The sequence below is a fragment of the Gekko japonicus genome, unplaced genomic scaffold (genome assembly GCF_001447785.1).
Source record: "Gekko japonicus isolate JY-2015 unplaced genomic scaffold, Gekko_japonicus_V1.1 scaffold11, whole genome shotgun sequence".
Classification (NCBI taxonomy): Eukaryota; Metazoa; Chordata; class Lepidosauria; order Squamata; family Gekkonidae; genus Gekko; species Gekko japonicus.
The window spans coordinates 3,398,943-3,523,645 of record NW_015166418.1 but is presented as its reverse complement, the minus strand read 5'-3'; the positions used below and the strand labels follow the sequence as shown (position 1 = coordinate 3,523,645).

Here is a 124,703-nt window from a genome sequence, read left to right as displayed (position 1 = left end):
CAACACTCTCTTGCTCTCTCTCCCGGGAGGGGAGCCGCGGAGCGGCAGGTGCAGCCAGCCTCCTCCGCCAGCACCTGCCTCCTGCGCCAGGACCCCGCGGCTCCTCCGCCGCCGCCGCCCGCAGCCTGCGCTCGCCCTGCTGCCCTGAGCGGACCGCCGGCTTCCTCGGGGTAAGTCGTTTCCCCCCTGGACATTTCGCCCGCCCGATCCCTGCTCTGCCTGCTGAGGGTTGGGGGGGGGGGACGGGACGCAGCAGCCACTCTGCCCCGGAGCCTTGCAGAGGCGCCTCCATTGGGCGTGGCGCGCGGAGTTCCGCTCGGCTCGGGACAGGGCCAATCGGAGCTGAGCTGAGGGTTGCCGAGGGGGTCCTGCCCTTCTGGAGGGATGCCAGGCCCGCATCCCTTATGCACTGAATAAGGAACAGAGAATCAGGAACTAACAATTGTGGATGGGACACCCAAGTCAGTTTCCAACTCTGGCTTCCTGCTCTCTTGTTGGCATCCCATCCTTGGGATGGAGGAGGGAGACTGTAGGGAGGGTCTTTTAGAAGTAGTTCTCTGTCAGTTCTGCTGGGGAGTTCCGCAAGAGCAAAGAGTACAAACATACAACTCAGGAAAAAGATGACCTACCTTCCTTCCTTCCTTCCTTCCTTCCTTCCTTCCTTCCTTCCTTCCTTCCTTCCTTCCTCCCTCCCTCCCTCCCTCCCTCCTGGCCTCAAGTCCTATAACAAATATTATCTTAGTGATTCCCACGACCACCTTGTAAGGTAGGCAAGCCATATAATCCCCCATGAGATGTGAGGGATGATGCTTGAAGTTGGGCGCCTTCCCAGAGGCCGCCTGATACATTCCCAGGGGAGGTGACATTTTGATTTGGGGCCACCCCCCCCCCCCATCTCACAGCATTACACTAACTCTGCTGATTCTTTGAAGTGGAGGGAGAAACAGCTTTTGACATTTCTACAGACACCTTTGGTGTCTACCGATTTGATTTATGCCCCACCTTTCTCCCCAAAGCGGCTTACTTTCATTCTCCCCTCCTCCATTTTATCCTCACAACAACCCTGTAAGTTAGGTTAGGCAGATAGCACTTGGGTGGCCGAAGGTCACCCAATGAGCTTCCATGGCAGAGTCGGGATTCGAACCTAAGTCTGCGAGATCCTCATCTGACACTCTAACCGGTACCCTATATTGTCCCGTTCTGGGAGCTCCTAAGATGCTGTTGGCAGAGAGGGTGGGGTAGGAAGGTGATAAAGGTGTTTCCCTGCCTCTGGCAAATGGGAATCCATCTGAAACACTTAAGAGACTGGCCTCTTTTGTTTCCCATAGGGGCCATCCCCCCCCCCCCAGTACATGCATGCTGGAACAGGGAAGACGCTCAGTGGTTTCAGAGTGTCAGCCCATTTTCTTACACGGTGAACATCCAAAAGGAAGGAAGGAAATGCAGCTGCCCTCATGCCTATTAGTCCGGACAGTCCCTGCGGAGCTAGAGGCTGGTCTGTTTCATTGCTAGCCAGCCGCTCGCACTGTCGAGAGAAGAGCAGAGGGCACTGGGGATTTCAGACCGATGAGCTAAGGATTAATAGAAACCGGGAGTGAGAGACAGCAGAGCCCACGGATTGACACAGGCTGAACAGGCTGACATAAAGCATCTTCTGCTGTGGCTCTGGCCTCCTCCCCACCCCAGTGAGGGGTGGGGAGGAGATACTTCTTTGTATCAGGTTATGAAACAACACCAGAAAGAGAAACGCCAGGCAGGCTTTCTGGAGCAGAGCAGAACAGTGATGCAGCAAACGTGGATGCGTGGCCTGTTTGGAAGGAGAACAGGAGAGGAAAGAAGGGACTGAGGGACCCATAAGTCACTTCTTGGGGACAGGGTGGGCTTGGTAGTGGGGGGGGGGGAAAGGACTCGATCTACCACCACTGCTGTTGTGAAAGCGGTCGGTCTCTTTGCTGAAAGGGGGCAACTGATTCTCTCCACCCCCAAAAAAGGAGGAGAGGGGAAACAGCTGTCCATATCCATTAAAGCTGTTGGGTGATGCTGATAGAGTTGTGAAGCCCCTGTTGTCAACTCTGGAATAGTCCTATTGAGAAGTGCAGTTTAAAGCTTGTTTTCTCAAGTCGTGTTCACACTGGGTCGGCCTCTGTGTAGCGCAAGATGTAATCTGTGGATTAACCCCCTTGGAACACTCATGAAGGATCCTTCTGCTGAATCTGACCCTTGAACCATCCAGGTCAGTGTTGTCTACTCAGACTGGCAGCAGCTTTCCAGGGTCACAGGCGGAGGTCTTTCCCATCACCTTCTACCTGGTCCTTTTAACAGGAGATGCCAGGGATTGAACCTGGGACCTTCTGCATGAAAAGCAGAGGCTCTACCACTGAGCCACGGCCCCTCCCCTTACTGATAGGGCCCCCTCTGCCTTCTAGCTCCTTGCCTTAAATGGGCTCTGTTATCTTGAAGAGCTCTTTGCAAGACAGAAGTTAAGCAAGTACAGTAGGAAGCTGGTACAGCTTGGCAACAAAGTGAATGAGCCAGGAGGTGACTAATTCAGACCTGGGCCACACAAAGGCCCTGAATCGGTCATAGGCAAGGCACTTTCTCCCCAGCATAAGCTTTCATGAACTAAACAAAGATGGGTCTGCCAAAAAAAAAAAATGCGCCCATGGTGCCTTCCTAAGCAGAGCTGCAACCTTCTACAACCACTGACCGCAGTGGACTTGGGTTTTGGCCACTGTGTGATGCAGAGTGTTGGACTGGATGAGCCACTGAGCTGATCCAACATGGCTTCTCTTGTGTTCTTATGACTTTGAAGGGTACAGCTATCCATAGGATTCCCCAGTAAGAAGTCTCACAGCAAGACTCGTTAGATTTTGTGGACTCAAAGAAGTGGAAAGCTTATGCTGGACTAAAAACTTGTTAGGCTTTCAGGGGTCACTAAATCCCAGTTTATTTTTGCTGCAACAGACTGGCAGGGCCACCCCTCTGGAATGATGACTGCTTCCCATCCGTCTTGGTTTCCCAGTGGTCCTGCCTGTTGGGGCTCCTGAATGTGTTCTCCCCTGCTTGTGTTACGTGATGCTCTGTTCTGCCTTTGTGGGTCTTTCTTCCCCCTGCTTGATCACTTAAGGCTTTTTGTTTTGCATCCTGTTTTGAGCATTAAGGCTCTTTTTAATTTTCCCCTGGCTTGTGCCTTTTTCCGGCACTCCAGTGCTGAAGCCATCCTAATCTCCGTTGTTTATCTGCCCTGTAAATGTTCAGCAGCAGATACAGAATTAAATAGAGGCACAAAAGAGATCTGTTTGGCATTTACTGGGAGGGGGGCGGGAAATCCAAGGCCTGTTTGGCTTGGAGCCATTAGGATTTCGATAGCTCCAATATGTTGTAGTTAATCTGTTCTGTTCAACAATAGTACTATAATAATACTCGTTCTGTCAAGTTGCTACCGACTCATTACGACCCCAGTACTGTGGGGGTTGCAAGGCAAGAAATGAGCAGAGGTAGTTTGCCATTCCCTTCCTCTGCATAACAACCCCTGTATTCCTCAGTGGTCTCCCATCTAAGTACTAGCCATTGTCCACCTTGCGTAACTTCCAAGCTTTGGCAAAATCAGGCTATTCAGAGCTATTCAGGCTGGTATCAACAATGTTCAAGGTATCAATATTTGAATGTTTCCAATGGCAGATAGGTTTAGGCTGAAAACCAAGAGTGCCAGCACCTCAGGAACTGGGGCCAAGTGGGATGATGTAATATTCTGTCTCAGGACTTAAAATGGAAGTTGTTCATACTTGAAAATGCACAAACTGGGAAAATATAGGCAATTGCTCATGGAGCTGAACATTTTGCCTTGCGTTCCATGTACAGCAGAACACGACCTCCTAAGTAGCATTATTCTATATAATGTGTTTTCCTCGTTCTGTAGAAGTCAAACAGGAAATGAATGCTCTGTGCCTTTAGCTCTCAAATGGCATGCACAAACTAGTACACATTTGAACTCCATCCCTCTGAATCCAAAATTACTACTAATTCCTAGTTCTGTAGTCACATTCAGGAATATAGACGAGAGTCCCCAAATTGCTCACAGACAGAAAGTCATGCTTTTCCAATCCATTTAAAACACACACACACATCCCATTAAATTATCTTGATTATACCTCTAATGCATGAGGAAGGATGCTGATGAAAGAAACATACACTGTTTCTAGGGGAAAGATAAATTTGTCCTTGAATCCCCTACCTACCAACATTATTAATGCTTAGATGTTGGCTATACCAGGGGGGAAAACATCTGATCTGCCTCTCAGCCAATATAACTCAGGAATATCCTCTTCCAGGCTTGAGGGAGAGACTAGGGCTCAGCAGTAGAGCATCTGCTTGGCATGGAGAAGGTCCCAAGTTCAGTCCTCAGCATCTTCAGTTAAAATAGATGGTAGTGGATGATGTAAAAGACCTCTGCGTAAAATGCTGGAGGTCTGCTGCCAGTCTGGGTGGCCAATTCTGACCTTGACGGACCAGTGGGCAGATTCAGCATAAGCCAGTGTCGTGTGTGGCACCACAATGGCCCACAATTCTTTGCTCATTTCTTTCTGTCTTGCTTTCTGCTTCCTCGTTGACAATAGTTTTGCTTTGTTGTTTATACATAGGAGAGACTCAAAATGATTTTTAAAATCTTATTTAATTATAGCTGCTGCCTCTATTTCTTTCCCCTTAATCAAAAGTTCACAGGTTGGTGTCCACAGGTGTGTATGTTCCTTGAGGCAAGGACTGTCTTGTTTGGTTTTGTTAACTGAGAGAGAGAAACACTGGTATGAAATAAGTGCGGGCGGACAGATGGCTGGTTCAGGCTTCCGGAGACCACAAGACAGAATTATATTGAGATGAAGGTGCTGTCCATGGTGCTGAATTTTTCATTTTCTCAACAGCACTGGACACCAGAACTGAATATAAATCCTGAATAGTATGTCCAGTACTGATTAGCCCTTTTCAGTCATTAAGGCTGCATGAACTGGAAGTTTGGCAACCATGTGTTTCGGCAGAGTGTGCCACACCTGTTCCTTCCAATACATGTAATTGCTATTTTGTCCGGAAGTGGCGAAGCACATATTCTTAGTTTCTGGTACACGTGTACACTGAGTCACGGTTGCTTTCCAGCTCCTTCACTGCCTTTGCCATTTAGAATTAAAGTACCTGCTCTGCAGCGTCTACATCACAGTTGTATTATTAATCAAGGGAAAGCTCAGCCATTAAAATCGCACCACTGCTATCTGCAGTCACTGTCCAATGGACTCCCAAGCTGCTGTCTGTGGCACTATGCACACACATAGAGGCCCATCCAGTTTACTTTTCTAAACTGGATGTTATCCGTTGTTGGCCTAGTTTCGAGTAAAGCAATACAGTTTCATATAGCAAATTTCCCTCTGTTAATGAGCCGTCTCTGAAGCGCTGTGATAATTTCAAACAGTGCCGCTTCCCCCCACCCCCACCCCCTTTTTGCTGCACAATCTTCTTTGGAATTTTTAAAAAAACTTTCTGAGTTGAGCACTATATCATAAACCAACATAGCACTTCAGTGCTATGGTGGCACCATTGAGTTGCCTTGACTCCATTGCCACTATAACTATAACTTGACTCCATTGCCACTATGAAGTGCTATATTGGTTGCATAGGTTCCCAAACGTATCTGGCCTACCGCCCAAAGGCTGCTTTAGATAGGTTCTGGGTTCTTCTTTCTTTGTGCTTCCAGTGCCCCCTTATTTGTATTCAACACCCCCCCCCCCAATTCCACCCAAGGCTCCTCCCACCCACCTGGATCATTCCAGCACCCTCAGGGGCCGGTATTGCCCACTTTCAAAACATTAAAAAAAAGGTTATTTAGGGTATACATATATCTCTTTATACTGGGCATTCAGCTGACAGGGCAGCCAAGTCATCTGAAAAATGAAGCCGATCTGGCAGAATCAATGTAACTATTAAATCCACTTCCATTTATTAAATTAAAAAAAAAAGATCTAACCAGCTTTGTGCATCTTCAAATAAACTCATTTGTAGTCATGTCATCTCACATTAAAAGGGGAGGGGATGTGGCTTAAGAGGTAGAGGATCTGCTTAGCTTGCTGAAGGTCCCAGTTTACTCCCTGGCATCTCCAGTTAAAAGGATTAGGTAGTGGGTGACGTAGACAGTCCCGAGAACCTGGAGATCCCCTTCCAACTGAAGTGTACAGTGATAGGTCAATGGTCTGATTTAGTATAAGGCAGTTTCATGTGTTCATCCTTTAAAAAATATTGACAAAGTAATATCTCCCTGGCCTGAATATCCCAGGCTAGCTTGATAGTGTCCAATCTCAGAAGCTTAGTAGGGGGTCAGCCCTGGTTAGTATTTGGATGGGAAACCACCAAGAAAGTCCAGGGGCAGCAATAGCAAGGAGGAGGAGGAGGAGTTTGGATTTATACCCCGCCCTTCACTACCCAAAGGAGTCTCAGGGTGGCTTACAATCTCCTTTCCCTTCCCCTCCCCAGAACAGACACCCTGTGAGCTAGGCGGGGCTGAGAGAGCTCTCTCGAGAACAGCTCTGAGAGAACTGTGGCTTATCCAAGGTCACCCAGCAGCCACATGTGGAGGAGTGGAGAATCAAACCCAGTTCTTTCAGATTAGAGTCCGCCGCTCTTAACCACCACACCAAACAGGCAAACCTCACCTGAATGTCTTTTGCCTAAATCGTGAGTAGGTAGTGTAACACTGTGGTTGTGTCAGATTTTCCAGGTCACGTGTCCACATATGAGTCCCTGGGTTGGCCTGGGAGGGACACAGCTAATATTGCTAAAATAATGTGAGAAAAAAACCCCTAAAGGCCAAAGGGCTGACAGCATGGTAACATCGGAGACCAGCCAGAGAGTGTCTCAGGGCAGGAAGGCAGATGATGTAGCAATCACACGGGCACTAGGAAGCCAGGAGGGCCAATTGTACTCTACAGAGTCTGTGGGGACTTTTTGTCAGATGTGTCCTGGTATTTAGACGGGGACTGTAGTGTGCAGGAAGAAGGGGCTTAAGCCTTCCTTCTGTGCCATTTTTCTGACCCGAAATGTCTCGGGCAGCTACTGTTTGCCTCACTGGGGAAATATGGGTGTCACCCATCAGTGAATGCAGTAAATGCATCATTGGAGCAAATAGCAGCTCATGTGGGCAATTTCATGTTGGAGAAGCTGTGGGGAGAAGGCTTAAGCCACTTTGCCCATGTCCCATGGTCCCAAATTAAGAACATAAGAACATAAGAGATGCCAATGTTGGATCAGGCCAAAGGCCCATCCAGTCCAACACTCTGTATCACACAGTGGCCAGAAATACCAGTGCCATCAGGAGGTCCACCAGTGGGGCCAGGACATTAGAAGCCCTCCCACTGTTGACCCCCCCCCCCCAAGCACCAAGAAGACAGAGCATCACTTGCCCCAGAGTCCCTATTAACCACTACACCAAACAGGCAAACCTCATCTGAATGTCTTTTGCCTAAATCGTGAGTAGGTAGTGTAACACTGTGGTTGTGTCAGTGTGGGCCACTGTGCAGCTGGGAATTCAGTTCTGGAACTCCCATCACATTTCTGACCATATGTTCTTGTGGCAGCTACAAGGACTTTATACTATGAGAATCAGCCTTCCAATTCTGGTCAGTACGTACCTGGGAAGTCTTCCAAGAATCCTATGTAAGCCACCTTGAGAAGAAAGTCAGGAAGGATATAAGTATATATATATTTAAAAATCCACTGGTCAAAGCAAGGTGTTAATAAACCTCTTGGGAAGTTCAGTGAAAAACAAACTGAATGAAATATGAATGAGGTATCTACTGCTTATGGTACTTTTCTGTTTACAGAAAGAGAACTTGAGTTTATAAATGGCTGTACTTTGGGAGCACTGCTTATTAATGTGCACTTGACAACATTCTAAAAGGACAATGCTGTAGAGCCATTTCTCTAGACCGTCTGCTTAACTCTGCCCAAAAAGTGCAACCAGGATACATTTTTCCTGAATGGGAAAAATCAATAGAATTATGGGGCTGTCTTTTCTGGTCACAGAAAGGAAACATTAAGTGGCTTATACTCTGTGGATTGCTTAGTAAACTCTTATGTGCCAGTGTCCTAAAAGAACAAATTTGTAGACCCATTTTTCTATGAATTCTGCAAAAATAAAGTCCAACCATGTCAGTCATTTCCCCCAATTATTTCCAGAGTCAAGAGAAACAGAAATTGCAGTTGACGCCTGAAGTGTGATCCAAATTAGAACAAAATACTGTAGTAACAGTAAATATAGAAGCATAAAAATTACCCAGACAAGAATGAAGCAAGAAACTGGAAGCCTTGAGGCCTAATTACATGCTATATTTTTCTGGAGTGCATCCCCAGGTTGGGTTACAGATGTGTTTTGGAAGCTCCATTGGCTTCCAATTGAGCACCTTATTAGGTTCAAGGTTATGGTATTAACCTTCAAAGCCTTATGGGGTCTGAGGCCATCCTATTTGCAGGACTACTCTCCCCATATGTTTCCCGGCGAGCTTTGCACTCTTTGGAACAGCATCTTCTGGAGGTTCCTGGCCCCAGAGACATTCGCTTAGCCTCAGCCAGGGCCAGGGCCTTTTCAGCTTTGGCCCCGCCCTGGTAGAATACTCTTCCAGGTGAGATCAGGGCCCTGCGGGACTTATTACACTTCCGCAGGGCCTGTAAAATGGAGCTGTTCTGCCAGGCCTTTGGTTGAGGTGGAGGGTGTCCTCTTATATCGGCCTTCCCTACTCCATCCCACTCTTTATGGAGCTATAGTATTGGTGGTGTTTAATGCCCACTTTCCCAACTCTCTGATCCATCTGGGCATACCTGCAGGCTCATCTAGGAACTCGCTTGATGGATCGCCATTTTTGGAGTCATGTTAATGAGATTTTAAATGAGATTATTGTAATGTATTTCAATTGTTTTTATTTTGTTGTACCCCACCCCGAGCCCGCTTGCAGGGGAGGACAGGATAAAAATAATACAATAAATAAACAAACAAATTAAGAAAATGGTTTCCCTCCCCAGGGAGATTCTTTTGTCCCCTTCTGTCATCATCTTCTGTTGGTGGATGAAGACATCTCAGTTTTGTCTGCAGTCCCTTCACGGATTCTCATTGACTGTCCTTCCCATTTACATATCTAAACCTTTTAATGGTTTTTCAATTGTTTATGTGTGTGTGTGTTTAGGTGCATTTTAATGCTTTTATTGTTTGCCACCCGGGGCCCCCTAAGCCGAGTGGAAAGGCAGCTTTAAAATATTTAAAACAAATAAAAAACTGAAACAGCCCGGGTGGGGGCGCTGTTTGCCCCATTGGGGGCTGCCCCTGTGCTGATAGGGCTCCATGTCAGTTTCCCCTGGGGAGCAAATAGGAGCCCGTTGGGGTGGTTCCATATCAGAAGAATGCCCCTTCTTCCTGCACTCTGTATTTTACAGTCAGGGCCCCTGCACCCGGGGGCTCCCAGAACACAGTGACCCGACCCAGAAATGTACTTGGGGAAGCCACAATGTGTAGCTTGTCCCTGTGGCCCAGAATATGGGTGATAACACCTGTCAAAAGAATGGTATCTTCTGGGTAACTACAAACCTTGTCTAAAGGCTCTGAGATGTCCCTTTTGGTGTGCGGAGTAAGATTTTTACTGGAATCATATGATGGCTGGTCCGAGGGTTAGTTATTGTGCAACAGCCATTTCCTTTGAAGTTTAATTTAATTTATTTCAATGCACAACCTTCTATCCCAAGCTCTCTGGGAGGCTGCATAAATATTTACAGCCTTGCATTAAAGAGGAGAGCGGGATAGATCTCCGTTCTCAGAGGACTCACAGTCTGAGCTCTGTTTCCACAATTACTTTCCACCGACACAATGCATAAGCCCTGGGTCTTAAATGCATGTTAACTTCACACCCGGCAGAGCTAGGTGGGTGTGGGTGAGAACCTAGTGTGAAAATTGTCACGGCTGAAAGCCTTCCGAAAACAGTCCATCTCTCAAGCAGCCTGAATTTGTCTGACACATAGAATCATATTGTCAGGAGAGCTTAGATGACTGCCCAGTCCTTTTTCTTTCTTTCTTTGCCATCAAGTCACAGCTGACTTATGGTGACGCCGTAGGGTTTTCAAGGCGAGTGATGTTCAGAGATGGTTTGCCATGGCCTGCCTCCACATCATGACCCTGGTATTCCTTGGGCGTGTCCCATCCATATACTGACCAGAGCCAACCCTGCTTAGCTTCCAGGATCTAAGAAGATCAGGCTAGCTTGGACTATTGAGGTCAGGGCCCCAGTCCAATGCTTCACCAGAAAAGTGGAGCACCTACCCTTCCTTGTCCCAAGAACCAAGCCAAACAATCCAGACTGTAAGCAGCAGGCAAATCTACACCAATAGATCTGGATGACTCAACAAATGACCCGATCACTTTCTACAGGGTAGTTTTATTGGGCCTTTCCCTGGCCAAGCCTTCCAGCAGACAGAACAGGCCCTTCTTGCCATGATGTTAAACTGAGCACACCTGGCAGGTGTCCATCTTTCTGCAAAAGGAAAAGTAACCCCAGAGGCATCTGCATCATGCCAGAAGTTTCTGGAGCATCCCATGATTTAAGAGTAGAGCCAAAGAGATTGGTATTGGGACAAAGTGTGGAAGAGGCTAGGCAGGGGTTAGATTTGGTCCACAGAGTGAAATTTAACTCTTGCTGTTACAGGGGGGAAGCTTCATAGTAAGTGTGGTAGCTGAAATTGAACCCACTTTATGAGTTTTCATACTGTCTTATAGGTGGCCACTACTGTAGGGCAGAAGTCACAAAATGTGTGGCGAAGCTCTTCTCTGGGGAAGGTAGGAAAGAGGTGGGGCCAAAGGAGCCAAAGCCGGCAATGTATTCCACATTTGGGGGGGCAATGGCTAAGAAGGCCCTGTCAGTCTTCCTTCTGATAAGGCAGGCACCCAGAGCAGAGCAGCAGGTTTCCAATCTGAGGCAGATACCTATCATTGGTGACTGGTCCTCCTAAGCCATTTAAAGATCAAACACCAGCATTTTGAACTGAGAAACCGACTGGAAGCCAGTGAAATTGGTATAATGGTGGCTGGATGGGTTTTTAATGACAAGCCCTGCTGCTTTTTATATTAATTGACGTTTCTGGACATTTTTCAAAGGCAGCCCTGAGTTAAGGACAATACTGTAGTGGTCTTATCTGGAGGCAGTCTGTTAAGAACACAAGAAGTGCCCTGCAGTATGTCAGACCAGTGGTCCAGCTAGTCCAGCATCCTGTTTCACACAGCAATCAACCAGTTGTCCTGGAGGGCCAACGAACAGGGCATAGAGGCCAAGGCCTTCCACTGGTGCTTCCTCCTAGCACTGGGATCCAGAGATTTTGTTGCCTCTGAATATGGAGGTTCCCTTTCATCATCATGGCTACTAGCCATTGATGGACCTCTCCCCTGTGAGTCTATCTAAATCCCTTTTAAAACCATCCATGCTCATGGCCATCACTGCACCTGCTGTCAGTGAATTCTACACTTTAATTACTCGTTGATTAAAGAAGCATTTCCTTTCGTCTGAATCCTGAATGGGTTGCCCGACAGAATCTATTGCCCAATCTCTTGCATCCATCTATTGCTTTGAATAGCCAGTTTGGTGTAGTGGTTAAGTGCGCAGACTCTAATCTGGGAGAACCGGGTTTGATTCCCCACTGCTCCACTTGCACCTGGCTGGATGACCTTGGGCAAGACGTAGTTCTGATAAGAGCTGTTCTTGAAAAAGAGCAGTTTCTGTCAGAGCTCCCTCAGCACAACCTACCTCACAGGGTGTCTGTTGTGGGGAGGGGAAGGGAAAGGAGATTGTGAGCCGCTCTGAGACTCCCTTGGGTAGTAAAGGGTGGGGTATAAATCCAATCTCCTCCTCCTCCTCCTCTTCTTCATCATCATCTGTTGTCAATTCAGACTGTAGGGATCAGATGCTTAAATAGTCACACACACACACACACACCCCATAAGACGGAGCTCTTCCACCAGTCATTTAAGTAGGGGCCGCCGCTACTGCAGGCTCCCGCTACTGCAGGCTCCCACTGCAGGTCATTACAACTGAACATGGCCTGTGGTTTTAACAACAAATGGTCTAAGAGCAGAAAACATCGCGGACCATCTGGGCAGTGGCAATTTATTCCTGTATTATACCCTCTAGACTAATCTTAATCTGCCGCCAGCACTTTGCATTTATAATGTTTTACTGTATGGTGAATATTGTGTATTTTAATGTATTTATGTTTTTATGGAAGCCGCCCTGAGCCCGCTTGTGGGGAGGGCGGGGTATAAGTTTGATAAATAAATAAATAAATATTAAATTAGCATCCCAGGGGAAAGGCTAAGTGCAACCTTAAGATTTTGTTTGCATAGGCAAGAGAGCGTGTGCGCCCCGTCAGTGGCTTGAAGTGGCACAGCCCAGTGATGGATCGTTCGCACACAAGTCATTTGGTTCTGCCCTGAGTAATTACTTGAGGAGTGGCTGTTACCAACATCACAGCTTCATAAACGATTACTAATTCCTAAAGAGCCAGGCACACAGCTGAGCCGTGAAATTTAACTGCTAGCCGGCTGGCTTCTGCAGGGCGGAATTGTGTGAGAATGGCTCTCGCCTGTTATTTCCCCTGTGGTTTGCAGAGGATTATTTTGGCCGGTGGGCTGCCTGCTTATTGGTTCCTAATCCCAAACCGGGGTGTGTGCAGTTCCCCACTAGCGCTGACCCACCCCCTCCTTTATGTCCCCTAATGTCGCTGGAATAGAGCATCGCCACAGGATAATTTCTCCTTTTTTCCTCTTTCAATAAAACTGTCACGCTGAAACCCATGCATGTATAGAAAATAAAAACAGCGAGGGGGGAACCCTGCCGGTAGGACTCCGAGCGGCTCACGTGACTCCCGTTTCTTCGACTCCTTTTGTGTTACTGTATCAATAATTTACGGCGCCCCACAATAGTATAAATTAAGTCCACCACTGCAGGCTGGCCAAAGAAACAGGATTTAGAGGGCTGTGACTCACAAGGTTTATATCTTTTTTTAAAAAAAACACCCTTCATTTACATCTGTAAAATTAAAGGACCGAGCTGGGTTTTTCCCCCCACTCGTCACAGGAATGTGGAGGATTGTTGCATAAATGAGACTGTGGCATTAAAGTATCGGTTTATGGGGGTGTTGATGGACAGCGCGGTAGTGTGAAAATCTTTGCAAGGGCTGCAGGGAGCTGGGGAAACTGCAATAATGTCGATCCGGGCAAAATACCGGCAGGGGATATAGATTTCTCTGCTAAACTTGAAAACCTGCAATTAATATTCTATTGTAGAAATTAGGCATTGAATAGCATGTTTAATGTGTGTATGAAAACACAGAGGGGAGGGTAGAGTGTGGTGGTTATGAGGCTGGGGGGGGAGAGGAGGCCTTTTTTCTGGTCTCTCTTCAGCAACCACTTTACTAGGGGACTTTGAGTCAACTGGTTCCTCTTCCTTGCTTCCCCGGGAGCACTCTGGTCTCCAAAGGAAGGCATGGGTCCATATGAGGTACAGGGTGTGATTGCATGCAAAAAACCCTCAACATCTATTCTTGTCACCTCCAACTAATGGGTCTCAGGTGCTGAGAAACACTTTTCTCGTTGTGATATTCCAGAGAGCTACTAATGGTGTTTGCCCTTACCCGCCTAGCCCAGTCTCAACAGATCTCAGAAGCTAAGCAGGGTCGGCCCTAGTTAGTACTTGGATGGGAGACAGGCATTGGCAAATCATCCCTGAACATCTCTTGCCTTGAAAACCCCATGGGGGGGGGGGGTCACCAGTGCTATTTTTGGGCAGGAACGCACAGGGACGGAGTTCCGGCTGGCTCCCGAGTTGGCCACGCCCAGCAGAAACGCATTAGCATAATAGGCCACACCCAACAGCAGAAACTCATTAGGATTGGCTACATTAGGGGTGTGTGGCCTAACATGCAAAGGAGTCCCTGCTACAAAAAAAGGCCCTGGGTTTTGACAACAAACAAAGTAAACAGAATAAGAAGCAAAAGATGGGCGTGGCTGGATGATCACACTTCTGGTAACATGGGGGTGTGGCCTAATATGCTAATCAGTTTCTGCTGTTGGGTGTGGCCTATTATGCTAATGAGTTCCTGCTGGGCTTTTTCTACAAAAAAAGCCCTGGGGGTCACCATAAATCAGCTGTGACTTGATGACGCTTTCCACCACCACCAACTCTGTCCACAAGTCACAGTGAACACACGTATAATCCATGTACATTGTACACTTGAGTTTTCTTGGTACTCGCGCTGAGCAGTTCTCGTGTCACATTGAACAAGTATACAGCTGAATGTGTGATTGAAACCAAACATTTATCTAGGTACTGGTCCCTGTTTCACTTGTAAAGTGAGCGTGCATTGGCTCTTTCTTGAGAACTGGTATATGCATGTACATGCAAGTTGTATGCATGTTCACTGTAACATGAGAACAGGGCTGCTGTCAGTGAACACAGAGAGAACATGGCTGTTGTGTAATTCGATCGGTATAAGGAAGCTTCATTCATTCACTGTTTCCCCAGAATCAGTCCCCTGCCCATACCAGCCTATAGGAATACTCACCGAAACCTTAATGCACAGAAATCTTAGTTTTCAATTCATTTCAGTGTTGTTTTAAAACCGTTTCTTCTCTCTTACAGTGAAAAGATCTGTTTGTTTCCTTGATTTTGATCTTAATTTGGTTCTGTGGGAGCACATTTTCAGCCACACACACCCTCTCCCCAATTCAATTTATATTCCCTACCTGAAACAGTCGAATGATTATAAAAAAATTCTCTGCCTTTGTAACTTTATGTGCATGTGCGCCTGGAAATCATGGTGATCTCTGGTGGCTGACCCCCACTAGGGGCCTGGAGGATATTCAGAGAGGTGGCTGAATAAAGCCTGCCCCTGCCTCCCAACTGCTGGTATTCCAAGGAGGTCTCCCATCCGAGTACTTGCCAGAATTGACCCTGCTTAGCTTCCGAGATCTGATAAGATCAGGCTTGCGTGGGCTATACTTCTCTATCTTGTGTGGCCTCTGAGTACTGGAAAGCTTAGGATGCAACTAGATGTTATGTGAAAACCCGCAATTCTTTCATCTAAAACAGGAATCCCACCTGCAGATGCATCTTCTGTCACCCACTTCCTTGTTCCACAAAGCCAACAGCCAAGGGAGGGGCTGTGGCTCAGTGACAGAGCATCCGCTTGGCATGCAGGAGGTCCCAGATCCAATCCTTGGCCTCTATAACAGAAAGGATCAGGTGGAAGGTGATGTGAAAGACCTCTGTGTGAGACCTTTGAAAGCCACTGCCAGTCTGAGTAGGCAATGGTGACCTTCATGGACTGCTTCTGCTTTATCGTGGCAGCTTTATATGTGTGGGTGTGTGCGTGGGCTTGTATAAAGTGCTTTACGGCGACTCCAGCAAGGGGCTTCCAAGAAAAAGTGGGAAGCAGAAGTGGTCTGCCATTGCCTTCCTCTGCAGGCTCTCCTTTGGAGGTCTCCCATCCCAGTACTAACCAGGGCTGACCCTGCTTAGCTTCCAAGATCTGACAAAATCAAGCTCTACCACGCCACCTTCCCTCCTATGTATAGACTCTGGCCTTTCCCCACTGGAGTAGGAGGTACTTCAGAAGAGTGCCAGGGGAACCATCTTTGTGTCTGTAGGAAGTATCCATTTGGAAACAGCTGCCTCCATCACAGGAAATAGCCTCGGCTTGGAATCTCCCAAAAATCTGTGTTTGGCCCCAGGCTCTGTGGCAGCCATGTTACGGCATCATCTGCCACAGGCTCTCAAAATCCCCCACAGGCTCCACAAGGTTGAGGACCACGAGCCTAAAGTCTTTTCTAAAGTCCAAACCAGCAGCTGTGAAGTAGCTTCAAACCGAGAAGAGGATTGAGGGCTCGGGGGAAGGTGATGCTGAACCCTTTTCACCCAGTTTTCTGCTCAAAGTCACCCTTTCAGCGGCTGCGTCCCTTAAAGATACATGACAGAAGTCTCTTTTCTATCTCTCCAGGAGAATGAGGGTGAGGAAGCAGCACCAGCCAAAAGGCAGCCAGTCTCCTGGTGGGGCTTGAAGCTCTCCCAGAGTTACACGATTTCTAAACTCCAGTTCCCTTGGAGAAAATGTGCGCTTTGGAAGGTGGACTCTGTGGCATTATAGGCTGCCCTCTCCAGGAATGTCCCAACCTGGAGTTGGCATCCCTAGCCCCTAAGTCATCATCATCTGCCTTTATCCAAACAAGAAGGGAGAAATTGGAGGGGGGGGTGTAATCTAGGGTACAGGGCCACCAGAAGATGTCTGACTTGTGTTGGATATTGTCACTCTGCATGCAAGAGGATCTGGAAGGGAAAGGGTTAAGAGAATTCTCTCAGGCACACTTGGCAATTGGCCCCACCCTCTCATGGTGTCAGCTATGCTGCCATGATGATTGGAGAGTTTGGTCTGTGTCTGGTTAATTGCTATTGCTTTCCTTTCAGGTTAATTGCTACTGCATTCCTTTCTGCGCTTTCTCTCCTGTGCGTCGAAACGCTTATCTTTACAGATGTGCAGGAGGGTGTTGTAGTGTCTGGGATTTCCTTAGGTGCTGTGGGAGAGCACTCGTTCTCAGCTTCAGCTACCTAACAGTCTCTAAGCCTTATCCCGCGCGCGGGAGGGTGCCTAATTGGCCAGTGCTGTGGGAGGGGTGCATACGAATACCCTATATCCTATTATGCCCATGGGGCTGCCACCATTCTTAACAGTGCTTATGTTACTGCATCTATAGCTCTGCAATAAAAGTATTACCGTTCCTGAATGCGTGTACTTTGTTGTTGGCTGTGGATTCTGACACATGGGTTAGATGCTGAGCCTGTTGCTTGCCTTCTGTTACATCTTATATAGCACTTCTTCTTCTCTCTTACCTGGGCTTGGAGCTGTAGCAAGTTAACCTTTTTGACGTTAATCAACCCATTGACGCTCACAATCCATTAATTAATACGTCATGTAAGATGTGCTTCTATTTTGTAAGTAACATTTCTTTCTCTTGTTACCATTGGAGTTGGGTCATCTTTGTAATTTGTTTGCATAGCCTTTTCCTCTTAACCGGGAAACATGGAGGATTGGGGATACTGTATAAAATTTACAATGCTTTTTTTTTTTAAAAAAAATATCTAACCCAATAACTTGAAGGCTCCTAAAACCCGGAACTGCTGGAGACAGTTAAGGGCGGTATGTTACAAACTGCATCATTTTGGTTTAGGGGATTCGCTTCTGTTTTTGTGGTCTCGTGCTTCGAGGCCAACAAAAAAGCCTTACACCGTGAGACGATAATCACTCCTCGCTGTCTACCTCAACAAAGGATGGAATGCCTTGATAACATCAATCAAGCTGCAAGCGTGCCCTGGCAGAGGGGAAAACGCATCTCAGGGCTGAAAGAGCAGGGCTGCCTTGGAGAGGCTAATGCATTCCCAGTTTGGGGGGCTCTCGTTCTTCATTATGCTACGTGAAAGCTTAGGAAGCCTGAGAGGCTGTTGAAGAAGCCAGCTTTTGCTCAAACAAGAGGAAAACAAACCTCTTATATGTGCAGGCAGTGGTCTGTTCCCAAAGAGAGCCGTGCCAGTCGGGTGCAAGACAGCTGTAAGTTGAATTCTCTGCGTTCAGTATTAAACATGAATCTCAGTAAGGGCACTGCTGTGGGGGAGAAGCTGAAGCTCAGTGCTGGAGCCGGTTCTGCCTCGACACGGGACACAGGAAGTCACCATATACTGACCACCGGGGTCAGTACTGCCTGCTCAGACTGGCCGCAGCTCTCCAGGGTCGTAGGTCAAGGTCTCTCGCATCACCTACAGCCTGGTCCTTTTTTCACTGGAGATGCCGGGGATTGGATCTGGGACCTGCATGCGAGGCAGAGGTTCTTCCCTTGAACCACAGCTTTCCCCCAGGTGAGCTTGCCCTACTTCTTTTTATGGGGCTTCAGAAATCAATGGGAAACCAGCACCTTTCTCACAGCCTTCAGAAATGTCTATATCCTCTCAGGGCTCTTTTTGTAGAAAAAGCCCAGCAGGAACTCATTAGCATAATAGGCCACACCCAACAGCAGGAACTCATTAGCATATTGGGCCACACCCTTGACAGCACAGCTCATTGGCATATTAGGCCACACCCCCATGTTACCAGAATTGTGGTCATCCAGCCACACCCACCTTTTGCTTCTTATTCTGTTTACCTTGTTTGTTGTCAAAACCCAGGGCCTTTTTTTGTAGCAGGAACTCCTTTGCATGTTAGGCCACACACCCCTAATGTAGCCAATCCTAATGAGTTTCTGCTGTTGGGTGGGGCCTACTATGCTAATGAGTTCCTGCTGGGCGTGGCCAACTCGGGAGCCAGCCAGAACTCCGTTTCTGTGCGTTCCTGCCCAAAAATAGCCCTGATTCCTCCTTGTCAAGCCTCACCAGTCTATTTTTGTACCTCACCCCATGCTTCAAGGAGCTCAAGGGGCATATGTTTCTTTCATCCACTTGAGTATCACCGTGATCCTGTGTGGTAGGTCTGGCAGCATGTGGGCTCTCATGGCATAGTCCAGGGGTGGCCAAACTTGCCTAACGTAAGAGCCACATAGAATAAGCGCCAGATGTCTGAGAGCCGCAAGACAAATATGACACGGATGTTTCCATTAACATTAAATGAGGCTGCCAAAAATGAAAACAAAAGGGGTAAAAACAGATATTGATAATGATCTTAATTTCTCCAATGATATTTATTCGTTTGCTAATGATATTTATTTGTCTAAGAGAGAGAGAGAGAGAAAGAGAGAGAGAGAGAGGTGGAAAGAAAGAATGAAAGAGGTGGAAAGAGAGAAAGGAAGAGAAACAAAGAAAGCAAATAGATGGGGAAGTGAGGGAGGGGGAATGAAGGAAAAGTAAGAGAATGAAAGGATGGGGAAAGGGGAGAAAAGAGAGAAAAAGAGAAAGAAAGGTGGAAAGAACAGTGGCTGGGGAAGGAAAGACCAATCGGGGAGGCGTGCCTCCCCTTCACTTCCCCAGCCACCCTGCCGGGAGCCGCACAATACGCGTGAAAGTGCCACATGTGGCTCCCAAGCCACAGTTTGGCCCCCCTGGCATAGTCATTAGTGTCTGTTAAATATTTTTCCCTATCTTGGATCACAATAGCCCCGCCTTTGTCCGTGTGTCAGACTAGGACCTGGAATGACCGGGTTCAAATCCCACGGCCGACCACAGAAACCTGCCAGGTGTCCTTGGTCCTATCACGATCTCTCAGCCTAACTGACCCTCACAAGACGGTTGTAAGGATTCAGTGGAGGAGGAGGGAATGATGTGAAAAGCTGCTTTGCGTCCCCAACCAGGCAGGAAAGCAGAATATAATTTTTAAAAATAAGTATCATTGAGCATTAGCAACAAACGGCATGGGGGCTCAGTCATTGGATGCGAGGGGCACTTCTGAGAGTATCCAGTTCCTGTAGCTCTTCCTTGTGTGTTCCCACACTGGAGGACTCATTTTCTGGTGGGCGCAGTGCAGTCATTAGGCTACTACGAGGGTTGCCGGCGCCAGGTTGGGAAGCAAATGGAGATTGGGGGGGTGGAGCCTGATGAGGGCGGGGTTTGGGGAGGGGAGGGACCTCAGTGGGGTATAATGCCATGGAGCCCCCCTTCCAAAGCGGCCACTTTCTCCAGGGGAACTGATCTCTGTCGCCCGGCAAGCAGTTGTGATAGTAGGAGATCTCCAGCCACCACCTGAAAGCCGGAAACCCTAGCGGAGACTTCTCCTTCCTTGTAGGGAGCTGCATTGGAACTCTGAGTGCCGTTCCTGTTTAAACCGCAGTAAGACACAGGGAGGGGGAAACAAACCTGACCCAAAAAACTGGAATCAAGAACCAAAAGGGTGAGAAGAAAGTCTAGAGAAGGGCCAATATAAAAAACCTAGTTAAAACTTATAATATACAAAAATACAAGTATTTATTAGACAGACCAGGGCTATTTTTGGGCAGGAACACACAGGAATGGAGTTCCGGCTGGCTCCCGAGTTGGCCACGCCCAGCAGGAACACATTAGCATAATAGGCCACACCCAACAGCAGGAACTCATTAGGATTGGCTACATTAGGGGTGTGTGGCCTAACATGCAAAGGAGTCCCTGCTACAAAAAAAAGGCCCTGGGTTTTGACAACAAACAAGGTAAACAGAATAAGAAGCAAAAGGTGGGTGTGGCTGGATGACCAGACTTTTGGCAACACGGGTCTGCGGCCTAATATGCTAATGAGCTGTGGTGGCAGCGTGTGGCCTAATATGCTAATGAGTTTCAGCTGTTGGGTGTGGCCTGTTATGCTAATGAGTTCCTGCTGGGCTTTTTCTACAAAAAAAGCCCTGAGAAAGACAGTTAAAAACATACACAAGGGGCCAATGAAGGCCTCGTGAAAAAGTATAGCCTTAAACCCAAGGGCCAATACAGGTTTAGGCTGTACCCTGTTTAGACCGCTTCAGGGGCTCTGATCCCAGAGAGCAGAAGGCAAACCTGAGTGTTTGGTTGACGTCACACGGTTGGAGTGGCTGGGAGTCAACTGGACACTTTGCTGCTCCCCATGGCCGCCACTTACAGGGAGGGTGAGGGTTGCCAACTCCAGGTTGGAAAATTTCTGGAGTGGTGCCTGGGGGGGGCAGGGTTCGCGGAGGGGGAGGGACTTTAGCAAGGTAGAATGCTGTAAGTCTTGAAATTATTCATCATAGCAAGAAAAAGAGAGTGAGAGAAGGAAAAGAAAGGAGAAGAAAATGTTGGAAATCCCTTTGCTGCTGAACAATGGTCTGATAGGCGTCAGCAGATTAAATGCAGAATCAGATGGTGTTTCCAAAGCACTTATGAGATAATGGCAATGCAACGAGTCTCCCGCAGAGCAGGTACTCCAATTGCGTCTCGGCAGCTTGACTCCCGTAATTTCGCCGTAGACCTCTCGACTGGTGGGTGTGAGGCGCCAGGCCCTTCCCGTGCTCAGCAGGCTAATCAAACAGAACAAGTGGGCAGTGCCTCGGCAAGGTAAGATTCTGCGAGACCAGACGTGGCAGTCAAAGGCCATCCAAGGAGTCAACCCGACAACCGGTTTCTGAGGGCGAGTGTGATCCCAGTGGTTAGCACGTCTGACAACCAGGGCCAGTTCCAGGTTTTGGGGTCCCCTGGGCAAAGGGTTCCCAGGCTCCCCTTCCATTTATGGATGCCAGCCTCCAGGTGGGACCTGGGGATCCCATAGAATTGCAGCTCATCTCCAGACTACAGAGATCTATTCCCCTGGAAAAAATGGAGGCTCTGGAGGGTGGATTCCATGGCATTCTACCCTACTGCAGTCCCTGTCCTCCCCAGGCTCCACCCCCAAATCTCCAGGTGCTTCCCAACCTGGATCTGGCAACCCTACCTCCCCCACCCCCTGCCGATGGCCATGGGGGACCTGGCAACCGTATCTCCCATCCTCTGCCCACCACCAGGCCCTCTGCCTGGACCCTCCTTCCCTCCCACACCCTTTCATTCCACCAACATTTGTATGTGTCCTTCCTTTGTCAGCTCACAAGCCCTCTCATGGCCCGTGCTCACAGCTAACAATAACAACAATAATACAGTCCACAGTAAACAATGACCAAGAAAACCCAAAAAATAACAACCTGTGCACTGCAAAAACCCGCACAAGAGCTTACGAAAAAGAGACTTCAACACAATAAGTAATTCAACACATGTAATCCATCATAGGAAAATACAAAAGTCCACAATTTCCCCAAAGGGAAAGAACAAAGTCCAGAATAGGAATCTCTCAGAGGGAAACAATAAAGTCTGGAATAGATGTCCAACACTTTTCCTGGGTATTGATCAGTGTTTCGGACTTCAGGTCCTTCCTCAGGAACAAAAAGCCACTACAGGAAGTCTCACTGCAGTTTCTTAACAGGTAAACATTATTCAGTTTCTATATGGGCCAGGTCTCCTAAGTTTTAGAAAGCACCTACAAAGATTACTGCTACGTAAGTTGGACCAAACATGGAGGAGGAGAGATTGGATTTATACTAGGGTTGCCAAATCGGGCCGGGGGGCGGGGAATCCCCCGCTTCCGCGGCCCGATTTCCGGCACAGGGTAATTCCGGTCCGGGGGGAACCCCGCCCCCCAAGCTGCGTCACCAGAGGCCACGCCCCCAATGTCAGCACGTCGGCCGTCACTTCCGGCGCACGTTTGAGGGACTCCCGGACCACGGAGACGCTCCCCCGCCGAGAGGGGTAAGAAGATTTGGCAACCCTAATTTATACCCCGCCCTTCACTCGGAGTCTCAGAGCAGCTTACAAACTCCTTTCCCTTCCCCTCCCCACAACAGACACCCTGTGAGGTAGGTGGGGCTGAGAGAGCTCTGACAGGAACTGTCCTTGAGAGAACAGTTCTGGCAGAACTATGGCTTGCCCAAGGTCATCCAGCCAGGTGCAAGTGGAGGAGTGGGGAATCAAACCCAGTTCTTCCAGATTAAGAGTCCACGCAGTTAACCACTACACCAAACTGGCTCTCAGCATGGGTGGTGGAGGGCTAGCAAGAGAGTGTACAGGAGACAGTGGGCCCTGCTAGAGCTCCTGAGCCCTGGCTGTTGCCCCACCGCCAGATAGGTTGATGCTGGCCCTGCTGACTGTGATCTGGGAGACCAGAGTTCAAACTACCTCCTCCCTGCCATGAAACCTGCAGGGGCTACTTCCTCTCTTTCTGCCTAACCTACCTCACAGGGTTGTTGTGAGGATAAAACGAGGAAGGGGAAACCAGGTTCCATTCGCTTAGCTTCTCGGAGGAAGAGTGGGGCTAAAATGATTAAGATCTATTAGGGTGCGACCAGTGATAATAAAGAATTTCCTCCCCCCCTCCCAATCTATATATCTACTTCACAAGAATCCCTGTCTGTGGATATCTAAATCTGCAGATCAGGATCATGCTTACCCAAACCAGACTTTTCTGCAGACTTGGGTGACTCCCCAAGGTTGCAGAAAAAGCTAACTTCTTAAAACAAATACACGGGGTGGGGGTGGGGGGGGTTAATTCCCCCAAAAGTAAAACATCGTTCTCTGTGCAGAGAATGCACCTACCTTGCATTTGGCAGAGGAGATCGGCAGCCCAGGAACCACATCGGGCCCGCCGCTGGCAGTGGCGAGATAGCCCGGGAGCCCCACTGAGCCGAGCGGTGGAGGCTGTGCAGTCCATGGGCCACACTGGGCCTGGTGAGGAAGGGGGGAACCCCCCACAATTCTTGTGGACCCAGCTGCAACAGAGGATGCCAGTAGCTGCTGCAGGCCTGGGCAACACAGTGGCAGCCACCGGCAGACACTGTAGGCCCAGGATCGGGAGAAGAGGACTCTGGCAACCACTGTGGACCTGACCGTGGACCTGACCACCACGGCAGCCGCTGCTGTGGGTCTTTGGGTAGCAGCGGCAGATGTGTTAGGTGGTGGGGCCTCATCGGCTTGGCAATGGGGTGGGAAAATGGGATTCCCCTTCCTTGCAAGTTTCGTGGGGGCCCCCACTTGTGACTCCCATAATATTATACCGGAACTTTCATCTCAGTGGTGGATCTGGATTAAATGTTTCTCCCGAACTGTCTCTTGTTTTGCTGGTTCCTGCCCGCTTTCACCATCAGAATCACTCCTGTGCTGTGATATACTTAGAAATGGCCAGAGTGACAGGATTTTGAAAAAGGACCGGCTTTTGCTTTGAGCACAGAATGTGCCCAGCCTGTCGCTTGTACCTGGTTTCTGTTTTACCGTCTCTGTCCTCTGTCTGGTTCACGTTCCTACCCAGTTGATTGTCGGGCTGCAAGTGCAGACAACCTCCTGGGGAGGGAGTTTGGGTATTCTTTCTGTCTCTTCTCTCCCTGCTGTATTCGCAATTAAAATCTTAATAGCCTATATTAATGGGAAGTGGAGTGGTTACCCAGTTATCATGCCTGATGCCACTAATTACTGGCAGGACTCCGACTGGCTCGTTGAACTGGAGGCAAGGAAAGCTGATCTGGTCAAGTGTCATTTCTCTGGTCTTTGCACCAATGTTGGCTTCCCGACCCTCCACCCCACCCCAGCATGAACCATGAAAGCAAAATGTCAGTATCGTTTTGGTAATGACAGTAGACCATGTCATAGGGTTGCCATCTCTGGCTAAGGAAATTCCTGGAGATCTGGGAGCAGTCCTTGGGGAGGGCGCTCAGCATGGGTATGATGCCATTCTAGGACTTGCAATTCCCCTAGATTTTATGGTCTAGCATAATGTCGACCCTCTGAAGATGCCATTTCCTCCAGGGGAACCAATCTCTGTAGTCTGGAGTTCAGTTGTAATTCTGGGAGATCTGATGTCCTGAGAGCCAGTTTGGTGTAGTGGTTAAGTGCGCGGACTCTAATCTGGGAGAACCGGGTTTGATTCCCCACTCCTCCACTTGCACCTGCTGATGTGACCTTGGGTCAGTCACAAGCTCTGGCACAGCTGTCCTTGAAAAAGAGCAGTTTGTGTCAGAGTTCTCTCAGCCCCACCCACCTCACAGGGTGTCTGTTGTGGGGAGGGGAAGGGAAAGGAGTTTGTAAGCCGCTCTGAGACTCCAAGTGAAGGACTTTATTTTAATGTGGGGGGGGGACTTGTTTTACATTCGCTTCCTAGGGGAAAGCGGAGGGTTTCCACGACTTCCCCCCCTGCAAGTAATAAGAGGTGGGGGAAAGATGAGAAACTGGCTGTGGTTCGGGTAAGGGGGGGGGCAGACAGATGTGGTGACTTCCTTCGATCAGCCGTCTCTGCTGCGCCCCTCTGCTTCCCTCCACGGTTCCCTGAGCGATTTTCTTCTCTTGGGGGAAGCTTTCCAAGTCTCCTTTCACCCCTATTCACTAGAGACCCCCGACCTCTCCCGCCAGCACTGCAGGGGAAGCCTCTTCCCGTCCCCGGGGACACCCCCCTGCCAGTCCCCTGGAGAGCAGCGGGAAGGGTCTCTCTTCCTCCCTCCGAGGTGCCTGCAAATGCCGGCCAAAGGCGGCATCTCCCCACCAAGCTCTGCCTTCCACATTTTTCTAGCAACTGTTTATGACCACGCTGTCCATTCTGTGCCAACAGAAAATCAATTTTCAGGAAGGGAAACATCACAGCTTTGGGAAGCAGGAAAACAAAACTAACGCTCTCTCCCCCAATTCCCCTCCTCCAAAAGCTCCTTGGATCCTGCTCCTCCGAGAGGAGGATGGGTGCGCTTCTGAGCACACTGAAAGACGTGGCAGCAGCGGCACGCAGTGCAGCCGTCTCTGCTGCGCCCCTCTGCTTCCCTCCACGGTTCCCTGAGCGATTTTCTTCTCTTGGGGGAAGCTTTCCAAGTCTCCTTTCACCCCTATTCACTAGAGACCCCCGACCTCTCCCGCCAGCACTGCAGGGAAGCCTCTTCTCGGTCCCAGGGACACCCCCCTGCCAGTCCCCTGGAGAGCAGCGGGAAGGGTCTCTCTTCCTCCCTCCGAGGTGCCTGCAAATGCCGGCCAAAGGCGGCATCTCCCCACCAAGCTCTGCCTTCCACATTTTTCTAGCAACTGTTTATGACCACGCTGTCCATTCTGTGCCAACAGAAAATCAATTTTCAGGAAGGGAAACATCACAGCTTTGGGAAGCAGGAAAACAAAACTAACGCTCTCTCCCCCAATTCCCCTCCTCCAAAAGCTCCTTGGATCCTGCTCCTCCGAGAGGAGGATGGGTGCGCTTCTGAGCACACTGAAAGACGTGGCAGCAGCGGCACGCAGTGGTCACCCACCCAGTCAAGAAAGTTGCAGGGCTTTTGGAGGGGGCGGGTGCCAGTTTGGTGCCCCAAAGGATCAGTGCACTCTAGGTGAGTGCCTAGTTCGCCTAGTGAGCGAGCCAGCCCTGCCTGCCTAGGCAGGGAGCAAAACGAAATGGTGGAACCCTTGAGGGAAGAACAAGCTGTGCTGCTTTGGACTGCCAGTGGACAGAAACAGATTTTCGATGTTCCCAATGAAAAAGCTCTCTGAAATGTTTATTAAAGAGTAAACAAGGGCGCACGGTCCTGGGCTAGGCCTCTGCACGCTGTGCCACTTCTCAGCTGAAAGGGAACTGCTGACCCCTAGACGGGTACTTTGAACAGTGTAATTCCTTATCTGCAGCCTGAAGCAGTACGATCCATTCTATCACCTCAGGATTTCCCCACCTCATTTTGCTTCATGTGTAGGGATATAGGGTTGCCAGGTCCCCTCATTGTGCCGCTGGGTAGGGGGGCATCTCCCCACCAAGCTCTGCCTTCCACATTTTTCTAGCAACTGTTTATGACCACGCTGTCCATTCTGTGCCAACAGAAAATCAATTTTCAGGAAGGGAAACATCACAGCTTTGGGAAGCAGGAAAACAAAACTAACGCTCTCTCCCCCAATTCCCCTCCTCCAAAAGCTCCTTGGATCCTGCTCCTCCGAGAGGAGGATGGGTGCGCTTCTGAGCACACTGAAAGACGTGGCAGCAGCGGCACGCAGTGGTCACCCACCCAGTCAAGAAAGTTGCAGGGCTTTTGGAGGGGGCGGGTGCCAGTTTGGTGCCCCAAAGGATCAGTGCACTCTAGGTGAGTGCCTAGTTCGCCTAGTGAGCGAGCCAGCCCTGCCTGCCTAGGCAGGGAGCAAAACGAAATGGTGGAACCCTTGAGGGAAGAACAAGCTGTGCTGCTTTGGACTGCCAGTGGACAGAAACAGATTTTCGATGTTCCCAATGAAAAAGCTCTCTGAAATGTTTATTAAAGAGTAAACAAGGGCGCACGGTCCTGGGCTAGGCCTCTGCACGCTGTGCCACTTCTCAGCTGAAAGGGAACTGCTGACCCCTAGACGGGTACTTTGAACAGTGTAATTCCTTATCTGCAGCCTGAAGCAGTACGATCCATTCTATCACCTCAGGATTTCCCCACCTCATTTTGCTTCATGTGTAGGGATATAGGGTTGCCAGGTCCCCTCATTGTGCCGCTGGGTAGGGGTGCCAGCTCCCAGGTGGGAGCAAGGGATCCCCTGATTTGGCAGGCTCCAGCTGGGTGGTGGGGGGAAAAACCCCCCAACAGCCACCACCTGTCGCAATGTCCCTGGCGTGATGATTGATGAGATGCTTCAAAGGTGGAAAAGACAGAAGCCTTTAACTATAAAGCACTCAGTCGAAACCCATCCAGATGTTTAAATGTCATTTCCGGGGGGGGGGCGAGGTGACGTTGCCATACGCGATGTCCCCGATGTGATGATGGCATGCGGAAGTGATGTTATCATGCTGGGGATGCCGCACGGTGACACTCTGGTATTTTGGGCAAAAACCATAGAGTTTTGTCCAAAATTCCAGACTGTTGCCACGCGGCGTCCCCAGCATGATGACGTCACTTCCGTATGCCGTCATCACATCGGGGACATCGCGTATGGCAACGTCACCTTGCTCCCCCCCCTTGGAGAGCTCCCTTCTACCCCCTGCAGGTGAGACAAGAGGACCTGGCAACCCTGCCAGTGGGGGGATTTGGGGGTGGGGTGTTCTGGGGGTGGGTGGGGACATCACGTGATGCGGGAGATCCCCCACCTGGGGAATGGCTTCGTGTTTACTTTAAAAGAGCCCAGACCAGCCTTTGGAACCCCAGAACTCAGGCTGGTAAAGATATGAGTTCTTATGCATTAAAGCGGTTCTTTCCGAGGGTCTATTTTGGAGCATCCGGTGGACTGGAATAGCTCTGAGGGTGGGTAGCTGCCTTTAATGAGCAGGCCTTGCTCTCAGTTGTAGACTCCAGATGGAGCCCGTGTTGGTGCCGTAGTTAGAGTGTCCGACCCACGTTCACGTTATTTGTACTCCGCCTTCCTCGCAAGGACTAAAGGCAGATGACACAGAGTGAGTCAGTACAGTCCGCCAAGTGGGACACAAGGCAGTAGGATTTCAGAAGTCTGAAATGAACCAGAAAGAACTGGAGCGTAGGATAAGTATTCACATGACACATTAAGCAGTACATAAATTACAGAATAAGGATCCTACTGAGAAGAAGCTATGCACAACGGTGTAGACCCAAGTCCCTAATCATTTATCCGAGTAAGCTGTAGAACCATTTTGTACACTGCAACCCTATTAAAGGTAAAGGATTCCCTTGCTCGAAAGCTAGTTGAATCCAACCCCAGGGGGTGGTGTGCTCATCTCCGTTTCCAAGCCGAAGAGCCAGCGCTGTCCAAAGACATTTCTGTGGTCATGTGGCCAGCATGACTAAACACCAAGGAACACGGAACGCTGTTCCCTTCCCACCGAAGTGGTACCTATTTATCTACTTGCAATTTCTTGCTTTCGAACTGCTAGGTTGGCAGGAGCTGGGGCCAGAGATGGGCGCTCACTCTGTCACACAGCTCTAGGGTCTCGAACTGCTAAACTACAGCCCTTCCAGTCTGCAGATCAGTGTCTTAACCTTTGGGCCACCACGGCCCTATTACCTGCACATAAAAGCCCTCTTGAATAATTCAGTTTTGCATAACGCTCGGAAAGTGGGAGAGCGGGTGCTTTCCGGACCCAACCAGTAGAAATGTATATGTATGTTTTATGTCTGTGTTATATATTATCATATTTATACTCCACATTTTGCTGAAACCCAAGGCAGCTTCAACACACATTTTTTTAAAAAAGCCATCATAACAATAAAACCAAAACTAACCCACAGAAAGCAAAATAGTGTGGTATTCCCAAAGGACATTGCTTTGTAGATCATTTGAGTTGCTCAGAACGCCTCAAAGAAGCAAAATTGAAGCAAATGTTTATCTTGAAGTAGAGAAGGCCTTCGGTTCCCTACTGGCAGACAGCATACAGGGAAGGGGTCGGGTGGGGAACCCAATTAGCATAAGGAGCAAGCCACTAGTCTGTCTGTTTTTCTCTGCCCTGTAATTCCCTCTTGAAAGGATGTGACACTTGAGGGATGGGGACTTTAAGAGCAACAGCCCTTTGCTGTGTCTTAGCACAAGACCATCTGCTTCTTCCAGACAAGGGTCATCTGTCAGTATCCCATGTGACCAACACAGCCATGCGTCTCTGATGTGGCTTCTCTCTCTCTCTCTCTCTCTCTCTCTCTCTTCCATTCCAGCCTTTACCTCAGTAAACGCTGTCATTCCATTTATCACAGATACTGACTTCCAGATTTCTGTTGACTGCCTAGAAGAGAAAGTGAAGGAGGGGAGACGCTCGTCATATGAAAGAACTTTCTGGCCAGTGTAGGCTTTATATTTGCATTTAGGGCTGCCAAGTGACTTGGAGAACCATGTCCTGCCCCTTTAATCGAGGCCTGAGGCATAGAAATGGACCCCGGCAGTGTTCCCTCTAAGCTGAGTTAGTGTGAGCTAGCTCACAGTTTTTTAGTCTCCGGCTCACACATTTTTGTCTTAGCTCAGGAAGGATGGCTTCAGAGCAAAGTAATTTATGCAATAGCCAATCACTTGCTCACAACTTTAATGCCAGTCACTCACAAAGTAGAATTTTTGCACACAAAACTCCACAACTTAGAGGGAACATTGGACCCTGGACGCTTTTCCTGGTATGGAGGTGAATAGAATCACCTGGCAAATAGCATCCCAGTAAGCCTCTATTAATTGGATGTGGAATGGTGTAATATAGCCCCATCTCATCAGATCTTGGAAACTAAGCAGAGTTGGTACTTGGATGGAACGAAGACCCATTCAAGAAGACTTGGCAGAGGCAGGCAGTGGCAAACCACTTCAGTTTGCCTCTTGCCTTGAAAACGCTATGGGGTCACTATGAGTCATCTGTGACTTGATGGCACTTTACACACAGAGATAAGGGTTGCCAGGTCCCCTCTGACCACCAGTGTGGGATGGAGGGGTAGGGTTTCCAGGTCCAGGTTAGGAAACTCCTGAAGATTTGGTGGGTGGAGTCTGGGGAGGACTCGGACCTCAGTGAGATACAATGCCACAGAGTCCACCCTCCAAAGCAGCCATTTTCTCTAGGGCAACTGATCTCTGTAGCTGGAGATCAGTTGTTAAAAACAGGGGATCTCCAGGCCACACCTGGAGGTTGGCAGCCCTAGTTGTCATCCTTCAGATACGGCCTGGAAATCTCCCAGAATTACCTCTGACCTCCAGACAACAGAGATCGCTTCCCCAGGAGAAAATGGCTGCTGTGGAGAGTGGGCCCAATGGCGTCATACCCCGCCCTCCCCAGGCTCCACCCCCAAATATCCAGGAATTTCCCAATCCAGAGCAGGCAGGCCTAGATGAGACCCATCCAGCGGCTTATATAATGTCAGCAAGAAGTGGTTCTAAGTGCAGTCGTGACAAGAAACTGAAGCGTCCTGGGATATGAATAATGCAGAAACCGCTTCCCTAACTAAAGATGATTTTGTGCCTGTAAACAACTCACTCTATATATCTGCGATATGATTGCTGTTTTAGTTAATTTTCCCTAATGAAGAATGGTGTTGCGGTACAAACAACACTTGCTAATAATAAGCATGGCGACGGTACAGCTGTAGGCGGCAAACTTTTGATTAGCGGCAGCGAGGATGGGAGAGCCGGTGAGAATCCCCCCGGTAACGGCTCTCTCGTCTCTTGGAGGGCAAAGGAGTGGGCTGGCGATGAAAGCTGGAGCTCTGGGGCTTTGTATTGATGAAGAGGGATGCGAAGCATGAATAAGCATGTGCCGAGTTCCTCACAGGCCTTTGGGGGGTGGGTGACACTTTTCCCAAGAGCCTCTGCTCCATAAGTGTCCCAACTTTTGCTGGTTTACAATATGAATGTCTTTGTCAATTAAGGTCTTATCTGGCTGGTTCTACCAGGACTGACATCAGGGGTTGGCACTGTAGGGCACCTGCCAAGATTTGCACCTCAGCAGGGGCCCACTGTCAATCTCGGAAGCCCCTCCTTCCAGCTGCTTCTCCTCTTCGCCATTGCTATCTGCTTGAACAAAGTCGGGAGTGAAAGAGCAGCCACCACCACCCATCACCTCATCCTCTGGACAGCAGGGGAGGTTCAGATTGGGATGGAGTAGTGGCAGAATATCTGCTTGGTTTGCAGAGGGTCCCTAGTGTCTCGAGTTAAAAGGGCCATGTTTCCCTGACCTGGATAGCCCGGGCAAGCCCAATCTCGTCAGATCTTGGAAGCTAAGAGCCAGTTTGGTGTAGTGGGTTGAGTGTGCAGACTCTAATCTGGGAGAACCAGGTTTGATTCCCCACGCCTCCACTTGCAGCTGCTGGATGACCTTCGGCAATCCATAGTTCTGTCAGAGCTGTTCTGAAAGAGCAGTTCTCAAAAGAGCTCTCTCAGCCCCTCCTACCTCACAGGGTGTCTGTGGTGGGGAGGAGAAGGGAAAGGAGTCTGTAAGCCACTCTGAGACTCCAAGTGAAGGGTGGGGTATAAATCCAATCTCTTCTCTTCTTCTTCTTCTAAACAGGGCTGGCCCTGGCTAGTATTTGGACAGGAGACCTACAAGGAGTAACAAGGTTGTGACGCTCAGGCAATGCCAAGCCACCTCTGAATGTCCCTTTGCCTTCAAGCCCCACTAGAGGTCACCAGAAGTCAGCTTGACTTGATGGCCCCCCCCAAAAAAAATAGCCAAAAGAGGGCCAGGTTGTAGGGGGGTGAAAGACCTCTACCTGAGATCCTGGAGAGTGGCTACCAGTCAGAGTAAACACTAGTGACCTAGTCAGACCAAGGGACCTAGTCAGACCAAGGCAACTTCACATGTTCCTAAAGGGGCAGGGCCATGGCTCAGTGGTAGAGCATCTGCTTTCCCGGAGTCCGTCCTCAAATGTCAGGTTGCATCAGGTAGGAGGTGACATAGAAGGCCTCTGCCTGAGACCCTGGAGAGCTGCTGCCACTGAGAATAGACAATGCTGACCTTGATGGACCGAGGGTCTCACTCGGTAGAAGGGCAGCTGCATGGAAGCCCAGAGTGAAAAGGCAGTGGCAAGTTTGGTTTCCACCTGGATGGGGGGGGGGGGATCCCCTGGCCCCGTCACAGAGGTTTTATGTACGGAGATAAGCAGTTGAAGCTTTTCATGGCATTAAGTCAAATAACATCACCCAATAAATTGCATGGAGATCAAAGTGACAAGAGAGGTGCCGCTTCGAGGGACCTCAGAGGGGGTATCATGCCACAGGCTCCACCTTCCAAAGGGGTGAACCGATCTGTCACCTGAAGAGTAGGGGCAATCCCAGGAGATCTCCAGGTACTACCAGGGGTTTGGCAACCCTAGGTCCCGCGAGTCGAAAAGTTGGCCACCCTAGTGGCAAGGAGTGCCTGAGAAGGCATTGCTGGGAATCACAAGATGCGCATGGACAGAAAAGGGGGGGCAGTGGTGAGGTGAGAGAATGGGGGGAAAGTTCCCCTCTCGGGTCTTGCACCATCAGAGCTCTTGCAGTGCCGTGCATCCGTTGTCGGACTTTCCTTTGGTACAAGAGAGAGGGGGTGGTTTTTACCTGGTTCTTTCACACTGCAGCTACCTATTTCCAGCAAGATCTTTTTTTCTTTTTCTTTTTTGGTCAATGGGATCATGCAGTCTCCGGCAATGGTTTTTGGGCTGCCCCAGAGGGTTATTGTGGGAAAGAGAAGGAGGGGAAACACTGCTCACCAGGAGCACCTTCTGCTTGCACAACCATGGGATCCATCCCAATGGTGTTTAAACTCATGTACAACTAGAAGAAGTTGTTAATCCCCTCCATGGCATGCAAATGGAAGCATAAACAGGCTCGGCACAGTTCTGCTTCTGCAAGAGCTTGTGCAACTCCCAGCACTTTCCTCCCTATCTATTTTAGTGCCCAGAAATCGGTTACACAAGATCTTGTGCGAGTGGAAATACAAGAGGGGATGTGATAATTTTGACTTAGTGGAAGAGACCCCCAGTGCATTTCCTCTTGTGCTCCTCTTGCGTCTCCAATACTTTGTGCTGGAAAAACAATAAAAACAACCACCACAAAAATGCTTTAGCACCTTAAAAGCCAATGCATCTTTCCCAGTGGTATGTCACTTTAGCCCCAACAGGTAGATATAGTCATTACTCTTCTGAGAATTATTAGGGCTGGAAAAAGCACCCTGTTTGGGTACTGTGTTTGGAAGCAAATCTGCAAAACAGAAAAAAATTCTTCTGCTTTAGTTCTTTTTTTCTTAATGAAGTCCCTCACCCAAGTACTGGTGGCATATGCTAAATTTTCTGCTAATTAGCAATGGGGATGAAAAATGAATCATTTGCTGCCTGGGGGAGCATTATGGGCCTTGGAAGTTTTCCGTTGGCTTCGCAATGAGATGCTTCAAAGGTGGAAAAGACAGAAGCCTTTAATTATAAAGCACTCAGTCGAAACCCATCCAGATGTTTAAATGTCATTTCCAAAGTTGTGAAAATGGTATCTTTGGGCATTCTTTGAAGCCATCCATCTTAATGAAGAGACTCCTGTACTCTGCAGATAAAAGCCAAATTATTGGTCTATCCGGCATGCTACTCCAGGGGCAGTGGTTCTCCAAGGTCCTTCCCAGGGTTACCTTCTGAACATATTTTCTGGGGATTGCTGCATCCAAACACCCCATGTTACCAGAAGTAACCTTTTGCTTCTTATTCTGTTTACCTTGTTTGTTGTCAAAACCCAGGGCTTTTTTTTTGTAGCAGGAACTCTTTTTCATGTGTGGCCTATTATGCTAATGAGTTCCTACTGGGTGTGGCCAACTCGGGAGCCAGCCGGAACTCCGTTCCTGTGCGTTCCTGCCCCAAAATATCCCTGTTTGTGCACACACACACACACACACACAGCTCATTTGTGAGGAGAAATCTTATAGACCACTCTAACATGGAACCAATGACATTTCTAAAAACCCATTAATGAAAACAGAGTGAGCTCTGAGTTCTTTTCAGGTTATGATTGCTTGGGGGGCAAATATCTGCAGAAAGTCTCGATTTCAGTCAATCAAAACAATCACATTAGCACCATTTTTTGCTAGATTGATTTAAACACTGTATATATTAAAGGCACTGAGTTACAAGGGAGAAAGGGGGAAAAAACTCTATGGAAATGAAAAGAAGACTGTTTTTCCTCGAGTGGTTGGAAAGATATTGTTTCATGCTTCCCCCCCTTAAAGTTCAAGGTTTCTCTTTTCAGGGCAAACTTCCTTTGTGGAAGAGAACACCAGAACCTTGTTATTTTTCTTGTAGCCTATTAAGGTCCAAAAATACAGCGAAAGCAGACTTTGCAAAGATGCAATAACAAAAGAAGCAAGCATGCAGGCAGGCTCTGGATCAAGGGCCCAGCAATCAAACATAGAAAATACACATTAAAATGTATTTCTAAATCAGGCCATATTATCTAACTGACCAGTGGCCCCGTTCTTTTAAAAACACGAGCTGCTTATCATCAGAGTTCCTGTTTTGGGTAAGGAAGACAGGAGAGATTTAGTCCATTCTACGAGTTTTGAAAATAGTGCCTCCAAGGTAGGGTTGCCAGCTCTGGGTTGGAAAATACCTGGAGATTTGGGGGGTGGAGCCTGGAGAAGGTGGGTTTGGGGAGGGGAGGGACCTCTGCAGGATATAATGCCATGCAGTCTGCCCTGCAAAGCAGGGGATCTGATCTTGGTCATCTGGAGAACAATCGTCATAGTGGGAGCATTCCAGGTGGCACCTGGAGATTGGCAACCCCACTCCATGGATACTCATAAGAACGTAAGAGATGCCACTGTTGGATCAGGCCAGTGGCCCATCCAGTCCAACACTCTGTGTCACACAGTGGCCAGAAATACCCGGGGCCCTCAGCATGCCCCTAGAATGGAACTGAATGTAAGATCTTTCACGTTAACGTTGGTTAGTTTAAATGAACTTTGCCTCTCTCCTTCTCATAGGTCCAGTCCCCGTGTTCACCCTTAAGCATTTGTTTTGAAGCTCTCCCTCCAAGAACACACAAATCGAATAATTAAGCACTGTCAAGTCACAGCCAAAGTATGGCAACCCCTCGAGGGGGGGGGGTTTCAAAGCGAGAGATGAGCAGAGGTGGTTTTGCCATGGCCTGCCTCTGCATGGCAACCCCGGTCTTCCTTGGTGGTCTCCCACCCAAGCACTGACTGTGGGCAGCCCGGCTTAGCTTCCGAACTCTGGCAAGACTGGGCTAGTCAGGGCTAGTCAGGCTGCTCACAAATCCAGGTGGAACTTCATCTAAATGTAAGATCTTTCTGAAACCAAGTAAGATCTGAATCTGAGTGCTTGCTCTCTCTCTTTCCAGTCACACAGTCATTTCTTTCCCATTGCAGGAGCATTCAAGAAGGCGTCAACCCCCACCCCTCAAAGGGTTACAAAAGCTTCACATTCACAACGATGAGGCCTTGATGTGTCACGGACCTTCTCTGAGGCCGCTTGCTCTTCTGCTGAAGTGAATGCTGTCAAGCCTCATCACTGGACCTAGCTGATCTCGTCTGCTGGCATTTGTTTCAGTTCCCTGACGTTACGATGAGTGGCATCCTGTCGTACTTGGATCCTCGGCGGATCCAGTGGGCCGCCACGTGGTATGCCGTGCATTCTAGAATCCTCCGCACGAAACCTGTGGAATCCATGTTGGAAGGGACGGGCACCACCACATCTCATGGGACCAAACTGGCCCAGGTACTCACGACTGTGGATCTGGTTTCACTGGGTGTTGGAAGCTGTGTCGGCACAGGAATGTATGTGGTCTCGGGCTTGGTTGCCAAGGAGATGGCGGGCCCTGGTGTCATTGTTTCCTTCATCATTGCAGCTGTGGCCTCCATTCTGTCTGGTGAGTCTTCTCCAAAGTATATTCCTGTATTTACCGTTTATTACTTGTAAAAGAAATGATAACCGATTCCATGTATCGTCTGAGGCGCTGGCTGGGTTTCTGTTTCATGAACACCTGCTCTTACGCCTCATCTTGTTAGTCCTAGGGTTGCCAACCTCCAGGTTGGGCAGGGTGACCGCCTGGAATTACAACTGATCTCCTGGAGAAAATGACTACTCTGGAGGTTGGGCTCTATGGCTTTATTTATTTATTTATTTATTATACCCCAGTGAGGTCCCTAACCCTCTCTTGGAAATTTTTCCCGCCATCTTGGATAATATACTGATATGTTGTGGATGCTTTTAAGTATTTTAAGGCTGGTGTAGTGGTTAAGTGTGTGGACTCTAATCTGAGAGAACTGGGTTTGGTTCCCCACGACGCCACTTGCAGCTGCTGGATGACCTTGGGCAAGCCATAGTTCTGACAAGAACTGTCCTTGAAAGGGCAGCTCTTGAAAGAGCTCTCTCAGCCCCACCTACCTCACAGGGTGTCTGTTGTGGGGAGGGGAAGGGAAAGGAGTTTGTAAGCCGCTCTGAGACTCCGAGTGAAGGGCGGGGTAATAAATCCAGTCTCCTTCTTCTCCTCCTATGATGATGATGATGATGATGATGATGATGATGATGATGATGATGATGATGATGATGATGATATAAGCCTCCCTGAGCCTCCCTAATAATAATTCCTTTCTCCCCTCACTCCACCCCCAAATCTCTAGGAATCTCCCAACCCAAAGGTAGCAACCCTTTTTTGCCACCAAGTCTCAGCCAACTTATGGTGATCCCACAGAGTTTACAAGGCAAGAGACGTCCAGGGTGGTTTGCCATTGCCCGCGTCTCCATATTCCTTGGTGGTCTCCCATACAAATAATGACCAGGGCCGACCCTGTTTAGCTTCCAAACTTCCAAATGTGGTCAGGCTAGCCTGGGCTACTCAGGTCGGGATATCTCGTTAGTCCCTGTTGTTCAGGCTTGAAACAGCTGCTTTGTAAGCTCTGGGGGAAAGGATGTTTGTAGGATGCGCAGGTCTATCCAGAGCGGTTAGCCATCCTGATAATGGCAGTGGAGTGGAGTGGTTCGAGGGCTAGACTAGAAGTGGGGTGCTTTGAGCCTGAATCCCCACTCAGCCATGAAGTTCACTGGGTGACCTTGGGCCAGCCTTTCTCTGTCAGCCTGATCTACTTCACAGGGTTGTGGTGAGGATGAAACAAAGGACCGGAGAGTCATACATCCTTCTTGCAGGAATGATGGGATGAAAATGGAATAGATAGCTAAATCTGTGGCTCAGAAGAAAAGCCTCGGCTTTGCTTGCAGAAGGTCCCAGGTTCAGTCCCTGGCATCTCCAGTTAAGAGGACCAGGTTGTAGTTGATGTGAAAGATTTCAGCCTGGGACCTTGGAGAGCAGCTGCCAGGCTGAGCAAACAATACTGACCTTGATGGACTAAGGGCCTGATTCGGTATAAGGCAGCTTCACGTGTGTTCCTGTGTAAATGTCCATGTCCAGGGACAAGACCCTTCTGGAAGCCAGATGCCAGTGACATGCCACAGAGGAGAACTGTTGTTGCCTTCATGCGCTGCTAGTAAAGCAAGGTCAGCTTTTGAGGGCGGGGCTGAGAAAGATGCCTCCAGTGTTCCGCTTCGCTGAGCACGCATGGGCACCCTCTTCCTGGAACAGAACATCTTTCCCACCCCTTTAGCCCTTGCCAACGCTGGCACACAGGAGAGCAATAGAGTTGTACTCTTGGTGCATCTTCCATCGTTTGCCCTAGAGGCTCCTGTGGCATTGGTGGGCTCTCTGGGCTGGTGTGCCATTGGTGGCTGGAATAGATGGATCAGGCAATTTGCTCAGTGGCGAGTCGTCTTCCAGACCTCAGCTGATGTTGACCTCAGACCTCCGCTGATGTGCCATGCAACCCTGCTTGCCTGATCCCCCAAAGCATCTGACCACTGTTGGAAGCAGAATGCTGGACCAGATGGACCTTCGGCCCTGGCTGACAGGGCTCTTGGACACATTCATCCCGGCTCCAGACTTGGCCAGAGTTCCTGCCAGCTTCATTTATCTTCTCCTGCACATAAAACAGAGCAGAGAAGTTCTCCGTCTCCTCCTCCGGCCTGCCGCTCCTGTGACAAAGGTGCCCCTCCCCTATCCAGAGGGATGCTGCGGCCAGGGATGGGCTAGCTTGGCAAAGGCCCTTTGTCCTTAGGTCCCTCAGGCTGCTGGGCCAGCCAGCCCCAGCTTAATAACCAACGAGCACCAAACCGACCTCCACAGTTGTGTGTTAAAGGCCATCAAGTCACTTCTGACTCATGGAGACCCCGTGAATGAATGCCCTCCACAGTTAGGATCTCAACATTGGGTTCTTCTGGTTGGTGGGAGGAAATGCCGTCAAGCTGCAGCTGATTTCTGTAGGATTTTCAAGACAAGAGACGAACTGAGGCTGCGGTCACACGGAGCATTAGCTACGCTACTGAGACGGATGATAGGCGGATTTTCCGGGCGCGATCACACCGCAACATTTGGGAAGCGTAGAGCTCCCATGGCGAACCCGAGGCTTCCTGCCGAAGATGCGGAGTTAAAAACTAGTACCTCCGAGGTACTAGTTTCTGGAAACCGCGGGGCAAGGGCGGGCGCCTGATCACGTTTCCGGTGGTAGTCCGTGGCATCCGGCGCCCGCCCATGTCCCGTCGCAAACAGGTTTTTTTCCCCCAAGTCTCCACAGCGCATGCGCACAAAGAGGAAAGCACAAAGAGGAAAGCAAACGTTCCGTTGCTCCGCAGAATCGCATATGCCATTGGTGAGATCGCGCCACACTGCTTCTTTGCCATGCTGCAGGATCTTCGTGTGATCGCCACCTTGCCCCTACTCACGGGACCTGAACGGGACCTGTGATCGGGTGGCCGCACGTTATTTTGCTCCGGGCCAAACTGCCACGCTCCCCCCCTGCATTTTACGGCCCATGTGACCGGGACCTGAGGTGGTTTTCCATTGCCTGCCTCTGTGTAGCAGCCCTCCAGCCTCTTGGTGGTCTCCCATCCAAGTACTAACCGGGGCCGACCTTGCTTAGCTTCCAAGAGCCAATGAGACTGGGCTAGCCTAGGCCATCCAGGTCAGGGCCTCTTCTTGTTGGATGGATGAAGCACTACAACCTAATTTGTAAATCACAGATTATACCCAATTGGATTGCAAGAGACAGAAGTAAGCAAGCACTGAATGAAAGCTGCTGACTCCTGGCCTTGTTGAGTGAATTTAGCCAAGGGTATGACCTGGTGTGTGCTTTCTACAGAATTCCTTTTATTTCTGGCATTTGTCCTTTACAGTTCAGTGATAGCAAGCAGACACACAGTGTTCCACTGTTAGCAGCTGAAAGGAGGCTTTTGTTGCCGAGACTTATATCGATGTGTTGGATTTGGAAGTGGGTGTTGGTTAAGACAACTTAGAAGAACCTCAGTACGGTGTACTAATTGTCGATGTGATAAAATGTTCCTGCTGGGTTGTTGTTGTAGTTGCTGTTTTAAGCCTTTCTCAAAACAATGAAATGGTATCCAGTATAAAATAAATTAGTTGGTTTTATTCTCTCCTGTGGCCATTGCGCACTGCACTGAGTTCTACTTTCTGTTACGAGACTGGAATTCCAGTGAAGGATTACCAGCGTTCACCGAATGAAAGACAGAGGGAGAAAGAGAGAGGGAAAACCTGTGCAGATGTTTAAAAGCACATAATTCCATTTGTGCACAGTGGGTACAATCCTACTTACCCATCCCCATGTCTGAGGATTCAGCTGGTCATTTGCAGTAAGCTCTGTGCGAGGGCTGCCAGCTCCAGGTTGGGAAGTACCTGGAGACTTTGGGGGTGGAGCCTCTAACCACTGCCCACACTAAGCCTCAGCCACTGCCCAATGACATGCACTCCTAGGGATGCCAGCCTCCAGGTGGGACCTGGGGATCCCCCAGAATTGCAGCTCATCTCCAGACTTCAGAGCAGTTCCCCTGGAGAAAATGGATGTTTTGGAGGGTGGACTCTGTGGCATTGTACCCCACCGAGGTTCCTGCTCTCCCCAGGCTACATCCCCAAATCTCCAGGTGTTCCCCAACCTGGGGCTGGCAAATCTCTTTACTGCCCCCTGCTGGTGGCCAGGGGTGGGGGACCCGGACCCTACTGTATGCATAATGTTGGAAAGCTCACATGAGATCATTTCATCTAGTATGCCTATCCGTGAGAGGGAGAGAGAGGTGTTAATGTGAGAACAGGCAACAGTCGTTGATCTCTGCTGACCCAATTTTGGATGGGGAGAAGGAAGGATTGTGGCATGCAATGTTTGTATACAGCCTGCTCGTGTGACAACCTTGCAAGACTGTTGTCATTTCCCTTTTTAGTTCTGGCCCAGCAGTTCCTTTGGGACATTTTGAAGCGTTTGATTTTGTCTCCCAGGCAAAAGATCCCCAGTGATTCAATGGCGAACCTAAACAGCATGATAAAAAGTAGAGACATTACCCTGCCAACAAAAGTCCGCATGGTCATAGCAATGGTATTCCCAGTAGTCATGTATGGCTGTGAGAGTTGGACTATAAGGAAGGCCGAGCGCCGAAGAATAGATTCTTTTGAACTGTGGTCCTGGAGAAGACTCTTGAGAGTCCCTTGGACTGCAAGAAGATCAAATCACTCAATCCTAAAAGAAATCAACCCTGACTGTTCCCTGGAAGGCCAGATAATGAAACTGAAGCTCAAATACTTTGGCCACCAAATGAGAAGGGAGCACTCACTGGAGAAGACCCTGATGCTGGGAAAGATTGAAGGTCAAAGAAGACGGGGACGGCAAAGGATGAGATGGTTAGACAGTGTCACAGATGCAATGAACATGAAATTGAGCCAGCTTCAGAGTACGGCGGAAGACAGGAGGGCCTGGCGGGAGATGGTCCATGAGGTCGCGAAGAGTCGGACTCGACTGTGCGACTGAACAACAACAAAATAGTCATGTAAGACCAGTTTATGAAGATGCGAATGAGTTTTTAAAAGAGTTATTTTTGGCTGTTTCCACATGGGTTATTCGCTCCTCCCTGGTTCTCAAACTCCAAGAGGGGTTTTGGGGGTGGGGTGGGGACATCCATAAAAACACTGTCCCCCTCCTGTTCTTCCTCTGTCTCCTCCGCAGTTTCCCCTTCTTTGCCTGGGTGTTTCCAGAACCTGTTCCAGAACCAGAAGCATCAGACAAATCTGGTGGGCCCCCATGTATGTGAGAAGGTGTGGATTCCCAAACTTCCCTACTCACGTCTGGCAACTTTTGTCTTCTTTGTTCCTTTGTGCTCACCATTCTCCCTCACCAATGAAAACTTTTTTGCAAGCCTTTCTTTTTTAAGTTTGTGTAGATTCTCTCCTCCAGGCCAGTCCAGGGATGGGGGAAAGAATTCTACACTGGCCTCATACATTACTCAATAACCCAGAAAGGTAGGCTCTCTGGATTTAAGAACAATAGCCACCAGGGATCTCTTTAAGCTTAACCCCCTCACCAACCTGAGATGAGAGATCCCCAGAATCTCAGTTGGCATGTGGGTTTTACACATTAGCAACTCTGTCTAGAGCTGCACAGGTAATCTTACACAGGTAGCACAATTGGTCAGCAGTTCAGACAACCGGATTTAGTTTGGAATTCAGTTACCCATCAAAACAGACACTTTTAATAAACAAGAATAAGGTTTATTCAGTATAGAACTTGCAATCAGACTAGAAGACTTCAAAAGAACAGCCTAGGCAAGTTTTGCCTTAACTACGCAATAGAAGTATATTTACCAAGTCAGGGACAGTTATCAGTTCAGAATAGTCCATGGTAAGAGTCCAGGTATCTTGAGAAACAATAGTGCCATCCTCGCAAGCACATGGTCAGTTCACACAGGAGTCCTTTGTTCTGCCTGGGACAGCATTTCCCAGGTGCAATTCAACCGTAAGGAGAGAGCAAGAGAAAAATCTGAGCTCTCCTCCAAGGGTCAGACAATTAAAAAACCCAATCTAATCATAATCAGCTGTGGCCAGTCAGCCAATCACGGGTAGACAGGGGGTGTCCAACTTTTGGGGTTGTCATGGCAATGGGTGGGGGATAGTCTGGGGAACACCCTCTGCAGTCAAATGATCCCCAGAGTCCAACCCACCCATGGCCTACATGACTGTTTGCTTGTCTGCTAGGCCATCTGGTCTTCTGCCATCGTGGAAGTGTGAAGGTATGGCATGGCAATAGAGGCCATCAGGACCTCTCTATTTGGCTTCAATAGGAAATCAACACAGCAGGGGATCGCAAGATACATTCCAAGGGGGGAAGGCAGGGGTCTATAGGAAGTCAGGGGTCTATAGGAATTAATATTTCTATACAAAGTTGTCAGTGTATTGCTATATCGCTATAGAGATATATCTACTGCCAATTTAAGCTGGGCAAAAAAGCTCTCCAGTGGCACGAGGGCAAGGGGGAAATGGGCATGAGGGGATCAGGAAGAAGAAGAAGAGGAGGACGCGGAGGAGGAGGAGGAGGCGGGTGCAGTAGGAGGAGGAGAGTGGATTTATGCCCCGCCCTTCACTTGGAGTCTCAGAGTGGCTTACAAACTCCTTTCCCTTCCCCTCCCCACAACAGACACCCTGTGAGGTGGGTGGGGCTGAGAGAGCTCTGACAGAAACTGCTCTTTTTCAAGGACAGCTGTGCCAGAGCTTGTGACTGACACAAGGTCATCCAGCTGGCTGCACGTGGAGGAGTGGGGAATCAAACCCTGTTCTCCCAGATTAGAGTCCACGCACTTAACCACTACACCAAACTGGAGAGAAATTTCATAGAATCACTCTGTGTGGATGCTCCATCACCCTGGTAGGTGCCTCCTCACAGCAACCAAGAGTCTACAACAGATAATCATCCCCGTGTGGAGGAACTTTTCTTTTATGTTATGGGCGATTTCCCACTAGAACTGCCTCGCAGCACAGCGCCGCCTCAACACAAACATGTCAATTTCACACCCGAAGCTCCGGGGCTGCATTTTGACTCGGGGCGAAGCCCCGATTTCCTCCGCAGTTTCGTGATCCTGGTTTTTGAGGATCATGAAACTGTGGAGGAAATCGGGCGAAGCCCCGAGTCAAATGCAGCCCCGCAGCCTCGGGTGTGAAATTGACATGTTTGTGTCAAGGCAAACGGCGCTGTGCTGCGAGGCAGCTCTAGTGAGAAATCGCCCTATGTCTCTTTTGAATGCGGTTGTCTCTCCAGCCCTTTCAGGTTAGGAGAATGACAAGACAGATCAGCAGGTTCGACTTCTGCGAGGCCCCTCGTGGGGCGATTAGAGGAAGGCTTTCTGCCTGACTGAGCAGATTGTTTACCTGAGACCAGAGGAAGATGGAGAGATCCCCAAACGGCAGTAAACCGTGATGCGCCCCTGCCTGTCTTTTTTTCCAGAGAAGTTCACATTCCGTATTTTTATTAGTTGCCTGCTGTCTGTTCCTCTGAACTTCTCCAGTAGATGTGGGCAACAGCTGGCCCGTTACCTCTCAATCCAACGGCTTTCCCTGGTAACTATTGCCAATTCACAGGAAGAGAGAAAATGCTGTCCGTAGTCATTATTGATCTGCTCTCACTTCCGGGTTAGGAACATTTTACCTGGGACTGGGGTTGCCAGCTCTGGACTGGGAAATGCCTGGAGATTTTAGGGGTGGGGCCTGGGGAAGGGAGGAACCTCAGCAGGAGATAATACCACAGAATCCATCCTCCAGAGCATCCATTTTCTCCAGCGGAACTGGTCATGGTTGTCTGGAGATTAATTGTAAAAGCGGGAGAGATCCAGGTGCTACCTGGAGGATGGCAACCATACCTGGGTCCCTTAAGAGGAGAATGAGATTTTCCAAAGAAAACTTCAGCTTTGCATAATTCAACTCCATGATATCTGCCTTCAGTCTGGTCGACTGCCCTGGTGTTGTAGCTGATCTCTGGCCCCGGTCACACAGGGGAAATTGATGCGGCCAAAGTGCGGCTTTTTAGAGCCGCACCAAAAGAGACACGCAGCGGCGGGATCAGACAGATCCCCTGAGCCGCCACGCAGTTGCTTCCCGGCATGATCAGATGCCGGGGGGGGGGGGAGGCCCCGGGAGGGGGAGCGAGGCAGACATGCGCAGTTCGGCCGGGAGCCTCGAATGCTCCTGAAGACAGGCGCGCCGGTGATCCCACGGCCGCACTTGCTGCGGCGTTACAGGTTGGTCCTACTATTTCCTCGGGTTTTTTTTACTGCACGTTTTCGGCCTGAAGGGACAGATCGGGACGGGTGCGTGCCGCTTCCCAGATGTTGTGGTGTGATCGCGCCCGTTTGCTGTGCCCCCGATCTGTCCCTCTTGCGGGCCAAAACTTCCCGTGTGACCGGGGCCTCTGTAAAGAGTTTTTGCTATGGTGTTTGAACTGAGCTCTACTGAGAGTTTTTGCTAATGTACTTATCAGTCAGGCAGGCATTTATTACGGCAACAAGCCACAGAACACACATGCTTAAATATAACATTCATATTTAACTTTATTTTATTTGGTTTTAATTGCTGGTTTTAGTTGGGCTGGGTCTCTTTCAAGTTATATTTTCTTCAGGGAGTGATTGACCTTGACAGATACGATTTTTTATTTATTTACATTTGATTTATATACCGCCCTTGACCCCTAAGGGGTCTCAGAGCGGTTTACAACTGTACTACTATTATTTGTAGTAGTTAATTAACCTACCTAGGGCCACATATTTCACAGGGGAGGGAATGCCTACCGACACCCTCAGCAGCACGTTCCATCTTTCTTCACCCGGTGGGCTGCGGATGTTATTCTGGCATCTTCGGGGTGACCGGCGACCACCTCCGGCAGGCTCGATGTTTCCTCCTCTGTGTGTGACTGCTTCCGGCTGCAGCTTTTTTCCGGCTTGCGTCCCTCAGGCTCCTGCTGCGCTGCGCCGTCTCGCACTCACATCACCTGAGCTCCGCCTCCATCTGGTCTGGTCTGGTCGCCGCATCCCTGGATCGCCGCCATTGTTGTTGCTGCTATCGCCGCCGCTATCGCCGCCGCCAACACTCCTGGAACGGAACCAGGAGGTGGGTGCCCCCTGCCACCTAGGGCAGGTACCCATTTATCTACTTTTTTTTTACTTTCGAACCGCTGGGTTGGCGGGAGCTGGGACGAGGGGCCGGAAGCTCACTCCAGCCGCGGTGGGGTCTCGAACAGCCATTGAGGCTGTTCGCTATAGTTGTTACTTTGCAGGCGATGTACTGCCTGCGCCACCACTCCCTAATGATAGATATGAGTGGTTCATTCTTTCAAGGTTGATGAAGACCCCGACCTCAGCTGAGCCAGCGGAGTGTGATAAGACAGACTGAGTGCTATCAGAGAGAGAGAGAGAGAATTATTTTTTTCTTGTATTCTCTGTCCTTTAGATTAGCTATTACAGTTGTATCCATTTGTTAGTTGAATTGTTGGATTTTTTTTAGAGAATAGCTACAATACGAGTACCCTGACCTGGACAGCCCGTGCTAGCCTGATCTCATCAGCTCTTGGAAGCTAAGCGGGATCAGCGCTGGCTAATATTTGGATGGGGAACTACTAAGGAATCCTAAGGTTGCAACGCAGAGGCAGGCAATGGCAAACCACCTCTGTTTGCCTCTTGCCTTGAAAACCGTAGGGGGTTGCCATAAGTCAGCTGAGTGGGAGCAGGAAAAGGGGCTGTCTGTTGGAGCTTTTTGAACTCTCCTATCGTGACACAAAGCAGTTTGGAATTGTTCTTAATTTTGGTATGAAGATTACTGATAGGTTTCTGGTACTTCTGAAGGATGTATTAATGTCAGCTAATGCTGCCATGGATTGGAATGTGTGGGTTGCTGTCCATGTCTCTCACTCCCCCTCCCTGCCTCCATCAGTCTTAACCGGTTATCTTTTTGGTGTACTCGAAGCTGTGCACTGTCTGCTCCTAGTTTCCCGCTGGGAATGTAACTGTTGCTTTTTGCCCACGTTTCCAGGTGCTTGCTTATTGGCCTCTATGCGTCAGGGGGCCATGTATGAAGGGGGTATATCTGGGGTTTCTTTCACTATCCCGCCATTCCTGACACAAGCGTTTAAGGTGTCCTAAGTACTTGCTCTCAATAAGCTGAAACTTCTGAAGGAACGTTGTTGAGTGTGTTGACTGGGAACCCTGACAATTAACAACCCTGACAATTAGAATACTCAGGTGTTAATGGTTCACTCCCCCTTGTCACTCTCTTGCTTCTCCACCTAGTGTTATTGCCTCCTTAGCTGAGGGCTTATATCATACAGGCAAAAAGACAGATTATCAGAGTGGATTCAGCCCCACAGCTTGGCAGAAAATAGGGACTGCTCCCACTTCCTCTTGGGAGAACTTTTAGATTTGTCACACCACAATCAGATTTGGCACACTTGAGTGAGCGTAAGATGAGCTTCTGCTGGGTCAACTAGTGGTCCATCTATTCCAGTATCCTGTTTCACACAGTAGTACTAGAGAGGTGGTCAGGAAGCATCCGTACATGCCTGTTCACCAGTCTGTGTGGCTGCATTTTCACATGATGGCTCATAGGTCAGAAATGGCCATTAGAGGTCAAACACCACAAAATAAGTTTTTGTATCGCTTGAAAGGGCTACAGATGTTTTTCAGAGGAGGCAAGCTTAGGTGAGAGTCGTGCATACACTAATCTCCTTTTGTGAGATGCATCTTCAAAAAAGCCACATGTGGCATGACCTTTAATCATGCTTGGAGTCATGCTGAACTGCCAAGGATGTGCCTAATGGAAAGCTTTGGAAACTGGGTCTTCCGGCGGTGCGGCGCTGCGCCCGGGCGCGTTCCTCGGTGTCTCTGAGGACGCCCCGACTCCCGTGCGCTTCTACGGAGCTTCTCCCGAGTTTCGGGGGGGGCTCCGCTCGTTTCTCCTGGAGGGAGAACGAGAGCAAGAGGCTTGGCCGCCCCCCCCGTTTTCCATGGCAAGGGCGGGGGTGAGACCGGCTTGCCCCGAGGCAGGAGCGCCGAGCAGCACGAGAACATGGCTGCCATGTTCTCGCCGAAGCAGCAGCCAGCCGTGTTTTTAAACTCTTTATTTTATTTTATTTTGATATCTTCTTTTGACACATGGGTGTACCAATATAATTACAAACTAGACACAGATCACTCCCTTCCTGGACACTGTTCTGAAGACCACTGACGAAAAAGCTCCCCGAGTGAGTATTCCCCGACATATGTGAGGCGGCCGCTAAAAAGTTAGCTGGGAATTTTTACCTGGGAACGTAGAAAGGCAAAGTGACTGAGCGAAACTACCGTTCCTGCTTTATTATAGACATTACTAGAATGACTTTTGTTTCTGACGAGGACTCTACCAGTGTTGAAACTAAAGGAAATATGCTTAAACTTGCTTAAAGTGAAACGGAAAAATAAATAAAATAAAAGGGGGCAAAATGGAGGCGCAGGCTACTAATGGTGTTATAAGTCAGCCTATTTCCCCCCCAAATTTCCTGGGAGAGCAAGCTCAAAAAGCACTGGCAGAGGCAATAAAGCAAGCATGTACAGAGGCATGTACAGAGGCAATAAAGCAAGCGTGTACAGAGGCGGTGAAAAAAGCTTGCAAAGCAGCCTGTGAGGATTACTTTTCAAAAAAAATTTCAAGCACCAAGATAACGGAGGAAGATAAGAGACAGCTAACGCAAGGTTTACAAGGGCTGAGTGAGAGGTGTGAAAAGAAGCTGGACAGAATATCTAACTCTGACTCAAGATATAAAAAAGCCAAGCTGCGAGAGATGGATTCTTGGGGTCCTAAGGTTCAGAAGCAAAGGACTGTCAGAGCAGACAAAAGGAAAAAAGACTGTTTGACTTTAATCGACAGTAGAAAGAAGAAGCCCTTAACAGGGAGCAATTTAAGGAAAGATGACCTGAAAGTTAAGGGCCTTAAAAGGTTAAAGAGAAGTGTGAAGAAAGTTGAACAAGAAGTGTGGAAATGGGTAGTCTCTGTTATCGAGATACAGGAATATAAAAACTCAAGCCACGTGGAAGAAAATGGAAGGAATGAAGACAGGAAGAAAATTGAATCCACTGTTATTGCAATGTGTAAATTGGTTGCTTGTTACAAGACAATTATAGGTAGTTACGTGATTAGGGGTAAAGGCTGTTTTGACCGGGAGTGTGTGGCTCAATTGAGAAGCAAGGTAGATTACAAAGGGGGAAAAAAAAACAAATAAGTAAATAAATTTAAAAAAAGGATTAGATTGGTATTTGAATGAATTTCTCTTATAAGAAAACAGTTTTTTCAGTCTAATGATATGCATTAAGTTTTGTTAGAATTTAACTGATGTAAATCGCTCATCGCTACGTTAAAGGTTATTGTTTAGAAGATGGACAGATTAATATAGCAGGATATATGAGTTAACTCTTTAATAACAGAATTTAGGTTTCTTTTTTCTTTCTGTTTCCTTTTCCTGGTTCTGAAATGCTAGAGTTGAATTTGAAGGTGAGAAATTATATGAAGGGGCGAAATGGAGAGAATAATCACCTAAATTAGAATAGAGGAAAGGGGGTGACGAATCAATTGATTTAATTAACTCCACATTAACTGTTGGGTTTAGGGATGGTTAAGGAAACGTAGTATTGGTAGTAATTGAAGCAGTAGCTGAAGTAAGGAGTTTTTGTTTGTTATATTTGTTTGTTTGTTTGTTGATGTGTAAAACCAATAAAAATACTATTATAAAAAAAAAAGAAAGAAAGAAACTGGGTCCCAAACTTATGAGTTAACAGATGGCTTCTGATCATTCTTCAGGGACTTTTTGTAAGCATCTCAAAGGGTGGCATTTAAGAGTAATATCTGGTGACTTGGCAGCTCCATTATTCTGTAACAGCACAGTAGACCAGGAGTCCAGTGGCACCTGAGAGACTAATTTGATCCACCCTGAACTTCTATGAGTCAGAGCTCATTTCATCAGGTACGTGTACATCCATTGTGTACATAAGCGCTGTCATATCACAAACAATGTACAGCCATCCCAGCAAGGGGCTTTTAAGGCAAGTGAGAAGCAGAGCTGGTTGACCCTTGCCTTCCTCCGCAGAGTCTTCTTTGTTTGTCTCCCATCCAAATACTGACCCTGCTTAGCTTCCGAGATCAGATGAAACCAGGCTACACCATGCTGCCTTCCTTACATCCTTACATCCATTAGGTCTATGTTTTTACAGTCACAAACAGCAAAGGATGTTACAAAGACAAGCTGGTTTAAAACGCGATCCAATCAAAAGAGAAATCTTTGTAAAAGCTAACACCAAAAGGTTTTCACAAGTGAGAATGCCTTTTGGTCCCCAAGTCATTTTGGGTTTTTTTTTTTGTTTTGGTACAGAGTTTCTTCTTTTGTCTTGGAACTTGTCAATAAAGGAAACGATCAACTTTTTTGCAAATTCAAACAAGAAGTTATGGAAAGGTAACTATTTAACTGGAAGGCACGAATTTCCCTGCTCCCATGAAGAGATTCATAGTAAAGACTACCAGTTGCTATTTTCTACAACTGAGAAACAGATCAGCCAAGTTCTCTTCCTGAAATTACGGCTTCTCCCATTATAGAATGTTGTGTGCATGGGATTTCCATGATCAAGTCCATGTTAGTATTAGACATGTCTATGATAGCATAGTGAGACCTCATCTTTTGTTTGTAGGAAATCCAGGTGTCTCCTATGAAAAGCAGGGTATTTTTTCCCTGTCTAGAGAAAATGCTAACATTGGGTGTTGATCAGTTTTTCTTGGACTGTTGTACATGAAAGCGACGACCTTTCCTTCTAGGAGACTGACACAAAGCCAGGGGCTGACATAGAGCCAGTTTGGTGTAATGGTTAGGAGCGTGGACTCTAATCTGAGAGAACCAGGTTTGATTCCCCACTCCTCCACATGCAGCTGCTGGCTTGACCTTGGGTCAGTCACAAGTTCTCTCAGAGCTGTTCTTTCAAGAGCAGTCCTCGAGAGAGCTCTCTCAGCCCCACCTAGCTCACAGGGTGTCTATTGTGGGGAGAGAAAGGGAAAAGGATTGTAAACCATTCTGAGACTCCTTCAGGTAGTGAAGGTTGGCATACAAATCCAGTCTCTTCTTCTGATCAAATGGAACCAATGACAATCTAGACCAGGGATGACTTCTCTGTATAGCAATTGGCTAACCAACCTTGGAGCTGCGGTGGCTCAAGTGGTTAAGATGCTGAACTGCAGGCTGTGGAAGGTCAGTAGTTCAGCAGTTCAAGACCCGGGTTCCGCATGATGGAGTGAGCTCCCGTCTCTAGTTCCAGCTCCTGCCAACCTAGCAGTTCGAAAGCAAGAAATTGCAAGTAGATAAATAGGGACCACTTCGGTGGGAAGGTAACAGCATTCCGTGCGCCTTGGTGTTTAGTCATGCCGGCCACATGACCACGGAAATGTCTTCGGACAGCGCTGGCTCTTTGGCTTTGAAACGGAGATGAGCACCGCAACCCTAGAGTCAGATTCGACTGGCTTTCGAGCAAGGGAACCTTTACCTTTACCTTTTTAACCAACCTTAGCCAGGAGAGCCACCATCCCTTCTTTCCCCATCCTGACAGATTTGGGGCAATTTATGTGATAAATGTACTTCACTTATATTATTTCATTTATATCACACTTTTCTTGCCAGTGAGAAACCTAAAGTGGCTTTCAGTATTCTCTCCTTCTCCATTTCAGCCTCACGACAGTCCTGTGAGGCAGATTAGGCGGAGTGTGTGTGACTGACCCAAGGTCAGACCGCCAGCTTCCACGGCAAAGTAGGTGTTGTGGATCAACCAGACACAGCCAGTCCTGACGAGGCAGAGGGCTCGGTGGAAGGGGAAGGGGCAGCTGAAGCCGGTCCCAGCCCACAGTCACCTACAGACAGCCTGACACCAGAAGTTCCTGCTACTCTGCCAAATAAGGAGCTACCGTCCAATCGCAGCCTCCTGGCTGTCCAGGCCCCTGATTCAGGATTAGGCAGGGACCCACCACCCATCTTGCCTCCTCCATCTCCAGAACTACTGGAGCCCAGACGGAGGAGGGTCCGGCATGAAATAATGGAAAGAAGATGGCGTGCATGTTTGGCATCCCAGAGACACCCGGGTCTAATTAGGAAGTGGGAGCGTGCATGCATAGGCCTGATGCAGCCCAGCTGTGAAACAAGTGTCTTGGCTATAAAGGATGGAGAGAAAGGTCCTCCCCGCACTTGGATCTCATCCCTGGTTTTATCAGAGTTCAACTCGTGACACAATGCCTTGCATTTATCCCGGGACAAGTGTGGGTCGAAGCTGGGGTGACCTCAGTGTAATGTGGAAACAAACGAAAAAATACCCCGAAATAATTACGGGGTGAACTCAAGTGTAGTGTAGAATATAAGTTCGGGTCAGGGTTGAACCAGGATTTAAGGTCTAGTCTACTGCGGAAAGGAACAAAGAGAGAGTGGCTGTGGAAGCAACAACTCAAACTGTTTTCGACCCCACCGCCACTGAGCCTCTCTCTACCTCATTCCTGTGACCCATTCTGGACCTCGACTTCTGGACTTGCCTTGAACCTGCTCCAGTGACAACCTCCTGACTCCGTGTGTTACCAAAGGACTGAATTTTGACCTTGCTGTACTGATTTGTGCCTCTGAACCACCCAGCACCCAGGGGGACCTCGGACAGTGGGGATTCGAACCTGAGTCTCCTACATCCTTCTTCAATACTCTAACCACTACACCACGATGGCTCTTGGCAAAGCCATCAGGTTCGTTAGGCAACAATGTGAACTCTGCTCTGGCTGGCAGAGGCTCTCCGGAGTCTCAGTTCAAGGTCTTTCAGATCACCTACAACCTGATCCTGTTTTTAACTGAAGGTTAAGGAATCTGAGCGGTGGCTCAGAGGTTGAGACACTGAGCTGCAGACCGGAAGGTTGGTAGTTCAGCAGTTCGAGACCCGAGTGCCGTGTGACGGAGTGAGCTCCCATCTCTGGCCCCAGCTCCTGCCAACCTAGCAGTTCGAAAGCAAGAAATTGCAAGTAGATAAATAGGTACCCCTTCGGTGGGAAGGTAACAGCGTTCCGTGAGCCTCGGTGTTTAGTCATGCTGGCCAAATGACCATGGAAATGTCTTCGGACAGTGCTGGCTCTTTGGCTTGGAAGCGGAGATGAGCACCGCAACCCTAGAGTCGGATTCGACTGCCTTTCGAGCAAAGGAAGCCTTTACCTTTATCAAGGACTGAACCGGAGGCCTTCCGGATACAAAGGAAATGCTCGACCACTAAGCCAGAGGCAAAATTTCTGGATTCTCAAAGCAGGACTTAAACAATGAAAAAAAAATCTATTCGGAGAAGGCAAACATAATTTTTTTTTAGAATAACAGATACAATGCCAACATAGTGAGATGTCAGACTTGGGGCCAGGCAACATATGGAGTTGGGGATTCATGCTTAGATTCCCAGATGTGTCATTTAGCTGCAAGAAACAGCTGTGGGGGGAGTGGCCATGAGCTAGACCCACGGCCATAACATGGGGCTTGATATGAACCATAGTCTGATTCCCCACATTCTTTCCCCAGCTGGAAGAAGGGTTGCCAGGCTCCAGGTGGCACCTGGAGATCTCCCACTATCCCAGCAGGAACTCATTAGCACACCCCTGACAGCACAGCTCATTAGCACATTAGGCCACACCCCCATGTTACCAGAAGTGTGGTTATCCAGCCACACCCACCTTTTGCTTGTTATTCTGTTTACCTTGTTTGTTGTCCAAACCCAGGGCCTTTTTTTGTAGCAGGAACTCCTTTGCATGTTAGGCCACACACCCCTAATGTAGCCAGTCCTAATGGGTTTCTGCTGTTGGGTGTGGCCTATTATGCTAATGAGTTCCTGATGGGCGTGGCCAACTTGGGAGCCAGCCGGAAGTCCGTTCCTGTGCGTTCCTGCCCAAAAATAGCCCTGCCCACTATTACAATTGATCTCCGGATGACCAAGATCAGTTCCCTGGGAGAAAATGGCTGCTTCGGAGGGTGGACCCCTCCCCTCCCCAAACCCCGCCCTCCCCAGGCTTCACCCCCAAAATCTCCAGGCATTTCCCAGTCCAGAGCTGGTAGCTCTCATTGGAAGTGTCCCTGTCCCAGGCCACCTTTGGTCCAGCAGGGAACAATGCAGTTCCCCCAGCACCATGGCTCCAACCCATCCTGCTCCCCTGCAGCTAAATCCAGCACCTAGGCAATCTGCTCGCTGACCCCCGGCATCACAAGTGTTTTGGCTCTCAGAACTCAAAATAGGCGCTCTTGCACAGATTAGTTACCAGAAAGCCACTTATCCATTTCCAGGCAAGCCTTTGTTCCTCTCGGCTAGAGGGGAAAACAGACCTCTCTGTTGAAGCAGGCAGCTGGCAAGCAGCGTTTGAGGCACCGCCCAAACGGCTGCTGACAAGGGGGGAAACACGAGCCTTCCTTTGCGGGAGAAAAGCCTGCCGTTTTAGGGGCAGCTAGTAACCTCACGGGCCAAGTGACATTTTTAGCTGATCAAACAGACTTTGATTACTCTACAGATGGGAACAAAGGAAGGAGGACAGTTAACCTTATCACGTTAATTAAAACATGCTAGGAAGCGGCAGCCCTCGTAGCCCAGCCTAGCCTGATCTCATCAGAGCTTGGAAGCTAAGCAGAGTTGGCCGTGGTTGGAACTTGGATGGGAGACCACCAAGGAAGACACTGGCCACTGTACGGAGGAAGGCAATGGCAAAGCCACCTCTGCTCACTTCTTACCTTGAAAATTCCATGAAGTGGAACTTCATGGAGTTGGCTATGACTTGATGGTCCACTTTACTTCCTTACTAGGAAGTATCTCCAGGGTTTTTTGGACAACAGGTTTTGCAGAGTCCTCGTGTCCACCACAAGGACTTTGTATCAGTCATGTAATGAGAGTTTTGTGCTTCCCAGATCCAGGAACAGGCTGGTCCATTCCTGCTTGTGGCAGTGGCATGAGGGGAGAAGTGACTTCAGCCTTCTCCTGGCACCATTTTTGTGTCCCCAAACCACCCTGTAGAGCTACTCATGGCTTTGTAGCAAAACGACATGCCTGAGATGGCCACCCAGGGTTTCCCCCCCCCCAATGTGTAGTCAGGATCGACACAAGTCAATGAGACAGAAAAGAAGCAAATCCAAGCATCTGATCCTGTGACTTCGGTTCTTTTCCATTCGGATATGACTTCAGGTACCAACGACTTGACCACAATTTAATCAAAGAGACTTGTGCAGAACAGCAAATCTCCTACGTCCACTGCAAGGGGTTATGTTTTCAAAAGTGAAGATCATAACAAGTTTGTGGTGTTGGTTATTCCCCTTTCTGCTTTCATCTCGAGTTGCTTTCATATCCCCTGAAGGAAAACATTTTCCTAAGCATCGAGCTATATTTTCATAGTCTCCCCAGCCGTTTCCCCCCTTTTTGATCATTGCAAGTTTTGTTATTTGTAACAGCAACGCATTCTTGGAAAGCGAAAGGCAGGCAGAGCCAGGGAGTTACACAATACTGAATATTTTGTTTCACCTTCTGCTTAACCTTCAGCCGCCGCTCTCATAAAGCGCCTTGATTCCAAACGGTGCAGAACAGCACTGGAGTTACCTTATTCAAGGAACTGCCATCCTCTCTCATTGTCTAATGAGGGGTCAAGAAAAGTAATGTGAGAAGTACAATGCGAGAATCCAGTCCTGGATAGAAGACAAAAGCATTGCAAAAGCACAGGCTTTACTTTGTATTGTTGCCGGATACAGTTTGAAAATAAGCAGCCTGATGCTTAGAAAGCCAACCAGACTTATGGTTGCCAACCTCCAGGTGGGGCCTGGAGAATTACAACCGATCTCCTGACTACAGGGATCAGTTCTCCTAGCAAATGGTGGCTTTGGAGGATGGACTCTATGGTATTATACCCCTCTGAGATCTTTCCCCTACCCAAATCCCATCCTTCCCAGGCTTCACCCCCAAATCTCCAGGAATTTCCCAACCTGAAGTTGGCAAACCTACTGTAGAAGGTAATGGCCCAGTTCAGACATGATGTAAAACCGTGGTCTATGTTAACTGTGGTTAGTTTGTGAAACCAGGATTCAGCACACAATCATTCAAATCCTGGTTTATCGCAACAAATGCTGGTTTCCTTTCCTTCTTTGTGTTGTCTGGGAGGGAGTTGCCAGAGGACAGGCCAGGATCAGGCCAGGGCATCTGCATTCTGCAGACTCACTCACTGGGGTTTTGAAAAAAGGGTGTAGGTGGATTCAGAGGCAAAAGACATCGTTGTCACCACAATGTTGTGCCAAGCAGCCGAGTATAGTTTACGTTATAACTAATTTGTTTTTTTGTAGATCATAACAAGAGGAGCTGCGGTGGCTCAAGTGGTTAAGACGCTGAATTGCAGGCTGGAAGGTCAATAGTTCAGCAGTTCGAGACCTGAGTGCCGCATGACGGAGTGAGCTCCCATCTCTGGTTCCAGCTCCTGCCAACCTAGCAGTTCGAAAGCAAGAAGTTGCAAGTAGATAAATAGGTACCACTTCGATGGGAAGGTAACAGCGTTCCGTGCGCCTTGGCATTTAGTCATGTCGGCCACATGACCATGGAAACATCTTTGGATGGCACTGGCGCTTTGGCTTGGAAATGGAGATGAGCACCGCAACCCTAGAGTTGGATTCGACTGGCTTTCGAGCAAGGGAAACCTTTACCTTTGTCTAGATCATAACAGGCATAATGGGAGCAGTGGCAGAAGAAATTATTTTTTAATCGCTGCCAGGCTGATTAACTTCCAGGCTGCCAGGCTGATTTAACTTCCAGGGGAAACTCAGACGTGACATCATTCCTCTCTAGGAATCACCAGAAAGTCTATGATTTTACAACTGAGCAGTGTGATGTCACTTCCAGGTTTTCCTTGGGAATGATGTCACACCGTCACTGACAACACTCCCCAGACTCCCGCCCTAATAACAACTGTTGTCTATTGCTCAATAAATCAGCGTAGGCCCAAGCTAAGTCTCCTTCCTTCTACTTCCTGTTTCCTGTCTTACTATAGTGCATCTCCCAGCAGGCAGTGCTTCCAACTCTATTGTTATAGCCGCTACTATATCAAAGAACAGCACCCTTAACCAGCCATAGTTGGTGAAATGACCGACATTCAGAAACCACACTAACAGTGGCCCCGGTCACACGGCAAAGTTGCCGCGGGAGAGGCACGGATGGTGGGCAGATTATCCGGGCGCGATCACACCCCAACATCTGGGAAGTGGAGCACACCCGTGGCTTACCACCGACAATGCGAGTTAAAAAAACTAGTACCTCCAAGGTACTAGTAAATGTTTGCCACGGGCTGCCTCCAGACGCCCGTGGTGTGATTGCACCGGAGCGCGGCATTCCCCTTGGGTCCCTTGTTTACCCACCAGCGCCGAAGGAAGGATACGTGGTGTGCCACCGGCGCGTCTGATCACGTAATCGCGCATCAAACTACGCCGGGGCAATTAGCCACGCCTCCCCTCCCGGCGATATCCGGCCCGTGTGACCGGGGCCTATAATTAGTTTAATTAAACCATGGTCTTCCACACACTGGGAACTTAATCCATTTCTCAAGTTGCAAAACACAGAGAAGGGCTGTAGAGCAGTGATTAAAATGCTGGACCTGTACCAAGTTCAGATCCGCATTCCACCACGAAGCTCACGTTGGGCTAGTCACACAAAACTAGAGTTGTGAGGATAAAATGGAGAAGAGGCTACTCCATGTAAACCACTCAGAACTCCTTCGAGGGAGGACAGGATAAAAATGTGATAGGCAGGATCCTTCATGAGTACCCCTTTATAACCTTCCCAAAGACATCTGGCTGTCTCCTATTTCGAGGATCCCAAAATGAAAGGAACAGCAGCTGAGGGAGTGTAACGCTAACATTGTGCAGCTGCGGCTTATATATATCTGTTAGTTGCAGCTGTGCATCTGCACGTATATATCTTTTTGTGTGCAGATTTGCAGTAAAATATAAAGGTAAAGGTAAAGGTTCCCCTTGCTCGAAGGGTTGCGGTGCTCATCTCCATTTCAAAGACAAAGAGCCAGCGCTGTCCGAAAATGTTTCCGTGGTCATGTGGCCGGCATGACTAAACACCAAGGTGCACGGAACGCTGCTACCTTCCCACCGAAGCGGTGCCTATTTATCTACTTGCAATTTCTTGCTTTCGAACTGCTAGGTTGGCAGGAGCTGGAACTAGATGGGAGCTCACTCCATCGGGTCTCGAACTGCTGAACTACTGACCTTCCACAGCCATTAAGATGGCAGGTAATACAAATAATAGATTTCATAAGATTCCAGCAATACTAAATGACTGGCAACAACTAGGCCACAAAGCAAGGAGCGGTGATAAGTTCCAGACACATGGTGGTCCGTAATAGTAATAACGGGTACTAATTTACATGAGAATAAATAACATGCTATAAAAATTTGCCATTAATTTTGAATAAGTACCAAGAAGTGTCAGTTACAAGACAAATATGAAAACATACACAAATGATATACAACCGCATATATATAATTATTATGCAAATGATACAGGCATCTGGTAATTCTCCCATTTCAATACCAAACGTCTTCTTCTTCTGGCATCTCTTCTATAATCCATAGATGTTCTTGATGACTCTATAATTATCCCAAACCCTTCCAGCCGGCCTAATCAGTTGCTTCTTTTAATGGCTGTAAATAAGTACTTGTGATATGATGTACCTCTCGCAGCTGCAAGTGGAAGATTACATTTTGCAAAGCTCCCCCACATTAATAATTCCCTGTAAATGGAGAAGCAGCACAGCATGCAAAGGGCAAGGCTAGGAACCTTTTCTCCCTGATCATAATTCCAAAGGGGTAGCCGTGGTAGTCTGTTGCTGCAGAAATAAACAAGAGCAGTGCCTTAAAAACGAACAGAATGGGATCACGGCATAAGCTTTTGTGGGATAGCGCCCGCTTCTTCGGACCCGGCAATGACTGGATCCTCAGTAGGCAGTCATGTGATGTAGGGCTTTGAAAGCCAACAAACAGCAAAGGTCTACGGTTGCCACTGGCCCACTGCTGGTGGGAGGTTTCCTGCCACTGCTCCTGTCCTCCCCCACTGCCACTAGATGGGGTTGCGGGGGGAGGTAATTGGTGGGGAAGACACTGTGCAATGCATTGATGTCACTACTGGGCAAAGACCCAGAGGTGATGTCACCATGTTGTTGTACACTCTAGGACAGTGGTGGCGAACCTATGGCACGGGTGCCAGAGGTGGCACTCAGAGCCCTCTCTGTGGGCACGCGTGCCATCGCCCCAGCCAGGCCCAGACCATCATTAAAGTGTCGAATTCTCTGCCAAATAATTTTAAGTAAATGAAAGCATTTGGGATTGCGTTCCTTACTTTGTTTGGATCATCTTAAGTTAATGTATGAGGGTTTTTTTCTAAAGTAAAACCTCAGTATTCAGGTTAAATTGCCATGTTGGCACTTTGCGATAAATAAGTGGGTTTTGGGTTGCAGTTTGGGCACTCGGTCTCTAAAAGGTTCGCCATCACTGCTCTAGGAAATCCACAGTGTTTTACCATAGAGATTGATAGAGAGCAGTCCAGACGCAAGGAGAGACATTAGAATGGCTGCACTTCATTCTGCTCCATATCTGCTCCATTCCTCCATGGGTTCCATCACCCATACGCCTTCCCTGTCCTGGGAAAGCAAGCAGAGTGTCGATTTTACTCAGGTGAAGCAGGCAGATAAGAATGAAGCCCAACTGGTTTGTGTAAAACTGTCGAATTCATTTCAGTGGTCCTTCCTTCCTTCCTTCCTTCCTTCCTTCCTTCCTTCCTTCCTTCCTTCCTTCCTTCCTTGAAAGTTTTCATAGCACAGCAGTCTTAAAGGTATAGGATAGCAGCCCGACTTCAGTTAGGCTATGACAATGGCCAGCTGGTAGATGACATCGGGAAGCTTAAGCACTGGCCATCCTACCTCTTTTTACTCGCTGCCATTACCTGATCCCATAGGCTGCTTCCGCATGGGTGTTTTGGTTCTCAAACTGCAGTCTTATTTTTCTTCTGAGCATCCACGTGGCCTTGTCCCCCAACTGTGATCCTTGTTTACTTACATTGTAAGCCACTCGGAGTCTCCTTGAAGGGTGGGGTATAAATCCAGTCTCTTCTCTTCTTCTTCTAAGCGGTGTGCCTGAGTGGCTGCTCATTAACACAAGAAGCCCTGCCCAGCAGCAGTTGGGAGCCACACAGGGTCTTGAACTTTTAGAATGACAGCAGTTATATTCTGCTCAGGGAAAAATTAGAGGGCACATTGAGCACAACCCCACCCCTCCCCACTGGTGGGGTAGTAGCTCTATTGCCCCAGGATCTTCATATGTATTTATGTGCTACCAAGTTGCAATCAACATTTGGCCACCTCAGCAAGGGGCTATCAAGGCAAGTGAGAAGCAGAGGCGGTTGGCCATTGCCTTCCTCTGCAGAGTCCTCCTTGGTGGTTTCCCATCCACGTACCGACCCTGCTTCGCTTCCATGATACGATACAATTGGGCTATATCGTACCATTCCACATCCCAGCATCATCCGACTAGAGCAATAGAGCTGCTGCTGTTTGTTTGTTTTGTAAAGCCAGCCAAGAGCCCTCTGATGACACAGGGATGGGTGGAAGAGACGGCGTAAGGGGAAGTGAAGGGGAAGTGTAGAAAAGATCCCTATGTGGATGGTCTGTCACTGCTGTGACTGGCTCTGCATTTTTAACAGCAATGAGTATGCAACAGGGGATCATTCCCAAGGAGATGACAGAATGGCTGTTGAGAAGCTGTGTGGTGGTATGGGCCACATGGGATGAAATCTCTGCTCTGCCATGTTGCCCTCTGGGTGACCTTTGGCAGATCACAAACTCTCCAGGCAGTCAACTTACAGCAACTCTGTAGAATTTTCAAGGCAAGAGACAAATAGAGGTGGTTTGGCATTGCTGGCCTCTGCATAGCAACCCTAGACTTCCTTGGTAGTCTAAAAGGTAAAGGTGCCCTTGCTCGAAAGCCAGTCGAGTCCGACTCTAGGGTTGCGGTGCTCATCTCCGTTTCAAAGCCGAAGAGCCAGCGCTGTCCGAAGACGTTTCCGTGGTCATGTGGCCAGCATGACTAAACACCGAGGCGCACGGAAAGCTGTTACCTTCTCACCGAAGTGGTACCTATTTATCTACTTGCAATTTCTTGCTTTCGAACTGCTAGGTTGGCAGGAGCTGGAACTAGAGACGGGAGCTCGCTCCGTCATGTGGCACACTCGGGTCTCGAGCTGCTGAACTACCGACCTTCCACAGCCTGCAGTTCAGCGGCTTAACCACTTGAGCCACCGCAGCTCTCATATATAGTATAGTCTCATATCCAAATATTAATCAGGGCTGATCCTGGTTAGCTTCTGAGATCTGACGCTGGTCAGGTCAGACAAACAGGGGTGGTTTGCCCTTGCTCTGCGTGGTGACCCTAAACTTCCTTAGTGGTCTCCCATCTAAGTCCTAACCACGGCTGACCCTGCTTGGTTTCCATGATCTAATAAGGTTGGCCTGCCCTGGGCTATTCAGGTCAGTTCTAGGGATGTGCATTTGGCGTTTCTGAGCTGAATTAATACTCGAACCATGCCTCTTCAGTATGATTCAAGCATTAGTTGAGCCAAATCAGACTCTCTGATCTGCCTAGGGTTACCAATAAGAGAATCCCAAATTAATTTGGGAATCCCAAGTTTTCTGCCTCCATTGTACCCCATGAGTTCACTATAGTCAAATATACATTTGCAGTGTAGCTGCTGGAGCTTCTCCCCAAATGTCCCCCCCCAAGTTTCAAAAAGATTGGAGCAGGGGGTCCGATTCTATGGGCACCCAAAGAGGGTGCCCACATCCTCCATTGTTTCCAATCATGGGGGAAAGCAAGATGGGCCTACAACAAGCCCAGCAAATTCTCCCAGAGAATTGCTGCAGTAGAAAGTGACGTGTGGGGGAGGGGGCATGTTTGCAAGGCCAGCAGCAGAACCAGTGCAATGTGCCCAGCAGAACCAGTGCCCAAACCCAACAGAACTAAGGTCAAATCTGAGAATCTCCATTGATTCCAGTGGCGGGGGGAAAGCAAGGCAGGCATACAACAAGCCCAACAGATTCTCCCAGGGAATCGCTGCAGTAGAAAGTGAGGTGTGGGGGAGGGGGCATGTTTGCAAGGCCAGCAGCAGAACCAGTGCCATTGTGGCAGTGCCAAAACCCAACGGGACTAAGGTCAAATCCCAAATTTTACCCGAATTCCAGTATAATACCAATATTGGAATTCGGATTTTTCAAGGCAATACCAAATTTTTAAGCATCCAAAAATCCCAAATCCAAAAAATACAGATTTTTTTTTCCTTGCACATCCCAACAGCACAGGGTTCTTGCAGTATTTAAAAATGACAGATAAAGGATTAAGTCCTAAAATAGGGTGAGAAAGAAAAGTTTAAAAAATACTTCTGGTGGATGTTGGTGGTACCACTTGTCCTAAGGAGCTAAATAATTATTCTGAAAAGCTCCTATGAATGCCTAAACTATTCAGCAATGTTCATTTGCTCCCAAATAAATTTATCAAAGAAATTACCATATTTGTTGTGTTCTACTATTTAAGAGATGAGGTACCATGAGAAAAAACTGCCAAAGCTCCATTTCCAGCCTGCGGGTTTATCGGTCCGGTTGACATTTTCAAATGAAAACATCACAATTGCACCAAATTGGACAAATCTAATCCCTAATGGAAAGAAAAATTGCAGACCCACGCTAGGTCGTCTTGTTGGAATCTCTGGTCATTTAGAAAATCGGGAACAAGACTTTGCTCTTTGCGTGAATGTTTAATGGGCTGATAAACAAGACGCTGTATTCCTGTCACAGACACAAAATAATTGGATTTCTGGCCACAGCGGCTAGCCTCAAGGAACCCGGAATGTGTTGAATCGGCGTCGTTTGACGTGGGGAAAGCACTTGTAGAAAAAGCCCAGCAGGAACTCATTAGCATATTAGGCCGCACCCCCGTGTTACCAGAAGTGTGGTCATCCAGCCACACCCACCTTTTGCTTCTTATTCTGTTTACCTTGTTTGTTGTCAAAACCCAGGGCTTTTTTTGGAGCAGGAACTCCTTTGCATGTTAGGCCACACACCCCTAATGTAGCCAATCCTAATGAGTTCCTGCCACTGGGTGTGGCCTATTATGGTATGGCCTATTATGCTAATGAGTTCCTGCTGGGTGTGGCCAACTTGGGAGCCAGCCGGAACTCCGTTCCTGTGCGTTCCTGGCCAAAAATAGCTCTGACTTTCATGATGCATTAGATCAGTGGTACAAAATTGCAAGACCCACATTTGCAGGGTTCTTTTGGTTTTGGGGGGGGGCTGCCATCAAATCACATTTGACTTAGGATGACCCATGGTAGGGGACTCAAGGCAAGAGAAATTTAGAGGTGGTTTGCCATTGCCTGCCTCCGTGTCACAACCCTGTTATTCCTTGGTGGTCTCCCATTGAAATGCTGGCTAAGGCTGACCCTGCTCAGCTTTTGAGATCGGGCTAGCCTGGGCCAGGCCCGTAGCCAAGACATTTTAAGTCGGGGGGCATTTAAATTTCTTAGTGGGCACTGGCTAATTGAATTAAAGGAATACCCGGCTCCTTCCCTGCACCTGCCATCGCTCGGGGGCCCTGGGCTGGATGGGAAGTCGTGGGGCCTTTCTAGTAAGTCAGGGGGCCTAGCCCCAAGGTGCCCCACTGTCACTACGGGCCTGGCCTGGGCTATCCAGGTCAGGGCACATTTGCTTTTACCATCAACCAAAACAGCCATATTTGCTTACCTCTTTGGCATGTGGCCTGCGTCTCAGGGGGGTTTGCAACTTACCCATTCCTAGGGATGCCAACCTCTAAATGGTGGAAATCCAAACACGACATCCATGACGAAAATAACGAAGAGTCAATAAAGATATGTTTGCAAAACCATTGACCGTAGTAATTCTGTAGAAAATTCTCTTCTATTATCGTGTTTAGCATGTGAGCGATAATAGAAGAGAATTTTTCTACAGGATTACTACGGTCGATGATTTTGCAAACATTTATCTATTGACTCTTCGCTATTTTCCTCACGGATGTTGTGCTTGGATTCCCACTTCCTCCCGTGATCTCTCATTTTTGGCTTCCACCTCTAAATGGTGCCTGGAGATCTCCCGGGATTACAATCGATCTCCACACTACAGAGATGAGTTCCCATGAAGAAAATGGCTGTTCTGGAGGGTGGACTCTGTGGCATTGTACCCCGCTGAGGTCCCCCCCCAAACTCTGCCCTCCCCAGGCTCCACCCCCAAATCTCCAGAGTCCTGGTGGTTGCCTATAACCAAAGCACAGAGAATTATGTAAGTCGTTCCTATGTCAAAATTGGAACAAGATCTCTGGCTGCCTTGTCAAATTAATCAGACATCCCTGAGTCATTATAATCCTGTGTATCAACACCAGTCTTTCGTTAAACCTCACCAGCCAATTGGTTGGCAAAGCTCGCGGCTGACTTCGAGACGGTTTTTCAAGTCAGAGCCTGGAACGGAATACCTGTCTTCATCAAGGCATCTGTTTCATGAATCTTTCAGGCCTCCACTCATCAGCCGGTGTCTTGCGTTTGCAGCTTGCATACATTTTTAATCAGCTTGGGATAATGACTTTATATGTTGGCGGAGGATTGGAGGGTTGTTCCTTTTTCCCCCTCCCTTGTCCCCAGGTGGCATTGTAGAAATAAAAGTCTCAAATATCTCATGAAAAAGCTTTTATGATCCAAGCAAGTTTAAAAGTGCATGAAATATTCAAGACCCTGATAGAGAGAACATTTAATTTTCAACAGCCTACTTCTGCACATGCAAAGGGGCACATCCAGTGGGTTTTTAATTGCAAAAACAGGGGTAACGTGAAAAAAAAGCTTTGCATGACATGACTCATATACTGTTGGAGTTTTTAAGAAATTCAGCAGAGTTAAAAATCAGCTTAGCAATGCCAGAGTTCAATAATCAGACCCAGAGTCCATGTGTGTTTAAAAATATAAAAGTTTACAACAATTCTACCATAGGGAAGGGTAAACTTGGGAGAAAATAACAGAGAGCTAAATCAGCTACATCCTCTCTAGACTAGAAGAACTGGAAGATGGATCCTCTCACATGCTTCTTCTCCAAGACGAACAAAGAGGGGAAGAGGGGCCATAAAATGCAAAGTTACTAATACCTTGCTCCCAATCAAACTCTTAGAACAGGGATGATTTTCCCGGGCTTGCAGATCTAAGCTAACATTGGCTAACACAAAGACAGGTGATTTCCTGTAACAACAGAACAGACATTTAACCCCATGCATACACATTGAGTGTTTTCAACATGCAAATACCCAACACCCCTTCTCATGTTAAAACACGAAAGTCAGACAAATATAAACATTCACGAAGATTCTCAAAACGTTGCTTGTCAAGCGGCTTGGTCAGGATGTCAGCAATCATCTGGTCAGTAGGACAGTATCTCAGTTCAATCAGTTTTTGGTCTTGCAGCTCTTTCACGTAGTGACACTTGAGTGCGATGGTCTTGTTTCTAGACTTGGTTCCTTCTCCTTTGCAGATAGCAATACAGGCTTGATTGTCCTCAAAAAGAATTATTGGCTTTGGTTCATCTATGCCGAAGTCCTTCAATAGATGTATGATCCAGTAAAGTTCATAACTTGCAGTTTGCGCTGACACACATTCAGCTTCTCCAGTAGACATGGCTACAATGCTTTGCTTTTGACTAGTCCAAGTAATTAAACTGTCTCCATAGTAGAACAAGTATCCACTTGTAGATTTTCCATCAGGTGAGGCTTTGTCCCAGTTGGCATCCATGTATCCAGTCAGTCTGGGTTCAACACAGGTTGAAATCTTAAGTTTGTAATCCAAAGTTCCTTTCAGGTATCTTGCAATTCTCTTGATAGCTTTCCAGTCATGCTCATTAGGTGAACTGGTCTTTCTGCACAAAAGTCCAACAGCTGAAGTAATGTCTGGACGACAGATTGTGCTCAAATACAATAATTTTCCAATTGCAGATCTGTACTCATGATTGTCTTTTAGTGGTTTACCTTCAGTAAGCTTGGGATAGTCCTTATCCATTGGAGTGCTTACAATTGCAGAATCTTTCATTCCTACAGATTCAATAAAGTCCATGATCTTTTGCTTTTGGCTCAAAAGAAAACTTCCATCATCAGTCCTTTCAATTTGTATTCCAAGATAGTATTGTACAGTTCCTAACTGTTTCACTTCAACTTCCTTGTTTAGTCCATCAGCAATTTCTTGTACATCACTTTGATTTTGACAGCAAATAATCAAATCATCAACATAAATTAGTATGTATTGATACTTTCCATTTTTAAGTCTTGTGAACAAGCAAGGTTCTGCTATTCCTTGTTTAAAGTTCTGTTTACGTAGCAGTTTAGTCAGCTTCTCGTTCCAGGCTTTGGCTGCTTGTTTTAGTCCATAGACACTCTTGTTGAGTTTACACACTAGGCCTTCTTGTCCTTCTGTTGAGAATCCCTCTGGTTGTTGCATATAGATTTCTTCATCCAGGTCTCCGTTGAGGAAGGCTGTTTTGATATCCAAATGTTCAACGTGCATGCCCCTTGAGGCTGCTATGCTCAAAAGTGTCCTGAAGGATGTGTAGCTCACAACAGGTGCAAAGGTTTCCGAGAAATCGATTCCATATTTCTGTGAAAATCCTTTCGCGACTAGACGGGCTTTGTATTTGTCTATTTTGCCATCAGGGTCATACTTTACTTTGTACACCCATTTACAACCGATGGCTTTTCTGTCAGGAGGTAATTCAGTAAGAGTCCATACCTCTTTGTCTTGTAAAGATGCAAATTCTTCTTCCATTGCATCCATCCACTTGCTTCTCTCAGGTGCAGGTAGTCTGTTGACTTCCTTCCAGTTATTAGGTTCCTTTATTGGTTGCACATTTGCACAAATTCCATATATCGGTGGTGGTACACCTTTGGTACTCCTTGCCGATTGTCTCACAGTGATCGTCTCTCTTACCCTTGGCGATGCTTCTCCAGGTTCCCCTTCTGAGCTGGAACTCTCTTGTGGAGATGGACCTGCCTGGTCACAGGTGGTCTGCGCAGATTGCCAAGTAAACACGTCAAAGAAAGAGACATCAGTAGTATCCTCTGTAGTAGTGGGTTGCACTGTGGACTCAGCCAGGTTAGGAGTTAGTATGACATTGCTTTCATCTACACGTACCACATTGCATACTTTAACATATCCAGTTTCAGGGTTTAGAATTCTGTACCCTTTGCCACTAGAGGCATATCCGACTAAGACACCAATCTCTGCTCTTGGATCAAGCTTGCCCCTTTTCTCCTTTGGTATATGCGCATAGGCTTTTGATCCAAAGGCTCTTAAATGTTTAAGTCCAGGCATTCGGTTATGCCATAATTCAAAAGGGCTCTTATTGGTAACTTTAGATGGGATTCGGTTATGCAAATAAACCGCAGTGTGGACTGCTTCTGCCCAATAACACTCTGGAAGTCCAGATTGCATTAGCATACAACGCGCCATTTCCTGTATGGTTCTGTTTAATCTTTCAGCCGTGCCATTTTGCTGTGGCGAATAAGGCACTGTTGTCTTATGCTCAATTCCTTCTTGTTCCATGAATCTTTGGAACTCACTGCTGCAGTACTCTGTCCCATTATCAGTGAACAAAACTTCTGGCGCCTTGCCAAATTTGTTCTTAACAACAGATACATAGTATTTAAACTTGTCAAGCACCTCATCTTTGCTTCTAAGCAGGTAGGTGTAAACATATCTGGTTTTTGCTTCCAGAAAACTGACAAAGTATCTGTTACCTCCAGCAGATGCATGAATAGGCCCAACTAAATCAGAGTAGACACACTCTAGCAGTTTAGTGTTTGAGTCATGAGGTTTAGTAGTCTTATAAGAGGGAGCTGTGCCCTTGGATTTAAGACAAATATCACAGCCATCTTTCATGAGCTCACATTCTGCTGCGTCAACATTGCATTCTTTCAATAATTGCTTCACAGATTTTATATTTCTATGTGCAAGTTTCACATGCCAAGCAAACAAACAGTCTTTGTGATTGCATTCAGTTGATTTTGTATGGCACACCATTCCATTAGCTTCAACTTCGTCATCATCATCAAAATTAGCATTAGCAATATGTCTCAAGTAATGAAAACCATCATTTGTTTGTAACATCATGTTAAAACCACTCTCACTCCAGATCTTTCCATGATTTGGTCTAAGATCAACATAACTTCCACTTTCCATTATTCTCTTTGTGGAAATCAAGTTGTGTATGGCGTTGGGCACAAAAGCACAATTTTTGAGGGTTGCCTCAACTATTTTGTTATCAGAATTCATGCCATACACCTGGACCGTTCCTGTCCCCGCAACTGAAAGAGATTCGCCCGCAGCTCCTTGAAGAGCAGGCTTACAATCTCTGTTCAAGTCAGAAAACCACTTTTCAGAATTAAACACATGAAAAACAGATCCGCTATCGATGAGAATTAGATCATCTGGGTCATTGTCTCCAGTGACAGTTAATGTATGCAAGTTGCTTTCCTGCTTCTCTATCACAGTAAAAACATTGCGCCTGTCTGCTTGACTGCCAGGAGCACTCTGGCCACGCCCTCTAGAGGGTCCTTTTGCAGACCGGTTAAACTGAGCGCGGTCACTTTTGGCGCGAGGTTGATCGTGAGCCTTTTGATCTCTTTGTTCCTGAAAAACCTTTGAATCAGGCAACTTTTCTGAACAACAATGGCGGGCAATGTGCCCCTTCTTGGCACGATGAAAACAGTTTACATTCCTCTTGCCTTTGTTCCTATCACATGTAGATTTAATACTTAACACAGACAAGTCATCCTTTGTTTTTGAAAGGGCTCTTCTCTGGCCTTCTTTCAGATAAGCCAAAACAGGAGGCAGAGTTTCAAACTTAGAAACATAGGTCTCATCCAGCTTTTTCAACATTTCTCTCGCATTTTGGCATTTTAGAATTTCTCTATGGTCACGTGGACACAAAGATTTCATGATAATGGCTATCGCTAGCTCATCATTAGCCACATATCTTTCCAACTCTTTTGCACCCACGGGGGGGGTCTGTATTCATTACATAAAGAGCTGAATATGATTGAAGAGCATTTTTAACACATCTAAGCCAGTAGTCGAAATTATCCTTATTCAGAACTGGGATTTTACAGAATGCTAGGTTCTTGTTAGTTGCCATGCTGGCTTTCAATTGCTTAATTGCTCAATACTTCACCACTTCGCAGGGTAGAGATGAGAACTGGCGTTCCTTTTGATGTGCGCGGGACCTCCGAGGCTTCTTCAGCAAGATCGGTCTCACCCCCTCCTCTTTCTCTCGGCTCCAAGCTCCGGCTTGCTTCGCAAGGGAAAAAGATGATCTCAAGACGAAAGGGCACACAGGAATCCTCTTCGGCTCGAAAACACAGCCTTTTTTTAGACTGGTTTCACAAGCACAGAAGAAAAAATCAGGAGCCTTGCTTGAACACCATAGATCCGATTGCGATTTTAAAAGGACAAAAAAAAAATTCTTTCTACCTTAGAAAAATCCTAACACACATTGGTTGCTTTTACTCTGGTCTCATTTCTGGCATTTCACATCTGCATGTGCGCATCAGAAGCTCACTGGCGCCCATAACCTTTTTGTTGGAGTTTTTAAGAAATTCAGCAGAGTTAAAAATCAGCTTAGCAATGCCAGAGTTCAATAATCAGACCCAGAGTCCATGTGTGTTTAAAAATATAAAAGTTTACTACAATTCTACCATAGGGAAGGGTAAACTTGGGAGAAAATAACAGAGAGCTAAATCAGCTACATCCTCTCTAGACTAGAAGAACTGGAAGATGGATCCTCTCACATGCTTCTTCTCCAAGACGAACAAAGAGGGGAAGAGGGGCCATAAAATGCAAAGTTACTAATACCTTGCTCTCAAACTCTTAGAACAGGGATGATTTTCCCGGGCTTGCAGATCTAAGCTAACATTGGCTAACACAAAGACAGGTGATTTCCTGTAACAAACGAACAGACATTTAACCCTATACACACACATTGAGTGTTTTCAACATGCAAATACCCAACATATACAAATGGTTGCAAAGGCTGAAGCAGTGTTGGAAAAATATCTCCCTGCTAATGCTATTTTGCTGCATGCAGGGCACTTTCTTTTTAATGTTTCTCTTAAAGTGTCAAGTCCCCTTCTGGAAAAAGACAAAAAAATGTTTTAAATAAGCAAAGCAATGAAATAAATATCAGGAGGATGTATTCACAGAAACACACTACCCTGCATTCTGAAATGGTACAATCCAGGCAAAGCTTTCTGAACCTCGAGCTGCTCATTTGCCATGAGTGAGGAGGTGCAGGGGGAAAAGGAAATGTAGCCTGAGTGAGTAACAGTATGGTGTAGTGGTTAAAGTGCTGGATTTGGCCAGAGGAGAACAGGTTTCAAATCCTTGCTGATTTATTCGGAGATTCCTACTCGGCTTTTCTCCCCAATGGGGACCCAAAGCAGCTTACAACACCTTTCTCCCCACCTCTGTTTTACCCACAGAACAACTCTGTGAGGTTGGTTAGACTCTGGGGGTTTCCCTGGCTTTTCTCTGATCTTTCTCAGATCTATTTTGCTCTGAGGGTTTGGGAAGGGCCGCAGTAAAGCCTAGACAGCTGCTGTGTCAGTGGGTGAATTCAGATTTTCTGGCTCACGTTGCAGCCATTTTCCCTGACCCTGTTCCCACATCAACCATTTCCTCCCCCCAACAATGGGGGTATATTTTTTAGAAATCAGCACTAGAATATCATTATATCAGTATACTGTTGTAATGATAGGGCTGCCAAATGCAGCCGGGGGGCGGGGATTCCCCCGCTTCGGAGCCCCGATTCCCGGCGCGCTGGAATCGGGGCCCAGGGGAACCCCACCCCCGCGTGCGCATCACCCGGAAGTGACGTCGCATGCTGGGGGCGGGGCCACGCCGTTTGAGGGGAAAACAAAGACTTTTCCCCTCAAATGGCAGCCATTTGAGGGGAAAACTCTTTGTTTTCCCCTCAAACGGCGTGGCCCCGCCCCACAACTGAGTGAGAGGGACCAACAGATAGTGCTCATGAGAACTGGACACCCCCGCCGGTAGGTAAAATTTTTTTGGCAACCCTGTGTAATGATCAGTGTGGCAGGTTCTCTGAACTGACAGCTTTCCAGGTTTTTTAAAGTAAGTCTCTAGTCTCTTCCCTTTTTCTTTATCTGAAAAAGGAAGCTTTGACGCTCGAAAGCTCATACACCCCAAAAAACGTCTTGGTCTCTAAAGTGCTACTGGAGTCGAATCTAGCTGTTCTACCACAGACCAACACAGCTACCCTCTGAAACTTCTTTATAGCTCCACAAGGGAAAAAACTAGAGACTTGCTTTTTCTTTAAAAAAAAAAGAAGAAGAATAAAAATGGGGAATTCGTAGAACCTGCCACAATTATTGTTACAACAGTATATTGATATAAGTTATTGTTGTGCTCATTGGCCAGGGGAAAGGGGTTGCCACTTTGGGGGGATTGGGGCAGGGAAACTGTGGGGAAATCTGCCAATGTGGAGGCCCTATTGCTGCTGTGCTTTATTTGCAGCCACATGAGCAATAGGGGAAACCAGAAGATCTCATCCCACGTGGAAAACACCGTAGCCTCTGTCATGTTTTAACCACATATTAAATTTGCTTACATGGTGTAACACAGAGCTTGACAAATCCCAGGTACCAGGTCACCGTGGCGCCTACAAATTTCATTGCAGCACCTAGAGTTTTCAGCAGTGATTTCCTTCTAGTGTCTCTCAGCAATTCTCAGTAAACGTAAGAAGGGCTGGATCCAACCAGTTTTTTCACTGGTAAAAAGAAAGGGGAGGGTCCCCTTTGACCACCAAGAGGGATTTGTTGGGGATCATGGGAGCTGCATGGATAAAAGTCATGTGGAAAAGGAGTTAAGGAGAGGAACTGGCAGAGATTGAGTGGGAAAACGGGATGGATCCAACCCAAAGCTTATTTAGCATTTTGCATAATGTTTGTTGTGTGACATAAAAATAAACATGCCTGACATTCATGTCATTGCTTCTCTGTATGCAACCTTAATTTTGCATCAGTGATGTTCACTTGGTGGCTCAGGAGCGACATTCAGCTCTTTGTCATGACACTTTTGACTCTTCTGTGCACCGTTCCCCAGTGTGGCATCTGCCCCAGACTCCAAGAAAATGGGCAAGACCACTGTCGGATGGGGCTTCCAGTTGGCAGGTGGTTCCCACCTTGAAACAGCCACTACCGGAGGAATGGGTGGGCTGTGAGCATCCCTGAGGTGCAGGCCTCAGGCCAAAAATAAAAGCAAAAGGCGGCTCTTCGAGTTGACGATAATTGCGAATGGCTGTACGCCATTCAGTAGTGGTGGGTGAATTTATTCGTTTGCCTTCTGTGCTGGCTCCAATATTCAATTAAACAGAGCTTTTGAAAGCAATAATGGAATTGTGAAGAACTGGGGAGAGGTTAAGCTATGATGAGAGGTGAGCGTCTTGTCTCAGTCATGACAGCCAGAGTTACACATATATTTATTAATATAATACAATACTTCTGCCATAGAATCTTAGAATCACACAGAGTTGGAAGGGGCCCCACAGGCCATCTAGTCCAGCCCCCTGCTCGATGCAGGATCAGCTTAGAGCCTCCCTGACAAGTGTTTGTCCAGCCACTGCTTCAAGACTGCCAGTGAGGGGGAGCCCACCACCTCCCCAGGCAGCTGATTCCACTGTTGCATAATTCTTACTGTAAAAAGGGTTTTCCTAAAATCCAGCCCTTAATTTAAACCCTTCCCGCCCTTAATTTAAGCCCATTATTGCGAGTCCTACCCTCTGCTGCCAACAGGAACTGCTGCCCTCCTCCTCCAAGTGACAGCCCTTCAAAGACTTCAAGAGAGCAATCATGTCCCCCTTCAACCTCCTCTTCTCCAGTCTAAACATTTCCAAGTTCCTCAGCCTTTGGGCTTGGTCTCCAGGCCCCTGATCATCCTTGTTGCTTTCCTCTGCACCCGCTCCATTCTGTCCACATCCTTTTTGAAGTGAGGCCTCCAGAACTTCACACAATACTGCAGATGTGGCCTAACCAATGCAGTGTACAGCACTTTAATTAGATTATGAGAAACTGTGAGGATTAAATGTTGCCAGCTTCCAGGTGAGGTCTGGAGATCTCCTGGAATTAAAACTGATCTCCAGACTACAGAGATCAGTTCCTCTGGAGAAAATGGCCGCTTTGGAGGGTGGGGATGTGTGGCATTACGCCCCTGCTGCGTTCCCTCCCAACCCCAGACTCCACCCCCAAATCTGCAGGAATTCCCTAACCTGGAGCTGGCAACCCTAGCAATAATTAGAAATTATGATAATTAATATGAAACCCTGAAGGATGAAAAATTACCCCACATCTTACATACATACATACATACATACAATTTCAATTTCTATACCGCTCCATCCCGAAGGCTCTGAGTGGTTTACAAGGGCATATTACACTTCCTAACTAGGGCCACACAATGTACATAGGGGAAGGTGAGTGCCTACCAGGCACCCCGCCGGCTTGTTGTTGTTCTCTCTTCTTCTTGCGGCTTCCTCATGGTGGGTTCTGTCTCGGCGGGGCTCCACAACGGCTCCTTCTGGGGTAGTTCCCACAGTCCGCGACTGTGCGACGACTGCTGCATTGGCCTCTGTCCGATTGGCTCTGGACCGATCCCCGGCTGGAACGCCTGCTGCCCGATGTCGACTCGCCGCCATATTCTTGCCAGATCGTCCCGCCGCCATCGCCTGCCGCCAGCTCCACCGTTCTTTCTCTGCCACTCTGCTTCGCCGCCACCACATTGGAAGGCGGGTGCACCCCTGCACCTAGGCAGGTACCCATTTATCTACTTGCTAGGCTTTCGAACCGCTGGGTAGGCGGTTCTTAAATTTGGGGGCTAGCTCCTAGAGCCGAAGAAAATTTGCCAAAGCCTGGTTTAACAAATAGTGGCCAAAACATCGCTTCTGATAGCTGAAGCAAGCTTTTTATCTGAATTAAAACTTTCACTCCTGACACACACCCCACAAGTTACTCTAAAAGTAAGTTGTGCTTGGAGCTAATCTCCCCCCCTCCCCAGTTTCTGTGTGAGACACTGATCTACAAATGCCTCCTAATTGGAAGGAGCAGTATCTCATGCAGAGTGGCGGTGGGCAACCTCCTTTGGAAGTGGGATGTATGTTATGCCTTAGCATCAGTAGTAGTTGAATAGCTTAGTCAGCAAAGACACAATAGAAATATCTGCCCCCCAGAGCGGAAGCTGGTTGAAAGGAGGCCAGCTCACCTGACTTGGAGGCATAGAATTATACACCATTACCCAGTGGAGGCTAGTTGTAAGGAGGCTAACTCAGAACACTGACTCATGCAGAGATGCAGCAGGCAGCCTCCTTTGTGAGCAGGTCATTTGGGCCTCATTAGTGCCTTTATTGATTTACAGTGAAACAGTCCTGATGAAAGTTATACCCTCCCAAGCTTATAGATTTCAGTCGCCTTAGGAGGATAGAAATCTGCTCAGGATTCCCTTGTCAATCTGTTTTTAATGATATGTTGGAAGCTTCATTGCTGCCTACTAGTCTGTCCTGGCCCACACTTTGAGAATTAGCTGGGCTGGAAAATGCAGACAAATCATAAATAGAAAACCAGTCAAAAGGCCCCAATTGGTGCCTCTGCACAGCACAGAATTGGCTCCAAATGGTACCTGTTTATAGACTCTCGTCGAGGCGGAGGCTGGGATTCGCTCTTCAATTATAGGGTATTGACAGCCCGGGCTGGCGTTGCTGCCATGGATCTAAGTGATGTTAATAACAGTCTGTCTTTCAGAATGGAACAAGAGGAACAGGCCTTGAATCAGTAACAAGTTCTGCCAGTACAAACACAGAGCGGGCGGTGTGTAAAGGATGGGCTTTATCAGTGCTGCGGCTAACACTGCTGGTTTTTTTCTTTATTATGTGAAAGCCTTGGGTGGGTTTTTTTACAAAACCCAAAGATTATAGCAATCTCAGGTGGAATGAAATCTGGGCTCAGATGATCGTATGGCCTAGAGAGTTTCACCCTCTGCAGATGTATCTGTTGCCCCAGTTACTGCTGAGAGCCAGTTTGGTGTAATGGTTAAGAGCGGCAGAGTCTAATCTGGAGAACCAGATTTGATTCCTCACTCTACCTGCAGCCAGCTGGGTGAGCTTGGGTCAGTCACCGTTCTCTCAGAACTCTCTCGGCCCCACCTATCTCACAGGGTGTCTGTTGTGGGGAGAGGAAGGGGATTGTAAGCAGCTCTGGGACTCCAAGTGAAGGGTGAGGTGTAAATCCGACTCCAACTCCTCCTTCTCCTCCTCCACCTCCAGTTAGTGGCTGCAATGCAATGAAAAACTTCACCTGTGTCAAACCATGTAAAAACCCAGGGCTCTTTTTGTAGAAAAAGCCCAGCAGGAACTCAGTAGCATAATAGGCCACACCCAACAGCAGAAACTCATTAGCATATTAGGTCACACCCTGACAGCACATCTCATTAGCATATTAGGCCACACACCCCATGTTACCAGAAGTGTGGTCATCCAGCCATACCTACCTTTTGCTTCTTATTCTGCATACTTTGTTTATTGTCAACCGGGGCTTTTTTTGTTGCAGGAACTTCTTTGCATGTTAGGCCACACACCCCTAATGTAGCCAATCCTAATGAGTTCCTGCTGTTGGGTGAGACCTATTATGCTAATGAGTTCCTGCTGGGCGTGGCCAACACGGGAGCCAGCCGGAACTCCGTTCCTGTGCGTTCCTGCCCAAAAATAGCCCTGTAAACCACACACTCTCCGCCTAACGTACCTGGGAGACCCAGGTACAAATCCCCACTTTGCCAGGGAAGTTTGCTGGGTGATTTTGGGCCAGCCACACGCTCTCAGCTTAACCTACCTCACAGGGCTGTTGTGAGTATAAAATGGAGGAGAGGAGAACAATGGAAGCCGCTTCAAGTCCCCATTGGGAAGAAAGGCAGGTGAATAAATGAAGCAAGTGTATAAGAACTAAAGCTAAACACTTGAAAAGGAAGATAGCTTTTAAAGTTTCCATCAAATGACTGTAATGGCTCTCACTGCCTCGTCAGTCAGCAAAGTATGACAAAGAAATGACGCGGGGCATACTATTACAGATAAGCCGGATAAGTGCCAGATGGTTGTTTTATTGAATTTATGCTTCCGTTGTGCGCAAATACCATGAGGCATACTCTGTGACCATTGAGACGGTTCACAAAATTATCAGTGGTTACTCTTCCAGCTGCCTGCTGTTAGAGATGTGAGCCACAGATTTTAACAGAAATGCAATGTGGACAATCAAGATTATTGGTATTTTTTCCCCCTCCTTCGTCTCTCACTCTTCCTGTAATGGTCAGATACATGTGCTGCTGGGGATATGATCAGATCTTCTGACATGCAGTTTAGTTGTGAAAACTACCTGTGTGGAGGGGGACCCTAATGTAAAATGAGGCTGTGGGGCTGGGGGAAGGGGAGGCGGGGTTCACTCTTCCACTGAGCTGTCTCCTACATCAAAAAAATGCCCACATGGACTGCTTTTTAACCACTGGTGGGCGGGGGGGAGGGAGGGATGTGGAATAACATGGTATAGCCCAATCTCATCAGAACTTGAAAGCTAAGAAAGATCAGTGCTTGGAAAGGAGACCACCAAGGAAGACTCTGCAGAGGAAGGCAGTGGCAAACTACTTATGATGAACCCCTGTATCTCTCCAACTGTCTGGCAGATTTTCCCCACCAAATCTTCAGTTCCCCTCAGTGACCGAGTTGCCCTACAGTAGCATGTATATATTCTTTGTCATAAAAGACTTGACTGTCCCACCCTATGTTTAGATATTTATGCTTTTTCTCACCTCAGGGACTCTACTGAGAATACAGGAGCTGTCCAGTTTTTTCTGAAACCTTGAGAAATGGCACTTGAGGAAAATTAACTTTCAAAAACAGAATAAAGATTTTATTGAACAGGCAGGGAATCTATGTATAGTAGGAATAGTCAAGGTTTTGAGATTGCTGTGGTTAAAAACTTTCTAATTCATACAGAGCTGAATTCTTAGAACATTCAAGGGAGTGTATTTGTAGTTTTGTTTCAAGGCTATTTCCTTCTTTGAGAGGGACTTTGGCCCCGGTCACATGGCAAAGTTGCCGCGGGAGAGGCACGGATGGTGGGTGGATTATCCGGGCGCGATCACACCCCAACATCTGGGAAGTGGAGCGCACCCGTGGCCCCTTGCTGGGGTTGCCATAACTCAGCTGCAACTTGACAGCACATACATACATAGGTGGAAAAGACAGGACAGGGGGGAAATACAGGAACTGTACAACTACCTGTCTTTTTCCCCACTGGAGTTAAAAGCAGCCCAGGGGATAGGATTTCTCACCTCTAGGTGATGGCTGAAGAACTCCCAGAATTACAGCTGGTCTTCAGGCAACAGAGATCAAGTCCCCTGGAGAAATGGCTGCTTTGCAGGGTGGACTGTAGGGCGTTGGACCCTGCTGAGGTTCCTTTCCTCCCCTCCACCCTCCTCAGGCTCCACCCACAAAATCTCCAGGTATTTCCCAGCCCAGAGTTGGCAGCCCTAGTGTAGTGTAGAGCCAGTCTGGTGTAGTGGTTAGGAGCGTGGACTCTAATATGGGAGAACCGGGTTTGATTCCCCACTTCTCCACATCGAGCTGCTGGTATGACCTTGGGTCGGTCATAAATTCTTTCAGAGCTGTTCTCTCAAGGGCAGTTCTTGAAAGAGCTCTCTTAGCCCCACCTACCTCACAAGGTGTCTGTTGTGGGGAGGGGAAGGAGATTGTAAGCCACTCTGAGACTCCTTTGGGTAGTGAAGGGCGGGGTATAAATCCAATCTCCTCCTCCTCCTCCTCTAGTGGGGAAGGGTTGTTTTTGACCAGGGAAACAGGATGGGAGAGTAACATGGCCCAGATTCCCTACTGACATGGCCTTTCCCAGTAACATGACCCAAATTCATATTAAGGAAGGACTTATTACATGGGACTTTAAGTGTTTTTGTTTTGCAATGGGCAGAACTTCCCATAGCGGTTGGGGGTGGGTGGGGAGGGGATGCATGGGTCAGAACATCCAAGGCCGGTATTCTGTCCACTGGCTAGACTGTGATCGATTGCCTCTCTGACAGATACATGAACCAGACCCATCAACTGACACGAATACCACTGAAGCCTATGAGCGCACGTGTCCAAATCTAAGATCCAGCTGGCCATGTTCTCTATATATTTGCTGTAAAAATTAATTTAATTTTTGCATCGAAAATCCAAAGCTGGGGATTTGAATGTTTCCTTGGCTTTTAGCCTGCAACAGCATTTGGTTACAGCTCCAGCATATAATTGGTTCTCTCCTGATTTCATCCACACTTACTTATAGTTCGCGTGCATTCCTTGTGTCTCTGCTCAGGGGTTTGCTATGCCGAGTTTGGAGTCCGTGTTCCCAAAACCACCGGCTCTGCCTACACCTACAGCTATGTCACTGTGGGAGAGTTCGTGGCATTTTTCATCGGATGGAACCTAATCCTGGAATACCTGATCGGCACGGCGGCGGGAGCCAGCGCTTTAAGCAGCATGTTCGATTCCTTGGCCAACCACACCATCAGCCGCTGGATGATTGACAGCATTGGGACTTTAAATGGGCTAGGTGAGAATTAGCCTTGACGTGTATTGGGTAGTGCCGTATCTCTGTTAGATTCTGAAAGGTGGCTGATCTCATTGGAAATCAGAGAGTGTCAAGAGGGCTCTAGTTTCAAATACTGTGGGCATAATTTCAACACTTAGGCCTTAAATCTGCTGGGCAGTGTCTTTCAGCCTACGTTGATCCTCCATTAGCCTGTATGTCAGACAGTGAACTCCAGTCTAGATTTAGAAATCCATGGCCAGCTTTTATCAGCAAGCACAGATTAATTTTGGGAACAATTCCTGCTTTGCTTTGGGACACTTCCCATACATCAGTTCAGTGCATCATTCTGTGCTACTAACAGACTCATCCTATACATAATCACCCTTGATTAGAGATCTTTGTGTACCCAGGTAGATCTCCAGTGTGCAGGGAATTCCTTATACAGTTCAGTAGAGAAAGTCATTGCACATAAATAAAGGAAAGCTCCTGTAGATTGGCTCCTGTATTGAAATGGATAAGGAAACTATATTGGGCAGAGAAAGTCCATGTGTGCATTGGAGCTGCATTGCCCTGTGCAAATCCCTGAATGGGGATGACTAGCTATGAGCTGTTTTTCAAAAGTACTTTGTACTGTGTTCTTGCAGATGGAATAACAGTCTCCACCGATTTCTGATTTAAAGCCGATCCCCCTGGTGAAATCTTGTGAACGCCTAACGCTGCTGTATACTGAGTCTGACAGTTGGTGTCAAGATCAGCACTGTCTACTCTGAGCAGTTCTCCAGGGTGTGTGAGACAGAGGACTTTAGCCTCACCTACTACCTGATCCTTTTAGCTGGAGATGCCGGGGATTGAATCTGGGACCTCTTGCAGGCAAAACAGAGGCTCTGCCACTGAGTTATGCCCCGTCCCCGACTACCATTGATTACTATAACCCCTTCACATTTGGACCAGTCCTGCAAGTTGTTATATCCCAATAGAACTTTAAATATGTAAACATCCTAACACTGACTTGCCATCTGCCTGCTATTTGCGGACGCTCCCTTGTCTCTGTTGGTGCTCAGTTGAGTTGCAAGAAGAAACTGGGCAGGGGGAGGCTTCTGTTCTGTGACACATTAGTGTCACTTCTGGTTGGGGAACGGAAGTGACCGTGGCAATGTTTTAGGAATCTTCCCGATCCCAGAGCACTGGTGATGTCACTTCCAGGTTCCAGCACTGGTGATGTCACTTCCAAGTGTCACCAATGTTCTCTTCCCCATGCCCTGCCCCCCAAAAGTCCCCCAGGAGTTACAGGCATGCAGCCTGACAACCCTGTTTGGGTTTTTTTTGGGGGGGGGGTTATTAACTGATTCAGCCATAACATATCACCAACAGCATGATATAGACATATACATACACAGACTTAAACCTAGTTTTGCATTACATATTTTAGGAATAGACCTAAAACAAGATAGATTCCAGATATTTTGAAGGTATTTTACATTCCACAGAGGGATTGTTATCTGCATCATGTGTCAAAGGATACCACTTTTCCACAAAATTATTTTTATAACCTGGGGCTGACAACCCTGTTAGCCCAGTATCGTCCCAGCTGCTTTGGCAAGGATCTTAGCTCTGCTGCCTGAGAGCCTTTTAAATGGCAATGCCTGGGAGTAGACCTAGGATCTTATGCGTGCAGATCATGCGCTCTGCCGCTAAGCAGTGTACCCTCGCTCTCAGGCACACCTATCCTGCTTTTCGCAGTGTGCCTGAGATTTTGGAGCTGACAGTTTCCCACAAATTCTTCTCTTTGCCTCTCTTGTCTTCTTTCTGGAATAAGGGGTCTCACATGGCACTTCCCCCCTGCTCTTCACAGGTAAAGGAGAAGAATCCTACCCAGATCTGCTGGCTCTGGCCATTGCGGTCGTCGTGACCATTATCGTGGCCTTGGGTGTGAAAAACTCTGTGGGATTTAACAACGTCCTCAACGTCATTAACCTGGCCGTGTGGGTCTTCATCATGATCGCTGGACTCTTCTATGTCAATGGAGAAAACTGGAGTCAGGGTCAGTTCCTGCCGTTTGGATGGTCAGGGGTGAGTGTCTTATAGATGACTAGGAAAAAGGCCCGTTGTGGAAATAAATACAACAGCCTCTAGAAAGAGGCTCTGGGCGGGTGCCCCGGCCTTGGACTCTCAGTGTCAATTTGCTGTGGTGACCTCAGCAGGGTATAATGACACTGAGTCCACCATTTTCTCCAGAGGAACTGATCTCTGCTACCTAAAGAACAGTTGTAATTTTGAGTGATCTCCAGCCCTCACCTGGAGATTGGCAATGATGGTTCCCCAGAAGGGAATGGTTGGTTTGGAGGGTGGAATCTATGGCTTTGTACCTGTCCGAGGTCCCACGCCTCCTGAAACCTCACCCTCTCCAGGCTCCATCCCTCACATCTCCAGGAATTTCCAACCTGGAGTTGGCAACCCTATCTCCTTCCCTGCCATCTGGAAAGCAGTTGGAATTCTGAGTGCTCTCCAGCCCTCACCTGGAGATCGGACACATTTTACCTCAGAACAGCAAACTGTTTAGAATGTTAGAGTCAAAAGCCAATCAAGTCACATATGCAAATGACCTCTGTGTTCCGAGGTAAAGGCCAATGAGGCTGCATATGCAAATAACCTCTGTGTTCTGACTGGCTATGGGGGGGAGAGGAAGAGCAAAATGTTTAGAATGTTGGAGGCAGGACTCAGGCAAAGCAGCCAGTGGATAGGGAGACCCTTTGAATGACAGATCAGAGAGCGAACTGATTTTGGAGCGTGTGGAATGTTCTAGAGAAGTGCCACCACCATTCGGCTTTTATTTATAAGGGAGATTCGCTGTGCCCTTTTTTATTTGTCTTTTTTTTTTGTCATCAAGTTGCAGCTGACATGCCAGCCCCATAGGGTTTTCAAGGCAAGAGACGTTCAGAGGTGGTTTGCCATTGCCTGCCACTGTGGAGCTGCCCTGGTATTCCTTGGTGGTCTCCCATCCAAACACTGACCAGGGCTGACCCTGCTTAGCCTCTGAGATCTGACGAGATCAGGGTAGCCTAGGCTATCCAAGTCAAGGCATTGGGCCATTACCAGCCTGAAAGGTCCATTATAAAAGCTCCACAGAAGATGGGTTCCTAAGTTCCCTACTGAAAGGAGAAAACCATTGATGGTGTCCTTCCCTTCAGATCCTTTCTTCTAACGGCACAACGTCTGTCATACATCAGTACGTACGTGCCATCAAGTTGCAGTCAACGTCTGACAACATCAGCAAGGGGCTTTTGAGGCAAGTGAGAAGCAGAGGTGGTTTGCCATGGCCTTCCTCTGCAGAGGCTTCCCTGGTGGTCTCCCATCCAAGTGCAGTGTTCCCTCTAAGCTGAGTTAGTGCGAGCTAGCTCACAGGTTTTTAGCCTCCTGCTCACACGTTTTTGTCTGAGCTCAGGAAGGTTGGCTCCAGAGCAAACTAATTTATGCAGTAGCTAAATCGCTCGCCCACAACTTTAATGCCAGTAGCTCACAAAGTAGATTTTTTTGCTCACAAGACTCCACAGCTTAGAGAGAGCGTTGGTGCTGCTGACCCTGCTTAGCTTCCAAGATCTGTTGCAATCAAGCTATAATGCAGCCTCCCCTCCCCTCTCTTTCATAAGAACAATACTATCATTCCCCCCCCCTTGCACAACATGAACACCCAAAGGTTTTCTTTCTTTTTTTAAAGTGGTTGCTCATGCCTGCCAAACAATGAACTCTAGGGGAAATTCTGGGATGTCTGCCCTAGGCTTTCTGAAATTGGAGTCTTGGCCATCCCCAGCTATCTGTTCTTTAATTAGATGTTCCTTTCTATTCACTGACCCCTTCCAAATAAATACCACCCAGGGAGCTTCCAAATATATACCGCCCTCGTCCCTTAAGCAACCAAAGGGCCACTCTCCAGCTGGTAAAATTCATGGTGGGCCACCGCTGGAATTGTCCAACACAATGAAATTAACAAGGCCTTAAGGTAATTAGCATGCTCTCCGAAGAGTTGACAACAACCCGCTAATTAAAACTGATGCCATAAGGCAGAGTGGTACAGCCCCTAGTCAAGTGCGAGCAAGAAAACAGGCAGGTGAAAAAGCATGTTTGTTCAAGGTGCAAACCAGCAGGATATAAACAATTTATGTACCTTTCCACGGATGTTTACTCAGAAGTCACTCCCACTCAGTTCAGCAATGCTGGACTTCAGAGGCTACAGCCTCGTGTCCACAAGAATAGGCATGACTGAGCTCAGTGACGCCAGACTTCCGAGTCAATGTGCTTGGGATCTGGCTGGCTCTGTGCTGTTGAGTGTTTTTTCCCCCGTTGGTTCTTTGTTGATTTGGTTTTTATGAACTGCTAATTTGCCTTTGCCCTTCCCTGCACGGCCCAGGCTGGCCCAATCTCATCAGATTTCAGAAGTTAAGCAGGGTCAGGCCTGGTTCGTACCTAGATGGGAGACTACCGAGGAAGTCCAGGGTTGCTATGCATATGCAGAGGCAATAGCCAATCACCTCTGTTAGGGTCTTGCCTTGAATACCCTACAGGGTTGCCATAGGTGGGCTGCACTTTCTACCACCACTGCCTGTCACCAATAAGAAGTGGCCCTAACCTGAATGGCCCGGGCTAGTCAGAGGTAGTCAGATCTTGGCATAGGGTTGCCAACCTCCAAGGCGGTGGCTGGAGACCTCCTGGGATTATAACTGATCTCCAGGCGACAGAGATCAATTACCCTGGAGAAAATGGCTGCATTGGAAGGTGGACTCTGTTGGGTATTACAAGTTGAAAACACTCAGTACATCTGGGGTTAAATGTTTGTTTATGTTACTCACAGGAAGTCACATGTTTCTCATGTAACCAATGTTCTTTAGCTGTAAGAAGCCCAGGAATTTTCTCCCTGACTAGGAGTTTGATTGGGACGAAAGTGTCAGAGTGTTTTAGCATTTTATGGCTTCTCTTCCCGTCTTTGTTTGCTGTTCTCAAGAAGAAGTAAGAGTTGCTCTCTTCTAGTCTTGTCTTTGTAGAGTAAGGATGTAGCCTATTTAGCTCCGTTGCTGTTTTCATCCCAGTTACCCTTCCCATGCTAGTATTTAGTAAAAACTTTATATTTTAATCACACATGGACTCTCAGTCTGAATTATTTTACTCAGGCTCTGCTGGGCTACATTATTTCTGCTAAATACCTTTTTTCAATATCTCACTATCACCCAACACTCTATCATATGGCATCATACCCTGTTGAAGTCCTTCCCCTCCCCAAACCCCGCCCTCCTCCGGCTCCACCCCCAAAGTCTCCAGGTACTTCCCAACCTGGAGCTGGCAGGCCTTGCACAGAGCTCACTGCAAGTGACCAGCTGAATGCTCAGACATGGGGATGGGGAAGCAGGATTGTACCCACTGTGCAGAAATGGAATTATGTGCTTTTAAACATCTGCACAATTTCTCTCTCTCTCTCTTTTTCTCTCTCTGTCATTTGGTTACCTGAACACTGGTAATCCTTTACTGGAATTCCAGTCTCATATCAGAAAGTGCAATGCACAATGGCCACAGGAGAGAATAAAGGTAAAGGTAAAGGTTTCCCTTGCTCGAAAGCCAGTCGAATCCGACTCTAGGGTTGCGGTGCTCATCTCCGTTTCCAAGCCGAAGAGCCAGCGCTGTCCGAAGACGTTTCCATGGTCATGTGGCCAGCATGACTAAACACCAAGGCGCACGGAACGCTGTTACCTTCCCACTGAAGTGGTACCTATTTATCTACTTGCAATTTCTTGCTTTCGAACTGCTAGGTTGGCAGGAGCTGGAACTAGAGACGGGAGCTCACTCCGTCATGCGGCACCTGGGTCTTGAACTGCTGAACTACCGACCTTCCACAGCCTGCAGTTCAGCGTCTTAACCACTTGAGCCACCGCAGCTCCTACAGGAGACAATAAAACCAACTAATTGACAGTTCCATTGTTTTGAGAAAGGCTTAAAACCACCACCGCCACCCTTGGAGAAAATGGCTACTTCGGAAGTTGGTCTTTACAGTATTATACCCTGCTGAGGTCCCTCCCCTCCCCAAACCTCACCCTCCCCAGGCTCCACCCTCTAAATCTCCAGGAATTTCCCAACCTAGAGCTGACAGCCCTGTCTTGGCTGCTAAGCAGGGCCAGCCCTGTTATTAGTACTTGGATGGGAGACCACCAAGGAAGTTCAGGGCTGCTGTGCAGGGGCAGGCAATGGCAAAGCACGTCTCTTGCCTTGAAAACCTTGCAGGATCCCCATAAGTCTGCTGTGACTTCACAGCACTTTCTGCCGCCAGTTTGCCTTCTGTTCTTTGCCCTGGCTGCTGTTCTTTTTACAGCTTTATAATTATTTTCAGATGCCACTGACTGCCTATTGTTTTAATCCCTTTAACTCCGGCCCCGGCCACACGGAAGGTTTTGCCCCGCAAGAGGGACGGATCGGGGGCGCATCAGATGGGTGCAATCACACCGCAACATCTGGGAAGCAGAGTGCACCCGTCCCCAATCCGTCCTTTCTGGGTGAAACTGTGCATTAAAAAAAAACCTAGAAAAGAGTACTACCTACCTGAAGCTCCGCAGCAAGGGCGGCCGTGGGATCGCCGGTGCGCCCGTCTTCCGCAGCATTCGAGGCTCCCGGCCAAACTGCGCATGCGCACACATGCGCAGCCGGCTGCCTCACTCTCCGTTCCGTGGCTTCCCCCTCCCCCGGCATCTGATCGTGCCGGGGAGCAACTGCATGGCGACTCGAGGGATCTGTCTGATCCCGCTGCCACGCGTCTATTTTGCTGCAGCTCAGAAAAGCCGCGCTTTGGCCGTGCTTTTCCTCCCCATGTATTTTTTTAAAGTTTGTATTGTTGCATGCTACCTTGAGTATTGTTTTAATAAGAAAACGTCTTCTAAAATAAATAACAATCGATGAGACTGATTGCTGTTTCCAAATGTCTCCAGACTGGGCCCTGTGGATTTTAAAATACATCATCTAAAGCATACTGCCAGATGAGTAATGCGACGGAAACCGCAAAAGAGCACACTGCGTAGAGCAGGATCTGAATTTGATGCTCTTTTCCTATTAACACTGCCTCTGTCGAGTGTGGCGGAGGGTTGGGGGAATGAATGTCTAGTGACTCAGACAAAGAATGCTGAGCGACTCCAACGTGGTTGGAGAAAATGAATGCCAAGCCACCCATTTTCCATGGCCCTCACCTGATTGAACTCTTACCAAGCTAGTGATTCCAAGGAAACCATACCCGCTCTGGCAACTACCCCATCCCGCTCTGGCAACTACCCCCAACATGGTGCCAGTGGGCGCCACGACACCCGCAACACCTTTTCTGGAGCCCTCCAAGTGTTCTTAGGAAGTGGGTGGGACCAGATTGAGCTTTTGCCCAGCAAGGCTTCTGATTCGCCATTGGAAATTTGATAGGCTGTGCAGATTTTTTTAAAGCGTTGCTTTGGCGGCAGCTGCGAACACAGCCCAAGGATCTACACTGTGTTACTGAAGTGAAACTATGGCAGCCATTTTGTGGCTGGCTCTGCCTCCTGCGGCAGCCGTTTTGTGGCAGCCATTTTGTTGCTGCGCCCATCATGCTGTGTCAGAATTCCAAATGTGCCAACAGGTTGGGGACCCCTATGCTAGAACAATGGTTTCCTACCCGGTTCCCGGCAAGGCGGGATATAAATTTAAAATAATAAATACCCGGTAGGGAACTTTTTTCCTTTTCCTTTTTGGTGAGTATTTGTGTGTATGTGTGCTTGTGACCCTGGAAGTCGTGGTAACATCTGGTGACGCCTAGTGGGGCTAGGATGTTCTGGAGAGGTGACTTGGTATTACCTTCCTCTGCGTCCCAGCCCTGCTATTCCTTGGAGGTCGCCCTTCCAAGTCCTTGCCAGGGTTGGCCCTGCTCAGCTTCCGAGATCTGATGGGATTGGGTTTGCCTGGGCTACCCAGGTCAGGGCTTGGTAGGGAACTTTTTACAGTGAATGTGGCACTAAACAAGAAAGCAAAACAGCCCTACCAGCATTCACAATTTTTCTAATTCAGCTAATTGAGCACTGCTGTGCTTCGTTGTTTATTTATTTATCTGATTTCTAGACCACCCTCCTCTAGGCAGGGCTCAGGGTGGTGAACAACATTTCAACAATACTTTTTAGCATTTCAATAAATATGATTTTACAGAATCAGATTAAAATTCTAAAAGTTTAAAAGAGAGTTTGAGAGTCTCGACCAGAGAGATCACTAGAGGTGCAGCACGCATTCATATAAGAAGAGGAGAAGAAGAAGAGATTGGATTTATACGCCGCCCTTCACTACCCAAAGGTGTCTCAGAGTGGCTTACAAACTCCTTTTACCTTCCCCTCCCCACAACAGACACCCTGTGCGGTAGGTGGGGCTGAGAGAGCTCTGACAGAAACTGCTCTTTTTCAAGAACAGCTCTTATCAGAACTATGGCTTGCCCAAGGTCATCCAGCCAGGTGCAAGTGGACAAGTGGGGAATCAAATCCGGTTCTCCCAGATCAGAGTCCGTGCACTTAACCACTACACCAAGCTGTAGGCATGTTGTGCTTCTTCCCTACCCACTCCGCACACTTAACCACTACACCAAACTGATAGAAATCAGAGGGGCCTTTCATAATTACTAGGGGTGAACAGAATGTCTGATAGCAAAAAATTCCAGGACTGAACAAGTGCTTTGGGGGAGTGAAATTTCATTGAACCTCCCTCCCTCTTTCACACCTAATCCCTGGTTTTTGTGGGGGCTTCGCTGCCACCATTTTCTTTTTCCTTTCCAAATTAACCTTTTCCTGCCAATCGGGATGCTGTCTCCTAGCCAATGGTGACATGACAAAGGCACTGAGAGCATCATGCAAACAAAGGGAATTGCTTTTACTTTGCATGAGCTTCATTTGCGTCAGTAACACTGGTGTATAGCCAAGTCGCGTTGGCTAGGTGACAGCTTCACTGATTACAGGAAGAGACCAATTTGAAAAGAAAAGAAAAATGGCACTAATACAAGCAGCCAGCCAGGGCAGCAAGGAGGTTATCCCTTCAAGGGCCATGGCCATTGGAGGGAGTCATAGGGTGGACAGGTCCACCCTGGCCACCAGTGAAGGATATGGGGTAAGTGGGCAGGGTGGCCAGATCCGGGCTGGGAAACTCCTGGAGATTTGGGGGTGGAGCCTGGAGAGGACAAGGACCTCAGTGGGGTACAATGCCATAGAGTCCACCTTCTTAAGTGACCATTTTCTCCAGGGGAACTGATCTCTGTCACCTGGAATCATAGAGTTGGAAGGGACCTCCTGGGTCATCTAGTCCAACTCCCTGCACAGTGCAGGAAATTCACAAAGGCCTCCCCCTCCACACCCACAGTGACCACTGTTCCACACCCAGAAGATGGCAGAAAACCCTCCAGGGTTGCTTCCTGACCCCAAAGTGGCAATCGGCATTTCCCTGGGTGTGTAAAAAAGGGCCACACGAACTAAGCACTGAGGCAACCCTTCCTGCCCTCCCTCTCATGATCTGCCTCAATTCACAGGATCCACAGGAGATCTCCAGACACCACCTGGAGGTTGGCAACTGTACTTATCCCACAGCCAGGCCTCTGCCTCCTTGGTGCAGGAGGTGCTTCAGGAGGCATCGCCTCTGGGTCTGCAGGGAGCCCCCATCCCGAAACAGCTGCATCCAACACGGGAGCCTCCCAGTCTTCTGGGATTGTCCAGAGGCTCTGGAAGCTGTTTTGTGTTGAGAACCACTACCCATTCTCAAACCTCCAAAAATGCACACAGGCTCAGCAAGGGGGGGGTGTTGTTGTTATTTGTTTGGTCCCAGTTAGGTCTTGCAGGTACATACATGTGGGGGCAGTGAAAAGATATCTGCGTGGCATGCCCGGATGGGAATTCACTGCTCTCCTGTTCTCCTGGCTGTTCTCCTGGCTGGAGATTGGGAACCCAAAAGTATTCGTGTGCTGAGAGCATGAGGTGCTGCTTAATGACGCAGTCATTTGGCCTTGGCAGATAAGGGAGAGCGGCTGTTAGAAAACACATTCCAAAAGGATGCTTGAATGCTTGTAACTTTCCCTTACGTGAGGGAGAGAGGAGGGGGGGGGGAACTAGAAGCTTATAAATAAACGCTGGGAAGCCGAGAGGCTTCAGTCAGTTCCTGCAGAGTGTTTGTGTCCTGTCTTCTTTGAGCCCCGGCAAACTACACATACATGCGTTCAAGTTGCAACTGACTTACGGCAACCCCAGCAAGGGGCTTTCAAGGCAAGTGAGGAGGTGGTTGGCCGTTGCCTTCTTCCAGAGGCTGCCTTGGTGGTCCAAGTACCGACCCTGCTTCACTTCTGATACCTGATGTGATCTCCTGGTCTGGCCAGAGGGCACCTGTAAAAAAAATTTCATCCTACAGAGATTTTTACATAGACAAAAATTTCCCCCCCCCCCCCCCATCCAAACAAAAATTACCTTGAGTTTTCCAGTGCTTGGAGAAAGGAGATGAAGTAGGCATTTATTATTCCTTGCCCATATAAGGGGATAGTTGCTGTTCATGTTCCAGTCATAAGGGGGCAGAAGTGAGCTTGTTTGGTTTGGGCGGGAAAAGTAAGCCTAGTCAATGGAAAATTCCACTCTGGTGATGTAAATGATGACGTGTAACCTTGTTGCAGTATAAAAGCCTGGAGCCTGCATTGCTCTGGGTTCAGTCTGTTTAAAGCGTGCTTCGCTGACTGAACCGGCGCCAATAAAGTTCTTCTCCTTCTGTTGATCTGGTGGTCTGTGCTTGGGCTTAGGCCCCTTTCTCCGTGCTACATTTCTGGTTCCCTGACCGGGAAAGGGGGGAGCACCCAACCAAGGCCGGGTTGTTGGGGCCCTCCTGAGCCACGATTTTGAAGAGAACCGCACTGACTGAGGACTGTTTGGCGGCAAAGGCGCCATTTTCGATTTCGAAAAGCCGATCATTCACTCCTCTCCAGGGCTGGTTCTCACCAAAGTCGCTTGCTCAGTGAACTCAGCCAGGAGGAGAACATCAGGGGAAGACTCCGGAGTCCAGTCTGGTCAGAGTCAGGTCAGTATTAATCGGTATCGGTCCCCTTCAGTTGAAGGGAAGAGGAAGCCTGATCACCTTCCTATCGGGTCAGTTTCTGTCAGGCAGGCTAGGAAAGCCTTGGCTTTCCTATGATCAGGGTGGGATCTGTGTTGAAGTGAATGCATGGTGTGTGAGTGTGAAAAGGCGGACTCCCGTAATAGGAGAAAGTCAAATTGAATTGTGGTCACCTCAAGCTCGCATTTCTCAGTCGAGAGATCGCATCTGAGTCGGGTACAGGTGGAAGCATTTGTGGTTAAGGTCTCCCTTTTATGTGTCTAGGAGCAGTGGACCCCTTACCACTCTCCCTGTTTACCCCACCCTCTGTATACCCAGCTGTCTGTCTTTTGTCTGTTCAAAATGGGAGGGAGTCAGGCAAAGCCCAAAACCCCTCTTCAGTTTATGCTCAAGCACTTTGAAGAAATTTTTGGCACAGCCACTCATGGCGTAGTTTTAAATCCAGTCTGTCTGCAGACATTTTGTGAGGTAAACTGGCCTGCGTTTACAGTGGGATGGCCACCAGAGGGCTCCATGGATCTCTCTCTGCTACACAGAGTCTATCTGGCAGCTACGGATCCCCAAGAGGACCATTCCGATCAGCAGCTCCATTATGTCTACTGCTGGTATGAATATGTGAGGAAAAATCCTTCCAAGGCCAAGCGATTTAAAACCCGACAGGGCTCTGCCCCAGCAGCCAACCAGCCTATAGTTTGCCCAACACCAGGAACTATGCCAGCAATTTGTCCAACCCTGAATACCCCAGAAAGCAGGCCCCAAGGCCCCCAAGTGACTTGCCCGCCACCGGAGGATGATTGGCCCCCACCATACTCTGCTGGGCCATTGCCACCGCCTCCTCTTCCAACTCCGCCCCCAGAAGCAAGAGTGACTAGATCACAGACTGCGCAGGCCCGTGCCGCCCAAGAACTTGCAGCCCAGGAGCAGCTTCAGGAACTGCAAATCAGTGAAGCGCTTAGCCCTTCAGTGCCAGTCTCCACCATTTATCCATCCTTAGTGGACTGTTTGGCTACTGCCTCTGCTCCTGAACCTGAGACCCCTGTCACTCCCATACCTAAGACAGTCCTTAAGAAAAATCCGACAACAGGGACCTGGAGCCCCGCCACTCATTGGAGTCCTACATCAGGACTCAGTGAAATGAACCCTTTTAAAGTGCCTGTAGGCAAATCTCAGGAAACTGGCAATTTAGCAACAGTCTGCCCTCTCCGTCAAGTTCCAGCAGGAGCGGATGGGATTATGAGATGGGTCTATTCTCCTTTCAGTACTGTCGATCTCTGTAATTGGAGAACACAGACGACCCCATATAGTGAAGACCCCCGACCCATGACAGATCTGTTTACAACAATTATGGCTACACATGCCCCTACCTGGCGAGATTGTAGCCAGTTACTTACTGCTTTATTAACTTCAGAAGAGAAGCGGAAAGTCATGGCAGCTGCTAAGAAAACTGTTGAAAACAGAGTCCCTGCTGACCAACAGCCTAATGCAGCTGACTGGGTTCGTGCCCGCTTCCCAGATATAGACCCAAATTGGGACCCCAATGTAGATGCAGATAGAGGAAGATCAGAGGAATACCGAACTGCCATCCTCTTAGGTCTCCAGGAAGCAGGAAAGAAGCCCATGAATATGGCTAAATTGAGGGAGGTCATTCAAGAGCCAACTGAGCCACCCTATACCTTCCTTGAAAGACTGTACAAGGCTTACCGCCTCTACACTCCTTTTGACCCAGAGGAAGAAGCAAACCGTACAATGGTGAATGCATCTTTTGTTAGCCAGGCTGCACCTGACATTAGACGCAAATTACAGAAGTTAGAAGGGTTCCAAGGGATGAACGTGTCCCAATTAATTGAGGTGGCCCAGAAGGTTTTTGTGAATAGAGATAAAGAAGAGAAGAAAGAAGAAGAAGCTAAGCATAGACGAAAGGCAGCAATTTTAGCAGCAGTGATCCAAGGCCATGAGTATGACCGCCCGTCCCCAACATCCAACCTTGAGCCCCGTGGTCCTAGAACCCTAGGCCGGGACCAATGTGCATACTGTAGAGCGGATGGCCACTGGAAAAACGAATGTCCGAACCGCCAGTCCAGACTCCGGGGGAGGGGAGGATCTAGAGGCCAAGGAAGAGGACAGAGCTTTAACCACCTTCCAAGAGGGCAAGTTAATGAAAGCCGGTACAGCCGCACCTACCCTGCAGGGAAGTCGGAAGATGGCTTTGTTGGTATGGCCGGAATGAACTATGATGATTAGGGGCGACCGGGCTCTGTCAATTGTGGCCCTCGGGAGCCCTTGGTCCGCTTAAATATTGAAGGAAATCCTGTTGATTTCATGTTAGACACGGGGGCTGAAGTATCCATTGTAACGACACCCATTGCTCCGCCCACTAAAGATAGCCTAACAGTTGTAGGCATGGCAGGGAAGAAACTTGCTCTCCCATACCTCCAATCAAGAACCTGTTCTCTAGGAGGTCACCGGGTCACCCACCGTTTTCTCTTAAATCCCAGCTGTCCGATTAATTTGCTTGGGAGAGATCTTTTATCTAAAATGCGTGCCTCCATAACCTTTGATACTCCGGATGGCTCAGCACTTCTGTCCTTACCTCCAGAGACTCAAACTTCACTAGTGTGTTGTAATTTAGAGGTTGATGCTACAGAAGAGTGGCGACTTCCTGAGGTCCTAATGGGATGTGGATTTAGAAGACACCCTGATGGTGACCCTGAAGAAGTCCAGTATCAGACTGATAAAGATGCTTTTTATGACAAGGAAAAGGTGCAGGATAAATTGTACTACCGAAATGAAGTGCCAACTGTATGGGCAGAAGATAATCCCCCAGGCTTTGCTAAACACCAACCTCCTGTAGTTGTGGTCCTTAAACCTACTGCCAATCCAGTGAGAGAGCGTCAATACCCTATTCGTGAAGATGCCCGAAGAGTGTTAACCAAACACTTTCAGAGACTCCTGAAAGATGGCATCCTGATCCCCTGTGAATCTGCCTGGAATACTCCGATCCTTCCAGTACCTAAGCCTTCTCCAGACCCCAAGAATCCTGATTACCGCCCAGTCCAAGACCTGAGGGCAGTGAATACTCAAGTAGAAGCTATCCACCCTGTAGTGCCAAATCCCTATACAATCCTGACTCTGATTCCATCCACGGCTGCATGGTTTACTGTCTTGGATTTGAAAGATGCGTTCTTCAGTATTGGACTTCACCACCAGTCCAGAGACATCTTTGCCTTCGAATGGAGAGCCCCTGGAGCCTCCAGCCCATGTCAGTACACTTGGACTCGTTTGCCCCAAGGCTACAAAAATTCTCCTTCATTGTTTGGACAGGCCCTCGGTAAAGACTTAGAGAACTTTGACACCCAAGAAGGGGTCCTTACCTTAATCCAATATGTGGATGACTTGTTACTTTGTGCCCCTGACCCTCATCGATGTTCCCAGGGCACCCTTAACCTTCTCCGTCTCCTTGATGCCTGTGGCTATAAAGTCTCATTCAAGAAGGCCCAGATCTGCTTAACTCGAGTCCAGTTCCTAGGATTTGAAATCTCTAAGAATCAACGGTCTCTCAGTAATGCAAGGAAAGAAACTGTGTGCCAGATACCTCTACCCCAGAGTCGCAAAGAGCTACGAGGCTTCTTAGGTGCAGCTAGCTACTGTCGGTTATGGATTCCCTCCTTTGCTCTTTTGGCCAAACCCTTATATGAAGCTACCAAAGGGGGGACACAGGAACCTTTTGTCTGGGGCCCAGATCAAGATGTTGCCTTTAGGACCCTGAAACAACGGCTCATTGAGGCTCCTGCCTTAGGACTGCCAGATCCAGAAAAACCTTTTTCCCTTTGCGTAGATGAGAAGCAAAGTGTTGCTTTAGGTGTCCTTCTCCAGAAACTTGGGACTCACAATCGGCCTGTGGCCTACCTTAGCCAAAACCTGGATGCTGTAGAAGCCGGTCTGCCCCCTTGCTTACGTGCTGTTGCTGCCTGCTGTAGACTTATTGAAGCAGCAAACAAATTCACCTGGGGAGCCCCACTCACAGTGTTTGTATCACACGGAGTTAAGACCATTTTAGAAGCTCGTGGTCACAAATATCTGACAGTTTCACGTATGGCCAGGTACCAAGCAGTTCTCCTCGAGAACCCAGGTGTATCTCTAGCTCCTGTCATCAACATAAATCCAGCCACCTTGTTGCCAGTACCATGTGAAGATGTTGAGCATGATTGCCTAGTAACCACTGACCAGCTGTTTGCATCTCGTCTTGACCTTCGTGACCAACCCCTTCAGCAGCCAGACTTAATATTGTACTGTGATGGTAGCAGTTTCATCAACCCTCAAGGACGTCGCAAAGCAGGCTATGCTGTTGTAGATGACCATCAGGTGATACAAGCAGAATCTCTACCCGTTGGAACATCTGCTCAACTAGCAGAAATAATAGCCCTGACAGTTGCCCTACATCTAAGCAAGAATGCAGCTGCAAATATATTCACCGATTCAATGTTTGCTTTCAAGGCAGCCCATGCACATGGAATGCTGTGGCAACACCGAGGATTTATTACAGCCGCTGGAAAGGATATCAAATATGGGCCAAATCTTCGTCTTCTGCTAGAAGCCATCAATCTGCCAACTAAGATTGCAATAATCCACTGTCGAGGACATCAACGGAAGTCTGACCCAATTGCAGAAGGAAATGGTCGTGCTGATAAAGCAGCTAAGGAAGCAGCAGAAGGAAAACTTTGTCTCCGCACTCTAGTTCCTAGTCCGTCAGTCTTAGCCTGTCCTGTCTTCCCCACTCCAGTCTCAGCTTGGACGCCTCGTTACACCAAACATGAAGACTACCTCTGTGACCAGCAATCAGCAAAAAAGAATGAGGAAGGTTGGTGGATCTTGCCAACAGGAAAAATTTGGATTCCAGCCTCCTTAGGCTATGAAATAATGAAAGCCCTTCATGCTAATACCCATTATGGATCTTCCAGTCTTGTTAAAGCCTTAGACCGCTGGGCTCATCTGGAACGGAAGACAGCATTAGCAGACCTCGTGTGCCGTCAGTGTGTTACCTGTGCCCGAAACAATCCTAGAGAAGGTCCCCGACGACCTCCAGGAATCAATACCCCAGGACCAGCCCCAATGACTTCGCTTGTTGTTGATTTCACCGAGATGCCAAAAGTTGGTCGTCATCACTACCTGTTGGTGTTTGTCTGTACGCATACTGGATGGATAGAAGCGTTTCCAACTGCCACTGAAAAGGCCTCAGAAGTTGCCCGAGCCATGTTAAGGGATCTAATTCCAAGATTCGGATTACCTACCTGGGTTTCCTCTGATAATGGACCAGCCTTCATCTCTGAATTAACTCAGCAAGTTGCCAAAGCCTTAGGAATCATCTGGAAATTACACTGTGCCTATCGTCCCCAGAGTTCAGGAGCAGTAGAACGAGCTAATAGAACTCTTAAAGCCTCCTTGCGGAAGTTCACCCAAGAGACTGAACAGCCATGGCCTAAGATTCTACCTCTAGTGTTATTCCGACTGCACTGCCTCCCTTCCAAACGAACTTCAGTTTCTCCTTATGAGGCAATGTTTGGCCGTCCTCCCCCACTGACCATGGGAGTTCATACCGATGCTTATGGGTTTCATCAGTTAATCACCTCAGCAGAATTACAAGCCCTTGGACGACAAGTTGAGAAACTCCAAAGACATTACTCTGCCTGTCTCCCAGTTCCCTTGTTTGATTCTGTGTGTCATGTCAGTCCTGGAGATTCAGTATGGGTTAAAAATTGGAGACCAGAGCCCTTAGGGCCAAGGTGGGAGGGACCTTTCACTGTTTTACTCAGTTCCCCTACAGCTGTGAAGGTCGTTGAGAGGAAACCCTGGATCCACTGGACGAATTTGAAGCTTGCCCATACTAGATGGACTGCTGAGCCAGGATCTAATCCTACTACTGTGAAGCTTAGACGTGTCGTGCCCAGTAATCCAGCAAGCTCTGCTTCTCTTGGGCCCACGCCCCAAGAGGACACAGCTGAAGATTGACTCCAGAACCCCTGCTGAGACCTACCGGAAACGGTCTCCCTGCGCACGGGTGAAAAATCAGACCTTCGTTGGAGCATCAGGCCCTGCTCTAGTCACACCGGAAGCTGACTAGTCGACGCACAGGCCCAAGATGTGGATGCTTCTGTTAAATTGTGTTTTTGTACCTTCTATGATCTGCATCCCAGTTATGGGGTTTCCTGCTTGTACCTCTTGCATTACTTCCACTTTTCGTGAAGGTCAAGTCTCACAAACCCTCATTTATCATTCTGACTTTGATTGTATTTCGTCTGTAGTTACCCAATGTTCTCATGAGGGCATAAGTTACAGTGTTTGTGTAAATCAAGGGAAATTTATGTGCTTTCGACCCCAGTCCAATGTGACTCGGGCCCGTATTAATGTTTATGCTTATATTAGTGGATGGTACACAAGTCCTGATACTTTCACCTCTTCCCTTTTAGCGTCCAATGTCACTTCCCAGTCTAGTCAAAGTATGCAAGTCTGTTTTGACATATGTCATGCCATCTCTCGAAGTCGAAAGTATAGTGCAGGGGAAATTAGACAAACGTGTGGAGGGCTAGCTAAAGAGCAGAGCTATGCCAAAGAAGGGAAAATGTTTCTGTCATCAACTTATGAACTTGAAGCACAAGTCTGGTATGTCTCTAATGATGGTAATATCTCAGATGGACCTCAAGGTGGAATAGTGGGAGGAGGGAAAGCCCACCCGTACTTTAAGTTATCCCAGGGAACTAGTCTAACCCCTTGCAGCCATAACCACTGCACTCCCTTGTGCTTACATTTCCGAGCATCCGAGAACCAGGGAAGAAAGAAACTGATGTATGGGGTTGGCATAGATATTGGTGGTCGAAAAAGTCCATACGGACGCATTGTCATAGAAACTATTAGTTCAAAAATCCAAAGCACTGAAATGAAGATTCACACAACCTTTTGGTCAGAAATGGGGAAAGTAATAGAAATCCCCCCAGTGACCAAGAATCTATTTATCGATCTTGCTGAAAGAATTGCAGGAGAACTATCAGTTAAGAATTGTTATGTCTGTGGAGGTACCAATATGGGAGAACAATGGCCCTGGGAGGCCAAAGAGGTAGAACTTAATAATATCTCCCATGCTTTCAACCTTTCCTGGAATAATATCCACCGCCCCAGTAGATGGATCCTGAAAAATCCCTTAGTTGGTCATACTTGTTTTATACGACAGGGAGCTCCTTTTAACATTTCAGTGGGAGCCCTAGATTGTGAAGAAGGATGGTTCTGTAATGGCACCCAGCCTAAAGCCTATATTAATTTTGCTAATCCGAATGTCACCCAAGCCCCACCTTATGTTAATATGAGTCGTTTACAAGTCCTATGGGACAACCCCTGTAGCACTTCTAAAGAATGGAGAGCTCCAGACTCCTTATACTGGATATGTGGTTCAGCTGCCTATGCAACCCTGCCCCTTACATGGAATGGTGCTTGTATATTAGGTACTATAAAACCTAGCTTTTTCCTCCTACCCCTCACTGTCGGAGAAAGGTTAGGAGTCCCAGTATATGATGAGTTAGGACGCTCAAAGCGAGAAATACGGGGATTAGCTGTAGGTAACTGGAAAGATGATGAATGGCCTCCAGAACGTATTATTCAAGTATATGGTCCAGCTACCTGGGCAGCTGATGGTACATATGGTTATAGAACCCCCATTTATATGCTAAATCGAATAATTAGACTACAAGCGGTTTTAGAAATCATAACTAATGAAACTTCCCTGGCTCTGTCTGTATTAGCCGAAACCAACACACAACTTCGCACTGCTGTTTACCAGAACCGACTTGCCTTAGATTTCTTATTAGCAACTGAAGGAGGAGTTTGTGGAAAGTTTAACCTTTCAAATTGTTGTTTACAGATTGATGACAATGGTAAAGCTATTGAACAGATTACAGAACATATGCGTAATTTAGCCCATGTCCCAGTCCAAACCTGGACAGGAATAGATACTGAAGATTGGTTCGGAAACATACTTGGAGATTGGAAACGTATATTGTTCTTAATAGCTTTAGCCTTTGGTGGTTTGTTACTTCTCCCTTGTTTGATACCTTTGGTTAAGAATGTAGCTACCAAAACAGTTAATGCAATGTTAGCTCACAATGATACTGTTAAACTTTTATATTTGGTTACTGCTAAAAGGAACAGGTTGAACACTAATGCATAAATTCTTCCACAGGTTAAAGAAGAAAAGTACTGTTAGTTACTGTATACTCTCCAGGCAAGGAATAAATGCTATGCCATGTTATTGGTCGGTCTCTCTCTCTGTCCCAGAGAAAGGACCGAAAGGGGGGAATGAAGTAGGCATTTATTATTCCTTGCCCATATAAGGGGATAGTTGCTGTTCATGTTCCAGTCATAAGGGGGCAGAAGTGAGCTTGTGTAGTTTGGGAGGGAAAAGTAAGCCTAGTCAATGGAAAATTCCACTCTGGTGATGTAAATGATGACGTGTAACCTTGTTGCAGTATAAAAGCCTGGAGCCTGCATTGCTCTGGGTTCAGTCTGTTTAAAGCGTGCTTCGCTGACTGAACCGGCGCCAATAAAGTTCTTCTCCTTCTGTTGATCTGGTGGTCTGTGCTTGGGCTTAGGCCCCTTTCTCCGTGCTACAGAGAGAAACACACACACAAAAAATGCGCATAAAAGTAGGCCACGATCCAGCCAAAGTGATACTTTCTTAAAAGTCTCATTGCTCTTCCCCTCCATAAACAGCTCCTTAACTTCCCCATGGGCATTAATAGCGTGGGGAGGGGGGGCAAATAGCTTGTAGTGCAGTTCAGTTTTCCGATACGCTCTAGATGTTTAGTGCAAGAAAGCTAGGAGAAAGATAGTTTCTTTTTAAAACTAGGTCAAATTGAAAACTCTCTTATTTGCGTTGGCTGTGGGGTTTTTTGTAAAAAAAGCTCTGTGATGTTTGCTTTGTCCGATTCTTAATGCCGCAAGATAGGTGCTGATTTTACACATGTTAGCAGAAAGGCTTAATGGAAATGTGATCAGATTTGGATATGCTGCCTGGCTGAGATCCGTTTTTATCCAGGGATGAGCAGAGACTGCAAATATCCACGCTGGGCTAGGCCCAAGTTAATGAGCTGGATTGACGCCCCTTCTCTCAGAGATTCCGTCCAGAGAAAAACAGAGAGATTCTTGATGCTTTCCATTCCCCGTCCCACTAATTAGCAAATAAATGGAAGCAGCTCTGCAGAGCACATATATTGTATTTTTCAAGCAGGGCTCTTTTCCTTGTGCCTGTGAAACGTGAAGGTAAATGTAGTGTCTAATACAAGATGTAATCCACAGACTTCATTTTTAAGCAAGTCCCTAGTTCTTAGGCCTGGGGGGACATAGGGGATGTAGCTCATCTACCATTCCAGTCTCCAGGTAGGGTTGCCAGACCCCCTGATGGGGGTGCGGGTGGGGGTCCCCGGTTTCTGGTGCTCCTCTCCACTGTGGCCAGCTGGCTACATGGGGGGGGGGCTTACCCTCCTAAACAGGCAAGAAGCTGGAAATAAACGTGATGTGCTTCTGTCACCCAAAAGTGATGTAGGTGTATCAGTGACATGAGGGGGGTATGCTCTGGTTCTGGGGCAAAACTCTATGGTTAGAAGCTAATTCTACCATAGAGGTTTTCTCCACAAACCACAGTGTCACCCCTGACATCCCTGATGGGCCTACGATTTGAACCTGGGTCTCCCCGATCCTGGTCTGACACTCCGCCCACTGCCCCTCGCTACCATCTCCCGGTCTATGTTGCTTAGCCTATCTAACCTGAGTCCGTTCCCTGTGCAGGTGCTTCAAGGCGCAGCCACCTGTTTCTATGCCTTCATTGGGTTTGACATCATCGCCACCACTGGAGAAGAAGCCAAGAGCCCCAACACTTCTATCCCTTATGCCATCACGGCCTCACTGGTCACCTGCCTGACAGCCTATGTCTCTGTAAGTATCAGACTACCAAGCTCTACTTTGTCCTGGACAGTGCCCTGATTATTTTATACAGAGGTGCAGAATGGTGGGTAAGAGTGCGAACCGTTCTCCCCAGTGCGACTCTTGCCTCAACACGTGAACTTAACAAGTGGCTCTAGTAGACCATGTGCAATGTGGAGACCAGTGATACTGACCTGCCTTACATAAGTGTTGAACATCTAAAGAACAATAGCGACCTACAGTCTGCTGGGGTCCAGGCCATATTATTATTATTATTATTGTTATTATTATTATTATTAGTAGTAGTAGTGGTAGTGGTAGTGGTAGTAGTAGTAGTAGTAGTAGTAGTAGTAGTAGTAGTAGTAGTAGTAGTAGTAGTAGTAGTAGTAAATGAATCCCGCCCTCGCGACCAAGGCCGGCTTGGGGCGGCTTACAAACAAGTAAAAGTCACACAAAACATCATAGTAAAATCACATACATTAACATAAGAACATAAGAGCCGCCAATGTTGGATCAGGCCAAAGGCCCATCCAGTCCAACACTCTGTGTCACACAGTGGCCAGAAATACCAGATGCCATCAGGAGGTCCACCAGTGGGGCCAGGACATTAGAAGCCCTCCCACTGTTGACCCCCCCCCATGCACCAAGAAGACAGAGCATCACTTGCCCCAGAGCCCCTAGCTATACCTTGTGGCTAATAGCCACTGATGGACCTCTGCTCCATATGCTTATCTAATTCCCTTTTGAAGCCGTCCATGCTTGTAGCAGCCACCACTTCCTGTGGCAGTGAATTCCATGTGTTAATCACTCTTTGGGTGAAGAAGGACTTCCTTTTATCCGTTCTAACCCGACCGCTCAGCAATTTCATGGAGTGCCCACGAGTTCTTGTATTGTGAGATACAATATTATATATTAATAGATACTATTAATATTATATTATATTTTATATAATTATATATTAATAGATACAGTATTAAAATTCAAACAAAATAAAGTCACTTTCATGGGCCCTGCCCCCTTCCTCCATTAAAAATATTTTAGAATATATTTGATGACTGAGTTCGTATAAAGATGAAAGAAGAAAACGAAGACGATGACAAGGTGGAGGAGGAGGAGGAGGAGATTGGATTTATATCCCGCCCTTTACTCAGAGTCTCAGAGCAGTTTACAAACTCCTTTCTCTTCCCCTCCCCACAACAGACACCCTGTGAGGTAGGTGGGGCTGACAGAGCAATTTCCAGAACTGTCCTTGAGAGAACAACTCTGACAGAACTATGGCTTGCCCAAGGTCATCCAGCAGCTGCAAGTGGAGGAGTGGGGAATCAAACCCGTTTCTCCCAGATTAGAGTCTGCACATTTAACCACTACACCAAACTGGTATAAAGATGGATATAATGCAGGCTGGATTATATTTGTCTTTACATTTACATTTGACAGGCCTTTATTGGCATACGTATACGCATACCATAGGAGATCAGATTAAATATAGATCGGAAAATACAAATCCATATAGGGTAAAATTGGAGCTACGGCGCAGAAAAACAGCATGGAAGCAGAAAAACCTAATGGTTAATTATCAGAACATATAGCCATAGCACTAAGAAGAAACCTTGCTACTATTTCGGTTATTTCCATATCTTGATTATCAAACAAAAACAGAACCTTAAAATCATCAGGAATCTCTGAGAATTGAGCTAATATAGGATACAGAGGATCCATATTTGTCTTTATAACAATGCAGTCGAAGTATGTACTAGGGTTGCCAGGCCCCCTGGTAGAGGCCGGGAGTCCCCTGCTGCCATGTATGGCTAGACCCCATCGCCCTGCTGTCAATCAGTTAATAAGTTAATATAAGTTAAATAGCTCCAGTGAGAATTATTAAATTAAGTTGGTGGCAGTTAATATGGGACTGACCTTTTGATTTGAATTGTATGTATAGTTGTTTTGGTTTGTATTTTACGTATTAGTGTTCTATGTGTGTAGTTGGACTTTCAAGCCGTAAAGGCACGAAAATAAATTATTACTATTACATTTAAGGTTTTTCTTATTTAAGAAGAAATAAAATATTTTTGTAGTCCCTAAAAGTTTGGTGGGCAGAAGGTATGCATACCTTCGTGGGCCCCTGCCATCATAATAATCTATTAAAATTTTATTTTTGATATAACTTTAAATACGTCAACATTTTTCTGTTTTAGGCAAAATGTAGTAAATTTTTGTGAGCCCAAAGATTTCCTTTTTTTCTAATGTGAGAAAAAAATTAAAACATTTTCTTCGACCCTAAAAGTTCTTCTTCTTCTGATTTTAAAAGAAATTAAAATGTTTTTCTGGGCCCCTAAGAGTATCTTAGCCGTAGGCACTGTGCCTACTGTGCCAAATGGATAAGTCATCCCTGATTAGGGTGTCTGTGGTCATGTCCAAACAAACCAAACCCCTTTTGCTTTTAAAATCTGCTCAAATGCATCCTTATTGACCAACAGTTAGATCCTAAAATGCCCTCTGCTGACAGAAGGAGATCTTCCCGAAGTCAATGCACTCCTTTGGATCCAACACAAAAGTTTATCTGAGGGTGACACTAGGAATGTCTGGAATGCAGGGGTCATTTCGTAGAAAAGGAAGTGCAGGAGCTCATTAGCATAACTCATTAGCATAACTTATTTGCATATGCCACACCCCCTGACATCACCGGAAGTGTGTCAGAAGGCAACACCCACCGCTCAGGCTCCACTGGACTGTTTTGGATTGCCAGCTATTGGGGGGGGGGGACATGCAGATCTGTCTTCGCAGAGGAGGGAGGAGGGAGAGCTTGTACCTGAATAAAACTTGGTCTTAAAAGTGTCACTGGACTGTTTTGGACTGGGGGGCTGGGGGGAGCTCTGCAACTTACCTGGCTGCTTCTTGCTCTGACTGAGGGCTGCTGGGAGCAGGGGGTGGGGCTTGTTGCACGTGCCCGCCCCCTGGGCTCTTTACTGCCGGAGCTCCGCTCCTGTGCGCTCCTGCAGGAAATGACCCCTGCCAGAATGGATCTTCCCATATCTTTTCTTTTCTTCTCTAAACATCAGGAGGATGGGGGTTTGGTTCAGATCAGGACCATGGTATATGGGATGAGATTGGGAGTTAAACCTCCCCCGCACCGTTTTCCCAATCTGAAATAGCCCCAGAGAGCTGCTGTTTGTCCCAAATGAGGGCAAAATAGTAGGTTCTCAGGGGCATTTTAGGTCAGGAAAATGGTACAGGGGAAAGGCTTAAAATTCCCCTCCCTTCATACCACAGTCCCAGTGCAAATTGAGCTTCTGCACACGTGGGTTTTAGCGCAAAGGAAATACTGAGAGCTGCATTCAAGGAACAACCTAATGTCATGCCTGTGTGGCCACCGAGTAGCTTGTACCATGTGCTAGAGCAGAGTCCTCAACTTAGTGGCTGAGGACACTGCGGCACACACTGACACCTTTCCTGGTACCTGCTGTGTGCTTTAAAAAGTGGGTGGGGCCAGGTGGAGTTTCTGCCCAGCAAGGTTTCTGATTGGCCATTGGATATTTGATTGGCTGTGCAGATTTTATAAGTATTGTTTTGGCAGAAGCTGCCACCACAGCACAAGGATCTTCACTGTGTGACTGAAGGTGACTGAAGGTAAACGGTGGCAGGTTCAGGCGGGGGATCCCCCAGTTTCAGGGGCTTCTCCTTGCCATGGACCAGCCAGTCAGCAGGGGGAAACCCCACTCCTAAACAGAGACGTCTCATGGGGAAGTGACATCATGGCGTCAGGGACATCGCACAGGGACACTCTGGTATTTGAGCAAACTCTATGGTTTGAAGGTTATAAAAAAAAAACTGTAATGCCCCCCAAATCCCCCTGCCAGAGCAATGAGGGGATTCTGTGGCAGCCATTTTGTGGCTGCACCCCCCATGCTATATCAGAATTCCAAGGGGGCCTGCAGGCTCAAAAAGGTTGAGAACCCCTGTGGTAGAAGGTACCTTCAAATTTAAGATTATCTCAAGCATTCAGTTCATAGTCTGAATATGAGGAGGGGCAATTGAGCGAGTAAGAAGATGTTTCCAGACAATTTTTTGTGACAAATAATAAGAGATGCCATTTTCTGCACTTCGGTCCCATACTTTTCAGACCAATCAGCTAGCGCTGTTGTTGCTCAGTAGGGCCAAGAGGGATTAAGTTGCATTTGCAGTGTGTTCACAGACATTAAAAATATGCAAGTGGAGATGTAGAGTTTGTAGTACATATTCTGTGTCCATTCTTCATTCAAATACTCACACACATATGCACACACATTCACATTACTAACACACAACCCATGTACTATTCACCCTCCCTATTCACATACCACTCCCACACACACCATTCACGTACTTAGTCTAACAAGTCAACTACTATTGTGCTGGTTCTGCCTCCTCAGTTCTCTGCAGTCCTTCCCAACAACAGCATCATCTATCTTTAGGCCTTGTATGTTGACAGTTATTTAAACTTCTGAACAATTGGAATATTTATGAACATTCCATAACATTTCAACAACAGAGTGAGTGGCAAGAGAAGGCCCATTGGGGGGCGGGAATTGTAGCTATAAAGGCCAGTAGATACAGAGGTAGCCTGAATTTATTTCAGAGTGGTGGTGGTTGTTTTTTCTGTTGGCAAATGTATCTGATTTGGGAGGCAAATTGACAAAGTTACTGTTTTCCTGTAAGCATATTTCATCTCGTCTTTCACGCATCATTGCCTATGTCCATTCCAATTACCCTAGCGGGTTATCCAAAATTGACTTTGACTTCCGAAATATACAGACAGCTAAAATCTGCTTTAAAATCAAGTTGGAAGGGCAGTGCTGTGGTCTTGTGTGTTGTCAGTTGTTTAAACTTCTGAACAACTGGAATGTTCATAAATATTCCGTACCACCCAGCAGCTGAGCCGATGGCTATAATTGTACTCCAGCTGAGGCCCTTCCACACTTGGATATCTGAAATCCTTTAGGCATGTAAAAGGGCATTAAATACATGCTGCTGCCATATACAACCAGGACTTACCATAGGTTGCTTCTTTCCTCTACAACAGGTGAGTATTATCCTAACTCTGATGGTGCCATACAATGATATCGATACCGAATCCCCCCTAATGGAGATGTTTGCGGTCCACGGATTCTATGCTGCGAAGTTCATCGTTGCCATTGGATCTGTTGCTGGGCTGACAGTGAGCTTGCTGGGCTCCCTCTTCCCAATGCCTCGTGTAATTTATGCTATGGCAGGCGATGGGCTTCTCTTCAGGTAAGCTCCATGTACTTGAACAGTCATCTTCAAAATGGTGCCCCGCCCACTTCCTTCTCCCCCAAAGCAGAGATCTAATCTTGCCTTCCTTCCATCTCACTAATCAGGAGGTGCTTGAGAACAGGGATGTAAAATGTAAAATGTTTAACTTTTAAACAATAAGGATTCATTTACCATTCATACATTGCTGTAAACATTTAAACGTTAAGAGGAATGGATGGACAGAACTCCTTGTGTTGATGCAGCTGCACAGAAAGAGCTGGCTGAGCAGAGAGTTGATCAGTTCCCTTCTGTTGCTGTGCCAGTAGGCAATTCTCATGCATCTGGATAATCTACCTGCTCAGCAGGATCATAGGCTGCCCTAAGGGGAAGAGTGGCCTGAAGTGAATTACAGCGACAAACACTTCTGATGCTACTTCCTAAAGTATCGTGATTTCACTTCTAGTGTCAAAACAGGAAGTGACATTATGACGCTCTAGGAATCTCCAAATCTCTATGGTTTTATCATAGAGATTTGAAAACTCCTAGAACATCATGATGTCACTTCCTGTTCTGTAACAGAAAGTGTCTACTGGCATCAGCTAATGCCATCCCTCCATTCTACCTGCTGCCCATGGGTGATAATGGTGGACGGGGAGCATCACCAGCAGATCCCCCTCTAGAACTGGGTAAGCAACAACTGTTTTCTTAAGGTTCTGGTCTGAGCATGGGCAGTACTGCTCCCTGCCTTCAAGATTTTCTGGCGTATCCCTGAATTTCTTGAACTCTAGTACTTTGTACCGCAGTGTTAGCCGCCCTGAGCCTGCTTGCGGGATGGGCGGGGTACAAATATAATAAATAAATAAATAAATACTTCTGGTGACTGCTGGTATCATTTACTGTACTGGGCCATCTCTGCCCCTAAATTCACAGTAAAGAGTTGATGTTTCATATGTTCTTTTTAAATTTTGATTCTTTCATACTCTAGATTCCTATCCCATGTAAGTTCCTACACTGAGACTCCTGTGGTAGCTTGCATTGTCTCAGGATGCCTTGCAGCGCTCCTCTCCCTCCTTGTCAGCCTCAGGGACTTGATAGAGATGATGTCCATCGGCACACTGCTTGCCTACACTTTGGTCTCCGTATGTGTCCTACTTCTCCGGTACCAGCCAGAGAGTGACATCGACGGCTTTGTCAAATTCCTTTCTGAAGAGCACACAAAGAAGAAAGAAGGGATTTTAGCGGACTGTGAAAAGGAAGCTTGCTCTCCAGTTAGTGAAGGGGAGGAGTTTGCAGGCCCACCAACCAACACGTGTGGAGCAAAGAACCTCCCATCTTTGGGAGACAATGAGATGCTCATTGGGAAATCGGATAAATCCGCCTACAATGTCAACCACCCTAACTATGGCACAGTCGACATGACTTCAGGAATCGAGGCGGATGAGTCAGAAAACATCTACCTCATCAAGCTGAAGAAGCTCATAGGGCCGCGATACTACACGATGAGGATCCACCTTGGTTTACCTGGGAAAATGGATCGGCCCACTGCAGCTACTGGTCAGACCGTCACCACGTGTGTGCTGTTGCTCTTTATCCTTATGTTCATCTTCTGCTCTTTCATCATTTTTGGGGTGGACTATCTCTACGACCAAAGTTGGTGGGCCATTCTTCTGGTGGTGCTGATGGTCCTGCTGATTGTCGTCTTGGTCTTTGTCATCCTTCAACAGCCAGAAAACCCCAAAAAGCTGCCCTATATGGCCCCATGTCTGCCTTTTGTTCCTGCCTTCGCAATGCTTGTAAACATCTATCTCATGCTCAAACTTTCAAGGATCACGTGGATCCGGTTTGCCGTCTGGTGTTTTGTGGGTAAGTCTTGAAAGTGGGAAACAGCCTGATAAGTCCATGGAAGAGATGCTCGGAGATTTAGGTTGTAATCCTCCATCTCGGGAACTTCTGCTCTATCTAAATTAAATATCTTCCCTCTTCTGCTTCAAAACAATAGCAAAAATTTAATCAGATGGCTTGTGTAGAATCGGTTCAGCTTAATATCTTTCATAGTGCCGTCCATTGTAAGCATGAGTGATGACTTTGACCTGTATTTGTACTGATTGTTAAAGTTGGGTCAGCTTGATGTTACTGACTTCCATTTTAAGAGGCAGAACTCCATTTTCAGAGCCAATAAAGTGAGGCCAGTATAAAGAGGCAACTTGAGGTGGTCAAATCAGCTAATATAACTGGGGAGGGCAGCAACTTCCAAACCCACTAGACTCACCTGCTAGTGTTCCCAACGCTGTGTTGGCAAACTCTGGAAGATATAGGTGGCGGTGCCTGGAGAGGATGGAGTTTAGGGAGGATATGATGTCACTTCCGAGTAATACTCTAGGCTGTTAATAATTAAGTGTTATCAAGTCACAACCAACTTCCGCCAAGCCCTCATGGTATTTTCAGGGCAAGAGACATTCAGAGGTGGTTTGCCATTATCTGCCTCTGCGTCTGCCTCTGGACTTTCATGGTGGTCTCCAATCCAGGTACTAACCAGGGCCGACCCTGCTTAGTTTCCAATACGCTGGGGTCTTCAGGCTACCATACTACCTGTTACCTGATCCTTTTAATTGAAGATGCCAGGGATTGAACCCAGGACCTTCTGCATGCAAAACATGCTCTGCAACTTGGCCATGGCTCATTCCTTAGGAAATAAGGCACAGACTGGAAGGGGGGGGGGGAAACGCTGAAATGAATTAACATACCGTAGGATTTGTGTGTGTGTGTGTGTGTTTGTTTCTGTGTGTGTACCCTTTACCTTTTGTATTTAAAAACATAAATTTTGGGGAGGAAGCATTCGTCGGGTGGTGGGTAATGTATCTGGGAATTTCATGCTCAACTGGATGCCAGAGTGGGAATTGCAGACAGAAATGTGTCTTCCATAGAAACCAGTGGAAATGAGTACCTTATGACTAACCCAAACCCATGCCATTATGATGCTAGAAAATCTGCATAACACGATGGGAAAAACAAACCAAATCTGAACCCAAATAAAATGGTTGCATCCAGGGGTCGTTTCGTAGAAAAAGAGTTAGGGGAACTCATTAACATAACTCATTAGCATATGCCACACCTCCTGACATCACCGGAAGTGTGTCATAAGGCCACACACCCTGACATCACCGGAAGTGTGTCATGAGGCCACACCCCCCACCCCCAACGGTCCCGACCGCCGCCGCCGGCCTTGCAGCTCCACTGCCGAGCCCCATGAGGGGCCCGGCAGTGGACCTGCAAGGCCGGCGGGAGTGCAAGGAAGCCCCGCAAAGGCCCTCCCTGGCCCCAGGCCGGCGGGGTGGGGAGAGGCAGGGAGGAAGCAACTTACCCTCCCTCTTCTCCTGCCTCCTCCTGGCTGAATGAGGGCCGGAAGCAGGGCGGCCGGAAGCAGGGGGCGGGGCTTCGTCATGTGCCCCACCACCGTACCTCACCCGGGGGAACTGCGATCCCCCACGATCCCCCCCAAAATGACCTCTGGTTGCATCCATCCCCAGTATTTACAGGCTCACGTGGGTCTGAAATGTTTCATGTAGGATTATAGTACTAATTCATACCACAGGGAAGAGATGTTTACTGTCAAACCCTCCTTCCTCCTGCAGGGTTGCTGATTTATTTTGGCTACGGCATATGGAACAGCACACTGGAGATCACCGCTCGGGAAGAGGCTCTCCACCAGAGCACGTACCAGCGCTACGACACCGACGTCGATCCCTTCTCGGTTGAAGACGGCTTTTCCTATGCCGAAACAGAAAAATACCAGGACTGGGACCCTGCCGACGACAAAGGTTTCACTTACCAGCAGATATCAGAAGCCCAGGGAAGCAGTCGGACAAGTAGCAAATCCAAAAGTAAAGGGAAACACAAACCGAACTCAGATGCCCTGATTTCCAACGATGAGTTGGACTACTCGCCAGAGTAGGTGCAATGAGAACACGAGGCGTTCCACTTTTTGTCACTAAAGCTAAACCCTTGGGCTACAAAACAAAGGCTTCTTTTGATCCTCGTGTCCAAATCCCACCCTTTCAATAAAGTTTCTGTTTTCAGAAATGATATCATTCACGCGCTCACGCACTTGCTCACTTTTCTGCTCTTCAGGACGGTTCTGTCCAGCACTGATCCTGAATTAACAGAACACCAAATTTAAAAACCAAAAACAAAATGAGAAGTCCCTCATTTCTGCCACCATTCATGATCCCAAATTCCCTGAGTGTTGCCAGCGTCTCAGCCCACAGATGGGCTGGTTTGGCGGGGCAGAGTCTTTCTGGGCATAGCGTAAGCATCAGACGAGACCTTTCCAGCTGTGGTCTTCTTATAGTTTTAGTGGAGAACATGCCCAGCGCCTTGGGTGCCTGATCAGCTATGTCAAGTTCCGCGGGAAAGGCAAAATGCTTTCCCTGTGGAAGATACTCAGTTGTGGCCGCAATGGTATAGAGCAACTGTTGGGTTATTTGGCAGGGTATATCAGGTTTTGACCTTTCATTTTTTAGAATGTGAGTACCGAGTCAATAGGCAGATCTATGCAGGTAGAAGGCTGTAACATTGTCACTGAGATTGACTCATGAACAGAAGAGTGATCCAACGATGACAGTAATTCAGACCAGTATTGGCCCCATGGGAACAAATAACACCTTTTCACTAAAACAAAATACTGTTGTCTTTTGACACTGGTGGATGATCCTTTGTCCCCCCCCCCATTTCTCACTTCATCTTGTTCTGAATTCATTCCGTCCCAATTATCTGACTTGTTTCCTAATGAATTATGGTAGGACATTATATGTCACGACCACCAGTAGCACATCAGGCAATCTACAGTGGCCTCTTTGTGAGTTATCTGTGGATGCCCCGTCAATACGTTCAGCCATTTTATTCAGTACATCCAAATGGACACTTCAGCTGTCCAGAATCACTGAGAATGTCCTGTCCTATCCTGGGTTATCTCAATCAGAATGATGTGCCAGACACGGTCTGGACGCCACCTGGTTGTGATTTTAGTGTCATGGCACTCAGAGCCAAGCTACATGATTGGTCGGTTCACAGGACAGAGCCCTTGTGACACTATACCACTTCTGATTATGGAGGAGTCTCATATTTGAATGTTCTCCTACCGCTTACAGATAGAAAAACCAGCTTGTTGAGCTAGCCTGGAATCCTTCTCCTTCACATGCGCACTAAGTACAGCAACATTTCAATATGGTGGAGCCTTCGAAGAGCACATCAAAAGCTGCAGCAAGTGGTTCTGCCGATCATGGATCTCAGCTCTGACTCTGAAGACCTCCATTTAAGAATGGCCAGAAAGTCAAACTTGAAACTACAGTTAATTGGCTTTAAAAATCTCATTTCATTTTATTACTTAAGACAGACTGAAGCAGAATAAGTTCAGACTAAGAATCAAATGTCCTGGGGTTTAGGTTTTGTATAATTGCAGAGCGGTAGCCATGCCCGTCTGTTGTAGCGAAATAAAACAGAAGTCCAGTGGGCACCTTAAAAATTAATTATATTTATTCCAGCATGTGATTTTATGAGTCAGAGCTCACGTCTTCAGATGCCGTGGAAGGCTCTGAATCACAAATGCTCAAGCAGCAATAAAGTCATTCATCTTTAAGGTGGCAATGGTTTTTTTAAAAATTTAGGTCATATATAGCTATGCTTCAAGCAAATCAGGGCCCACATGGGTGTAGTCCAGTCCCACTCCGTAAATATCCGAATCTAAATATTCTAAGTGGTTTAGTGTTTCCAATCTGTAACTATTCTGCAACTTTAACTCACTAATAGCTAACCCTAAGGGAGTGTTCTAACTGCTGCACCAAGCATAGGTTTACACTGAGGCAGTTAATGCTTCAATCCTCAGTATGCGGTTTTTGTTGTTGTTGGGGTTTTTTGTTTGTTTCTTATGGAGATGCAAGGGATTGAACCTGTGACCTTCTGCATGCTAAGCAGATGCTCTGCGAGTGAGCCACAGCCCCTCCCCTCAGTAAACATATCAGATCAGGCTACACAAGCAGGTTGGAGAGGAAACAGGAACATCTTTGCTCCCTCAACTGGTTCTGCAGATCCATGTCTGCTTGCAGAAGGCTCTGTAGCCAAAATACACTGAAGAGACAGAGAGCATCCTTCAATTGCTTCCAGGCTAGAAGAAGCAGATTTGCTCTGGCCTGGCCTCTCCCTCCCTCTCTCCCTTCCTCAAGCCAACCAAAATCTAACTCCTGCATATGGAAGGCACCTGTATGCAAGTGGAACAATCCACAGCCCATTGGTTTGCCTACCACTTACCTTTGCCCTTTTAAATGCTGACCACGTAACTCAGGAGGAAATTTAAGACAGGGCATTTCAGTCTCTCTCTTCTAAAAGAAATGCCGATCCCTTGCAAGACACAGAAATAGAGCGTTCCTTGGATTCCACTCCTAGTATATACAGCACCATCCCTGTCTTCAAACAATAATATATTTATTTACATCATGGGTCACGGCCAAGAGGACACAGGGCTCTATATAAACATGATCCCCGGAACCCTGTGGAGCACTCCATGGTGGTCGAGAAGAGGGGAGGTGGTAACCTTTGGCTGATGCTCAGAGAAAGCAAAAAGTAGACGGAATGACTTGGAAGGCAGGTTTCCTAAAGAGTGAGGAAGAGCTTTGAAGCTTCCGCCGTTTCTTGTACGCTTCTGCAACATCTCTGTCTGTGATCCCAACTGTCTCAGCATGCTATCCATGAATGCTCCCTACAGGGATGCCAGCTCTGGGCTGGGAAATACCTTGAGATCTGGGGGGAAAGTCTGGGGAGGGTGGGGTTTGAGGAGTGGGGAGACTTTAGCAGGGTATAATGCCATAGAGTCCGGCCATTTTCTCCTGGAGAACTGATCTTGTTTGTCTAGAGATCAATTGTAATTCCAGATCTTCAGGTGCCACCTTAAGGTTGGTGACCCCAGCTCCATTCCTCCATACTAATACTCCTTTGTCAAGCTCTGCCATTTGGTGTAGTGGTTAAGTGCGCGGACTCTAATCTGGGAGAACTGGGTTTGATTCCCCACTCCTCCCCTTGCAGCTGCTGAATGACCTTGGGCAAGCCATAGTTCTGTCAGAGCTGTTCTTGAAAAAGAACAGTTTCTATCAGAGCTCTCTCAGCCCCACCTCCCTCACAGGGTGTCTGTTGTGGGGAGGGGAAGGGAAAGGAGTTTGTAAGCCGCTCTGAGACTCCTTCGGGTAGTGAAGGGCGGGGTATAAATCCAATCTCTTCTCCTTCTCCTTCTTCAACTTGGCCTCTTCACCTGAGATGAGAATTCTTGTGGGAAAGAACTCTGCTGCCACTGCTGTGCAACACTAAACATGCAATAGGTGCTTGACAAATCATGGCTCCCAGGACTGCTTCTTCTGCTAGCAGTAATAGCAGTGGGAATACTGCATGCATATGAGTGTACTAGCATGAAAGCTGGTGGTCAGATATTATTTAAAAAATCCAAAATTTGACTAGAAGGAGCAAGGACTCATCCTTATAGCTAGTAGCAATAGTTCTGCTCCTTCTAATCAATTGTCTCTGGTGGTTAGGGGTGTATGCACAAAAAAAAAAATGGTACCTTTCGGATTTGGGTATAATGGAACCAGAAAATATCGGTGTTTCCCAATATTCCCAAATCCCAATACCAGTATGGTATTTGGGTTGGGGGTTTGGGGGAATCTCTAATTTTTGGGCTTCATTATACCCTACGGGAACCATTATAGTAAATGGTCCCCTCCCCATAGGGTATAATGGGGATGTATCAGGGTATCCAGGGGTCTAGGGTGGCTGTTTTTTGAGGTAGAGGCACCAAATTTGCTGCACAGCTGAGAGCTGCCTCTTCTCAGAAGACCCGCCCAATTTCAAAAATATTGGACCAGGGGGTCGAATTCTGTGGGTCCCCAAAGAGTGTGCCTCCATCCTCCATTGTTTCCAATTGAAGGGAGAAAAAGATGTTTAAAGGGATCATGGTCCCTTTAAATGCCTTCGGCTGTGTGTTCACTCTGAAGGCATTTAAAGGGACTGTGTTCCTTTTAAATGCCCATTAACTGTGGCTATCTGGTATTCCCGGATAATCCCAAACATTTCCAGGATTTTTCAGGATCAGCTATATCGGATAGCCAGAAAGATACTGAAATGTATATTTGGCTGAAATAATAGCTTAAAAATTCTGATATGGTAGTTTCAGCTATTTTTTTCAGCTCGGATGTACCCGAATGCACACCCCTAGTGGTGGTGGAAAGTGCCTTGAAGTCACAGCTGACTTATGGGGACCCCGTGGAGATTTCAAGGCAAGATGTGTTCAGAGGTGGCTTTGCCATTGCCTGCCTCTGCATCGCAACCCTTGTATTCCTTGGTGGTCTCCCATCCAAATACTAGCCAGGACCGAACCTACTTAGCTTCTGAGATCTGACAAGATTGGGCTAGCCTAGGCTATCTTTTTTATATCTGACTGCCTATTTTATTGTTAGAATGCTTATGGCTGAACAGTATTTCTGCTGCCAATACTAATGCTAGTTCCACCAGTACTACTGGTAGCAACAACATCAGTAGAATTATTTATCTCATTGTATGACAGGAACAAAACCTTCCTTAGGTTGCAATCTTTATTCTATTTACTCCAGCGCAGTTCCCAGGACTTTAATAGAAGTTCTCTGAAGCTACAAACTACAGATTTGGGGCATTATTAACCCACTCTGAAAGATCTTTTTCTAGTTTTCCTACCCTGGTTAATTTTTGTAAACAATTATTTGGATGTGGCCTGCTGAAGAGTTCTAGGGAACTCAGAAGCCTGAGGTCACAATTTTTAATACTTTGGTTGGTCCTAATTGAAAAAATCGCCCTTTCCCTATTGTAGATTTGGAAGTGTGTGAACAGGGGGATGGATGCATGTGTAATTGGATATTGTGCCAATGTAATCATTAGTGAACTGGATCTCCTGCTTTGGTGGGAAAACTCCCACCTCCCTGCCAGTTCTTCCCCTCACCACTCAGCTTGTGGAAGGGGGGAAATAATGGAGGGAATGGTGAGCATCAATGTTGTGGTGATCAGGGGTCATTTCGTAGAAAAAGAGCTAGGGGAACTCATTAGCATAACTCATTAGCATATGCCACACCCCCTGACATCACTGGAAGTGTGTCATAAGGCCACACACCCCACCCCCAACGGTCCCGGCCGCCACCGCCGGCCTTGCAGCTCCACTGCCGAGCCCCATGAGGGGCCCGGCGATGGACCTTCAAGGCCGGCGGGAGTGCAAGGAAGCCCTGCGAAGGCCCTCCCTGGCCCCAGGCAGGCAGGGGTGGGGAGAGACAGGGAGGAAGCAACTTACCCTCCCTCTTCTCCTGCCTCCTCCTGGCTGAATGAGGGCCGGAAGCGGGGCGGCCGGAAGCAGGGGGCGGGGCTTCGCCATGTGCCCCGCCCCCGTACCTCACCCAGGGGAACTGCGATCCCCCGTGATCCCCCCCAAAATGACCTCTGGTGGTGATGCTATTATATCACTTCTGGCATAACCCAGAAGTGATGTCATCATGCCAGGTGACACTCCAGCATTTGGTCAAAACTCTATGGTTAAATCAAACAGTTTGGGGTGCATACTAGAGCATTGCCTTTACATGATGACAACACTTCTGGGTCGCACTGGAAGTACCATCTCATTGCCAGCGATGTCACAACATTACCAGCAAGCCCCCCCTGGGGGGATCTCCCACTGGCAACCCTAGTAACCATTCACCTCATACAGTCGCATGAAAATCCAGGTTGTGCATAATTACAGTAGCACAGGATATAATGGTGTGTGGATCTGCTGCACTGTACAGATGCAGAGGAATGTATGGATACTGGGGGCAAGGCCAGTAAGTGTGACCCCATCCTCTGCCTCCCACGCATTCACTGAATATAATATCCTACCTGAATTCAGTGAGTCTATTGAACAGACTGGCAATGCTGTCCTAAACAGAGTTATACCCTTCTAAGCCTCTTCACTTCAATGGACTGAGAAGGGTGTGACTGTGGTTAAGATTGCACTGTAAGTTTCCAATGAAATGAGGACGTCTGTAGCAAAGCTAGGCGTGCTAAAATTCTAACTGAGGTCAGCAATAGGGGGGCTGTGCCTTTAGGGAGACGACTGCTCGCCCACCAGGCAGTGGCAACTGAATCTTGAATACTCCGTCATCAGATGGTCCCTGGGGGGGGGGGGTGACCTCAGACTGGGAGGGGAGAGTCCCAGCTGTGTTGTGTTGGAGGGGGGAGTGACAGCTTCCCATGGGAACAGCTCGGATGTTGAAGGAGCTCTAGAGGGGGCGGAGACTGAAGGGGCCAGCGGCGGGCCCTTAACGGGAATTGGCTGAGGAAGACGCATCAGGCTGAAGGATAAGGTCAGAGTCAAGAGGAGGATAACAGTGAAGGATATCCCTTCCCCTCTCAGTCTGACAGCACCCCCTGCTGGCAAGGACCCACCAAGCACAGACGGATCTTGTACACAGTAACAGACATTTACTCAAAATAAAAAAGTCCCTGAATTCTGGCCTTCAGTAACGTTTTCATTTCTGTTTGTTGTTGTTTTTATGGGCACTGGAAAGGGCTCCGTACTTGTAAACAGAGGAGGCAGCCAGATAGAGTCTAGATTCTAGTGGACAAAGACGACATTCCGAAATTATGTATATCAAGGCCAGTTCCAGGTTTTTTTCGGGGGGGGCAGACAGGGCCCAAGGCCCCCTGTCTTCCCGCCACAAGCCCCACTTCAAGGTCCCTTCCTCCCCCCCCCGTTCATTCTTCCCAAGCTCTTCCATCACCTGTGGTATGTGGGTGGGATGCCGCCACCAGAAACTGTGAGCCCGGGCAGCTAACCCATCTTTGGGTATACTGATGCCAGCCCTGATGTGTATAATGTATGCCTTTGGGGGATGTTCTTTGTTTTGCTTCTGTCCTGGGTTAGAAACCGCAAACCATTTAGATACTTAAGGCCAAAATTGAAATACCATTTACATAGTCCCCCCCCCACACACACACACAAAATAACATCGGGTCACCTGTTCAGTACAGCAGTTTGTAATCCAATAGTCCTTAACATCCAAATCATCCCACGGTGGCCCACCTTCCTGTCCCAAAAAGACCTTTCTGCTTGCTGACCATCATCTTTGCTGTAGAGAAATGTACCATCCATCTGAGGGACATTTTTCCTCCATGAGAACATGGCGGACTCAGAAACATTCGTTTTCCATGTATTTCAAGTGTGCACAGAGAGGGAGGTATGCCGTGTTTCTAAAAGTGCAAAAAGGCATTTGACCGTGAACAGCACAGGGTGCAGTGAGTGACATTCTTGCAGGCACAAGAACCTTGAAAATGCTTTGAGTCTCTCTTGAAAAAGAAGAAGCGAGAATCTCAAGCATAACTTTCTGCACAGACCGCCAGCTCCAAATCAAGAGCCAGGTTCATGTGCCTTTAATAGCCACAGGGAAAGCTGCTTGGCCCCCACACTACGCTTCTGAATCTCGATATAGGAGCAAAAAATTCTGGGCAAAACTAGACCATTGATTACATCTTGAGGCATCTCGGTTGCTCTTTCATGAAAGTGGTTATCCACTGCTGGAAAATACCTCAGCTAATTTTGGTGACTGAGTGCTGGTTCTCAACAGGCATATTCATCACCTGACGACTGCAGAATCAGGTGGTGGCTCGTACCGCATGACTGAGCCATCACAGACAGAATGGCCATACTGCCTCCTGTCGTTTCAGTCACACTGCTTGCCAATCAAACCACATGTTCACACATTCAACAGATGGCTTAACCAAGTAATGAGGAATGATTACAGAAGTTACACACATGTGCAAATGAACCACTTCTCTCTAAAGAGATATAGCTGTACTTGTGTGCCCTGTCTAAAGATAAAGGGTTGGATCCAACCAGCTTTTCAGCCAGTGAAAAAGGAACAAGGGATCCCGTTTGATCACCCCCCCAAAGGTAACCTTGGGGATCATGGGGCCTGTAGAGATAAAAGCCACGTGAGATCATGGGGGCTGTGGTAAGGAGGGCAAATGGGTAAGATCGTATTTTGAGAAGGCTGGCTGGATCCAACCCCTTCTGTCTACAGGCTTTCACATTTCTCATTAAAGGTAGCTTAATGCATGCATCCTTTCCCACATTCCAAGCTGTCCCCTCCATGAAAATGAATGGAGGGCCCTTGAGAACTCTTTGTATGCACTGGAGACCCTGTACCTCTGGTCATGGGAACAGAGGGCTGGGTTTCTACAATTACTTTACTCCTGCACTCAAGCTTTGTTGCTGCAAAAGACTGCCAATGTCTGAAAATGGTGTTTTGTGTTGAACATTCAATTTGCAAATGATTTCCCCAGCTTTCGTTGTCCCCCCCCCCCAATTTGATCTATTGCTGGCACAATTCCCACTTGATGTGTTGTTTCTTTGCAGATGGCATTTCCTGTAAAACAGTTCTCTGCAGGTCTGATATGAAATTGATGTCTTTGGTTTGTTTTTGTTTTTTAAAGAAAAGAATTTGTTCTCTACTTTGTTTATTTGTGATTTCCGAACCCCATTGGTGCACTATGCAATGGGATTTTGTGGCGTGTCATGACAAAAGACAAAACTGTTTATGCAGCTATCTTAATGGAGTGACCTTTTATTTTGAGAATGATTTGTGTTGTTGACTATGATATAAAAACTATTATAAATATTCTGACTTGTCAAAACACTCTGAAAAGAAACCTAAAATTACCAAATGTGTATATTTTAATAGATGCATAAAGCTTCATTGTGTGCCTTTATATTTAAAAGAAGAAGAAGAAGGGGGGATTATAAAGGAAGCCAGAGAGAAAACATCTCAACTGGGGGCTTTGAAATGAAACATTAAACCAAAAAGAGGAGGAGAGAGAGGAAGAAAATCCCATAGTCTATATATTAATATATTAAAAAAAAATTGTTAAAGTTACCAGTATCTGAAGGTCTGATATTTTTCAAAGGGATTTAAATATAAACAAATTTTGCCTTAAGAGCTGGGGGGGGGGATTCCTTTGTAGAGGAACGATTGAAATGGGCTGATTTTGGTATTTACTTGCATTGTTGTGGAAAAAATTTGGTTATTAGTTTACACAATAAAACGTGGAAAAAGAAACAACAGTGGATTGGGTTGAGGGCATGTCTGTCATCCTCTGCTCTTTGGACATTTCTCTCGTTGTCTTTTCTTTCCCTTTATTTTCCCTTTATTCACACACTCAGGACCTGCCTAACCTATACATTTTTGATTATTTTAGAACAAGTTAACTTTCTTGGCTTTCTCCAAAAGAGCTTGGGAATTCTAAACTTGAGCCTCGTAGCACCTTCCAGACTTAGAATCATAGAATCATAGTGGGATCTCTAGGGTCATCTAGTCCAACCCCTGCACAATGCAGGAAATTCACAAATACCTTCCCCTCCTTACCTGGAACACTTTCCCTATGAGGAAAGGTTAAGGCGCTTAGGGCTCTTTAGCTTGGAGAAACGACGACTGAGGGGTGACATGATTGAGGTTTATAAGATTATGCATGGGACAGAGCAGGTAGAGAAAGAGGTACTTTTCTCCCTTTCTCACAATACAAGAACTCATGGGAACTCCATGAAATTGCTGAGCGGTCAGGTTAGAACGGATAAAAGGAAGTAGTTCTTCACCCAAAGAGTGATTAACACATGGAATTCACTGCCACAGGAAGTGGTGGCGGCTACAAGCATGGACAGCTTCAAAAAGGAATTAGATAAGCATATGGAGCAGAGGTCCATCAGTGGCTATTAGCCACAAGGTATAGATAGGGGCTCTGGGGCAAGTGATGCTCTGTCATCTTGGTGCTTGGGGGGGGGTCAACAGTGGGAGGGCTTCTAATGTCCTGGCCCCACTGGTGGACCTCCTGATGGCACTGGTATTTCTGGCCACTGTGGGATACAGAGTGTTGGACTGGATGGGCCTTTGGCCTGATCCAACATTGGCATCTCTTATGTTCTTATGTTCTTATGTCTTTGTTCTGGCATAATCTTTTAGTGGACAGAACCCACTTCATCAGATGAATGGAGGGGTTCTCACTAGGCAGAGCTTATAAAGAAATTGAAAATAGCAGAGTCAATTGGTCTTGGAATGTAGGCAGTACAGAGTGAGAGGGAATTATATAAACTCTAAATGTAATCAAGAAAAATACGGAAACAATTCACAAAAGCAGTAAGTGGTGATAGCATAGTGTCCCTGGTTTTGCTGCGGTTGTTAATGCCTAGGTCCTTGTTAAACCCTCAGGAAATGGTATCGAATTTCTTGATGAATTCTAATTCATCAGTTTCACACTGGAGTCTCCCTTTGGTGTTCTTTTGCGGGGGAATAGTGATGTTTAGATCAGCAACATTGCATCCTAGAAGGTCGAAATGGTTTCCAACTGGTTTCAAAATGTTGCTATTTTCATTGACAGTTTTTGTGTCCATTTATTGTTTTAAATACACACTGACCTGTTTGCCATATGTACAGAAGATATGACAGCATGTATCACATTGGAAGATGAGACAGTGGTGAGCCCAAGATGGTCTAACTGATGTTATTCAATTTTGCAATAGTATTGCCTGAGCAATGATGTTGGATCCTGGGTTAATCTTGTCCTGAATTTTCCAGCTATTATAACACACACACACACACACAAGCAGTTGTTAGATAAACAAAGTAGACTCTCAGACTGCTTGTATGGTTCATAAGAACATAAGAAGAACCCTGTTGGATCAGACCAGTGGTCCATCTAGTCCAGCATCCTGTCTCACACATTGGCTAACCAGTCCCTCTGGAGGACCAACAACAGGGCACAGAGGCGGAGGTCTAACTCTGATGTTGCCTCCTGGCTCTGGGTATTTAGAAATTTACTGCCTCTGAACATGGTGCTTCCTTTAGCAAGAGGAAGGTTGCAGGCTTAACTTGTATGGGAAATTATAGCTGTTTCTATACAAATGCTAGAAGTGTACGAGGTAAAATCGGGGAGTTGGAGTGCTTGGTGTTGGAGGGAAAAATAGACATTGATGGCACTGGTATTTCTGGCCACTGTGTGATACAGAGTGTTGGACTGGATGGGCCTTTGGCCTGATCCAACATTGGTGTCTCTTATGTTCTCTTGTGTTCTTATGATAGTAGCCACTGAGACCTGTCCTCCGTCTAATCAGCAGTCTGTCCCTGTGGCCATCACTACATCCTTTGGCAGCAAATTCGACATTTTAATCACTTGCTGCGTACAGAAGTATTCCCTTTTGTCTGTCCTGAATCCACTGCTCATCAGCCTCACTGGATGCCCTCGAGTTCTAGTATTCGGGGAGAGGGAGAAAAAGTTCTCTCTCTCAACTCTCTCCACCCCTTGCATAATTTCATAAACCTCTGTCACGTCCCCCCTTAGTCGTCTCTTTTCTAAACTGAAATGTCCCAGACTCTTCAGCCTTTCCACGTAGGGAAGGTGCTCCAGCCTCTGGTGGTCTTGGTTGCCCTCCTCTGTACTTTTTCTGCTCTGCCGTATCCTTTTTTGAGATACAGTAACCAGAACTCCCAGAACTCCCGTCTCTAGTTCCAGCTCCTGCCCACCTAGCAGTTCGAAAGCATGAAATTGCAAGTAGATAAATAGGTACCACTCCGGTGGGAAGGTCACATCGCTCCGTGCGCCTTGGTGTTTAGTCATGCCGGCCACATGACCACGGAAACGTCTTCGGACAGCGCTGGCTCTTCGGCTTTGAAACGGAGATGAGCACCGCAACCCTAGAGTCGGACTCGACTGGCTTTCGAGCAAGGGAACCTTTACCTTTAACCAGAACGGCACAGAGTATTCCAAATGAAGCCACGCCTTAGATCTATACAGAGGCATTACAATATCAACTGTTTTATTTTCAACCCCTTTCTGAATAATCCTCAACACAGAGTTTGCCTTTTTCGCTGCTGCAGCACACTGGGTTGACAATTTCATTGAACTATCTACTAAGATCCTAAGGTCTTTCCCCCTGTCATCCTCAGCAAGCACAGACCCCATGAGCCCATACTTGAAGTTGGCATTTTTGTCCCAATGTGCATCACCTTCCACTAACCAACACTGAACTTCATTTGCCATGCTGTTGCCCACTCACCCAGTTTGTGGAAATCCTATGCGTCTGATGCCCTGAGCTCTCACTCATTTTACTGGAATAAATGTTGTTAGTCTTTAAGCACCACTGGAGTGTTGTGTTATTTTGAGGCACAACGTAAGTATCTTGTGAGTCTGTTCCCTACCGCTGCTGTAGCCCTTTCCTTTCCCACCCCCACCCCAACACACACACAAGCCCACGCCTGTTTTTTGAAGCTAAATCACACACAGGGGAATCCAACCGCAGAGTACCAACTTCAGGAGTCAGCTGGCAGCAGGGGGCGGTCTCAAGCTTCCCTGACCTTTCACCGATAGAAGCCAGTTTTCAAAACCAGTACCAACTGGGCCTTGCGTCTCTGTCGTCTCTGAGGCCAACGGAATGGAAAGTCGTCCACCTCCCTTTAGGGTCTGCATCGGAAGGAAAGCTGAAGCTACAGACGGTACGTAAGACGTGGTCCTGCCTAGCACCATCAGCTGCTGGGGTGGGGGGACCGAGGAGACCGATGGGCCTTTGTGAATCTGTCCCCCCCCATTCACTGCCCACTCCGAGAGCCAGGGAGCTCCTTGCCCAAGACAATGCTCCTCAGTGCTTCTTCTGGGCTGCTAAGCCTTTACATAGCGTTTGGGGATAGCCATGTGATCTGTGGATAACCGCTATTTATAGAGTTTTGGAAGACAGTGGCCATCCTTGTGCTGCCGACCTTGGGTTACAATAGAGAATGCTATTATCCCACGCCACCCTCCCCCCCACACGCATACATCAGAGGTGGCCGAGCCCACAGACCAGGATAAATAGAGGGGCCCCAAAGAAGCAACTGGATACGACTCCCGAGAACCTACAGAAGGACCATTCAGACTGCAGAAAGTGTCAACATTCTCTTCATGCAGGGGAGGAGCTATGAAGAAGTCAACATTGCTGGGTACAAAGACAACCATTTACTTAGCGGGCACTTAACCCCAAGTGTGCGTGTAACCTCTTGGTCGGCATTCTCCTACCAAGTGGAGAGGAGAATTTGACCATCCTTCCCCACCAGACATCTAGGGAAGGGCTAAATTTCTCCTCATTGCTTAGTAGGATGAAACAGGCCCAAACTCAACACAACAGCAGAAGAACTCGTTCCTTAACGGAGGGTCTGCCCTGATCACATGAGGGGAAAGAGGGTCCTCCTTAAAGAACAAAAGGGGGAACACAGGTCAGGGATACTGAACCTTTCTCTTTCCTGCAGGTTATCAGAATCTGTTATCAGTAGATTGATTCGAGTCCAGGAGCACGTGTAAGTTTCTGAGAGCCAAAGATACCCGCCTGAAAGGATGAAGGGAGCTTGTTGGTCTCTAAGGTGCATGTGGACTTGGATTTAGCTCTTCTGCCGAGGACCAGCGCTGCTACCCACCTTAAACTGTCTTCAGTAGGAAAGTGAGCCCAACTGAGTACCAGTGTGGAGAAAAAGCCGGGGAGGTGACTAGTGCTCCCTCTAAGCTGCGGAGTCTTGTGAGCAAAAATCCTACTTGGTGAGCTACTGGCATTAAAGTTGTGAGCGAGCGATTTGGCTGCTGCATAAATTAGTTTGCTCTAGAGCCGCCCTTCCTGAGCCAAGGCAAAAATGTGTGAGCTGGAGGCTAAAAAACTCAGCTAGCTCACACTAACGCAGCTTAGAGGGAACACTGGAGGTGACTGGCAAGCCTAATTTTAGGGTTATCTTAAAATTATAAAGCCTGAGGCAATGTAGTATTCCAAAAAAAGTTATCTGTCTGTCTGTCTATCTGTCTGTCTATCTGTCTATCTATCATCTATCTATCGAAAACAGCAAGAGTCCAGTAGCACCTTAAAGACTAACAAAATATGCGGCAGGGTATGAACTTTTCTGATTCACTGCTCACTACTTCAGATACAGGCCACCTTGATTTATCTATCTATCATCTACCAGTTTGGTGTAGTGGTTAAGTGCATAGACTCTAATCTGGGAGAACCAGGTTTGATTCCCCACTCCTCCACTTGCAGCTGCTGGATGACCTTGGGCAAGCCATAGTTCTGTCAGAGCTGTTCTGAAAGAGCAGTTCTCGAAAGAGCTCTTTCAGCCCCACCTACTTCACAGGCAGTGTTCCCTCTAAGCTGAGTTAGTGTGAGCTAGCTCAGAGTTTTTTAGCCTCCAGCTCACACATTTTTGTCTTAAGGAAGGATGGCTCCAGAGCAAACTAATTTATGCAGCAGCCAAATCACTCACTCACAACTTTAATGCCAGTAGCTCACAGAGTAGAATTTTGCTCACAAGACTTCACAGCTCAGAGGGAGCCCTGTTCAGAGGGTGTCTGTTGTGGGGAAGGAAAAGGAAATGAGTTTGTAAGCCACTCTGAGACTCCAAGTGAAGGGTGGGATATAAATCCAATTTCCTCCTCCTCCTCCTCCTCCTCCTCCTCCTCTTCTTCTATCTATTGCAGTGGAGGAAAATAATTGAAAAGCAATTGCACACTTTGGAATCCTGTTATTATTTAGTTATCTGGGAAGCTTACAGTGCAAAGCAGGTCTACACACAATCCTATTGACGTCTATTCCCAGGAAAGTGTTCTTAAGACTGCAGTGTTAATGGGGTATTCCAGTGATGGCCAATGTGCCCGCGATGACTGTCCACTTGTTCCTTCCCTAAACTGTCTCTTCCCCAAAGCAAAGACCCAGCCCTGGCTTTTCTCTGCTTCACTGGAGTGAGAGGTGCTCCAGAAGAGCCCAGGAGAGGACACGCCTTTGTGTTTGCAGAGAGCGCCCATTCCAATACAGCTGCTTCCTTCATAGGCCTGGCTCGGGACCTCCAAACATTTTGTGAATTGCCCTGGTGCCATGGTAGACTTATGACACCCACCACTGGCCGCAGGAGGAGGTTAAGTAGGAGCGGACAACCTGACAGCAAATCACCAGCTCAGCAGATGGTTGCTCTGATTGGGAAGTGACTCAGTGCCAGAATCTTTAAGGGACTAGGTGGAAGGAACTTTGTTTGCCTGGTGTGTCACTGGGTCCCTCCTGATCCAGTGGCAGCGACAGCACTTACAGAGGTGCTAAGGATGCCAGCCTCCAGGTAGGACTTGGGGATCCCCAGAATTGCAGCATTTCCAGACTACAGAATTACATCATCTCCAGACTATAGCATCTCCAGACTACAGAGATCAGTTGCCTGGCAGAAGAGGGATGCCAAGACCACGGCCATACAGCCCGGAAAATCTACAACAACTAAAGAAAAGGGATGCTTTGGAGGGTGGAGTCTATGGCACTGTACCCCACTGAGGTCCCTATCCTCCCCAGGCTCCACCCCCAAATCTCCAAGAGTTTCAAAGCCTGGAGTTTCCCAGTGGCCAGTGGGCACCTGGCAACCTAAGTGGTGGCAAAATGCAGCAAGGGGCAGGCCAGCATCTCTGACAAACTACCATGCTTGCTCAGAGAACAAGCCCCCCCCCAGCATAGGGGGAGGTCTAAGACCCTGATCTCTGTGCATCACTGTCCCACTCTGAATTGGCCCCACACATACCTGGGAAATGCAGAACTTCAGAATATGTGTCTCCACCCGCCCCGGGGATGTCCCGGAAGAAAACGCGTGACATGTATTTAGGCCCTAGAACAAAGTTTGAGTCCAGTGGCACCTTTAAGACCAACCAAGTTTTATTCAAGGTATGAACTTTTGTGGGCACACACGCTTCCTCAGATACAACGAAATGGAATTTACCAGTCCATACATATAGGCAGAGGGTGGGCAGTCACTGTGAAATGCTAAGAGTAATTAACCAAGACTCTTAGCATTTCACAATTAAGGATACATCAGTCTCCAATTTTGACATATTTATTTACTTCTTTGTGTTTCCCCTCAGAATTGAATCCAAACAAATGGTGACCATGTCAATTTAGCTTGTTATTCCTGTTAGGTCTTTGCATCTGTTCAAACATCTTCATTATGTTAAACGGTAACAATCTAAACTAAGCTTGTCATTCCTGAATCTGATACATATCTTCGTTGTATTGCATGCTAATTTACTGCCCACCCTCTGCCTATATGTGTGGACTGGTAAATTCCATTTAACTGTATCTGAGGAAGTGTGCATGCACACAAAAGCTCAAACCTTGAATAAAACTTTGTCGGTCTTAAAGGTGCCACTGGACTCAAACTTTGTTCTGCAGATTCAGGCCAACATGGCTACCCATTTGTATTTAGGCCCTGTTTCTCTTAGCCCAACCTACCTCACCCGAGGATGTTGAGGCAAAAATGGAGGAGAAACTGCAACTGGAGCTCCGTGAAGGAAAGGAGGGTTCAAAATATAATAGAACTGGAAATACAAAATGCGTGCTCGTTACGGATATCATACACAACCTGAACATTCGCTGCAACATTGTACACGAGCACTGGACAGGAATCCGAAACGTAGTCAAATGAGAGACACTTTATCAATGAGAGCTTGAGCCAGATTGGTTAACCAATCCCCATTTTGCAACTTCTCCCTCTGCTTGCCCTCTGAAATTTGTCTAAGTAGAGCAACGTTGCAGTCAGTGCTGAAGAGCCCATCTTTTCCCCGACCTCTTTACAGATTTCACATCCCAACAGTGATTGCTCTCAGATGCTCTCAAGACATGCTCAACCCCCCCCTTCCAGCCCTCTGAATGGGATCCATTGAGCAGAAAGTGGCATGCACAAAAACAACACACTCCACTA

The 124,703-nt window shown here is 47.5% G+C and overlaps 1 protein-coding gene and 1 non-coding gene across 2 annotated transcripts; one reads left to right on the top strand and one right to left on the bottom strand.

Annotated features, from left to right (window-relative positions):
• Window positions 1-2,320: 2,320 nt before the first annotated feature.
• TRNAE-UUC lies at window positions 2,321-2,392 on the bottom strand. The gene has a single exon. It is a non-coding gene; the product is annotated as a tRNA-Glu (tRNA).
• Window positions 2,393-35,476: 33,084 nt separating this feature from the next.
• Window positions 35,477-107,839, top strand: SLC7A14 (solute carrier family 7 member 14). The gene is made up of 7 exons (XM_015411610.1): window positions 35,477-35,780; window positions 77,353-77,589; window positions 79,421-79,638; window positions 98,503-98,649; window positions 103,697-103,905; window positions 104,873-105,750; window positions 107,520-107,839. Exons 1-7 carry the CDS (start codon window positions 35,477-35,479, stop codon window positions 107,837-107,839), a joined length of 2,313 nt encoding a protein of 770 aa, XP_015267096.1.
• The last annotated feature ends 16,864 nt before the right edge of the window (window positions 107,840-124,703 follow it).

What these genes read in the sequence shown, in the direction of transcription:
- SLC7A14 (XM_015411610.1), top strand. Translation starts at nt 35,477, where the DNA reads ATGAGTGGCATCCTGTCGTACTTGGATCCTCGGCGGATCCAGTGGGCC. An exon ending in TGCCGTTTGGATGGTCAGGG is followed by an intron (nt 79,639 to 98,502) that starts GTGAGTGTCTTA and finishes TTCCCTGTGCAG; the next exon opens with GTGCTTCAAGGCGCAGCCAC. An exon ending in GCCTGACAGCCTATGTCTCT is followed by an intron (nt 98,650 to 103,696) that starts GTAAGTATCAGA and finishes CCTCTACAACAG; the next exon opens with GTGAGTATTATCCTAACTCT.